General features: G+C 35.9%; 2 protein-coding genes, 1 long non-coding RNA gene and 1 pseudogene across 3 annotated transcripts; 3 read left to right on the top strand and 1 right to left on the bottom strand.

The window, feature by feature from the left end:
• The first annotated feature begins 43,085 nt into the window (after window positions 1–43,085).
• On the top strand, window positions 43,086–45,790 carry LOC131151293 (uncharacterized; annotated as a pseudogene).
• An 18,367-nt stretch (window positions 45,791–64,157) lies between these two features.
• LOC131151303 (probable pectate lyase 8) lies at window positions 64,158–70,343 on the top strand. The gene is made up of 7 exons (XM_058102557.1): window positions 64,158–64,402; window positions 65,005–65,058; window positions 66,016–66,087; window positions 67,883–68,525; window positions 68,665–68,768; window positions 68,995–69,133; window positions 69,221–70,343. The coding sequence occupies exons 1-7, from the start codon at window positions 64,296–64,298 to the stop codon at window positions 69,434–69,436; spliced, it is 1,335 nt and encodes a 444-aa protein (XP_057958540.1). The 5' UTR covers window positions 64,158–64,295; the 3' UTR covers window positions 69,437–70,343.
• Window positions 70,344–76,926: 6,583 nt separating this feature from the next.
• On the top strand, window positions 76,927–121,216 carry LOC131151302 (uncharacterized). Its single transcript, XR_009135706.1, has 3 exons — window positions 76,927–77,313; window positions 88,086–88,181; window positions 120,899–121,216. It is a non-coding gene; the product is annotated as an uncharacterized LOC131151302 (long non-coding RNA).
• LOC131151301 (inosine triphosphate pyrophosphatase) lies at window positions 77,449–128,856 on the bottom strand. The gene is made up of 7 exons (XM_058102556.1): window positions 128,545–128,856; window positions 128,368–128,432; window positions 128,058–128,260; window positions 94,293–94,324; window positions 94,064–94,176; window positions 77,937–78,013; window positions 77,449–77,836 (listed from the first exon to the last, which is right to left on the bottom strand). The coding sequence occupies exons 1-7, from the start codon at window positions 128,705–128,707 to the stop codon at window positions 77,713–77,715; spliced, it is 777 nt and encodes a 258-aa protein (XP_057958539.1). The 5' UTR covers window positions 128,708–128,856; the 3' UTR covers window positions 77,449–77,712.
• Window positions 128,857–144,179: the final 15,323 nt, after the last annotated feature.

Genomic DNA, 144,179 nt, shown 5'->3' with positions numbered 1-144,179 from the left:
TGAAAACATCGGCCACGTTAGAAACCCTAATACCATATCAACATAACCCGACCCGCAATGGGATACTAGGGAAATAGACATACAAATAATCCTAATAGCGGAAGTCTATATATACATATTTTCCAAAATACAAATGACTAGAGTACTAAACATCCATACACATATAGATATCTATCACATTCCCAAAACAAGCACAAAATACTCTAGGGGAATCCTCCATCCCTAGCTCAAAACACTCACCGTGTCTAATCAGGGTGTCGGCTCCCCTCAATCTCGGAGCTTGATCTCCAAGCCTGTCATGGTTCCCTAAAATATATAAATATTTGGACGAGACACATCTTAGTAAGACAGAATAAATTATTTACAGTATGTGGCAATATGAGTTTCATTAGATCATAACATACATATACATTTCAGTGATAATATCATCTAAGAAAATACACCAATCTTTCTCATAATCATATACATATAAAACACAAGATTTTATAATCTTTATACCCATTTTCATCTCATTCACATGTAACCCATATTTATCAGCAAAGTTTCCTAAAGATAGGGGAGATTATAGGCCCATACATGCAGCTCCGCTTTGCTCTGATACCGTTTGTAACCCCGCCTGATTAACTTGGGTCTACAACCGATATTTATCAAGGCACTCACCTTACTCAGTAAGTCCTCAGGCGGAGAGTTTTACTTCGCCTTATTTATCTATGTTACTACACTCACGCACTTTCTTTCCACTTTCAATTTCATTTCATCATCTTGCACACTGCCCTGAGAATATTCTTTCTACACCATGCTTCAACCCATGATCGAGGTTATGCTACTATGAAGATATTTATAATGCCATGCTTCACCCCATGGTCAAGGTTATACTACCCTGAAAATATTCTATACGCCATATTTCTCCCCATAGTTGAGGTTATACTGCCCTGAAAATATTTTCTACACCATGTTTCTCCCCATGGTTAGGGTTATAATCCCTTAAAATTAATCTCTACACCATGCTTCACCCATGGTCGACATTATGCTCCCCCTGAAAATATTCTCTACGTCATGCTTCACCCCATGGTCGAGGTTATTTCTCTCCACATGTCATCATTTCACATTTCTCATCATATTCCAATAGTCACAATTGCGGTATTGACATTGCACTTTCCACATTTTCATATTCACATTTCTCATTCACGCTCCAGTATGCACATTGCCATTTTCACATTTCCAAGATTCTCATTTCAATATTCACATTGCAGTATTCACAATGCAATAATCACAATCTCAAACACTTATTCCAGTATTCACATTTTAACATTTTCATTGCAGTATTAACATTGCAATATTCTCATTTTCATATTTATATCTCATCTCGTAATGGTATATATCACTTTTCAATATTTTCATCATTTTCTGTTTCTTTCCCATCCTTTCAATACACATTTCATTCTCATAATATATATATATATATATATATATATATATATATATCACATTTCATAAATTTCTACATTTCTCAATAATATAAATCATATTCTCTTATTTCCCAATTTATTATAGAAAATATTTCTATAATCATATTTCATATTCCAAAATATCACAATTCATTATTACTTAAATGCCACACAATTTATCTGATATTCATATCATAATAATTTTAAGTAAAATACCATATGCTCATTTTCACATATCAATTCAAACAATAGTTCTGAAAATAATGCTATAATTTATTCCTCTTACCTGAGTTACTGAGAGACCTACGAAAATACCCAAACCCACGCCCATGGCGTTCGAAACTCAAAACCCTAAAATTCATATTTTTCTCAAATCAATCAATTCAATTTTATGAGAATAATAATTATTTTAATATTTATAGGCTCTCACGCTCTTATTAACCCATTAAATTCTAAAAATGCGGGTTTGATCCACTTCCCATATTTAAATTTAATTTCTAACATACTTAAAAATACCAATATGATCAAATCCCTACTGTTCAATCTAATTCAAAAAAAAATCCCAGAAATCTAATTTAATCAAATCCATGGAATTTAATTTAATTCCAAAATACTCCCTAAAAATTTTATTTAATCAATTCTTGCAGTTTAACTTAATCCCAAGAATGTTTCCAAAAATCTAATATAATTCAATCTTACAGTTTAATTTAATCTCAAGAATATCTCCAAAAATATAATATAATTAAGTATTCGAATTTAATAATCAAATATTATAATTTAACCAGTTGAATTTTTAAAATAACTGATATAATTTATACTCCTCACCTTAGCCTTGGAGTAATGCCTGGAAAGTCCAGTTCAAAAATTGACTCCACTAAACTTGTAGAGAAACGCTCATAGAACATCGTGGTGGTTTCTCATCGTCAGTTTGACTAAAGATTTAAGGAGAAATTGAGGGGAGAGGGAGAGAGAGAGAGAGAGAGAGAGAGAGAGAGAGAGAGATAGAGAGAGAAAGAGAGAGAGAGAGGTTACCTTACCCTAAGAGTGGTGCCTACATTGCTTTTATAACAAATCCACTCCAGTTAAAATTTCAGTGGCAGAGAATGGAACCCAACGGTATTTTCTATTTTTCAATCAGCGGCCTTTTGGCCGAGAAAATCAATAAGAGAGAAAGTGGAGAGAGAGAGAGAGAGAGAGAGAGAGAGAGAGAGAAGTTAGCCACAATCAGGGGGTTTCAATTGGTGAAATTGAGATTTGAACTTAGCTTTAGGAATCTTAAGTTTGAATATGTATATAACTTATATTATAATAATATTATATTACATACCTATATATATATATATATATCACTTATCCTTATATATTTATATATATATATATATAGCCATCATATTAATTAATTTAATTAATTAATTATTAATTAATCTTAATAAATTTTTTTTTTTTTTTTTTTTGCACTTCCATGTATATTAATTTTCTGGGGCGTTACACCTATGGTCAGGAACACTTCCATCAGGGTAGTGTTGGGGTTGGTGGCACCTTATGATATGCAATTGGAGCAAATGGACATAAAAATAGCATTTTCCTATGGTGATTTGAAATAGCAAAATTTATATGGTACAGCTAGAAGGGTTCAATTAACCCAGACAGGAGAATTTGATTTGTAAACTGAAGAAGTCACTTTATGGGCTAAAATAGTCTCTAAGGCAATGGTACAAATGTTTTGACTCCTATATGATTCAGAAGGCTACAGGAGGTGTGAGTATGATTGTTGCGTGTATGTTAAGAGTTTTGATGATGGTACTCTTATTTTTTTGTTGCTTTATGTTGATAACATGCTAATTGTTGCGAAGGATATGTTTGAGGCAAATAAGTTAAAGACTCTGTTGAATAAAGAGTTTGACATGAAATATCGGGGTGTAGCCTAGAAAATTATTGGGATGGAGATTCATAGGGATAGAACTGTAAGGAGATTGTGGTTATCTCAAAACGATTATGTGGAGAAGGTGTTGGAGAGGTTTAGCATGGCTAATGTGAAACTAGTAAATACACCGTTAGAGAATCACATCAAATTGTCCACCGCTCAATGCCCAAGGATGGATGATGATATCGGTGACATGTCAAAGGTACCCTATGCTAGGGCAGTGGAGTATTTAATGTATGCTATGGTATGTACAAGACCGGATATGGAACAAGCTGTCAGTGTGCTAAGTAAGTTTCTTTCAAATCGAGCTAGACTGCATTGGAATGCTGTTAAATGGATTTTCATATACTTGCGGGGTACTTCTCACTATAGCATCATGTTCGACAAGTAACAGAGTGATCCATCAGTTGTGGGATATGTTCATGTAGATTATGCAGGGGATCTAGATGATAGGAGGTCTACAACAGGGTATGTGTTCACCCTTGTAGAAGGATCTATTTGTTGGAGGTCCATGGTACAATCTCTGGTTGCATTATCAACAACTGAGACGGAGTATATGGCAGTCACCGAAGCTGCCAAGGAAGGATTGTGGCTTACTGGTTTAGTCAAGGAGCTAGGTATATAGTAAGGTAGAGTTCAGCTACATTGTGACAATCAATGTGCATTTATTTGGTGAAGAACCAAATGTGTGTGTGTGTGTGTGTGTGTGTGTGTGTGTGTGTGTGCGTGCGTGTTTGTGTTTGTGTGTGCGTGCGTGTTTGTGTTTGTGTTTGTGTGTGAGGTTCCACAGGATCTGAGAAGTTCAAGCATTGCTTGGACTTACTGAATATCTCCACTTACTACATGGGAGGCATTCCCAACCTATTTTCCCAAGGAGGAGTAGCAGGTTTATGTTTTCAGTTTTCTCCTAAGGGGTGTATATTCACCAAGGTAGAGATTGTTATAATATGTGGTTTCAGAGGTAAAGTGGAAGACATGTACAAAGAGGAAACATAAAAGAAAATAGGAATGCTGACTTGTTGGAGGAAACATTTGACGGATTGGTTCAAGTGCATAGAAACAGTCAACAGTTTTGTTTTGTTACATTGACTGTTTGCTATTGGTATTAAACCATCAACGATTTGGCTCAGGAACTCAATGTTGGTTTTCAAATTTTGAGTTGGGAAGTTGGATAGGTTGGGTTTTGGAGGGAAAGCATCCGGGAAAGATATATATACATGTTGTATGATATAACTCAATGTCTTTGGACACAAGATAGTGAAAATTCCATTGTCGTTTACTCCCATGGATGTATGCATTACCGAACCACATAATTTTTCATGTCATTGTTTTATTGTTTTCATTATAATATGTGTGATTGAGTTTTCTGTATATTTCACAGTTAAGTGCTGCATTGTGAGATTTATTGTTTCCATTGTGCATTAATTTGCATAACAAAAATAATAAAATAATAATAATAAAAAGATAAATTCAAACTAAAAAAATTGATTGATCGAATTTTCAATTTGAAGAAGATTGAATTTTTTAACAAGTTCAATTTTCAAAATTTTTGAACAACTCAAGTAAAACGTGTGTTCTTTTGGCACATTATACAACACTAATATGCCTATTAGCGTAGTCTCGCCAAACTAAAATTTTCTCCAAGTTTAATTAATTAATTAATTAATTAATTAATTAATTAATTAATAATAATAATAATAATAATTGTCGCGACGTTCCCGAATGCGAACTAGACAAGGGGTGATTTAAAGAATATTTTCGTGGAAAATAAGGTGTGATGGAGTCACCATTAACCTTTTAGTGTGGTTAAAATACTTGAGTATTATCCAATTAAAGGTAGAATCGGTCTGCGTTATCAAATCAAAGGTCGAGAGTGTGGTTACACGAGAAGAAGGTATTAGCACGCCTTACACACCCGTTCTACAAACGGTACCTAATTAATCAAAAATTATCCCAAATTTAATTCAAAAACCCTTTTATTTTACTCCCCCTTGTGAATTTACAAAATGCAAATAAATGAACAATATGTGAATCACACAAATATGCACATAATATACATATTCCCTCAGAACAAGGGTACACAAAATTTAAAAAGCCCATACCTTTTTGTTGCAATCATAGGGATGGGAAAATCGGGAAAACACTTTACAAAAATACACTCCCAACATTTTAAAATTTTATATGATTTTTCTAAGTACGAAAATATTATGCTGGGAGGTTTTGGAACTCATTTTGGATAGACAAGAGTGTCAAAAATGATTTTTAAATCCCAAAATATTTTTCTTGATTTCACTCTATTTGTTTTTGAATTTTTGTACCTTTTCCATGTTTTTCCCAAATTTTGAAATAAGAAAAAGATAATTAAAGAAAAGTAATAAAAATCAAGTCCAATATATATATATATATATATATATATATATATATAGAATTTCCTCCTTATTTTTCTGAATTTTTTTGTGTTTTTCCTAAGTTCAAAAACAAATTTTAATCTAAAAAATAATTTTTTGAAATTTTGTTTTTTTTATTTTTTATATTTTTAACATAAGAATTATTTTAAGAAGGAAAAAAGCAATGAGAATTAGCTTAGAAATATTTGTAGAATTTTTCCCAATTTTTCCTGACTTTTTGTAATTTTTTTGAATTTTTATGAGCTTTTCTGAATTTTCTATGAATTATTTAAAGTTTGAATAATAATGGGCTAAACCAATTTCCCACTGGCCAAAGACCAAACCTGTTTAGATAAGAACCGGTCAAAAGTGAGGGCTAGTCAACCGTTTTAGGCCCGGTCAAGGCCACTTTTCAGCATATGAGTGGATGGGTCAATGAAGACCTAGATGGGCTACGTGGCACCATTGTGGCCTCTGATACAAGGGCAATATGATGGCAACGGGGAAGCACGCATGCTTCTGTGTATGCGGGGAATAGGTGACACATGTGTCACCTGGCATATAGAGGGGCAGGTATATGAAGAGGCATTCATCCTGGGGCAATTTTGCTCGTTGTTGGGAACAAGGGTCTGACGGTGAGGACTTGTGCACGCATGGATCATGGAGGCTACAGAATTTGGACCGTTGATGTGGAGCGGGGATTGCACGGTGAGAGATGAGCCTCCCTTTTGCATTAATGGCGAGGGAGACCAAGGCACCACATGTTGGCTGACACGTGAGGCGAACGAGCATGCGTGAATAGAGGAGCAGGCCGTAATTATTGCTTCTGACAAAGGGGTGATTACCACCATTGATGCAGAACAAGGATCTGACGGTGAGGGGTGAGGTGAACATGGATCGTTGATGTGGCCAAATCCTAACCGTTCCAAAAAGAAAGCACTAATTCAGCAGTGATTAGAAGCCACGTGCATCTTCTAATCAAACGTACAAGGACGTGCCAAGTGTCCAAATCTTACCATATCTAGACCTATGATACTTAAACCAAAACTTTTGCCCCTCTCTCATTTTTCATTCTTCGATCCCTCAACATCTCTCTCTCTCTCTCTCTCTCTCTCTCTCTCTCTCTCTCTCTCTCTCTCTTCTCTCTCTCTCTCTCTCTCGTTGTCTTCTCTATTCTTCCTCATGAACAAACCCTAACCCCCTTTCTCTACAACTTACAAACACACACACACACACACTTCCTCTCTCTCTCTCTCTCTCTCTCTCTCTCTCTCTCTCTCTCTCTCTCTCTCTCTCTCTCTCTGGTTTGTAACTTTCTTTCTCTCAGCTATCGAAGCCCCTGAAAACCCATCTTTCCTTCTATTTTCCAGACTCAACATCCGTAACCTCCATCCTGCCAACTTAGGTCCCAAGATCCCTCCTATCCCTCATTTTCACATTCTATTTGCAATTCCTCCAAACTCTCTCAAAGACCCGAAAACTCAAATCTCAGTTCTTCCTTTTTAATCAACATACATATTGGTTCACAAATCCCCCCTTTTTCATTTTTCTAAACCTTCTTCCACTCCTTCGGATCTTCTTTCCATCCCTTGGATATTTTCGAAACCCAAATGTCTTGTTCTGACACTTTCTCACATACTCTCTCAATACTCTCCTTCCCTTGCTTCTATTAAACAGACATTGTGAAGTGATCGAGCTTCCATGGGGGAACCCCCAAGGTTTCAATACAAGACCCCTTAGGGAAAACCAACCAAAAGAAACCTTCGAAAGCTAAGTATTTTCCCTTCTTTCCTTATTAGTTTTTTGTTGATATGTGACATATACTGTACTGATCGGATACTGGTTGTGCTTTGTGTGTTGGTATTGGGATCTATTAGAATTAGGGTTTCTAGTCCTAAGGTTAAGGATAAAGATGAGTCACATTGTCTTCAACCAGGTGAGTGGGGTTCAAGTTGACTTGTGCGAGTCAACTCAGAGTGTGAGTGCCACACCCCGAAATTTCTACCATATTTTTTTTCTTTTCATATTTCTCTGATACCATAACTCAAATAAAACATACAGCGGAAACATATACATAACCCCAAATACAATACCAAAGTTCTAGAACCATCATATCATACACGTCTTCCCAAAAACCAGGTAATATTACAACCCAAGGTACTACTAAGCAAATCCATATACATATACTTACTAGTGTCTCACCAGCACTATCTTCCAACCCGACTACTAATCCTGTCCAGAGCTCTCTACGCTCGTCTCTCTAGATTTCCTGAAATGTTGAAATGTTGAAATATTAAGGAGTGAGACACCTCCCAGTAAAATAGAATAAATTATTGTTAGTGTGTGGCAACATAAGTTTAAATGAATCAAAACACGTTCATTTAATAGATAATATAGCTGAGTAATCTTGAAATCTGTACCCATATCATTTATATATATATATATATATATATATATATACACATTTTCGACCATATATTTTTCTAAAAAATATGTACGTGCTCAATACGTTATCCATATATATATATACATACATTTGCAACCATATATTTTTTCTCAAAAATATGTACATGCTCAATACATTATCCACATATATATACACACACACACACACACACACACATTAGCAACCATATATTTTTCTCAAAAATATGTACGTGCTCAATACGTTTTCCTAGGTTCAAAACCCAATATGTCTATAAATGTAGTTCCATCATGTCTGTAATGAGGAACCATCCTAAATGGACATTTATGTATAATCGTCATGTAATCACCCCACGTGACTGGGTTGTGCGGCCTGAAGGTGGTACTTAGCCATGGTTGGCCTACTAGGCTAAGTCAAAACATATCTCGTCTGTAGTATGATTGGCCCACCACAGCCTAGTCCGAACCTAGGGGCAGTTAACATCTCTCTACAGGCCCAATCGACTTCCAATACCAACACTGTTACCAAGCAATGTGGTTGCACTGACTCATTTCCTAGCAATGGTACCATGCTCTCAAATACATCACTGGTTCATCAGGGTTCTCATTTCCCCAATTTTCATAATAATCTCAATATTTGTATATATCACATTTTTTAGTATCAAAAATATCATGTCTATATACATCACATTTTTCCTAAGTCGGTATAAATCATATTCTATCACTTCACAATATCTGCCTATATAAATTACATCTCATCATAAAATATTTCCACATGTTAAGTATACGGTAACAAAACCAATACTCATGCCACACAAATTTTAAATAATATTTCATAAATTAGTAATTGCTCAAATTAATATATAATATTCCAAAACAAGTATTTTCAAATACCGAATACGTTAGCAAATCCTTCAAACCATTATCATTTTCTCATGCTTTAAATTAATCAACTGATTCCCAAATGCCTGACATAATTTATTCCACTTGCCTGATTACTAAAAATATATGTGTGAGGAACCTAACATGATGCCTTCGGCATTCGCACAAAACTCTATATTCATAAACCCTAGTTTAATCAATTCAACCCCAGAACAATAACCATATTCACATTTCCTAGGCCCACACACTCCCAAAAACTTATTAAATTTTAAAAATAATTAACTAATATAATTTCACTTTCCTTACCCTAACCTTGGAGTGGTGCCTAGGAAGCCCAAACTTAAAATTCGCTCTGATTAAATTGACGAGGATCAGCCCTAGAACCCTGTGGTGATGCTCATTTTTCAATCCGGCTTACCGACAGAGATAAATCAAAGAGAGAGAGTGAGGTGGCTGAAGGAAAGAGAGAGAAAGAGAGAGAGAGAGAGAGAGAGAGAGAGAGAGAGAGAGAGAGAGAGAGAGAGAGAGGAGAGAGAGAGAGAGAGAGAGAGAGAGAGAGAGAGTAAGTTGACACTGCGTAGGAGGGGAACCTGTTTTGTTCTCATAACCGAAATTCTTCCTAAAGGATCTAAGATCCTTCAAGATTTTATATATATATATATATATATATAATATTATAAAATTATATTAATATATTAATATATTATATTATATTATTTAATTAATATTAATTATTAATTACTCTTTTTATTTTTTCTTTATTTATTTTTTTTTGAATCACTACAATGAGTGTAAACTTGGGGGATCCCAAGTGGGTTCCATGTGCCAGGGTCAGACACATGTAGGGCTGGGTTGTTGGCTTTAGGGTTAAATGGTCTTGGGGTGAAAATTAAAATGGTCTTAGGGAGAAAAATAGTTTTGGGCTTCAATTTTTTTTCAAAAAAATGGGAATTGGGCCTCAGGTTCAAAAATGGGCTTGAGGTAACTTTCTTTTAAAAAAAGTTGGGGCCAGTTAAGTTTTAACAGCAAGTGGGCTTGAGTTAGTTTTTTCAAAACGGGCTTGGGTTAAAAATTTTGTAAACAGGCTGAATTATTTTTTTGAAAATAGGTAAGGCCCGGCCGATTTTAAAATTGGGTTTGGCCCGAATTTATTTTTTAAATGAAATAGGCTTGAAAGTTAGTTCCAAAGTTTTGGATTGAAGGTTTAAAACAGGGTTTGGGCTTGAAGGTTAAAAAAAATTGGGCTTCCGATTTTGTTTACTTTACGAGTCTGATCTCGTTTTGATTAACAAAACCAATGTTTCTCACCTGTGCACTAAGTCTCTTGAACAGGTTCATTCTAAGCATGCACTGTTGGTAGGAATTCAAGGTAGTCATACGAACCATAAAGTTCAAGCTTTATATGGCTCTTGAAGAAACAAAGAGAATGAAGACTCTTTTTTTGTTGTAATAGCATTCAATTCATTTGAGTTTTTAATATAATATGGTCTGTAATAACTGCATAGTATGCATGATAGGTTTAATGCTCAAAGACCATAGACAAACCTTCAATCGACCGACGCCAGGTTTTTTGGGACTAACTCCAAAGGTCTTAGAAAAGACCCTAGGTCCCTGCATATATACTTAAATTAGTCCCCAAAATCACATATACTATCAGGTGAAACAATTGAATTAAAATAGGACTGAAAGAAAAAAAAAATTGTGAGAGGTCAAGCGACCGAACCCTTGGTGTTTTAAACACCTCGGGCACCCAAATTGCTGAGAAGTCAACGGTTTGACTTGGTTTCGGGCGACCGAACCTAAAATGAACTTATCTCCCTCAGGAGACCAAACCTGTGTTAGGGTGCTTTTCACCAACCCGGGCACCCAAACCTTCAAGTTGAAAAAAGCCTCAGGCAACCGAACTTAGTTTCTGGCACTCGAACCATAGATAGAAAGTTTCTGTCTTTTGTTCAGCAAACTGACCCTGACTTCGGATACCCGAACCTTTAAAAACCGAATTTTTGACTAAGTCTACTTGGGCACTCGAACCCCAAAATGAGCACTTGAATCTCTAGAGATAAATTATTTTTTACCGGGGTTAAATGGGGTTATTTTTCCTGATTGGTTTTAAAACATTACCAATATTGACCATAGTCCCCAACAGTTATAATTTGGCCTTTTTCTATATATAGGGCATCATTTGTGCAAATTAAGTAGAGATTAGCAAGATCATTAAGGAAAAACTCTCTCAAATTTTCAAATCCCATTGAGCTCATACTACTTCCATAAGTTCTCTATTTTGCCATTCCCTTGATAAATCAAGTTCCCAAGAGTGTTATTGAGTGTTTACATTGCTAAAATTTTCCTTCTTTGTTGATTAATTATTTTCATTGAGAGTTCTTAGCTAGGGTTTTTCCCCCGATTTAAACAATAAATCTTTGAGCGGGAATACCCTTATAGCTAGTGACTCTTTGCATCTTGATTGCAAGACTCATCAAGCTTGTGGATTTTGATTTGCATAAATATTATTTTACACGAGCTTGCATATTATCTTTGAAATTATTTTTGTCAGCTTCAATCAAAGGTTGAACTCTCACATATACATATACTCACACATCTTAGAGAGTTTACATATTGGATCTCACCTGAGCATTAAATCCATATCATTTGTGTGTGCATATTTATCTGGACTGTATTGTAGCACATATATGCTTGTGTAGAAGCACTTAAGATTGTACGCAAAATTTCATATTTGCTGATTTATTCCAGGCATGGCCTGAGGGGGCGATAATCCAGCCCAGAAGGATTGTTTATAAAGGTTAAGGTCAGTCCAGTGCTAATTGACCTGATTGTATTAGGTGTCGCTCCACCCGTTAAGTGAGTCTTAGTGTAATCCTTGCACTTGTGAGCCAAGGCGGGGACGTAGGTAGTATTAGCCGAACCCCGATAACATTTCTGGTGCTGTTTCTCTTTACTGCTTTCCCATGCATGCGTATTTAAATTACTTGCGCAGTTTAATTTTCACTGAATATATATTGATTTATTTTATACACACTATATTTACCATAGGATTGTGTAATACTGATGCTAGTGGATTGACCTAGAGGATAAATTTTTAATCTCCAATTCACCCCCCCTCCCCCACTTGGGATTGCACCAAAGGTAACGTGTTTTAATTGGGCCTAAGGGAATTTGAAAATAGAGTCTAGGTCTAAGGACTTGGGCAAGGGGATGATTTAAAGACAGTGTTAGGGCTAGGGTTGTGGGCTTAATTCGTGTACAGGCCAAATGAGCTCTAATTCAGATCAAAGGATCCGAACCTGATTTGGGTAGAGGTTCGAGTATGGGCAATTTCTCAAAATAGGTTCAACCATTGTAAAGTCCAAGCTCAGTGAAATTAGGAATAGCTTCCCAAGAGGGGGGGTGAATTGGAATCTTTTTATTCTTTATTTAATATCAACAACTACAACAAGTAAATATAAAGACAATTCAATCACAACCAATCAAAATAATCAAAAATTCGATCTTTGTCTCAATAGCCTTGTAATGAATTGTAAAGCACGCTGAATTTATGTAAGCCCTGTGTTTGTTCCAAACTCACAAGTCTTCTTTATGTTTAGCTTTTAAACAAACTTTCAGATTAATAAGTTTAGGTTGATCAACCAACGTAATCCCTTTCGGTTTCCGCAATCAATGCTGATCAAACCAAAAACAAATTATCCTCCAGTCTATTTAACAACTAAACACTCAGAATTAATCAATTAAAAGCATACACACAGATTATAAGTCTTTGCTGAAAAAGTAAAGAGTAAGGAAGAAAAGAGACACAACATTTTACGATATTCAGCTTACGTCCTCACCTTTGGCAAACCACCAAAGGATTCACTAAACCTGTTCCGTTGATGGGTGGAACAAAACCTTTACAAGCGATACCCCACGCTCAAACACTCCTTCACTAGGCTAGAGCCTGCTTCTCTAAACGATATACCTTCGTTTAGTCCAACGATTCTACAACCCTGAATCATCTATAAACAAGAACCAATATAGAGAAGAGTTTGTGTACAAGAAAACACTCTCACAGCAGAGCAGGTTAGTACAACATTCAGCACAATAATACTTCAAAATAATTCAAATATAAAAGAATTTTAAGCTCAATACTTAGTATGAATCACCAAATATCTTTCAAAATATGAAAGATTCTGACTTTCAAAGCTTCGCTTCGGAGTTTGCTAGCTTTGCTTCAGAATTTGAATCAGTAGCAATTCAATAGTTGAACACAAGAAAGTTTGAGAGCCTTTAAGAACTTTGATTGCTTGAAAATTGCTTGGATGTCTCAAACCTTTGAAGATTGAGGCTATTTATAGATGTTTAGAAGCAATTCCTTACCCCCAAAGTTTCCTTAAAATAGTTTCCAAGTTTTTTAAAATAATAGTGTCTAGAAATTTTGTTTAAAAAATCTTCTCGTTGAGAGTTTTTAAGCCAACGTTCAAGTGGCAGTCATCTGCCACGATTTGGTAGTCGCCTATCATAAAACAAACTCTCAACACAGAACACTGGCAGTCGCCTGCCAGAACCAAGGCAGTCGCCTGGCAGGCATGTTCAGGTAATCGCCTGTCTTGCTACTATCTCTTTAAAAAATCCCTTACTTAATTTGGCAATCGCCTGCCATATCATTACAGTCACTTGGCCCTTCTTTATTTCAAAAGATTTCCTTTTTCAAAACTCTTTCTTTTCATTGATTATAAAAATATTCTTTAGAGTATATAAAAAATATATTTCTAAATATTTTGAAAGCTTCAATTCAATTTATATTTGAAATTAACTTGAAGTACTTACATTTAGAACATCCTAAAAAAAATGATCCTTTGATCTTCAATCATGTTCTTTCATCATCTTTGAGTTTTCAATCTTCTCTTTGAGCTTTCCATGATGATCACTTGGGCTTTCATTCATGAGGCTTTTTCTTTAATATCAATGCTCTCATGATCTTCAAGTTTTTTTCCATGCCTCAAGCTTCATATAATCATCCTTATTTGAAGTACAAGCTTTCATGAATTCTTTAATCTTGCATTCATCATTGTATCCTGAAAATACATCACTTAAACAAAGCATGTTAAGTTCTAATTGTTTGTTAGCATCAAAAAAGATGTTAAACCTTGTAAGGCCAACAATCTCCCCCTTTTTTACGATGACAAACAAGAAGCAAAAATTGGAGTAAACCTTAAAAAGGCTCCTCCTTTCAATAAGCAACATCTTAATAATATTTGCAAGATCAATATCAATTTCAAAACCTCTTTTACAATATTTCTCATCACTATCAAATACTTCTCCTTTTGATATATATTATGTTCATGCTCAGTTTTTGCAATTTGCAATACTATGCTCAATTTTTGCTTTAAAACTTCTCCCCTTTTTGACATCCATCAAAAAGAAAAAAAAAATGATTAAGTTCAAGTAAAATCACATGTTGAGCATATCATCAAACATGCATATCAAACATATGAACACACTCAATTTATAGTTTTTCAATATAACTTGTGTAGTGTGTTTTAACAATCATATCTTTACTAACAACTTTTTCCTTCTTTGACATTACTCAAGATTTCAATTTGTTGATATGATGATACCGATTTAAAGTTGAATTCAAGATATTTATTTAAAATTCATGATACCAATTAAGAATTGATACCAATTGAAAATTTAATTCATGATACCAGTTGAAAATTCTCTGAATTGATTAATAGGGAAACAATCATAATATAAGCAATATGACATAACACTCCCCCTGAATTCAATACATTCAATTTTGTTATCAATTTTGCTTTCATCATCCTATATTTCAAAACATTGATTCACATTATGTATCATATATCGATATTATGCTCATATCATCAAAGTCATACCATGCTCATAGATATAATTATCTTTTTCATGCTCAAAAGACAAATTGAACTTCTAGATTGTGATACCAAGTGAGCTTTTAAATTTTGATACCAATTAAAAATTTTAAAATGTGACACCAAAAATATTTATGGATACCAAAGACTTTATAGATATCAAAGTCATTTTCACATTATACACAGCTCATGGATACCAATATAACCATTATATCTCTTATAGCTCTTGGAAATCAATATAAAAGCAGTAATTCTATCCATGTAATTCATCCATAGCACACATGATCAAGAATTAATCTCATATCAGAATTCATGCTTATGCTCAATAATCTCATGCTCAAATTTTCAACATAGTGAGCCATAAATCTTCAATATAATTCAAGCATATCATGCAGCATATCATATAAGCATGTAAGCATATAGCATCTCATATAGTCATTCATTCTCAAACTTATCTTAAACTCATCTTTAAGTTTTTTTATTTTAATTAGTTTGTTTGTTGATCATTAATTAAGTTACTTTCTCAATTTTTAAAGGGAATGACTTAATCCATGGAATTTTTCACTTAGGAACTAGTTTTTCATCTTGGTACCCATACTTTCTTGGGTCCGGTTGGTTTAACAAGGGATGCTTCCTTAACTCTCCATACTTGTTTAATTTTCACACCTTTTCTAAAAACTTCTAATGTACATAAGTATATTCTCTGTCTCTGCAAATCTGTATATACATAATAATAACTAAAAACTTCCCTATAGATAACTATGTGTCATGATTTAATCCCTCAGATAGGGTTGTGCGGCATGTAGGCGCGATCTGCCCTGGCTGGCCTACCAAGGTAAATCACTATACTCCCTCAGTCAGATCGGCCACCCCTCAACCCATATCTGATGAGGAGCCTGTCCACGTCTGGGCACGATCGACCTACTACCATGTATTATCTAAATAGATGGTTGCACTCTGAATTGAAATATTTGTAGCTACAGTACCGTGCTCTATAACTGTATGGTCCAACGAGGTCAAATACTATATATTACATCTTTATATACAACTATCTGATTTATCATGATTCTGAAATAACTATATTAACCATGAAACTGAAATAAACTGTAACTGTGTCAACTGTATTTCTGAACTGAACTGTAATTTGTAAGTCATGGTATTGGAAACTGTATAATCATGGTACTGAAAATTGTATAATCATGGTATTCTGTAATTACTATAAAACATATTCACTGGTTGTATAATCTATAAAACATACCCTGAAAATACTGTAAAACATGCTTTTGTACTATATTTATATTCTCAAGCCACACAGTAATTTATTACATAATATTCATAATTAATAATCTGTGAATAATAAACTAGTAAAAATAAACATTTCATACTGGAAATCATTTTAGAACTACTTAGCATAGCATATTTCCCTACTGAGACGGGTCCTACACCCACAGGGTTTCCTACTCAACACCCTGAAAATAATTTTCTCCAGAACAAAATGTTCTACATCGACAACATTTTCAACAACTGCTAGAAAGCCAAATTCCGAATGAAAGACCTTACCTTGGATTTGGGATGAATTCCAACTTTGACCCACTGACGATCCGCTCTGGCAGACTTGAAGAGGACTTCGCCAGGAGCGTCGTGGTGGTCTCAGATCATCAATCCGACGACTGATGGGGCCAAAATCGAAGAGAGATGGAGAAGAGGCCGTAGGAGAAAGAGAGAGAGAAGAGAGCGGCACTGATTTTATGTGATTAAAATAAGTTTAGGGCTATTTATACTGCGGGCTTCGTCGACGAGCCACATCATCTCGTCAACGAGTTCTTAAGTAATTTCTTCGACAAACCTTACCCTTCATCGACGAATTTCAAAGTAGCCCAAATTCTTCTCTCAGTGTTTTCTCGTCGACGAGGTCCTGAAGAACCCTCGTTGACGAAACCCCTATATTCGTCGACGAGGCCTGGAAATTTCTTGAAATTATTATTATCTCCAAAGTGTGATGTCAGCGACGAACGCTCCTTCTTGTTTCCATTTTCCTCCATTTTTATTATTAAAATACTATTATTCTTCAGGTCACTACATATCATTTTGAATTAGAGAGTTCCTTTTTATTGTTCTCCTAACTTGCAAATCAATTGCAAGGTGTAGGGAGATTTGATTGTGTTATTGTGCATTATTTCAAATCATTTTATTGGCATTACTCTCACATATTCACACATATTTGAAAAATATTTTTGAGAGTCTTGCTTGATTGTTTATTCCCATTATATTTCATATATAAATATTTGATTGGGAATAACTCGCTTTAACTCCCTAATCTTGGCATTCAAATTGCAAGACTTGAGAGCTTGCATACTTCATTTGAAAAATCTTTTGCAAGCATAAACCCTAAGTATCTATTGTGATTATATTTGATAAAATATTATTGTGATGCTTGATTAGGGTTTTAAGGTAAACTTGAATATTCCTTTGTTGAATATATTTTCTTGAATTAAATTTTCAAGATCTCACTTGAGCATTAATTCTCTATCATACTTGAGTGCATTGATTATACTGTATTGAATTGTTGTACACATCTACTTGTATGAGAAGCATATTTTGTTGTACAAAATATTTTATTTGATTATTTGTTGTATTCCCAACGTGTGGTCGAAAGAGGGAGACTAGCCCTGTGAATAGTCCTAGACTTGTTTAGACCCGGTTAGGAGAGCACCAGACTGATTCAGACCCGATTAGGAGAACTAGGTACATCATCCTAGTAAAGTGTTGTAAACAGTGCCACTCCACTTGCAAGTGAGGAACTAGTGGAATCCTTTTGCTTGTGAGTTTGAGGCGGGAACGTAGGCAGTATTGGTCCAACCCCGATAACGTATCATGTGTCTACTTTTAATTTCCTGCACATTATATTCCTGCGCATGTATGTTATATTCAATATATTGTGAATGCTGCGCATGATTTAATTTCTACATATTATATTTATCTATGCAATTAGTATTCGTTTAGACAAACCCTAGCTTGAGCTATATTGAATGTGGATTTACATTAAACCTAGGAGAAAATTTTTTAAATACCCAATTCACCCCCATCTTGGGAATACAGCAATTCACCCCCCTCTTGGGAATACACCAATTCCAACATCTTGTAATTACTTCATAAATAAAACTTTTTGATTAGTAGTAGTAGTAGCAGTAGTAGTAGTAGTAGTAGTAGTAGTAATGGTAGTAGTAGTAGTAGTAGTAGTATGGCAAGGGATATGGGATGGAAGATGGGTTACCTCTTGTTGTATAACTCAAACTTAGTATGGACATCCAATTGACAAAAAAAAAAGTGGCAACAACAGTAGCAACAATAATAGAAATAATTGTCGACATTGGGTTTTGAAGATCTATTTGGATTGCCAACATAATTTGGTGACCATTTTGAAATCAAACAATTATATGCCTCCAAACCATTGGTTAGTATACCTTTTTATTTTTGAAAATAAAGTAACAACTTTATTTTATTTTTGAAAAGACAAAATAAGAAAAACCTTTAAAAGAGATTAGGCTAGGGAGTACATATGTGCATAGGAAAGTTACGAAAAAAACCTTTTAATTAAAGAGATTAGGTAAGAAAGTATAAGAAGACCCTGTAATTAAGGAGTATTGGAAGTCAAATATTTGAAACTTACGATTCATTTGGTTCGCGGAATAGTTATTCTTTGGAATACGATGAAATATAGTGAAAATTTGGGAAATGTAGGGATTATTCCTTATATGTTCCTTAATATTTCATTCAACATGTAATAAGAATTCTTTGGAACAAGATGGAATGTAGCACAAATTTATTGAATGTAAGAAATAATTATTCATTACATGTTTCTTATTATTTCATTCAACGTATAATAAGAATGAAATAAATATTTCCATAATAAGATTTGAAAATAGTTATTCCTTATCTATTCGTTATTATAAATGCATGAAATGTTTCATGTTGTTATTTGTGTGTGTGTGTGTGTGTGTGTGTGTATGTGTGCGCGCGCGCGCGCGTGTGTGTGTATAGATACATATTACTATTGAAGAAATAAGTCAAAAGAAATATAAAAAACTTCGTAGAAGTTGCTCCCATTTTTTGACGATGTTATGTGCAAACTTTCTTAATAGTTATAAAATTTTAACATTTAGGTTATGCTTTTTCATCAAATATTAAAAATAAAATGAATATAGTATATTGATAGTTTATGAATCAAAAGGAGTTATTAATTTTTTTATACAATATTGTTGAAGGTTGTTTGTTCATTCAATTAATGCATTGTTATAAAGGGCTCAATCGACTCAATATCTCTTTGCTTTTAAATATAAGGATTTAATCTCCTATTTAGTTTGTGGAATCATACCTAAAATGGAATCAAATTTCAGGAATAGAGTCGAATTTTGTTAGATCACCACTTTATCTAAAAGTTTAAGCTGTTAGGTTGTAGGCCAACAATGTATATCAAGCTTTAACACTCCCCGCACATGCATCCCAACAGCACGTGAAGAGATAATTAAGTGATAAATAATATCACAGAATAAAGGCAGTCGATAAGACTAGAACCTAGGACCTCCAAGTAACTAGCTCTGATACTATGTTGAATAATTATCCCCATTGAAGGGCTTGTGTTGGAATTGGTGTATTCCCAAGAGGGGGGTGGATTAGGTATTTAAAAAATTATCTCCAAGGTTTTAACTAAACCAGCAACAGTAATACAAAACCTACGGATTTTCTAAGCATATACCAATTGCGCAGATAAAATTTATATGCGGAAATTAAATCATGTGCAGCATTCATAATATATCAAATGTAACATATATGTGCAGGAATATAAAGTGTTAGAAATTAAAAGTAGACACATGATATGTTACTGGGGTTCGGCCAATACTGCCTACGTCCCCACCTTAGCTCGCAAGCTTGAGGATTCCACTAATGCTCACTTAACAGGTGGAGCGGCACCGGTTACAATTAGGTCAAATTACCAGAACTAACCTCAACCTTTACACACTCTCCTTAGGAGGCGGAGAAGGCCCTGACAACCCTTAAGGGGCGGAGAATACCCACCTCAGGCCACGCCTGGATTACAATCAACAAATACAAATTTTGTGTACAGTAGAAATGCTTCTACACAAGCTGATGTGTACACCAATATAGCACAAGCACTCACATATAATATGAATATTAAGGTCAAGTGAGAATGTGTATCTTTCTCAACAATATAATGAAATATTTGAACAAGGATGTAAATGATGACGGACTTCAAAGATATAACCCTACTAAAACTTTTCTCCCAAAAATATTTATCAACAAAAATATACAGGAGAACCACTAGCTAATACTCTCAAAAAGATTTTCAAAAAATGAAAATGAGTGAGAGTATTATGCCTAACAAAGAATGAATGCCCAAAAGATATATGCTTTCCAAAAGAGATTTTTCAAGTAAAAATATGTAGGAGACTATAAAAAAATGAATAAGAATTCAAAAATAGTTTTTTGAGGATTTTCTCTCTAATCTTAATACTTAAAGTAGAGTAATGGAGGGGTATATATAGAGTCTCAGGAAAATTGACCGTTAGGGACAAATTAGGGATTTTTAGATTTTTTTAATTAAAAATTTACCCAAATTACTGCTATTAAGATACAGCAACCCAAGAGATTCGATCACCCGGTCCTTAAGGCCGGTTGCCCAAATAGACACATAGAGAAAAGTTACATTTTTTTACTTCGGGTGCCTGAGGGTAAGTTCGAGTGGCTCGGCCAAGGCGATTTTCCAAACGCTCGAGGTTTGGTCGCCTAGTGAATGGTTCGGTCTGCTGAACTTTATAATTCGATCGCCCAGGATATTTTTGAACTAAGTATTCGGGTGCTCAAGGACGGTAAAAAGTGTAAGCCTTTACATTCGGTCGACCGAGGACAATATGTTCAATTTAGGTTCAGTCGCCCGGGTCTCAGTCAACTTATTGACTCTTTACACATTTGGTCTTTCGAACCATTTTTAACACTCTAGTTCGGTCACCCGAGGCCCTTTCAAAACTCAAGTTAAGTCCTGATTTTGATTGAAAGTTTTCCCTGATCATATAGATATAAATTTTAAGATATAGGGGATTTTTCATGAGGTGCTTAGGGACCTAAGGCCAGTCTATAGCCTAGGCTTCTTAATTAAGCCCAAAAACTTGGCATCGGTCAACCTTTGTAAACTTCGTTTTAGCCCTAATCTTTAATCATAACCAATTAGTTATTTAAGAAAGAGTTTCTATGAAAAGTGTTGGTCCTTAGGGTCAGTCTACGGCTGTCTGAGCTTATCATCCACACCATGCATGACATGCATTATATTACAAACCAAATATAAAATAAAATGCATTACAAATTAAAATCATAAGTCTTCTTCTTCATCTTTACTCTACTGCCTTCTTGGAATATGTTAGATGATGTGAGCTTTTAAGTTCTATTCTGACTTCCATTTTCCCTTTCCTTATGTGTGATGAAATTTAAGCATGTTTACATACTAAATACATATATAAGTAATATATACTTTGTTAGCATCAAAATAAGGATCGAACTCAAAAAGTCAACAACTTGAAAGCAAACATCATTCCTAGATGATTGGAATGGTAAAAAAAATATGGATTGACAGCATCAAGCTTACCTTTATTCAAAGCTTGCTCATTCATCATGATAATGGGAAAAGCATAAACTAAAGACAAAAAGAAAGAGGGCAAAGAGCTTGGGTGTCGTTCCCTGCTCTGATACTATGTTAGTTTATCACTTTACCTAAAAGTTTAAACTGTTAGGTTGTGGACCAATAACGTATATCAAGTTTTAACAAATTTCTGCATTTGAATTGCAAAATTAAAGGTGTAATCATGTTTCATTCGAAACACGATTCTTGCGAGTGAAGGATCGTGATTTCAATCTATATAAGTTGGAATTAATCTTCATTCAATGAAATCAAAGTCATTTTATAATTTAAAAGAAATTCTAAAAACAACAATAAATGGCAATAATATTAATAATAATAATAATAATTATTATTATTATAAAAATAATAACAATTACAATGACAATAATATTTATTGCTATAAAATAATAACAAAAGAACAATGATAATAAAAAGGAAAAATAATGATAATAATAATTATTATTATTATTTTAAGGATAATAACTAGTATAAAAATAAATATTAATATTAATATTAAGCACTATTATAAAATAACAAATAATAATACAAAATTAAATAATTATGTATTAGGGATTTTTATTAAAAAGAATGACTTATTTTTCATTCCATTATAGAAGTCATTATAGAATACCAAATCTTAGAAAGAAATTGAGACCGTATTTTTATAATTATTCCATGTCACTAACCAAATGTACTAATTGTATCCCAAAAACAATTCTGTTTCTACCTTGATTTCATTCCTCTCTCGATTTCTTTACTGCTTCAATTTCATTCTGAAAACAAAACTGTTGAAATCTCAATCAGAAAGTTATAACCTCCTAAACTCAAACTTAGGCTAAGGTCTAATTAAAAAAGTTTTGAATTTACCAACTAAATAACCCCTTATTGTAAAATTAATGTCAATACAAAACTTTTTATTAATCGATAGCATAAAATATATATAAAAAGAATTATCACCAAATTTTTCTATGGCTATATCGTTATTTATTTCGCGTCTAATGCACGAATGCGAACTTTTATACACATGCATGATCTTTTTTTTCTTATAAATTGTTATGTCTATAATTTTTCATTTTCTCTTCACCTTATTTTGTTCAATAAAAGAAATATTCTCACATCCAAAAGTTATTCTACCTTTTTAAAATTATTTTTTTATTGTCCGTTACTCCATGTAAATTTGGCTAGATTTTTTTTTCCCTTTCTTTGGCATCGGAATAAAAAAATTTTTGAGGTCAACTTTCCAACAAGCTAAATTTGAGTCTAAGCTCAGGAGTTCGATTCCCGCTTGAGGAATTACGTCGGTGAATTATCAAGACTACGTCAGTGGACTGACGACTTTCACCCTCCCCAGGTCTGATGTCGCACCATAGTGTTCAAAGTGACGCGATGATGACTGGAGTTTTGGATTATTAAAAAAAAAAAGTTAAATTTTAGGGTGGTAATTTTGTTTTTGTTTTTTTTGTTTTTTTTTTTTTCTTAAAAGATTAAACTTAGGTCATAAGAAGCCCGTGCTTTTGGTCGGTCCACGCGATCAATGGTCCTGGTGAATGGATCATGATTGGTTGTGCGTCTCTTTTAAAAACAGAATAAGGGCAAAAATGTACATAAAATTAACTAACGGTTGGACAAGCGTGAATTCATGCCATGATGCGGGGCGGTTGCGTGGCACCAAAATTGTGGCCCCCCATAAGGAAATAAGTGAAGACCTCAAAAAACAATAAATAAATAAATAAAAATGCAACCAACATTATAATGTTTTTTTGCTGCTTTTGTGATATAAACTATATGATAAACACATTGTTTCACTACTTTAGTATTATTTAAAAATTTGAAATCAAAACTTATATTTGAATTTGTGAATTTTAATGAAAATAAATAAATTTATATTACATATTTTTCAAATACACACAAATTCAAATTCAATTCCAAAAATCTATACTTTCAAATATAGGGTTATTGTTTTAGATGTGAGATTGTGCATGATAGGTAGGTTTCACTCCCAATAATAGGTTTGAAAGCATAGTGCTAGTATGAGTGGGACCTATTTGCCATAGGTCGACGTCAAAATAACTTGTTCACGAGATACATAGAAGGATTGATTGCTCAAATAAAAAGTTTTTGAGGAGATGATGCTAACAAAGAGTAGGACCTACCTTTATACTTCTAACGTTTAATCAATAGGCACAATATGGATACGTGGAGGGATTCAATTCCCTATAAATTTAAGATCAAATTCTCCCTTAAAATATTCAAGAAATGACTAAATGACTATATTAATTAATTTAAAAGGAGATAAATGTGGTAAAAATTCTATATAAGGAAAAAAAAAAAAGATAAAGTGATGTAAGATGGAATGGATCGACCTAATCCTATTGTTCAACCCTTAGACAAGCACATACACTCAAAACACTTTAAATTAAGATCATAAATTATGTAATATTTCACATGTTCAAGGATTTTAAAAAAAGTGTGTGACTTGTCCAACAATTAAGTCTCAATTGGTTCTTTCACAAAGGAATCGAGTTATATACTGAAAAGTTGCTATTTCAAATATTCAAGAAACTAAGTTCTATGTTAGCAAGCTAATATTCATCTAATTGATTTAAGCTAAAAAATACCAATGTTGCAATCTATAGATTCAAAAGGGATATTCAAAGATGTGATTTTAATATACTAGTAAGGGTTCACAAAATATTGCAAGGATTCAAACACAAGTACTGAGATTACAAATAAATTTGTTTGGATGACTTGACGTTGTTCCACACATAGTTAGATCACACCGTAGGTCCTTTAAACAAGTGTTGAAGTACCAAGACAAACGCAGCAGTGGAGTGAAGGAGAGATGATCGTGGGGTGTATGGTATAGTGGCTGTGTGGATGTGTTGGATGGAAGGTGGTTGTGTGGTTGGTGGAGGAGATGGAGATGGAGTCGCTGGATAGAATAGTGGTCTCTCACCACCTGATCTCCGGAAAGAACGTGTAACCTCACACTAAACAATCAAATTGTTTGGACAAAACTTTCAAGATTTAGCAAAGAAAATTCCTTTCAATATTCAATATCAAATCTTCACTGAATTTTCAGTTCTTGCAATGGAGATATATAAGCTAACATGGGGAAGAGGGGGGACACATTAACCTAGGTAATAAATCCCACACAAGCATAGGAAATATAGCTAATTAATACAAACAACTTACTAACAAATTAAATACTAACACAACTTACTAAACTCACACATTAAACACTCTCACATGCAAGCTAAGCTTAAGTGTCTTGCAATATTACAAATTAAATACAAATATATGCTAAAGAAAGTCAAATTCGTGTGGGGCCCATTGGAGCTGTGTGGGGCCCACATGGTTCTTGAGTTGGATTTTGCTTCCATACTTCATTTGGGGGTCTTCAAGCCCCTAACATTCATTGAAATAACATATCCAAGCACTATATAAAATGAACATAATAATAAAGTCTTCCATCAAAAGTCTTCCATCCAAATTGTACATAGATGGTCTTCAAATCAAAAGTCTCCAAATCATCCCACGTGAACCTACATAATAGATTTAATGATAATAAACTTATGAAGGTCATCCACATGTCACCATGTCAGAAAAAGAGTGGATATCGGGAGGTCGTCCACGTGTTTGATACTGGTGAGGGCTAGCATTCAAAGTTTGGACAATTAGATGGGCCAGATAGCAACCGCAATTAGTTGGTTAGAGGCGCAAAGTTTGGGGAAATTACCCTCTCAAATGATAGTAAATCCAAGAGAAAATGCAAGTGCAATCGTTTTGAGAAGTGGTAAAGAGGTTAAGATTCTAGTAAAAGCAGTCCAAGCATCGAAGCAAGAACAACAAAAAAACATCATTGTAGACAAGAACGTTCCCAATGACAATGACGTACCTAAGTGTAAGTTTCCGCCTCTTTCTAAGTATAAACCAGTGCTTCCTGTTAGCTTTGGTGTATTCATAAGAGGGGGGAGTGAATTGGAATTTAAAACTTTTTCCTAGGTTAAAATGAAATACTCGTATACAACAACCTAGGGTCCTTCTATGCACTTCCAAATGCGCCAATAATGTAATATGCGGAAATTTAAATCAAGCGCATCATTCACTCCAAAACATACATATGCAGTGAAGATAAAGTGTAGAAATATAAACAAGGCACACGATATGTTATCGGGGTTCGGCCAACTGTGCCTACGTCCCTACCTCTAACTCGCAAGGCTGAGGATTCCACTAAAACTCACTTAAAGGGTGGAGTGGCACCGATTACAACCAGGTCAATTAGTACAGGGCTGACCTCAACCTTAACCAGGTCAATTAGCGGGGCTGACCTCAACCTACACGCCTTAATAGGACGACGCACCTAACTTTCCTAATTGGGTTTAAGCCAATCCGGGACTATTCCAGGGCTAGTCTCCCTCTTCGGGCCCATGCCTGGAAATACAACAAATGTGTATATAATCAAAAGGTACAGTGATTGTGCTTTCGCGTAAAGCAGATATGTACCCAAATACGCGCAATAACATACACCACAATATGATTCAATATGTAAACTCAGTGTGGTCTAGATAGTTCAACTCTCAAGGGTATTTTCTATCAGTGTAATACGTATGTGAGAGTGTCAAACAAGCTTTGTTTCACAATATATTCAACCAATAAGTTCACACAAGGATGTCAAGTCTCAAGTATTTCAATCAGCAGGATGTCTCAAGCATGTAAGTATCAAATGATGTATATGCTTGGTTTGCAAAAGATGTGCAATCTTTGTTTTCAGCAAATAATATATTACTGAGTGAATATTACAACAAAGATCACTATCACACAAACAAATACCTATTCAAATATTTTTCAAGATAAAAGCACAATAGATATTTGAAGATGATGATGAAAGGATTTTGCAACCAAAATACTATACGAACTTTTCAAGATATTGCAATGAATATACAACCTCAGAATATCAAATAAAAGTCTTCTTAGGAGAGACTTATTTACGAAGTCCCCTAAGAATACTTAGGTTTAGCTCTCAATAAAATCGTATCAACCAAGCAAGACAAGGAGAGCAAACTTTTCCAAAACAAACACTCAATCAACTTACAAATGATGTAGGCACTAATAGATAGTAAGCATGAGTGAATGAGGCTAAAAAAAGAGTAGTATAGGCTTTTTGGATTTTCAGAGAATTCTCCCCTAATCAAGGTAGCTGATCCCACTACTAATTTTCACAAAAGATCTCATATATATAGATATGGGAAGAAATATGACCGTTAGGGACCTATTAGGAATTATTGGAAAATTTTAATGACATTTAAAGCATTTTAACCCTGTTTAAAAGATATTTAACTGCAATAAAAATCAGGGCAACCTGAGAGGTCCGGTCGACCAGAACAATTTCGGTCGACCAGGTCTCATATGATTCGGTCAACCGGGGCTTTTTGAACTACCTAGTTCGGTCGACTAAGGCCTTGGTCAACTGTTGACCCAGGCCTGTTTCGGTCGACCAAGGCAGAATGAACTGCCTTGGCCGGTCGACCGAAAGTGCACAAAGTGTGCATTTCGGCCCCGTTTCAATACACATTCACCCTATTCAAGTGCCTAACATACATAGGTGCAATGGTGAGTGTCCTGGCATCATTTATGTCCACGTAAAGACACCAAAAAAATCCGGTGCGGTCGACCGAAGGGTGTTCCCTAAGGTCTTGTCTAAGGTCATTTTCATTTTGAGCTTACGTACTAAGCCATGCAGGTGATGCATGCAATTATTACAATCAAAGCCCTATTTACTATTACAGATCTTTCCTACTTAAATATTACAAACCCAAATATAAATTATAACAAATAAATTATATCTAGGGTCTTCAGAGTCTTCGTTTTCCTCCGAGTCTCTGAGTGCCGTCATAGGATACTACCAAGATAAACCTGCACATCAACTCAGCAGTCATTAAATACCTAAGTATTTGTCATAACCAAAACAGGGTATGACCCATAGGGTCAACACTTCCTTTTCCTCAGGCTTTAATAGAATCTAGAAAAGATGAGCAAAATAAAGATTTATATGAGATTTTTCGTAGATGTGAGGTAAATATTCAACTTTTAGATGCTATTAAACAAGTACCTTGTTATGCCAAATTCCTGAAAGAACAGTGCAAAATTAAGAGGAAACAGAAACTGACGGATGTGAGAAGGTGAGAGTGGGGGAGAATGTTTTTGCAGTTATTCAAAGAAAACTCCCTGCTAAGTGCAAAGATCTAGGTATGTTTACTATCTCTTGTACGATAGGTAACACTAGATTTGAGAAGACCATGATAGATTTAAGAGCTTTTACAAATGTCATGTCATATTCTATATATGCTTCTTTGAAACTTGGCCCTTTGAATAAAACTGGTGTTGTGATTCAATTGGCTGATAGATCTAATACCTATCCTAAAGGTGTAGTTGAGGATGTTCTTATGAAAGTTAATGATTTGGTTTTCCCTACAGATTTCTATGTGTTTGATATGGAGAATGGTGATTAAACTACTCCTATTTTGTTAGGAAGACCATTCTTAAAGACGTCCAAGACTAAGGTAGATGTTCATAGTGTCACACTTACCATGGAATTTGATGGTGAAATTGTTAAGTTTAATATTTATGATGCCATGAAATATACTGGTGATGATAATCCTATTTATTCTATTGACATGATTGATTCTTTAGCACGGGAAGTTTTTGAACTTGATGGAAAAGATGGATTGGAAGTTTCCATTAATGAGCATCTTGAGAAAGAGAATGAGGAGTTAGCCTTGAGTACTGATTTGTAGGAAATTATTGTGGCATTGAATGATTTTTCGAAGTTACAATAGTCAGGTAATGTTCCTTATATTGCGTTACCAGTTTCTAACCAGAGGCCTTTACCCTCTATTTTGGAGGCCCCCACTCCATATTTTAAGCCACTCCCCAGTCACCTCAAGTACATGTTCCTTGGAGACGAAGGAACGTTACTAGTGATCATCTCCAGTAAACTTAGTGCACCACAAGAAGAAAATCTTGTGCAGGTCCTTAAGGAGCATAAGATGGCTATTGGTTTGTCACCTTATCGGTTGATGTTTGGGAAACCATGCCACCTTCCAGTTGAGTTAGAACACAAGGCTTATTGGACTATCAAGAGTTTCAATATGAAGATGGATGAAAGTGGAGAACACGGGAAGTTGCAACTACAAGAGTTAGAGGAAATTCGCAATGATGCCTATGAGAGTGCAAGGATTTACAAGGAAATGATGAAGGTTTTTCATGACAAGATGATCTCTAGGAAGGAGTTTAAAGTCAGTCAAAAAGTCCTTCTATACCATTCACGGGTTCGTTTGTTCCTGGGTAAGTTGCGTTCTCGTTGGAATGGACCTTTTATTGTTACTAATGTTTTTCCTTATGGTGCAGTTGAAATTCAAAGTTTAGAAACCTCCAACATGTTCAGGGTGAATGGCCATAGACTTAAGCCTTTCTATGAAGGTTTCCAACTAGAGAATGTGGCAGAATTGGACCATGATGATCTGATTGAAGAAGGAAGCATTGAATCGAGCCAACGACAATAAACAAAGGCGGTGCTTGGGAGGCAACCCAAGGGGAGTTCTTATTTTCAAATTTATATTTTGGTTTTTTTTTTTTTTTTTTTTGCCTTTTATTTGCATTTCACCTTACATTGGGGACAATGTAAGTTTTAAGTGTGGGGGAGGGGATTTAGGTTGTGTTTTAATTTTGTATTTTAAAAAAAAAATGCGTGGTTTTTCAAAAGAAGTTTTCGAAAAAAAAAAAAAAGAGTTTGGGTTTTTGTTTTTGTGGTTTTCAATGATTTTTGGTTGTGTATGTCATGAGCAAGATTCAATTAAGCTTGAAAAAATCATAACATGATTGAATAAGTAATCTTCCAACTTAGAATTAATGAGTCTAGTTATTTTCATGAGTCGAGTGTTTATTTCCGTAAGGGTCTACGAATTTAGTTTACTCCATCTTCGAGTGAAAATGCTTACTGAGTAATTGCAAGTTGTTTAAGAATTTTTGTTCGTGGCATATTATGAGTTTTTGAAGAGTTTGGTTGTTCTTTGTTGATGGCGTTGCGACCTTAGTGTTTTTTGGGAAAGTGAATTTGAGTTTTGCTTGACGATGAGCAAAAGTTAAGTGTGGGGGAATTTAATGAGAATGCAAAATGTCATATTTTTCTCCATTAATTTTTAGTTTTTTATACTTATTTGGTACCTAAATGTACTGATTATTCTTATATTTTGACTTAGGATGCAAATGGAAGTGTTAAGTGGAAAACGAAGCTAATTGGGAGATTGTGGACAGTTTTAACATTGCTTTATAATCTAGGCATAACTTTCTCATCCGAGCTCCGATTGAGATGATTTAAGGTGCTTTGAAGCACCAAGACAAAGCTCAATAATTTTCATGTTTTTAGGTTTGAGAGATACTAGTTGTATCAAGGTAGAAATTTGGATTGAATTTTCTGCACCTGCACTGCGGACGTTCTAGAACGTTCCTTATCCTGCAATTCTATTACGCGAATGTAATGCGGTTTATTTTCAGAAGTGTCGGCCCAAATGTGAGTCTAGAGGGGGGTGAATAGACATCTTTCGCAAATATATGACTTTTTCTACAATCACAAAATTATCTTGGTAAGATGCAAGAATATTATATTACAATTTATATTCAAAGCAAATACTAACAAGCAAGCAATATAAAAGAGGTAGGGTGAGAAAAAGTTAACACGGTGATATTAGCGTGGTTCAGCACCAAGCCTTTGTCCACGCCTTGAGTCCAACTCAAAGATTCTCCAAATCCACTAAGCAATCCTCCTTCAAGACGGAGAAGCCTTTACAATCTTGGGTATACAACCTAGCTGCTCACCAAAAGCTACAACAAGATGCTCACCAAAAGTCACCTTACAAAGGCTCACAAAGAACCCCTCAATACAACAAATCAAAAAAAATAGATGCAACTTCAAAGTGCTTCTTCTTTAGCTAATAATACAAATCAAACCTCCTACTATTGTCTTTGTAAATGATGTGTAAGACAAAAGTAAAGAGCAAAAGAGTATGAGCAAATATGAAAACCTTGAAATGAATGCTCAATCAATGTGCTTAATAACCAAGTGCTCAACTACTATAAAATGAATGCACAAGACTCATATTTAAGGGCAAAGGGACGAGCAGCTCGTTGGAGAGCCATTGGGCATTAATGGAGAAAAGAAAATTTGAAAACAAGTCGTTATTGCGCATTAAATGCATTTTGTAGCCCGACACTCATCAACGATTCCATGACCTTGTCAATGAGTCTTACACATGCATATGTCAACGAATCTTCAGTGTTCATCGACGAGTCTATTCTGCTGACTTCAAATAGGTCTCGGTTTCTCGTCATCGACGATTCCCCTGTATACATTAATGAGCCACTCATATACATTCATCAACAAATCTTTGTATTCGTCAACGAGTCACCTATGAGATTTTTAGGTGGTCTCGGGATATCTTCGTCAACAATGTAAAGTTTCGTATATGCTTTGTTTGGTTGGATGAGCTCCAAATGTGCCATGTGTTGAACTTTGGTAATGGTCGTTTTCTTATTGCTTCTTCGATTCACGTCAGACCCTTATGCTTTGCTTTGGAATTGTCCGGTATATCTGAACTAAACTTGAGGAAAAATATTAGTAAACCTAAGAACTACTAATGGGTGGTTTTCATCAAAACAAGTTGGAAAGAGAACCCTTAGCCCCTTGGGCTAACATTCTCTCTCTTTTCAATGATGGCAAACCATTAGTGTTCTTTTGAAAATTAATTTCTTAAAAATGCTCCCCCCTCAAGATATGCATACATGTTTAAAAGATTTTAACAATTCCTCCCCCATAATGTATGCACTTTATGACCCTTTTATCATATTTTATTTTTGGAAAAATTAATAGAAATTTCGGCAGCATGTCGTCTGTAAAAAGAGCATTTTTCCATGAACGCATCTATTTAATCCTGAAACAATTCAACATTTCAATAATATTTCATTCAACGCAAGCAATTCAGTATACTCAGTATATCACAATATTCCATTTAACACAAATAATTCAGTATGATCAGTCCATTCAACACAAGCAGTTCAGTATGATCATTATTTCACAACATTTCATCCACTCAATCAGGTTAAGTATTTCCTTGAAAGCATTAGTGAAGCATGAGTATTCTTCATTATAGGGTTAAAATAAATAAAAATACAAGATGATTTGCATCGAGACACAAAAATTGATGCAAACAATCAGTGATATCCTCAACAAAAGAAAAAACTTTCTTTTTCTTCCAAAAGCATCATCAATCCATTTTTCAAGCCATGGTTCAAAAAGATACAAAAAAAATAAACAAACAAACACCGTCCTCTACCACCATTTCTCCCTCTTTGCCATTATCAAAAAATAGGGGGGTTCCTACCCAAAAACTCCTACTGCTGGCGATCTAATTTAGCTAAGATTGCGGCGAGAGTAACATCTAGGAAATCAAAACAAGCATCAGAGGAATCAAAGTTGGCAAGATTTTGATAATCTAGTTGTGTCATGACCGCATCAAGGGAGTCGAAGCGAGCATGATTTCAATGAATCGTTTGTGCCATGTCGAACTGTATCGCATCCAAGTGCTCAATAATTAGGTCAACTTGTGGTTCTACGGCTGCCTCATCCTTATTCATTGCGGCTTCCACCTCATGCACTGGTGCCTTGCCCAGCTCATTAGCACCCAAGTGTTGGTGTCCTTATCCTTCTCAAAACACATATGATGAAAAGTGGCTTCTGTGTAGAAATCGTCCTTAATGGGGGGCCACACTAGGTGTCTCGGCACCAGCAAGAGCAAAGTAATCGAAGAGTTTGGTGAGTAGTCGACCATATGGCAAACAACCTCGTTGTCATTTCAAGTTTTCTTCCATATGTTGAATAATGATTGACAGAAAATATATTCCCTTTCCATTCCACAAGCAGAACATGGCAAATATGTCTCCCACACGCCTATTGTTGACTTGTTGGTCAGATCCCTATTTTGATCTTGACAAACCACAATATCTTATATGTGTGCTTTGTTTAAGCAGGTTTATGTTTTAGTTAGCACAGATGATGATGCAATGTGGAAGCCGTAAAAGCACCTGAACGAGCATATCCCGGTGTATTCCATGGAATTACAAAGGAGCCGCGCATGAAGATCGATTTATATTTCAAGTTGTATTATATTTTTTTTGGGTTTGTAATCTTATATGACCTATAATAATTAATGCATTGCATGCATGATAGGACTGATAAGCTCAAATGACCATAGGGATCCGAATGACCTTAGTGCACCCTTCGGTCGACCAATGCCAGATTTTTGGGGTTATCTCTCAAAGACCATAGATTGACTTTATAACCCCAAAATATCACATGAAAAGTCCCCTATGACTTAGAAATGAGAATTATATGAGAAGGGGTGACTTTATATAGAAATCAGAACTTAAATGCACAGTTTTTGTATATTTGGTTGACCGAACCAAAACATGCAGAACACCTTCGGTCGACCGAACCTTGTCAGGGTTGACTGTTAACCACTTGGTCGACCGAACCAGAACACGCATAGATCTTTGGTCGACCGATCCTCCCTAGGGTCAACAAGTTAACTCTTCGGTCGACCGACTAGAAATGAGCTACAACGCTCTGATCGACCAAACCACTTCAAGGGATGTCCCAACGCTCTGGTCGACCTATCCTTCAAGTTCAAAAGACCTTGGTCGACCGAACCTCAGAGATCAGAAATCGCCTCAAGTCTGGTCGACTGAATTTGTAGTTCACATTATCCCTAGTCGACTGAATTAGACACTACAATCAACCAAACCTCAAGTATGATCGACCGAGCCTCTTGGGTTGTTGAATTTTTATCGAGAGTTAAACTGGGTTAACTTTAATTAAACTTACTTAATCTTTTTCAAAAATACCCAGTGTGTCCCGAATGGCTATATTTTTTCCAAATTCTATATATTGCCCTTCATTTGCAAAAATTAAGCATCAATTAGGATTTAAGATTAGGAAAAATTCTCTAAAAACATATTTGTCCAAAATCCTATACTTTCATATCTCTTCAATCCTATTGCCAAAAATCTACCTCTTGTACTCATCTAGCCACTTGCTTTGAAAGAAGGTAGTGTGTTCATATCATTTGTACAAGCTAAAGTCTCCCTTGTTTATATTTGATTATGTGTTGATTTTTTGGAGAGTTAGCTAAGGTTTTTCCTATAATATTTCATTCATAAATATTTGATTGGGAAAAACCCTTGTGTGGCTTTTGATCTTGCATCTTCATTGCAAGTTTTCATTAGCTTGATTTGTGCTTTAATGAAAACATTTTTAGCAAGCTTTAAAAACCCTATTATCTACTGTGCTTGATATTTGAGAAATATTATTTGAGATATCTACTAGGGTTTTAGAGAGCTTATGATTAATCACATTACAAGCATATTGGCTTAATGTCAAAAGCCTTACTCTCACGTACACACATTGATTTACATCCCACTGAGAGCTATCACATTGGTTAACAAAATCTCACTTGAGCTTAATATCCTATCATATGTGAGTGCATTATTTGGTTGAGCATATTGGTACAAATCTTCTTAATATAAGAAGTATTTTACTTGTACGCAAATTATAATATGAATCTATTGTATTCCAGGCGTGGGCCTGAAGAGGGAGTCTGACCCTATTGAATAGTCCTAGATTGGCTTAGACCTGGTTAGGAAAGCTAGGTGCACCATCCTCGTAAGGTGTAGGTTGAGGTCAGCCCTACTAATTGACCTAGTTGTAACCAGTGCCGCTCCATCTGTTAAGTAAGCCGTAGTGGAATCCTTGTGCTGGAAGGCAAGGCAGGGACGTAGGAACTTTGGGTGAACCCCGATAAAATTTCTTGTGCGTGCTTTTAATTTTCGCATTTTAAATTTCAACACGTGAATGTTTATATTTTACTATTGTGAATGATTGGGTTTATAATTGCATAGACAAACCCTAGATTGAGTAATACTATTGTTAGGTTAGTTAAACCTAGAACAAAGTTTTAAATACCCAATTCACCCCCCTCCCCCTCTTGGGTATACACCAAAGCTAACACCCACCCTTTCGTGGTGAGAGGTTATAAGTGATCATGTGGTGTAAGACCCTGAACTCAACCGTTAGGTCCTTGGATTTGGGTCTTGCCACTTCAGGAATCTTAGGGTTTCCAGTTATCAATTTCAAAGCCTCATGAGGATCAAACCAATCATAGCTCGTAGGCAACATTGCCTCAGGAAGGCTTTGGACAGGGTAAAAATTACATGACAAGACATCTAAAAAAAGTTGATCAGTTAAGCGGATGGTTTTTCCTCTCATAATAGAGTATGTTGTGCAACCACGAGCATAGGGAACAAAATTGGCATAAAATTCTTGAACTAAATCAATGTAGACAGGTTCTTTCAGCGAGAACAAAGTGTCCAACCCAACAACTTGAAATTTTGCTAACAAAGTGGGAAAATTTTCTTCAGGAAATTTGGATGGGACAATCTTACCATGAATAATATATTGCTTGGAGATATCGTTGTGGTAGTGATAAGCAGCTTCTGAAGACACGAAACGTCGATCAGTTTCTGCGGTGGCCTTGTGGGATTGCTCAGTGGGAGGGTTTCGAGACGACCCTTTGCTAGCTTCAGGTTGTCGGGGAGAGTCAACAGCCCTTTTCTTGGAGCGAGTTGCCATGGGGAGTGAGAGGAAGAGAGGATTTAAGGGTGTGTGTGTGTGTGTGTGTGTGTGAGAGAGAGAGAGAGAGAGAGAGAGAGAGAGAGAGAGAGAGATTTTAGGGCTTAATAAAATGACATATCTTTGTGCGCTCGAACTTAAGTTGATCTGCTGAAACTCATTGACGAGTATCAAATGTACGTTGACGAGTGGCTATTAAAAGTACATCGATGAGAGCCTCTGGCTCGTTGACGAATACAGTAAAGAAAACTGTTGTCTTAAGGTTCAGTACAGCCATCGAGGAACAAGATGATTGAGTGAGATTCTCACTCATCCTTTCAAAAACAAAGAACAACTTTATTCTATTCTACCCTTTTATTGGAAAAGTCCCCTTGTTTAAAGAAATTTATCCCATATGGGTTGAAGAAACCTTTGCAGCTTGTTAATTTAAGGGCATCTCCTATGGCAAAATTTAAGATAGGTCCTCTAGAGTGCACAAGCCTAATTCATGCCTGATTTTACTGAATCTTTCTTCATTTAGGGGTTTTGTTAAAATATCAGCCAGTTGATCTTTGGTATTCACGTATACTAATTCAATGTCCCCCTTTTGTATGTGATCTCGAATAAAGTGGTGTCGTATCTCAATATGTTTAGTTCTAGAGTGCAAGCATGGGTTTTTCAAGATATTGATGGTACTAGTGTTGTCACAATGAATTTGTGTACCCTTAATCAAAATTTTAAAATCCTTGAGTTGTTGCTTCATATATAAAGTTTGAGCGTAACAACTACCTACTACTATGTATTTAGTCTCGGTGGTTAAGAGAACAACTGAAGTTTGCTTCTTGCAAAACCATGAGACAAGTGAGTGTCCTAGAAAGTGACACGTACCACTGGTACTTTTCCTGTTGGTTTTGCATCCCCTATAGTCAGCATCTGAATAGCAGGTGAGGTCAAAAGGAGCATTCTTAGGGTAAAAGAGCCCTAAGTCATGTATTCCTGCAAGGTACCTAAAATTCTCTTGATGGCATTGAGATGTGACTCTTTGGGACATGATTGGAATCTAACACATAAGCAAACGCTGAACATAATGTCAGGTCTGCTAGAAGTGAGGTACAACAGACTACCAATCATCCCTTTATATAGTTTTTGGTCAACATTCTTCCCTTTTTCATCACTGTCAAGTTTCGTTGTTATGCTCATAGGGGTTGCTTTTGATTTTCCTATTTCAAGCCCAAATTTCTTAAGCATGTCCTTGACGTATTTAGCTTGATTAATGAAAATTTAATTCTTCATTTGTTTTATTTGCAACCCAAGGAAGAAAGTTAATTCACCCATCATACTAATCTCAAATGTTTCTTTACACATATTCTCATTAGTGGCACCGAAAATGAAATCATCTACGTAAATCTATACGACTAGCATATCATTTCCTATATGTTTCAAGAACAAGGTAGTGTCAAATTTTCCTCTTGTGAAGCCATCTTCCAAGAGAAACTTACTTAGTCATTCATACCATGCTCTTGGTGCTTACTTAAGTCCATAAAGAGCTTTTGAGAGTTTAAATACATATTTAGGGTGCATATGGCTCTCAAAACCTGGGGGTTGTTTAACATAGACTTCCTCATTTATGTATCCATTTAAAAAGACACTCTTTACATCCATTTGGAATAATTTGAAGTCTTTATAGCAAAAAAAGGCTAATAGCATCCAGATGGCTTCTAGTCTTACTACATGGGCATAAGTTTCATCATAGTCAATTCTTTCTTGTTGGACATACCATTGTACAACCAATCTAGTTTTGTTTCTTACAATGTTACCATCTTCATCTTTTTTTATTCCTAAACACCCATTTTGTGCCTATTATTGTAGTGTTTTTGGGTTTAGGAACCAATTTCTATACTTTGTTCCTTTTGAATTGGTCAAGTTCTTCTTGTATGGAAAAAATCGAATTCTCATCATTTTTAGCTTCCTCAAAGTTCTTAAGTTCTAGTTGGAACACGAAGGCTATACGGTTACATCCACTTCTCAAGTGAGATCAAGTGCTAACTCCTTGGGATGGATTACCTATAATGAGAATAGTTGGGTGGTTTTTAATGAATTTCCATGCTCTAGGGAGTTCCTGATTTTCTTCTTCGGGTCTTGCAGAACCTTCCTTAGGTGATGACTCTTGATGTTCATTTTTTATTTCTTGGGAATTTTCATTTTGTTCATCATTTACCTTAAGTTGCTCAAGTTCCATCTAAATTCTCATGGTAGTCACTTGATCATCCAAGTCAACTATTTCTTTGGGTGCATTTGGGTTAGTTTCATAAAAAACAACATGTATTGATTCTTGAAAAGTTTGAGTCCTTCTATTAAATACTCTATAGGCTTTACTGTTCATTGCATACCCTAGAAAGATCCCTTCATCAGATTTTGAATCAAATTTTGCTAAGTGATCTCTATCATTTAGAATAAAACATTTGCATCCAAAAACCTTAAAGTGTGAGATATTTGGTTTTCTACCCTTCCAAATCTCATATGGGGTTTTTCCTATTTTGGATCTGATAATGACACGGTTGCTAATGTAGCAAGCTATACTAACGGCTTTTGCCCAAAAATATTTTGGAAGTTTATGTTCATTGAGTGTTGTCCTAGCCATTTCTGGGAGCATTCGGTTCTTTCTTTCAACTACTCTATTTTGATGTGGAGTTTTAGGTGCGGAGAAATTGTGTGAATAGCCATCTTCATTACAAAAATCTTCTAACTCTTCGTTTTTAAATTCTCTTCCCCTATCACTCCTAATGTAAACAATGGGTATACCATTTTCATTTTATACTATTCCTCATAAGTGAATAAAAGCACTGCATGCGTCACTTTTGTTTGCTAAAATGATAACCCATGAAAATCTAGAAAAGTCATCAACAATAACAAATGCATACAATTTTCCAGTTATGCTTGCAACATCATTTGGCCCAAACAAATCAAGGTGAATTAAATCTAATGGTCTTGATGTGGAAATCACTTTCTTAGTTTAAAAAAAATGAATTATTCTATTTTTCATATTGGCAAGCATCACAAATTTTATCTTTAAATATAGCTATCTTTAGGTAAGCCATTTACTAGTTCTTTGGAAGATAGTTTATACAAGAGGTCCATGCTAGCATGACCTAACCTTCTATGCCATAGCCAACTAGACTCACTTGTTGCAGCCATACATTTAACATCACAAGAATTAATATCATTAAACTCAGTGGTGTATACGTTTGATTTGCGATTTCCTACTAATATAGTATTTCCATGTAAGTCAGTTATTGAGCATTGTGAGGATTGAAATAAAACATTTAGTCCTTGTCACATAGTTGACAAATACTCAACAAACTATGCTAAAGCGTATCTACAAGTGCGACATTTTCAATAGAGAGAGAGAGAGAGAGAGAGAGAGAGAGAGAGAGAGAGAGAGAGAGAGAGAGAGAGAGAGAGAGAGAGACCCTTGGTGTTGTCTCTGAATGTCACGAACCCTTCTTTCTTGTAGATAAGTGAAAGGAATTTGCAGGCATCCCCCATCATGTGTCTTGAGCACCCGCTATCAAGGATCTATTTGTTTTTCATCAAAGAGGTTTTCAAGCAAACCTGCAAAAAGAATTAGGTGATTTGTTTTGGTACCCAATTTTCCTTCAGTCCTATGGGGTTAGCATTCTTGATCACCCATACATATTTCTTTCCTTTTCCTCCATTTCCTCTAAATGGACATGTGAAGTGCACATGGCCCTTTCTTTCACAATATAAGCAAGTTTTATTAGCATACAAAGGGTTTGGTTTCGTTGCCGAACTTTTGTTAGGTAATGAGTTCCTTTTGGCACATAAATTTGTAACACCAATAGATTCCGATGATGAAAAACCATAACCTAAACCTTCTTTGAAAATTCCAAATCTATTTTTGTCAAAATTTTCCTTTCCACTTGTAAACTTATAAATAATCATGCTTTGGTCCTCGATTTTCTTTTTCAAAGACAAGTTTTCCTCAACACTTTCATTAATTTGGTTTTTCATATTTTCAATTTTCCTTTGGAAAAACTCGTGATCTAATTGAGAACTTTTATTTAGCTTTTCAATTTTTATATTCAAAGATTCATTTTCTCCCTTTAAAGTAAAACAAAGACATACTTCTTTTTTGCATTTTGAATGGGTTTCGTCAATATGTTTATTTCTCCTTTTGGTAGCAATTAATTCATTATTGAGTTTTCTACAAGTATCTTCTAACTCATCAAATGAGGGAGTGTATTTGTCATCGGAAATTACCTCATCTTGCTCATCCGCCATGAAGAAAAAGTTTGCAACTTCTTCTTTGTTTTCTCCATTGGTTGAAAGTCCATCAAGCTCGTCCCATTCAGTTGCATTCATGGCTTTGTATTTCTTCTTATTCGCTTGCTGATTACTGCCTTTGTTTTTGAATAGGGGACATTCAGCCATCCAATGACCAGGCTTCTTACAATTGTAGCACTTCATGCTTGATTCTCCCTTACTCTTTTGCTTACCTTTCTTGTTTAGCATGAAGTTTCTGATTCTCCTAGTGATAAGAGCAATCTCTTCCTTATTGTCACGCACTTCTTCTTCTTCAATAATTTCCTTCTTGCTTCCCGTCTTTAAAGCCATGTCTATTGTATTTTTGGGCTTATCTACATCAGCTGAGGTGTTCTTCTTCTTGATCTCATAGTTCATGAGAGACCCAATTAGCTCATTAAGAGTGACCTTGGATAGGTCTTTTTCTTCTTCAATTGTAGTAGACTTTGTGTGCCATGATTCTGGTAATGATCGAAGCACCTTCTACACGTTGTCTTCCATAAAGTATTCCCTACCAAGTGCTTTCAATCCATTTGTTATATGTGTAAAGCGTGTAAACATGGAAGTAATTGACTCACCTTCTTCCATATTGAACATCTCATATTATTTCACCAACATATAGATTTTTGACCTTTTAACTTGAGACGTACCTTCATACGTTACCCAGAGCTTCTCCCACATTTCCTTTGCGGTGTTGCATCTGTAAATTTGGTATTCTTCATTGCTCATATCAATAGAGAAAATTTTTAGTTTTGAAGTTTAGTTGAACTAACCTTGCGTTAGCTTCCGACAACTTCTTGTTAGGTATGATCTCACCACTTTCATCCTTGAAAACCTAATCTCCATTGGTGATTACATTCCACATTTTTAAGTTGTATAATTGAATGAAGATTGTCATTTGGTCCTTCCATGCAAGGTAGTTACTTCCGTTGAACATTGGTGGACGGTAAACCAATTGTCCTTGGGAAAAAATATCCTCCATTTGATCTTTGTGCTCTAGAAGTTACTCCGAAAGTTTAGCGACTAGCTCTGATATAACTTGTCGACCTGGGTGTGTGACTAGAGGGGGGTGAATAGACATCTTTCTCGGGTATAAGGATTTTTTTACAATCACAAATTATCTTGGCAAGATGCAAGAGTATTATCAAAATTTATATTCAAATCCAATACTAACAAGCAAGCAACATAAAAGACGTAGGGTGAGAAAAGGTTAACACGGTGATATTAATGTGGTTCGGCACCAAGCCTACGTCCACGCCTTAAGACCAATTCAAGGATTCCCCAAATCCACTAAGTCATCATCCTTCAAGATGGAGAAGCCTTTACAATCTTGGGTACACAACCCAGCTGCTCACCAAAAGCTACAACAAGATGCTCACCAAGAGTCACCTCACAAAGGCTTACAAAGAACCCCTCAATACAACAAATCAAAACAATTAGAGGCAACTTCAAAGTGCTCATTCTTGAGCTGATAATACAAATCAAACCTCCCACTACTGTCTTTGTAAATGATGTGTAAGCTAAGAGTAAAGAGCAAGAGAGTGCGAGCAAATATGAAAACCTTGAAATGAATGCTCAATCAATATGCTTAACAACCAAGTGCTCAACTAATGTAAAATGAATGCACAACACTCATATTAAAGGGCAAAGGGACAAGAAGCTCGCTGGAGAGCCGTTGGCCATTAATGGATAAAAGACAATTTGAAAACTAGCCATTATTGCGCATTAAATGCATTCTATCGCCCGACGCTCATTGACGATTCCATGACCTCATCGATGAGTCTTACACATGCATACGTCGACAAATCTTTTGTGTTCATCGACGAGTCTATTTTGCTAATATCATATACATATCGATTTCTCTTTGTTGACGATTCCCTTATATACGTCGATGAGCCGCTCATATACATTCATTGATGAATCTCTGTATTCATCGACAAGTCACCTCGGAGATTTTTAGGTGGTCCAGGGATACCTTCATCGACGAATCGACTGCTCTCGTCAATGAGTCACTCTCTTTTTACTTTTAAAAATGAGACCTAAAAAAATTTGGACAAGTCCAAAAATGATTTTTGTTCAAGTTAAAATCCAATCTTGACCAGAATTAATTTTTATGAATTACGAGATGTCTTGGTTTGATAAAATACGTTTGAAAGTCATTTTGACGTCTTATGCAGTTAAGTGACTCGATATGCATGTGTGAACTTGGTTTTCATGTTCTATCCTATGATGAACTAAGTGCATATGCAATTTGCTCGTCTCTTGCAAGTTACTTTTGAACACACCATATGCATAAGAGTTACAACATTAATCCTACCTCTCACACAACCCAACAATCATACAAACAATGTAAAGTTTCGTATATGCTTTTTTTGGTTGGATGAGCTCCGGATGTGCCATGTGTTGAACTTTGGTATGGTCATTTGCTTATTGCTTCTTCGATACACGTCAGACCCTTATGCTTTGCTTTCGAATTATATTGTATATCTGAACTAAAATTAAGGAAAAATATTAGTAAACCTAAGAATCACTAAAGGGTTGTTGTCATCAAAACAAGCTAGAAAGAGAACCTTTAGCCCCTAGGGCTAACAAGAAGTTTCCAGATCTAGTGCACGAAAAATTCCAGCTGGAAACACTACTTTCCTAGTTATATTAGGACTTTATTTTATTTTTAATATTTTCCTTAATTAGTTAGATTTGGATATTGTTATTTCAGGATAACATTTAGAATATTTTTAGGATATTTTTTAGGTTTCTAATAGGGGGAATGAACGTTTAAAAGGGGGAGAAATCATCAAATTTGACACACCTTCTTTTCTCACACATCTCTCTCTCTCTCTCCCCCCTCTTCTCTAACTTCTCCTTCGATTTTTCATCATGGCCCTGTGTGGCTAAACTTTTATAATTAGTCGAAGGAAACGGAAGCCTCGGAATTAATAAAATTGTGAGATCTAATTTTTTTTTTATTTGTTCAATTCATGCTTTGAGTATTGGATGTTGTTCTATGCTTATTTTCATGACTGTCTCGTTTAATTACTAGGAGGCCTACTAGTTAATTATTCATTGCAATCTACTACTAGATTAGATATCAAATCCGTAATTATTTGATCCCTCTAATTTGTGATGCAACTAAGATTTAATGATTTGCTGCGTGAAAAATTATTAGATCTTAGGAAGAACACTCGACTAAATTTAATGCAACCGCTTGTGCTTGTGTTGTTTATCTTTATTGATCTCTCTAATTCTTAAGGTTGTTACTAGATTAAACCTTTAGCGCTTGTCTTGGGTTGTTTAGTAGTTAAGTTTAATTAGATTGCTTGTTTTCTAATTAACTACGACTAAGGAGAGATAGGAAAATGGTTCCAACGGTGAATATTGGAAGTGTGAATTGATATATACTTGCATCAATGATCACTTGTAAAATTCTGATGGTGGATGTTGACTTGGACCAAGGTTTGTTCTTTTGATTGATTTCGATACTTTAATTTGAAAATTTTCTTACTTGTTTCTCTTAAAATTATTTTCATTATATTCAAATCCCACCCCCCCCCCCCCAAATCCTTGTTCACGTAGCATAAAACTAGGCCATGGGAATGATCCTTACTCACACCACTACATGTATTTTTAGGAGTATAGGTTTTATATTTGGTTGCCTACAGCACACCAAATTTTGGCGTTGTTGCCAGGGAGTGATTCTAGTTTATCTTTGTGCTTCATATGATCCTTATTTCGTTCTTTAAATTTTTGAGTGAAAAAAAAAATCGTTCCTTTTTGAATTTTAATTTTAATTTTAATTTTAATTTTAATTTTAATTTTAATTGAAAGGATCATTCCTTGATTGTTTATGACTGTAACTCAATCTTCTAATCAAGGTGATTTGTAGTGCAATCCAAAAATAAAGAGAACTTTGCGCAGGTTAAGGAGAGAAGGTCGAAGAAATTCTAAAGAGAACAATCTAGCTCTTGATTCCCTATTGGCTAGCGATTCTAATTTAGAAGAGGAGGAAGTCATGGCTAGAAATCAAACTTTGAAAGAGCTTGTCGCCCCTGATTTGAATCAATAGCCCTTATGCATAACGTTCACTACTTCAGATGCTACTACTACTTTTGAATTAAAATTTGGACTAATACATCTCTTGCCCACTTTTCATGGCCTTGTACATGAAGATCCTCATAAGAATCTAAAGGAGTTTCATGTGGTATGCACAAGTATGAAACCCACAGGGGTGACTGAAGAGCAAATTAAATTAAAGCCTTTCGGTTTTCTTTGAAGGATTGGCTCTATTATTTACCCTTCAGGAGTATTACCACATGGAACGAGATAAAGAGGTTGTTTTTAGAGAAATATTTCCCAGCTTCAAGGGTGGCCAACATTCGAAAAGAAATTTGTGGTGTAAGGCAGCACAACAAAGAGTCCCTACACGAATATTGGGAATGTTTCAAGAAATTATGTGCAAGCTGCCCCCATCATCAAATTAGTGAGCAGTTACTTATCCAGTATTTCTATAAGGGCCTTCTACCCACTGATAGGAGTGTGATTGATGTTGCTAGTGGAGGAGCTTTGGTGGATAAAACTCCCGAGGCCATGTGAAACTTGATTGCAAATATGGCGGCCAATTCTCAACAATTTGGCACTAGGCTTGATCCTCCATCTAAGCATGTTAATGAGGTAAATATTTCCTCACTTGAACAACAAATTGCGAGTCTAACTTCTCTTATTCGTCATATGGTTGTAGGTAATATACAAACAGTGAAGGTTTGTGGGATTTATTTGGTAGTAGGGCATCCAACCGATATGTTCCCAACTCTTCAAGAGGAGCCCATTGAGCAAGTGAATGCGATGGGTGGTTTTCCTAGACAACTGCAAAGGAAGTATAAATCCCTATTTGAGCACGTATAACCTAGGATGGAGGGATCACCACAATCTTAGCTATGGGAATCCACAAGTAAATCAGCCCGCGACTTAAAACCACCCAAGTTGCTAGCAATATAAGCAGCCATACCCCCCTAGGCAACAACCGGGAAAAACTTCTAATTATGGCATGTCTTTAGAAGATATTGTTAAGTCTCTTGCCACTAATACTTTGCAATTTCAATAGGAGACAAAACAATTTCAACAAGAGGCGAAGGCTAGTATTCAAAGTTGGACAATTAGATGGGTCAGATGGCAACCGAAATTAGTCGACTAGAGGCACAAAGTTTGGGGAAATTACCCCCTCAAATGATAGTTCCAAGATAAAATGCAAGTGCAATCGTTTTGAGAAGTCGTAAAGAGGTTGAGATTCTAGTAAAAGAAGCCCATGCATCAAAGCAAGAAAAGGAGAAAAATGTCGTTGCAGAAAGGAACGTTCCCAATGATGATGACGTACCTAAGTGTAAGTTTCTGTCTCTTACTGAGTATAAACTAGTACCTCCTTTTCCTATGGCTTTAGAAGATCCAGAAAAGATGAGCAAAATAAAGATTTATATGAGACTTTTCATAGATGTGAGGTAAATATTCAACTTTTAGATGCTATTAAACAAGTACCTCGTTATGCCAAATTCCTAAAAGAACTGTGCAAATTAAGAGGAAACGGAAACTTAAAGGATGTGAGAAGGTGAGAGTGGGGAAGAATGTTTCTGTAGTTATTCAAAGAAAACTCCCTACGAAGTGCAAAGATCAAGGTATGTTTACTATCTCTTGTACGATTGGTAGCACTAGATTTGAGAAGGCCATGATATATTTAAAAGCTTCTATAAATGTCCTGCCATATTCTATATATGCTTCTTTAAAACTTGGACCTTTGAATAAAACTGGTGTTGTGATTCAATTGGCTGATAGATCTAATGCCTATCCTAAAGGTGTAGTTGAGGATGGTCTTGTGCAAGTTAATGATTTCGTTTTTCTTGCTGATTTCTGTGTGCTTGATATGGAGAATGGTGATCAAACTGCTCCTATTTTGTTAGGAAGACCATTCTTAAAGACATCCAAGACTAAGATAGATGTTCATACTGTCACACTTACCATGGAATTTGATGGTGAAATTGTTAAGTTTAATATTTATGATGCCATGAAATATCTTGGTGATGATAATCTTGTTTATTCTATTAATGTGATTGATTCTTTAGCATAGGAAGTTTTTGAACTTGATGGAAAAGGTGGATTGGAAGTTGCCATTAGTAAGCATCTTGAGAAAGAGAATGAGGAGTTAGCCTTGAGTACTGATTTGCAGGAAGTTGTTGCAGCATTGAATGATTTTCCAAAGTTACAACAGTTAGGTAACGTTCCTTATATTGCGTTACTATTTTCCAATGAGAGGCCTTTACCCTCTGCTTTGTAGGCCCCCATTCCAGATTTGAAGCCTCTCCCTGGTCACCTCAAGTACGTGTTCCTTGGATACGAAGAAACGTTACCATTGATCATCTCTAGTAAACTTAGTGCACTGCAAGAAGAAAAGTTTGTGCAGGTCCTTAAGGAGCATAAGACGGCTATTGGTTTGTCACCTTATCGGTTGGTGTTTGGGAAACCATGCCACCTTCCAGTTGAGTTAGAACACAAGGCTTATTGGGCTATCAAGGGTTTCAACATGAAGATGGATGAAAGTGGAGAACACAAGAAGTTGCAACTACAAGAGTAAGAGGAAATTTGCAATGATGCCTATGAGAACTTGCTACCCAGCACCCAGTATGAAGTTGAAATTCTACTAGCTTAGGTTTTTGTTATTCCATTTTTTTTATCATTTTTTTCAATCCATCAATCAGTATATGGATAGAAATGGCATCTAGTTGATTTTTGTTATTTCCATTCAATAAAAGTCTTTTTTTAAAAAAACAAATGTGCCTATTACATTCCAATTAAGAGTTTAAAAAACAACATGCATAAAGGTCACACTTTTATTACTATTCACCTTAACATTCTCATCATTCTTAACTTACATTCACTCTGTCTTGATGTCATGTGGCACAAAAGAGGAGAAAAGTTATACTTCAATCAGCAATTGAACTTTGGGATGAGGATCAACCCTCATTCTGCTACCAATAATTGAAAAAATTCCATTGATGTCCCAATTTAAGCCAAAAATGTTCCTTTCAAACCCAGAATAAGGATAACCCCCACACTAGGGTAAAGATATTGATTGCTTAATGATTTTAAATCTTCATTGAATATCATTTTTAGAGGAATTCACCAGGAAATTTTTTGTCATATTTCAATATATTAAAGGAATAATCATCAATGACCTTGTGCAAAATTGACCGCAAGAGTACAAGTGACTCATGTAACTTCTTAGGACGAAATCTAGTATCTTAGTTTTCCAAGAAACAAAACTCTGGGGCATTATCTACCACCAAGGCTGAGGATGTTGTTGTAGGCAGTTGTTGTGCTCAAGCATTGTATATGAAGCAATAACTTAAAGACTATAATTTGAATTATGAGTCTATGCCTATTAAATGTGATAATACGAGCACCATTAACATATCCAAAAATCCAATATCTCACTCAAGGACAAAGCACATTGACATAAGACATCATTTCCTTAGAGATCATGTGCAAAAAGAAGGCATCACTCTTGAATTTGTGAGCACGGATTAAAAATGGGCTAATATATTCATGAAACCTCATCAAGAGGACCGTTTCATTTCAATAAGACATGAATTAGGCTTACTACATGCTAGGTAAATAGTTTGAGGAAAAGCTATTCATAAAGTGGAGTGTTCTAGGCGAAATTTCCAATTAATTAAAAATTTTAGGACTTCAAGCGACCAAATGGCATAGGTTAGTCAATTGAAAGCTTTCTATGTTAGAGATTTTTAATATCCAATGTAAGTTCGGGTGACTGAACTACGCAGATATAAAATCTAATTTTAGCAACAAAAAAAAACCTAACTTTTAAGTGCTTTAGCCACCCGAACCATGTTTCTCTCTCACCCGAAGTTGCGTCCTACCCCCTTCAACCCTTCTACCACTCATCTTTTCTTCAAATACTCAGATCTTAGCCTAGATCTTGCTTCCTAAGCTCAGATTTCTCCATTTTTCAGTGCTCTTCAGCTACAAAATCATGCCAAGGTCAAAGAATGTCGTTAAGAAAAACGCCTCTTTAGGCCAAGACGACACAAAGCAAATCCATCGTGGGCTCTTGGCCCTGGGAGCAAAAAAGGTCTACAACGAACATCTTCATTCCGTAGAACCCATTCTTGGTAAGATCCTATACATGCCTTTTATGCAAGAAAGCTTCCCAAATATTCTTCATATGTTTGCTACTTTAGGTTGGGATCGTTTTTTCTCTAATCAACCCAAAGGCACGTATCCAAATTTAGTTCGACTCTTTTATGAGAACTTAGGAAGGGAAGAAACCATATATACAATCCAAATCATGAATAAATATGTTGCACTCACCCCACAAACAATAGCTGAGAGATTTCAAAGTCAGCATGGGGATTTTGTATGTCCAAACCTAGAACAATCTTGGATTATGGACCAAGGGTTTACCCCTCAAGTATTTTTTCTTTTAATCTTAACTGAACCACCAACTCAATTTGGTCATCCGCCTTTGTATAGGAAGCTAACTCTTGAGGCCAATATCATCCTCATTCTTATAACTTATAATATTCTACCTAGGAGTGGGTCAAGAAACCATATTTCCTAAAGAGAATTTTTGTTATGTGGTTCATATATAGAGGCAAGCATCTTGATTTTCCTACCCTTGTACTAAAATGGATGATCATAAAAGAAGAAACTAGAGGAGTCATTATCCCTTACGGAGGAGCTCTAAATCTCATCTTTGATTATCTTGGCTTAGCTCATTCCTCAACACTGTTTCTAAAACGAAAGAACTCAAACAAATTTTCATCCACCTTCGTAAAACTAATGGGATATGAGCATGCTAGTGTACTTGATTGGATCCCCAAACACAGAACACCTTTTGAAAATAATATAAATGTACAAATGGAGGTGGGACATGAACAAGAACATCGGGATGAACCACACCAGCACAACCATCTGCCACAGCTGGTACAGCTGTTGTTCTTGATAGTGCAACCATCCCAGATACTCTTTGGGATTTTTGCCACCATATGGACTCCCGACTTGATGGTATGCAAAGAGAATTCCATTCAAATTTTCGTTCGATAAATCAACACCTTGCCACGATTGAGAGTCACACAGGTACTGCTACCACATCTAGAGGTAAAGCACCCATGGAGGAAAGCTCGAGCGAAGAAGAGGATGATGTAGATAAAAGTTCTTCAAGTGGAGATGACGTAGATGAGGATCAGATGAGAATTTTCTATCAGACATTGAGAAAAATTTTTATCCTCGTTTCTAGTTGTACCTTGTTGGTACTTATTTTGTATATTTAGTTGGAAAATAGCTCTTTGACATTACTTGCTTTGTCTTTTTATTTAGAAAACAGTTTTATGATGTTTGATTGTGTTTTTGTAATCTAAATTTGTTCAAAACAGCTTCGTATGCTTGATGATACTAATATATATATATGTGTGTGTGTGTGTGTGTGTGTGTGTGTGTGTGTGTGTGTGTGTGCGTGTGTGTGTGTGTGTCTGTGTGTGTGTGTGTGTGCGTGTGTCTGTGTGTCTGTGTGTGTGTGTGTGTGCGTGTTCTATGTTGGCAATACTGATTCTAAACTGCAAGTTGAATACTGACTAATTGATTGTGACTTTCTACTGATTGGCTCATCTTTGTGAACTGCATGCTGGATGATTGGAGAACTTATGCTTACTAAGTATGTTTTATTGAGTATCCTTTTTGTTGATGTCAAAAGGGAGAGAACATGCAAAATATGTATTATGTATGTATATGTTTTATGATGGTATTATGGGAGAAAAACTGAATATGATATGTTTGTACTTGTACTGGGAGAATAACTGAATATTGTTGACTCTACGAGTCCAATCCTATTTTGATAATGACAAATCACTTGGTATTTGATCTGTGCAATTGATATTATGAACAGGAATTATATTAAGCATGCACGGAAGGATACCAAGTAATGGAAGCCATAAAGATTAAAGCTTACATATCTTGGCACATTCCATGGAACTCAAAGAATACGAGAATCAAGATGCAAGCGGCAAAGTTCAAGAACATCATAGGAATGGGTACTTAGAACTCAAGTACTTACATTTTCATATGATTTAGTTTGAGACTCAAATCACATCTTAGAATGACTTTAGGACTCATGCATTTCATGAACATTTTTAGGGAAATTATATGGACTTAGAAACCTATTTAAAAACCCCGGAAAAAGTTTTATAAAAGGATAAATAAAGAGAGCAAATCATATTTTGAATTGAGTTTGAAAAATTAGAAGACCAGAACCTCAGAAGACTAAAGTTTCTATTCAGAAGCCTAAAGTGGTAACTTCAGATGATTGAACTTTAAGTTCGGTTGACTAAAGAATTACTTCAGACGTCTAAAGAATAAGCTCAGTCGTCTGAAGATTTATTGGTAAAAAATGGAAACTGGCAGAAGCACCTCAGATAACTGAACTTTGACTTTGGTCGTCTGAACTCGATGCTTCGGTCGTCTGACCCTTGACCTCGGTCGTCTGGCCCTATGTCGAGGTTATTTTTTTGAAGGATTAAAATGACTTCAGTTGTCTAGGCCCTTGAACTCAGTCATCTAAACTTGCAGGAAAGATTAAAAATTTAATTTTTGAGCAAACACGTGAGCTATCTTATAATCCAATGGTCAAGATTGGTTCTAGGGGTAAAACACCTATTTATGCTGTATATCTAAACCCTAGTATGCAAGAAAAAAGAGAAACGTGAAAAGCTAAGACACACAAGAAGAGAAGAACACATCTTGTTGAGAAACTTAAGCTGATTGTTATACGATTGCCTGCACTCCAGCCTATATTCATCTTCTTTGAGAAAATCTACTTAGAAAACTAAAAGGGATCTCTCTTATACATCTTTCGTTCAACTTGGTATTGAGGTTTGATTAATCTATTTAGTTTTATCAAGAGATTCTCATATCAACATTTGTTTTTGAACATCTTTAGAGAAGTTTGATATTAAGTTTTCACATTCATATAAAGAGTGTTTTTGACAAGTTCATCAGTTGAGAAAGGTGTTAGCTATTGGGAAAGGTGTTAGCTATTGGTTGAAAAGTTCTTGATTCAAGAGTATATATATTTTTCCTAGAGCTGATCAGTGCAAAATCTACTTTTGAATATTTGATAAGAGGTTGATCTTGTGTGTGCATATAGCAAGTCATTTTTTAGAAGATTACCACTTGAGAAGAGCTTTAGTTATTGATTAAATATTGTTGGTTCAAGTGAGTTTGCATTCAAAGAGTTGATTTTTTCAATATAACAAATCTACTTAATTGAAGATCCTTAGTGTTTATAACTATATATATATTGAAGGATATTTTTTGAAAATCATATAGTAAGTGTGTGGATCCTTTCTATTCTCATCATATAGATACATATATGTACATTAAGTCAAATATTACCAAGATCACATTGAGATTGAAATACTTAGAGAAATATTGTTTTAACAAAGTGTCTTTCACATCTTTGCAATCTTCAAAGTTATTTTAGTAATCAAAGATTTAACCTAAATTCTCCAAAGCATTGAGTTATACAAATATTTTTGGGAGATTTAATAAAAAGGGGTTTTGTGTGTTGAAGCATATCATTCATAAATGATTGTATCATTTCATACATTATGAGCTCCAAATTTCATCATATGGTAAATGTATTAGGATTTTGAATTGTACTCGCCAGCTTTGTTTGGAAGATTTGTTGAGTATTTTACAGATTTCATTGTATTCACGGTTCGGTGTGTGAACCGAGGTTTGAGGAGAGAGATGTATCTCTTGTAAGCAGCGGAGTAGAAGGGAGTTGTACCTCTTATAAGTAGCGGATTGTAAGGAAAGTTCCGTCCCAATTTAAGGAGCAGGGATTATAGTGAAATCCTTGAGTGGTTGCTCAAGGCAAGGACGTAGGCCGAGTTGACTAAACCTTGTAAAAACTACGTTTGTCTTCTCTCTTCCCTTTACTCTTAACTTTCCGCACTACATTTGATTTATTCGTATTGCATGTGTAGGTTGAATAACATTGCACACAATTAATCAGGTAAAAAGAACTGATTGGTAAAATAAATTTAATTTTTTAATAAATCCATGAAATTGATTAGTTAAATATACAAATAGGGATTAAGTGGTAAATAGGTTCAAAGAATTTTAAAATACCCAATTCACCAACCCCCCCCCCCCTCTCTCGGGATTACACCTAATTCAACAAATATGATATGCTTGTACTTGTATTGGGAGAACAGCTGAATATGATTGTACTAAAAATAGCTTGTATTTGTATTTTTTAAAGGGGGAGAATACTAAAAATATTTACATTGTGATTATGCTTATTGTGAGGGGGAGTCTTATCAAGGCTACCTTATTTTGTTATTTTGCTCCTTATTTTTCATCATCAAAAAGGAGGAGATCCTTGGCCTAACAAGGCTTAATAATGACAAACAAAGGAATCTAACTGTGCTTTTAAGTGAATTTACAAGCACAATGGTTTATATTTAAAGTTTAAAAGCCACAAAGAACATAAGCTAAATGAAGATTGGCTAGAGCCTGGATGAAAGCTTCAAGATATGAAAACTTAGAGTTTATTTCATGTATAATATATTAGAATTCTTATGTAAGTACTTCTCAAATTTAAGTTTGTTTATGAAGCTCATGGGATAAATTGGACTTAGAGACCTATTTTAAACAACTTGAAAATATTTTTCAAAGTCTAAATATCTTTTCAAATGAATACATATGATTTATGGGATCAAAAATAAAAGGAAAAATGAATTTTAGAATGTTCGGGCGACCAAGGCTCAAGCTCAATCAACCGAATGCAGTAAATTGAACAACCTGGTTTGCCATGAGTGAAGTTAGGTGACCGGACATATGGTTCAATTGACCGAATGGATGCTGCTACTATTAAAGCCTAGATAGTGTTAGTTTGGGCAACCAAACTAAAAGTTCAGTCGACCGAACAGGTTCAGGCGACCGAACCCAAAGTGCAGTCGATCGAAAGGCTACTTCCTATTTCGAAATTCATGTTTTTAATTGGTTCGGGCAACCAAACTACTAGTTCAATCGACCGAAAGTGCACGATTTATTTAGCGAACATTGTGATTTCTTTTTGTTTTCAAAAGATATTGTTACCAAAATTTGGGCAAACGGTCATAATTCAAACCCAGCTATTTAAGGCTAACCCTAATCATGTTAGGGCAACCTAATCACATGAAAAATCCATTGATCTATCTTCCTAAAGCTGCTACTCACCATTCATATTTTCTGAAAGTATTTTCTAGTTTTGTTTTTTGATTTTTTATCTTTCAATCCAGAAAACCTAGAAAATCCCTTAAGCTTCATTAGCAAGTTTATTGTTAAAGAGTATTGATTTTAAAGTGTACAAATTCGCTCTGTGTGAGAGTTTCTTATTGTATGAAAATCTGCCGCTATTTTGTTTATAAACGATCGATTCGAGTATTGAATCAGTGACAAACAGAAATGGTATTCTTACTTGAGAGGTGCTCCGCCTACTGAAAGAAGAGAGGTGCTCCACTTATTGAATGGAGAGAGTTAGTAAAATCCTCACAGTGGGTTACTTGAGGCAACGATGTAGGCACGTTGCTGAACCTTGTAAAAAATCCTAGTGTTATTCTTTCCCATATCTCTTTACTTTCTCGCACTTGTGTATTAATATTAATCTGCTATGAATGATTCATTGTGATTCAAGAATGGCATGAATGTTTAGTTTGATTTGTGGCTGTATTGAATGATTTAAATATCTATTGTGATCAAACACTATTGTAGCTACAAATTCAGACTTGGTTTAATCAGCTGGGATTTTTTGATATTGATTGATTAATTGTTCAAATATAAGAATAAAAATTTGTATCGTTAAACATCTTATTATCAATATTAATCTGTTGGAAAAATAATAAACCGTGTGGTTTGATTTCATATTTAGGATTGTTGATTGGTATAGTTGTTCGTTGAATAGTTTCCATGGTGATTAAAATATTTAAGGGTACGTGGTAAAAAAGTTTTAAAATTAATTAAGTTTCCACACAAAAATTTTAAATTGCCCAATTCGCCCCCCTCTTGGGGATTACACCTTCACTTTCATTGGCTACGAACTGAACTTTACACTCTAGTATATTGGGTACTCTATTTACTTCAGATTGTGAATATATACCCAAATCCGATTAGGCAAAATAATTCTAGAAACTCATTGTATTCTTTTACAAAGGGCACCAAATCAACCACCCCAAAGGTAAATCAACGATAAACAGGGTCCTAGTAATGGATAAGAGCTTATAGAGCTTCTCATTTCACCTCTATCTTCAAGACATCCATTATCACTGACTCTATGTTAAGATAGGTATTCAAGGTGCTAATGCAAGGCTTTGGTTCTAATTCATGACTGTAAGGGCTCCTATGTTATCGTTGTTAATGCTGTGAATGGCTAGCAAGGCCCCTCATCTTTGAGTCATTAAAGACTTTGGGCAGATGAGGTTTAGTCTAAGTGATAGATTTCGTAAGACCTATCTAGAGGGCGGTGCCTCAAAAAGGTCTACACTACTACCCCTACCTAATTCTAGTAGGTTCAAAATTGGGAATAGAGTTCATGCTGTGTTAATGGAAAGTGTATAATGGATAAATCATAACAAAATATAAACATATAGTTGAAATTCATTCATTCAAATGACCATACAATGTCATGGAAAACAATAGAATGTACACAATACAACACTCAGATAACAAAAGAAATTAACTCATAAAAATAAAAAGGAAATATTGCACACATAAAGCAACTCGACTCTCTAAGTGTCCCCAACAAAGTTGCCAAGTTGTCAAAACCAAATTTTGGTCTAGGATTGCACCATTGAATGAAGGCTTGTTTGCTTGGCAATCCTCCAAACAAGGAAGTCAAGCAAGGGTGGGTAAAACTTTGAGAAGATACAAAGATGGAAAATTCAAAGTCACCACCTTTAATATTAATATTATTTTGTTTAAGGAAAATAAAGGAAAAAATCCTAAGAGGTCTACGACATAGAGACCAAGGGTTTAAGAGTACATTTATGTTTAAAGAAGGTGGTGAACTAACTATTCTACGAGAGGTTAGTTAACTTGCACCCTACCAACACCCATTCTGAGAATATTTACAGTTGTGTGTGTGTGTGTGTGTGTGTGTGTGTGTGAAAGAAGAATCCCTTTTAGAGACACTTATTGAATCATCACTGTCTAATAGCCTAAACAAACAGTGGGAAACCCTCTGATGCTTTTGTTGCAAAAAAGGGGGTATAGCATAAAATAATCCTAAATTTTGAAAACATGAACTAAAAAAGGAAGAAATTATGGAAAAAGGTTTTGATTGATTACCCTGAGTAAAATCAAAGATTACCCTTTCCTTCAAAAATTAAGATTGGGGAGGAAAGTCAACCTAAAAAAATATATCTTGCTTCAATCAAAAGCTGAATTAATGAGATACATGTGATTATTGATTGAATTTTAAATTAATGGAAATTGTGATCTCCATCCTATAATTGAAGTAAGAGAGTTTAATGATGACATGTTGAAAATCTCTAGATTGACATTAGGTTTTAATGAAAGGTTGAAGTTAATCAACTAATAAATGTTTGAAAATCTCTTAATTGACAATCAGGGTTTCCATGACTGAGCTCAACCTTTAGGTAGGAGATTTAAAAATCTTATAATTGTCAATTGGGATTTTAATGGCTGATTGAGTCAACTTTTATATTAAAGATTTGAAAATTTCTAATTGACAATCAGGGATTTTAATATCTGATTGGAGTCAACTCTCTGATTGATGATTTGAAAATCCTTAATTGACAATCAGAGTTTTAATATCCGATTAGAGTAACTTTCTAATTGAAGATTTAAAATCCTTTATTGACAATCAGGGTTTTAATATCTGATTGGAGTAAACTTTCTGATTGAAGATTTGAAAATCCTTTATTGACAATCAGGGTTTTAATATCTGATAGGAGTCAACTCTCTAATTGAAGATTTGAAAATCCCTAATTGACAATCAAGGTTTTAATATCTTATTGGAGTCAACCCTCTGATTGAAGATTTGAAGATCCCTAATTGACAATCATGGTTTTAATGTCTGATTAGGGTCAACCCTCTAATTGAAGATTTGAAAATTCGTAATTGACAATTAGGGTTTAATGCCTAATTAGGGTCAACCCTTGAATTGAAGATTTGAAAATCCCTATTGATAATCAAGGTTTTAATGTCTGATTGGATTGAGTCTCTTTAATTTGGGCAACCAAAATTTTTATGAAAGAGACTTGACATTTTGAGAAAGGGAAAAAAAAAAAAAAGAAAGGAAAGTTTTCTTTTGAGTAGAGATACTTAACAAAAAGAGAATATTATTCGAAAACATTCTAGACACATCATTGGCCTTAAAGAAAAATAATTTGAATGGTCTTTTGTAAAATGAATGCTTTTAAGAACAAGAATTCCAAGTTTGACCCTAACTTCATGGTCTCATAGTGCAAGAACCAACTCTTCTTCTCTACACATGGCTCACTTTATGCTTCATCTCTCTTTTTACATGTTGACATTTTAAATAGAAACCTTATTTAAGTTCTTGTAATTAATGTTTGATTGATCTGAAATTATTAACTAACTTACAATCCTTAACTTTGTAGGAAATTCATTAAAGAGGTATGTCGACATGTCCCAGATAGGATCTCAACATGGAGGGATGGTGATCTCGAAAATGAAAAATGTAAAGTATCACACATAAAGCAAGAACCAACTCTAGACACATCATTGGCCTTAAAGAAAAATAATTTGAATGGTCTTTTGTAAAATGAATGCTTTTAAGAACAAGAATTCCAAGTTTGACCCTAACTTCATGGTCTCATAGTGCAAGAACCAACTCCAAGTTTGACCGAATGGATGCTGCTACTATTAAAGCCTAGATAGTGTTAGTTTGGGCAACCAAACTAAAAGTTCAGTCGACCGAACAGGTTCAGGCGACCGAACCCAAAGTGCAGTCGATCGAAAGGCTACTTCCTTAACTTTGTAGGAAATTCATTAAAGAGGTATGTCGACATGTCCCAGATAGGATCTCAACATGGAGGGATGGTGATCTCGAAAATGAAAAATGTAAAGAAATGTAAAAATCATAAAGAGGGAGAAATAGGCTTACGACTCTAAAAGAAATGTAGTTTATGACTTTTTGGTCCTCTAAGACAAAGCATTCAAAGTCAAGTCTAAATCATTGAAAATCTGAAGCATTTGGCTATGATCTTAAAAGATGAATAAGGCATAAGATGGTTAGTCCATAACTCAGGGGGAGCATTTCTATTTCATGACTATAACTCAATTAAATGCTCTATATTTATGCCCCATATCCTATACAACAACAACACTGTAACATACTGTCCATATTATATTTAAATGCTTAAATTTCTTTGATGGATAGTGATTAGTGATTATCTGGTATTGTGAACTATTATTGAATATACTGATTGAGAATGCTGGATTGCATGGAATGCCATTTGTAAGGCTATTGCAGAAATTTATGTACTTGCATGCTTGTATGGAACGCCAACTGCATGGCTGATGCAATACTTTGTGAATTGCATGCTGGTAGTGGATTTTAGGTTGTTGCATGCTTAAAATGAATTATTTGCTGATAACAACCATATTTCAGGTACAAGTTTTATGGGAAAATGTCCAAGTTAGAAGGAGCTTGAAGCAAAGGCAGTTTCTACGATCAGGTTATGTCTGGTCGATGACGTTTTGTATCATGTCATGGATGAGGACTCCGGCAGTAGTTTAGCTAAACTGGAATGCCGATACATGTCCAAGTCGATTTTGAACAAGCTGTATATTAAGCAAAATTTTTATTGGCTTAAGATGGCGGAGGGTTCAAACTTGACTCAATGCAACAACACATTTAATTAGATCATTAGTGACCTGGGATGAGTTGATGTAAAGTTCAAGGAGGAGGACAATGCGTTGATGCTCCTGAATTCCCTACCTACAAAGCCTAAATACGATAATTTGGTTACCATGATGACTTGGGGGAAAGAAACCCTAGAGTTGGAGGACATCACGAGTGCATTGCTGGGATTCCATCAAAGGAAGAAGTTTAGTGATTAACGTTCACATGGTTAAGGGCTTGTGGCGAAGGGTAATCAAGATCGTGGGAGAGGCAAATCCTGGAGTGGACCGAGTGGTAATAAAAATCAGTCTAAGAGGAAAAAAAAGGATGTTCGCTATTTTAAGTGTAGGAAACTAGGGCACATAAAATCAGAATGTTCGAAGTGGGAGAAGAGAAAGGCAAAAGCTCAAAAGGGTTCATCAAAATCCTTGAATGTAATGGAAGAAGGAGACTCGAAGAGCAATGATTGTGAGATGCTTTCTATTTCATCAGGTTTAGAATGCTCACAGGTTCTTGGATCCTAAACACAAAATGTTCTTTTCACATGACGCGTAATAAAGCCTAGTTTACCATTTACAGAATCGAGTCCTAGTTTTATTCTGATGGGAAACAGTGTGGTTGCAAAGTTATCGGAATAAGGGATATCAAGATCAAGATGTATGACGATGTGGTAAGGAGGTTGTGTAGGGTAACGCATGTACCCAATCTACGGAAGACCGTGATATCATTGGGTGCTTTGGATTGTAACGGGTATAGTTACAAGTCCAAAGGTGAGACAATAATGGTGTGTGATGGCATATTGATGGTGATTAATGGATAGCAGATAGTAGAGAATCTTTATGCACTGTAGGGTAACACAATTGTAGGTGGAGTTACAGTTAAGAGTTCTAAGTTAGGATATACTATTTTGTGTAATGTAACAACACACAAAATGGTGGGTATTCTTAACTACATTGGTATGGATGTTTGGGGACCAGTAAGGGCAGCATCACGGGTTGGACATGGGTATTTTGTGAGGTTTTTATGAAAGGTTTGGGGGTATCTCATGCGACACAAGTTGGAGTTGTTTGTCAAGTGTAACTTATGACTGAGGTGGATTACCAGATTGAGAGAGAGTTCCTTAGGTAAGATATTGTTGCTGAGTACCCTAGTATTCAATGAGTTATACAAGGCTTGCAAGGGACTTCTTGATGAAGTCAGCGAGTAAGGCATGTTTCTTGATTAATCAATCACTTAAACATATCACTAGATGGGAGAGTTGCAGGAGAGGTTTGGACTGGTTATGCGATAGACTTTGGAGGTCCAACTATGCATGTTTCTAGTGAGGTGGGATCTAGACTTGGTGTTATGTCTAGACAGTGCATCTTTTTGGTACATATGAAAGATGGGTTCAAGTTGGGTGATCCAACGGAAAATATGGTGGTGATTGGTGGAGACATGGTTTTAGGTGTTAAAACCATGGGATAGTGTACTCAGGTAGATGAAGAGAAACAGGTGCCAAAAAGTTGTTGTAGTAGCAATAAGCATGTTGTGTAGGTGGAGCTAGAGGCTTAGGACAGGAGTGCAGGGAGTTGTAACTCAGGAGACTTGTAATATCACGGATAAACTAGAGCATAAAAAGAGAGTTTCAGACTTAAGGTAGATATGACATGAGTTCCCAGAGGTTTTCCCTCCAAACCCCAACCATATTAATGTTCCCCATTTAAAATTCAAAATATGCACTCAGTTTCCAGAGCCAAACCATCAACAGTTTCAAATCGAATGTATTTTTTCTGAAATCCTACTCCAAACCGCCGACGATTAAAGCCTTACCATCGACGGTTTTCCCTGCTGCTACTTGATTCCCTTCATACTTTCCCTTTGTGTATGTTTTCCACTCAAAATATGAGCCACAATTCACAACAAAATCCCACTCAAATTATGGTACTACATGCGATCTCTTACTTATCTCGTGCCGCTACTAAGATATTACCTCCTAATTTGAATAAAATAGGAAAAAAGTTCATTTTAATAATATATAATAAACTATTATTAACAAAAAGCAAGGCCAGCTGGTGCATGCATGGGCCATGCAAAAAATGCTACTCTAAATAGCATTTTTAATTAAAAAATGCTATTTGGCGCAGCATCATTTATTAAAAGATATTGTATGGTCCAATGTCTTTTCTTTAAAAACACACTAGACCATACAACATTTTTTCATATGCATCAATTTTAGAAATAAAGTTCCACCTGAACTTTTTCTCAAATAATTTTAATTAAAATTAATTTAAACTTGAAAAAAAAAAAAAAAAAAACTCTTATATGTGCTCTACTTATAAAATCTTCCTTGTAAGGATAGTGTTGTGTTTCATCCTTCATTTAAAGTTTTAGCGTCTTTCTTTCTTTTCTTTTCTTTTCTTTTTTTTTTTTTGTAAAAGAGGGCGACACCTCCTAAACTTTATTAGAAAACCCCTCACTTATGGCGGAGGAAAACCGTGGTTACAAAAACAAAGGGAGCAACAATATTGAAATAGTAGAACCTCAACGTAGTTAAGGCCTTAAGAGAGTGGAGGTAGGCATAAGGAAGCCAAATCACAATAAAGAATTTGCATTTCTCTCCATATTCTATTTACTTGCTTTCATATTTTTGTGACAATGCTTGTGCTTTGACTTTGTAATCAAGCACTTAATTTTAACTAATTAGATTTAATTTCACCTTCTTTTGAGTTACCTTTCAAATAACATAAATGAGTTTTGAGAGGAGCATTGACCAATACTAGCCATGGAACTAGTTTTGCACATTTTTTAGTAATATTTCTTAAGCTATGAGTTGGTCATAAAACTCATGAAATAATAATACTACTCCTAGTTCAATTATCAAAGCAACCAGTGTTGTAAAACTTTTAGGTGTCACTATGAGAAAATATTGCATTAAATTCTACTTGTGAAAAAGGTTTTCCTATCACAATTAACTCATCAATGAAAATTTTACATGTTAATGATATTGTGCAATAAATACCTCATCATTTTTAAAACCCTTGAAGTTCAATGTGCAGTTGAAGTTGATGAAAGTGAACAATATTAGTAGTCAAATGCATTTCCTAGGGCCTTCCATACTTCAAGAATAAGGGCCGACAATATATGAAAATGATTTTTTTTTGTAAGGAAGAAATTAACGAGCTCATTAAAATTAGATCTTGAACTAGATTGCATATTATGGATTAAGCATTGAAAGGAATGTTTTGTGTTGGAAATTATTCTAGAAGGGATATTTCATATCCAAAGATGAAGAAATATTGTTCACAAAAATAAAGAAGGGCAAAAATCAAGTCTTCCATGATTAGTAATTTTTTAGCTTAAATTTGAGAGAATATGATTTATTGCCAAGAAAAATAAGAAAAATGATGAAGACATGGTAGAGGATGAGGTTGAATTGGAGAAATTATATAGGAGATCTCTACCTTCACGTGTTTGTGTGTCTGTTTCCTTAATGTTAGACATGTGACAAATTGGTCATACATTCATTAATATCAAAGAATGGTTCATTTTTAGTAAGTGTGCATTTAAGGAAATAAGAACACAGACACGTGAAAGGAGAGGTCTCCTGTATAGTTTCTAGTTGAATTGCAGGCAAGAAGAGTGATGAATGAGAAGCAAGACTTAGCCATAAAGGGCTTTCTTACCAAGTTAATACTAGAGGTATCAATATGGAGAATTCAGGATGAAGTTTAGCGTTGATTAGTTATACTATATATATAGTATACATGGTTCATATTTAAATGAACATATATGTCCTATCTTTGAAATCCTATGAAATTAATTTATAATTCATTTTTTCTAGTCCAGTGATATTCGTCAAATGAAAATTACAAAATAAAACAATCTATTTCTCATCTCAAATCTCTCTTTATCTATTTTCAAAAGTTTGAGAGTAGAAAGTAGAAATGTTGTAGTACTAAATTATTAAAGTATAATCTAAGGAATAATTTAGAAATCTAATGACATTAATTATAACTATTTTAAGTTTACGTAATTAAACATAATTAAAAATGAAAGTCCAAGAAGTTCAAATAATTAACGATAAAAAAACACTTCATTTTCAAGTTTGTGTGAAAGAAAATGCTAAATATTGTTCTCTTTTTGTTATTATTGTTTATTTATTAAGTGAAATGAGTACTTGTGATCCATGAGTAACTTATTTTGAAGAGAAAATGAAGAAGAAGAAGAAGAAGAAGAAGAAGAAGAATAATAATAATAATAATAATAATAATAATAATAATAATAGAAACTTGACATGCAAAAAAAGAAACATTGAAATTAAAGAAAAAGCTAATAAATGGTGGCGATATATATATATATATATATATATATATATTATTTTACTTAATTATTATATCTTAAATTGACTTTGAGGGAAATTTTACTACTTTTACATCACAAATTTTATTTTATTTTTCAATTTCCATAATGGTTTTATCTTAATTTTCGTAAAAAAAAAAATGTGCACAATAATATAACAGAAGTAAATTTTGAATGTTAAAGTACTACCACATCAATTATCTTTACCACAATTAAAAGGTGATAACAAAATTTTAAAAATTAAGAGTATAAATACACGTCTCTTTATGTTTATATAATTAATATATATATATATATATATATATATATAATACCAATAGAGTCCCTTAAAAATTATTATCGCATTGATATACTCTTTTAATTTTTACAATTACAAATATTCAATTTGTCCTTCAAAAAAAATAGAAGTATACACACACACACACACACACATTTTTAATTACATTATAAAATTGAAGAAATGAGTCATTTTATTTTATTCATCAAAATGTTGTTAAACAACATTATCTAAAAAGAAGCATGAGCACAATTGTAAAAACATTAGGACGCACTCATATAATCATGTCAAATTTTAAGGGTGTCGAAAAATTCGCCCAAAACTTTTATTCATAAAATTAAATTCATTCATAATGCTCCGACTTGATAACATTTTAAAATATATTGTATGACGAATTCATGAGTCACGGTACACACTGTCAATGAAAGGTATATTTGATTATCACCGAACCAAACTACGTAGTTGTCATTTCTTTATTAGAATTATTATTCCAGTTCATTTTAATTACTTTTCAACGTCTTTTATCGCAAAAATCATTACGATTCGCTTTGCTTAAAAAAAGTCAATAATAATGTTCATACCTCTCTCCCCCCTCTCTCACAACACTCTAGAAAAACATATTAAAATCATATATTGACTTGTTCAAATAAAATCCTACTTGAAGTCCAAATTAAAATTTGCAAAGACTTCAACTCAAATATGATATTAAATTATTATTATTATTTAAAAAAAAAAAGGGGGGGGTGAGGGCGTGAAATGGGTTGGGCGTTAAGAAACTCAAAAAGGCAGGCAGTGACATGCGGCAGTGATTGTGTCCCCAAGAGGATTTTGCGCTGAAAAGTAAAAACATTCTCGTTTTTTTTTGTATTTTATTTATTTTTCTAATATTAATATTGCATTATAATATTTATAATAAAGCGGGAAATTCGGCTAGACACGTCGGAGGGTGGATGACGTGGCAGGGAAGCAGCCCCACCTAACACTCCGACAGTTGCGCTTCTGTTTATAAATAATAATAAACAAATAAAAGCTTTCTTCCAACGCGGATGGTAAAATCCCAACGATAAAACATGCACAGTGGGGGTGTCACACGTGACATGTCAGTTCACACGTGGAAAGCCTCACCGTCGGTATGTGTGTGAGAGAGACAGAGGCGGTTAGTGGCGGTTGGGTTGGGGCGAGTTGGGGACAGGGTAAAACCGTAAAAGTGACCTAACCAGGGTCGATGGTTTTGTTATTAAACGCCCGTTAACTACCTAACCTTATACGTTATTCCCTGTTTTTTTTTATTCGATAAAATCCGAGAATACCCATTACTTTTTAGAAAATGACAACTCTACTCCTAATGTTTTATAATGTTACAATAAAGCCTCTTAAATTTAATTTTATTTACAAAATAAACTTTCCATTAATCGACCGTTAGTCAATTATTAAATTTAATGAAAAAAAATTAAATTAATAAAATGATAATTTTACCCATCCACACAATTTTGATAACATAATTTAAAAAAATGACATTAATTTAATAAATAAGTTAAAAACGTTAGTCAATTAATTATAATATATTTTAAAAATTAAAATTATAAGTGAATCAAATACCTAACAATAAAATATTTGTTGTATGCAATTCATGCAAATTAAATGACTAAATATATATATTTTTATTAAATAAAATATATTTTTAAAATTTTGATTTGACTAAAATTATATATATATATATATATATATTTCACATATAAATCACGGTTGACTAAAGGTCATATAATGAAATGTTCATTTATTAATAAAATTAAATTTGAAGGGAGTATTTGGTAATATTTGAAAATATAGGGGGTGGAGTGTCATTTTCAAAAAACTATATTTTTACCTTCTTTTTTTTTTTAAAAAAAAAATGTTTTTGGGGAGGGGAAGGTTGGGGTTCAATCTATAAAAGGCCGCTTAGTCGGAGCTTCTTTGACTCCAGTGCTTTGAGCTCTTTCTCGGTTTTTTCCCTGCATTCTCCCATTCAGATCTCGCAAGGGGGGAGAGAGAAAAGCACAGGTGAGCTTCGGGGAGACGGTGGCAATGGCGGTGTCTCAGAGATGGTTTTCGGCGGTTATGCTGTTTTTAGTGCTGGCGTTCGTCGGAGTAGTAATGGCGAGAGTCCGGACCGACGAGATCTCGGATTCCAGGTGCGTTTCTCGGCACCCAAACAGACTCAATAGTCTTTTCATATCTCGCTCTGCTTGTGTGTGTGTGTGTGTGTGACGACATTGCTGGTTTCTTCGGAGCAGAGTGTCCTACTGAACGTACCAAGACCTCCCGCTAGCCATATATATTTAAGCCCTCTGTTTTCAAGCTCTTTTCAGTACGTTGACGGAATTCGTGCCCAATGTGTTGAATATTTTTTAATTCTCGGTTCTGTGCTGCGAAATTTTGGCTACATTAGTATTACTTCACAACCTGAGCCTCCGTTAAGATCGGCTCGCATACACTTTCCCTTGCCTTCTAAATCTTCTGATTTTTAGTTTTTTCGAGCGTGCTGAAAATTTCTTCAGAAATGTATGTTCTGTCATTTGATCTTTTTTCTTTTTGGCCAAATTAAGACCACATTATTATGTCACAGCACTCTGCTCCTCATTTATTTTATCTTCGTCGCCATTAATGGCGGTTATACTGAGAATTGAAAATACATCTTCATTTACTGCGAGCAGAGCACGCACATAAAGAGGGAAAAGTGCGTGCATCTCTGTGGCTTTGCGGAAATTCTTATATTTTCTTGTTTGATTCACAGAAATGGAGGTCCAGGGTGGTTGCGGGGCTCAAGCAACTCAACAATGGCGGCTAGGTCAGTACTCGGTTCCACTCAGTATTCGGTTTGAGATTCATCATTGATCACGAGCACCAACTTCTATTTAATTATCGGGGGATCTGAGCCGTCCGTCTTTTCTTTCTCCAAATCACGACCATCGCATTTACTCTCTTTACCTACGATTCCTCTTACCTCGGGACCAACCAATTTCAGCCGTCGAGATCCCATTCTCCAGATCTCAACCGTTTATTCCGTTACGGTTGTTCCTTCGGATTCCATTGTCTTAACAACCTTCTCTCTTCCTCACACTTTCTAGAATTACCCTCCCAAAATGCGTCATATCCCCGAGCTTCCTACGCTACTAGACGGTCGGTGGTGGGTATTTCCGTCTTTTGACTACTCGCTATATTATAAAAAGGCGAGTTTTGGAATTCCCGCCGACGGGGCGTCTCGCCCGTTCTTCTACTGTTTTAACGGTGCATCAGTGGCGCCACTGGTGCGTCGGCCTTGAGCAGTGAACTGTCGGGATCGTCTAAATTACCAAAATACCCCTGTCCTGCCAACCGTTAGCCAAAGAATGCCTCTTGTGTGTCCGCTGCTGCGAGTACGCAAACCACTACTTTTTCACCCTCGATGTTCCTTTCTTTCTTCTTTTTTCTTTTTGGGCTAGCACCTGATATCCACGTGTCCATTTTACGATCCACGTGACTAATCTTACCCCCACAACTCCAAAGAAAGGGTAAATTCAAAAGTTTAGGGACGGAAACGGACCCGAGAGGATTTAAACACCTGACCTCATGAGATGTACTCATCCAACCCGCACTACCACCTGAACCACACCCTTGGGATTTCCTTTCTTCCTTTTCTCTGAACGGGTCCGTGGCCCAATCGGTTGGGATCACACATATTTATAATATTGATGAACAGATGACTAATCACGATTCAAATTCAATGGGTTTTGTTTTAAATTAATTGGTAGCATGGTTGGTGCAGGATCGCAGAGGCTGAAGCTAGGAATAAGGAAGCAGTGGCAGACCCGGAGGAGGTTGTGTCCATGGTTCAGAGGTGGGTCTCTCTGTAATTGTTTACTGCTCACTTTTTATTAGCTCAAGCGTCACTGCATTGAATGATATACAGAAGGCTTCGGTGTGAATTTGTGATGTAGTTCTTTGGGGGGAGTGGTGGTCCTGTTTTTTTTTTTTTTAATATTTAAATTGTATTAATAGACATCAGATCAAGCCTTCACCAAGTCACTAGAGATGATAATCTCTCTTGACTTTCGACAATGTTTGATCATATTGGAATATAAATGGTCCTCAACTCCTCTCCTCCCCCCCCCCAACACCCCCCCTCCCTCCGCCCAATTTTTCATCGATGTCCCAATTATGCCCCACTTTTATGGCTTTATAAAAGTTTGTTGGGGTTGGCTAAGCACATGCTCTTTATCTGCTGCATTATCCGTCCCCTGTTTTCTGAGCTCCTTCACATGACACTACCCCTTTAATCCCGTGCCTCGCACATTCACATTCTGTTGCGTCTCTTTCCATTTCCGATTTTGATAGCTGAGTTTGTACAGATAACACAAACTCATAGCGTTCTTATTACATTACTATGCTTACGTATTTAATTAGCATTCCATCATGTCCTCCACATATAGAATCTTGTTTTTACACATTGGACACCTCCACTTATTCAAAGACATCCAAAATTAAAATACAAACTTGTCTCCAACACAGAGGTAAACATCGTCAATTATCCTTAATGGTCTAAAAAGACTTTCCACGTTTTGAGGTGTGCCCAGTGAATTGCCCATGTTTTTCATTTTCTTCTGCGGAAACTACACAAGTAGCGGCTTACAGGATGCCAGGGTTGATTCGGTAATTAGAAGTTGTTGCATGGTGAGAAGAAAAGCAGTTTGGGCATATCTATTAGGGAGGGGCACATGGGTTGTCAGTTGGTCTTTCGGTTCTCCTTAATTAAATTGGGCACATAGCGCACATCTGAGTTTTCAATGAAATCGACTGCAATAATGTCATGCAATTACCCTTTTAAATTTTATTGTTTTTTTTTATAATTATTTCGTTTTTATGTGACAGCTAAGTACGGTTTTTTTGTAGCCAAAGACAGAAAAGTGCATTTACCTTGTGGTTTTGCATCCGTTCTAAAATTGATCCTAGAAAAAAGAAGAAAAAAAAAAAAGGATACCTAATCCATGGAAGGCCGAACTGCTTTGAGAAGATATGATGACAATATACATTTTTTCTATCCTCTCTATTGGATTTCATGTATCCAAACTTGGATTGGGGAGGTGTTAGGATTTTTCCCATAACGGATGTGGAAGGGGCTAGTAGTAAGTGTGAAGTGTCTCACCCCTTGAGCTAGTTTTTAGGGTTGAGAAGGTTCTGGACCACCAAACACTGATATTAGAGACTGATTCACCTACATTCTTCCTAATATGACGTGCTGGGGAGACCCCGATGGTTGCCTTGTCGGGAGAGACCTCGATGTGTGAGCGGGAGTTTGTTAGGGTTTTATCTCACATCGGGGGATTAGCACTGTCACAATACACTGCAATGTTATTCGAAGTGAATGTTGAGTTTTGGGTATTTATGTTAGAGATACTAGTTTAAAACTTAAGTAGGTAAAAAAGATTTAGGAGGGAAGACGCTGGGGCTAATGAATCTTAAAGTTTAAAGATTTTTTAAAATTGTTTTGGGGGGGTAAGATCAGCTATGCCATGAATACTTAAACTATGATTAAAGAGCTTAATTAATTAAATAATAATAAATAAATAAATAAATAACAACGGTTAATTGGTATAGTAACAATTAATTATATATGAGTTGATGGAATTGGACAGGAGCATTGGCAACAGCACAGAAAGAAGGAAACTGGGGTTTTTATCCTGCGGAACTGGAAATCCCATTGATGACTGTTGGAGGTGTGATCCGACCTGGCAAAAGAACCGCAAGCGCCTTGCAGACTGTGGCATTGGGTTCGGCCGAAATGCTATTGGCGGTCGCGACGGGCGTTTCTACGTGGTCACCGACCCCAAGGACGACGACCCCGTCACCCCAAAGCCCGGCACCCTGCGCCATGCCGTCATCCAGGACAAGCCCCTCTGGATTGTGTTCAAAAGGGATATGGTCATCACACTCAAGGAGGAACTCATCATGAATAGCTTCAAGACAATTGATGGGCGAGGAGCGAATGTACATATTGCTAATGGAGCCTGCCTCACGGTTCAGTATGTTAGCAACATCATAATCCACGGCATCCACATCCATGACTGCAAATCCACGGGGAATGCCATGGTTAGGAGCTCCCCCAACCATTATGGGTGGAGGACAATGGCCGACGGGGATGGCATCTCCATTTTCGGGGCAAGCCACATATGGATTGATCACGTTTCTCTGTCTAACTGTGCGGACGGCCTCGTGGATGCTATAATGGGTTCCACCGCCATTACCGTTTCCAATTGCTACTTCACCCATCACAATGAAGTACGTGTGTAGTTGCTTACCCTCATGCTCTATATATACATATCCTCCCATCTGTTTGCTATTTAATTTATATCATGGGAAGATGGACTTATTAATGTGTGTATATATATGTTGTTGTGTTTCAAATTAAAACACACAGGTGATGCTGTTGGGCCATAGTGATTCTTACGTGCAGGACAAGAGCATGCAAGTCACGATTGCCTTCAACCACTTTGGAGAGGGTCTCATCCAGAGGATGCCTAGGTAATCCTCACAACTAATTGAACCTTGGCTTTCAAACATCTTTTTTCTTCAGTTCTTCCTAATTTTACAAGTAAAAAGGAAAAGAAAAAAGAAACTGCATCCTCTACTTAATTGCCTAACTAGCTAAGTTAGCTTATATATATATATATATATATATATATATATATATATGGGATTTGAAATTAAGGATGTCATGTCACGACTAAAACGAAAAATAAATACGCAGGTGCAGACATGGGTATTTCCATGTGGTGAACAATGATTACACCCACTGGGAAATGTATGCCATCGGTGGAAGTGCACAACCCACCATCAACAGCCAGGGCAACCGATACCTTGCCCCCAACAACCTTTTCGCAAAAGAGGTATGTGAAACATATATAGTGTCTCCCTGAATTGGGGATGGATGGATGGATGGATGGATAGTGATGAATGAAATTAATTGAATGTAGGTGACAAAGAGGGTGGACACGCCGAACGGAATGTGGGGGGGTTGGAATTGGAGATCAGAGGGAGACCTGATGCTGAACGGAGCCTACTTCACCTCCTCAGGTGCCACCGCTGGTTACGCTAAAGCTTCAAGTCTGGCCGCCAAGCCTTCCAACATGGTTGCTACCATGACTATCTCTGCCGGTGTTCTTGACTGCCGCAGGGGCCACGGGTGCTAGCTACCAACACCCCCCGGGAGGCAATAGGGATCCGTCATTTACTCCCTACACATATCCATTCATCACCCTTTTCAAATGGGCAAAAAAAAAAAAAAAAATTACCCGTTTATTTTCTTCTTCCTTTTTTATTTCCAGCATTTTGCCCCTGGTAAATTTCCAAATTTATTGTCGTATTACTGCGCCCTCAACCATATACCACCCATGCATTATTCCTCACTACAATTTGCATATGTTGACAAGTGTACATTTTTTACACGTGTCATTTGCATCAAATGTTATGTCACACTTATTATTCCCATTCTTCCACTTTGGCCATGCTGCTCAACCTCGGCCTGCATCCCATGAAAAGAAAAGAAAAAAAAAAAAAAAAATACCACCTCCATTGATACGAGCAGGTGCGGAAGTGTTGTTTCTTTTCTTTTCTTTTCTGTTTTTTTCTTGTTTCTTCTTCTGATTACTTTCAGTGTTTCAATTCCCATCTGCCACAATCATATCCCCGCTAGCTAGCACATGGTGTCATCAGTTTGTCTTAAAATTAGAGGAGCCTTTTTCGCTATATACATACCTATGTATTTGCATGTCTTCAATTCGGAATCTTTAATTTGAGGGTTTTATAGAAATGGTATGATTTCTTTTTGCGGTTGTTTTCTTTTCTTTTTCTTCATGGTCTTTTAAGTCACACAGGGATTATAACTACTAGTCTGGATTAATGTCGAAGTCTTGAGTTTAGCTTTCTTTTTTTTAAAAAAAAAAAACATTTGTATTACAGATGAACGCAAGCAAAGCTGCAAGGTTCTTTGTACTCTTTTCCTATTCTATTTCCTTTTTCTTTTTTTCCTTCGCTTTTTTTTTTTTTTTTTTTTTTGTTGGCTTTTCTCAGCTAATGGAATTAATGGATATTTTTTTCTGTGGTTGTGCGTTGTGCAATTGTGCTTCCGTTTCCCTTCCCTCTTTGTGCTTTTAACAGTTTTTCCTTTTGCCCTGCCATTGTGATTCTCAGTCACTTGCATTGCGCTGAACACCCACGCTATAAACCACAAGCTCTCTGGCGCACCAAAATTTATGTGGAGAGACAAAGGAGCCCAAATTGGAAAAATATTAACTAAACGTGTCTCCCATATCATTCATATACTAATTCAATAAAATACTATCAACTCATATATTGGACCAATGGCTAAATCATAATTAGTTTTCTTTTGAAAACAAATCGAAAAAAAAAAAAAAAGAGTTGCCTCTACTTTATGTGTGATTAGTTTATGAATGATACGGTAGAATTGGTCTATTTAATAATTTTTTATCAAATTAACTAATAAAATCATAGTTAGGCTGAGTCGCTAACTAATTCTTAGTTGCATATTTCATCCTCCCCATGATGAAAGGCACATTTAATTAGTAGTTTAAAGAATAAAAGAAAAAAACAAAATACGACAACCAACAAAACACGGTAACATCACCTTTTTGTGGATAATTAAGTAGCAAAAATCTTAAGACTTGTATGTGAGGTGATCAGAATGAAACTTAATATAAAAAATGAGCATATACACAATTTAGGCAACAACATCGATCGAAAATAAGATAAGTGAGGGACAACTTAAATGATTTGGGCATTTGAAATAAAAACATAATAGAGCAAAGAGTGAGTTATTGTTTCTAACATAATAAGGGGTTGGCCTAAAATAATGTGAGATGAAGTAGTGAGACAAAATTTAATAATCCTTAGTCTAATAGACGAAAACGCTCTCAACAAGGTTAATTGACGGAAAAGAATTTATATAATCGGCCCTATCTACTGGGACTAAAGGCTTGTTGTTGTTGTTGTTGTAGGGATAAAATTTAATGTTATGTATATATTCTGTGCACAAATATAAATATCTAAATTCAAAAATGGCATTAGTTAATTTAGATTTTAATTATAGCGTTTGAGGGCACTTGAATGAGGAAAATAATGAAAGAAATATAATAGGAAAGGCCCATTATTGTTTAAGTCAGAAGCACAATTAGGAGGTACATATAGAAGAAATGTGAGAGTAGATAACCCCTTATTCTGAAATACGCATAAGGGCATAAACTAATTAGGCTAAGCGTGTGCGAATGCGAGGGTAAACATCAATTCCTTAAATAAACTCTGTGCGCAGAAGCAAAACTAAAACGGTATTTATTGTTAGGGTGTGGCTCGTATGGGTTAGGTAGCCGCACCACCCAGCAGTTTATGTTGACATTGCAGAGAAAACCAGCAGCTCTCCACCAAACAACTGGCTACCATGTTGACTTTGCAACTACCTTGTTTGACTGTCTCCCTCCCATATGTGTATATATATGTGTGTAATTGTGTGTGGCATTGAGTGGTGAGTTGTGTGGGCTTTGGGCTATGTTGTGTGCGTGCAAGAGAGTTGTATTGTGAGAGAGCTAAAAGTTGTGTGTTCCAGAGAGTGGTGTACTGTGTGTGAGGCAGAGTGAATCCTTGTAGTGAGAGTGAGAGAGGAGTTGAGGGCAGTAGCCTCCTCCTTCTCCTTGTATAATTCTCCCAACGGTTATAGTGAATTTTGTATGCTCCTGTGGATGTAGGTCACAATGGACCGAACCACGTAAATTTGGTCACGTATTTTGGTTTTGTAATTTTGCTTGTGCGATTGTTGCTCATGGATCACTTCCCAACAAATGGTATTAGAGCCAGGTTGGCGCAAAATCACTGGATCAGGGCAAAATTCCCAAATTTGAGCCTCTAACCAATAACTCAAAACTCGTTTTTGAGACCACCAAAACATTCCTCTCATTGAAACGAAGCCAACGGCAGTAACCGAAGCTCGAACAAAACTCAGACGAAGTCGCACGCGCTCACACGCGCCACCGGCAGAAAGACCGCATTGCCACGCGCCTTCACGTGCTCTCATGCGCCAGCATCTAATCGGGAAAGATTGTCGCACGCTCCCACGAACCGACGAAAGTCTCGTGCACGTTCAGAGGTTGAAGACGCTAATGTCAGCCGCCACATAAGCACTGAGTCAGCACCGCATCAGCAAGTGTCAGCCACGTCATAAGGCCACGTCAGCGCTGAGTCAGCTGCACAGTCAGCAGTCACGTCAGAGGGGGACAATGACACGTCAGCAGATCGTACAGTGCCACGTCAGCAGTCGAGCCCACAGACACGTCAGTAGTGGGCCCCAAAACACGTCAGCAAGTGGGGACCACAGTGCCACGTCAACAGACGGCATCAATAATGGCGTAAGTGGCCGTTAACGTCGTTAGGAATATTCCGTTAAGGGAGGGAATATTCCGTTAATGTTAACGGAGAGTTGACTGTTTTTGACCAATTTGACCTGAAGTTTGGCTGGGCTTTTTGGAGTCATTTCAGGTCGATTTTCGAATGGCTTGAACCATTTCTAAGGTTTTCGGCCGTTCTGGAGCCATTAGCGGTGTCTGTTTTGTGAGATTCAAAGCAAAATGACAGGAATTGGCACTTCAAAATTTGAGGTGGAGAATTTTGATAGGTGGAACAACTTCAATTTGTGGCATAGCACGGTGAAGGATATTTTGGTTCATCAAGGCTTGATCAAGTCGTTGATCGAGAAGAAGCCAGATGATTTCAAAGATGATGATTGGACCGAATTGGAGATGAAGACAGTCAGCACAATCCGATTGTGTCTGGAAAATGAAGTTAAATATTCGGTGTTAAACGAAACCTCACCGATAGAGCTCTGGAAGAAATTGAAGCAAAGGTATATGTCGAAGTCCCTTACCAATAAATTGTTCCTGAAGAAGAAACTTCATCAACTTCGAATGAACGAGGGAAGTAGTCTTTTTGATCACATAAATGATTACAATAAGATTTTGACCCAATTGTTGAGCCTCAGCGTAAAAATTGATGAAGAGGATAAGGCGCTTCTACTTTTGTCGTCTCTACCAGTTTCATTTGATAGTCTGGTAACTGCATTGCTCGTGGGGACGGACACCTTGAAGCTAGATAATGTGATGGCATCACTTCAAGATTACGAGACGTTAAGAAAGCCGATTGTGATGTCTCGTGAGCAAGCTTTGGTAGCTAATAATGAGAGACAAGGAAGAAGCAAAGATCGAAAGCTCAGAAGTAAACAATGGCGTTCAAAATTAAGAGGACGAGATACGAACGAGGTCGTATGTTACTGGTGTTATAAAAAGGGGTACTTCAAGAGGGACTGTGAAGATTGAAAAAGATACGAAAAAGAAAAGAAGACACGGGACAGTGTCAACATATCGGAGCATGCTACATGGCATGGTAATGACGAGGTCCTTATAATGGCGAGCAGCTTACATCGACAAAATTGAAGAAATGTGCAGTTTCGATACTGTAAGAAGCACGGCCATATGAAGAGAGAGTGCCGAAAATTGATGAGAAAGAACATGAATGCTTATGGCAATCCAAACGATGATGGATGGGTTTTGGACTCTAAGAGTTCAGTTCATGTTTGTTTTAAGAAAGAATTTTTTCATTCTTTCAAAGAAGTTCGCGATACGGTATCACTCGGTAATGGGTCTTCATGCGATGTCAGAGGGATTGGATTTGTGAAACTAAAGACGCCTGTTGGAGCAATCCGTATTTTGGATGACGTAAATTTCGTTCCAAGAATGCGAAGAAATTTGATCTCCTTTAGTCGGTTGGATTCTAAGGGTTGTCAAATCTCTGTCGCAGGTGAAGCTATGAAGGTGACCCGACGTGACTTAATGATATTTACTAGGAAGGAGTCTCGTGGGCTGGATCAGCTGATGGGAACCACAGTGGTTGGTGGTTTGACCTCAGATGATGATAGCGGCACATCGTCAGAAACGAACAGATGAGTTCGGTTTGTCGATGAAGAAGGCGGTACTTTTTGCATGGTTCAGACGTTTGAACCAAGTTATGAAGACTTGCTTTGATCGAGTTCATATCAAGGTGGAACTGTAGACTTGGGAGTTGATACTCGCCAAGGTGGAGATTGTTAGGTTGTGGCTCGTATGGGTTAGGCAGTCGCACCACCCAGCAGCTTATGTTGATATTGCTGAGAAGACCAGCAGCCATCCACCAAACAGCTGACTACCATGTTGACTTTGCAGCTACCTTGTTTGACTGTCCCCCTCCCACATGTGTATATATATGTGTGTAATTATTTGTGGCATTGAGTGGTGAGTTGTGTGGGCTTTGGGCTGTGTTGTGTGCATGCAAGAGAGTTGTATTATGAGAGAGCTAAGAGCTGTGTGTTGCAGAGAGTGGTGTACTGTGTGTGAGGCAGAGTGAATCCTTGTAGTGAAAGTGAGAGAGGAGTTGAGGGCAGTAGCCTCCTCCTTCTCCTTGTATAATTCTCCCGACGGTTATAGTAGATTTTGTGTGCTCCCGTTGATGTAAGTCACAGTGGACCGAACCACGTAAATTTGGTCTTGTATTTTGATTGTATAATTTTACTTGTGCGATTGTTGCTCGTAGATCACTTTCCAACATTTATGGATGACGAAATAGATAAAAGGTAGGGCATGCCATTGCCAAACTTAACAAAGAAGGGAAGGAAGCAAGAAGAAAATATGTGGAGGAAATTCCAAAAGCAGTCACGTGGATGATGACCAACACCAACAATGGAAGCACCGACAACCAACCCACACTGCCCTGCAGTCTGCACTGATGAACCGAAGAGATCCTCCCGGCTGCTGTGCTAGTGCTAGCTACAGCTATCAATTGAGTCAATGACATTAATATTGCATTTGCAAAAAGCAAAACCACTGGATCTCATCATGGCTCTTAGGCTTCCTCACAATAATTAAAATCTAATGTTTCCCTAACACACAACATCATTATGCTTGTCCTTCTCCTTAATTATATGAGTATATGACAATAAGAAAATTAAAGAAAGAAAAACAAAGGCACCCTAATCAAATTAAACAAATAAGAGGATTGTCCGGGCTTAATTGCTTGCTTGGTGTATTCCATAAGATTAATTGATGTTCCTCCTAGTTCCTATTACTCTCCGTCTCACTTTGCTGTCTAAAGTGAAGGAAAAAGAGAGGGTTATTATGTTATATGTATCGACAAAAAAACAAAGTGCTCTCAGGTGGTCACTCCTTAAGATTGGTCAACATCCTCCCAAGTGTAAAATTCTCTCCTTTTTCATTTGTATTTTTTTACTACTAAAAATAAACAATTGTTTTTCATTATCAAATATAGAATCGTAGGACATGAGAAAGGATCCCAATCCGGCAAATATAGTATTTTTTTTTCTAAAGAAATATTATTATATTCATCACACATAGTTGACTTTAGATGTAGTAATTTTTTTATACACAAAAACCAAATAAATGATTTGTTTTTTATTAAAAAAAAAGTAGTGATCTTAATCACCGTCATAAAGATAAAAATCAAAAGTATAACCCATTGTAAGACCCAACTCAGGTGAGATATTACCTGCTTTAGCCTATCAGTCTCACGAGTTTATCCTATAAAAGACGTCTCCCCTAGTTAGAGTTCAAACCCTCCTTATAAGTCCAAGATCTTCCTAATATACATTCGATGTAGGACCATAACAAGCTCTCCCGTCCAAACTCTGACATCCTCGTCAACGTGATTTCCCTAGTATGCATGTGAGGTGAGTTCGTGACAAGCTCTCTCGTCTAATTTCTAACATTCTTGTCAGCATGATATCCCTAGCACACATCCGATGTGAGACTACCCTCTTGTCTAATCTCTGACGTCCTTGTCAAAGTGGTTTACACCTCTATGTAAGATCCACTCTCATGATACTCCTACTTAAATTACTAAATTGTCTCCATTTTCTAAGTAAAAAACATAAAAGATCAGATTTTTTTATTTTTTATTTTTTATTTTTTTTTGTAAATGGTGTTGTTTGAAACACTTTCAAACAAGAGTTCACATATGTTAAAATGGGAGTACGGTCAAAGAGTACTTAAAGTCCATTCAATTGCTCAGTCAAAAAAGAGGCAGAAGGTCGGTCAAAAGATCTACAGAGAGAATTAATGTGGGAAAAGTTGAAAGATCAAGGTCTGCCTTCTGAGCTCGGATCAGCATCCGTATCACGTTATCAGCCGGCTGCAGCTAAAATTGAGGGCATACTTTGAATTTTTGAATAAATTTTAACATAATTTTATAGAAATTCATTAAACACAATTCAAAATTCAATCTTTGAAGCATCAACTATTGACACGATTGAGAAGTCATTTGGCGATTTTTGAAAACAGGAAAAAAATATCCAACCAAACAAGCATTGGAAATTTCTTGGGAACTAATTAAAATTGCAAAATAATTTAATTTTACTTTTTGGCGTTGTGGACTTCAAGTTCAAATCCAAATGCAGCGGGCGGAAAAAATATGTGAGACAGGAGATGAGCTTTCCATTGACCCAAAAAATAAAAATGGAACTCGTCGAAACCAAAGGTGATAAAACGAGTACAGCAGAAATAGACAAATTGAAAATACAAAATACGACTAATATCCCGCTATTGTAGGCCATGAACAGAAGAACCTCCCCTCTTTTGTGCCAAAATGCACTTGCTATTTGACCACCTCTCTCTCTCTCTCTCTCTCTCTCTCTCTCTCTCTCTCTCACCGCATGACCTCAGAAATTGAATCCCATTTCCACTCCCTCTCCGTGTTTCCACATGCAGCAAGCCAAACGCGTGCCAGTAGCAACCAGATCAACCTCGTGGTCTTGCTGGTTCGCATTAACTACTGTCATCATTCCACAGCCTAAGGACAAGGAAAAGACTAAAGGAGGCTGGTTAAACATGGTCATCTTCATGTGCAGCTCTTTTGCCTCAATGCCCGCGGGTAACTACCAAAAGTGCACGACCATTGTACAGCTGGTATCACAGGGCATCATTCTTTACTGGGAAATCTCCCCTCTCATTTTACATGCCTCAAGGTATCACCCACCCTCCCCTCTCATTCTACATGCCTCACAGCTGTTCACTGCTGCCATCACAAACACCACAACAGATTGAACCGAGCAGGAAAAAAAAAAATACAGTAGATTGTAACTAACAGCTGTGGCATCATGTAGGTCAAAGTTTGTTTATTAATCAGTTTATACTCTTCCTAATCCCTGCATGACCCGACCGGTTCATATGACATATTTTAGTGCATGGAAAAAGTGATTTTGTCCCCATTTTCAGGGAGCATCAACAAGAAAGATAGCTATTTTCCCTTCCTCTACAATTCTTCCCACACAGCCAAGCAGAAAACAAATTCTCAGTATAGCAAAAAGCAAAAATTTAATCATTAATAATATATATGGCATGGCAGCAACATCAGCATATATATCTCACTCTTGCATAAGGCCTGTTTGGAAAATGTAACCGGCCTCACCAAAGTGGGATGTCACCTGTGCAAGAGCCTTCGAGCGATGAGAAATTTTGTTTTTTACTTCCTTGGCCATTTCTGCATAACTGCAACAATGACAACATCATCAGTTTGCTACATTGTGATTGTATGACTACATACCTCAGAAAATAATGTTAGAAAGTGTGGTTGATACTTGATACTTACGTCTGCTCATAGCCATCAGGTTGAAAGATAGGATCCCATCCAAAATCATTGGGCCCCCTTGGATGAACTATCCTCCCCTAAAACGGCAGCCACAAATTAGTTAGTGCAATTGATGAGTAATATCATGTTAACACATAGAAATTAAAATAATTTTCCACAACCGAAAATTAGCAAAAATAACAAATGTATGCAGAGCATCAAGTGTTTTCCTATGAAGCTTTACATTGACCCCACAAAAAAAAAAGAATAAGTAAGGATGAACAAGCTAGTAAAGATGGTTCATACAGATTATAATAGTTCTCCATTATCCCAACTCATCCTACTTTGAAAGAGTAAGCTACTCTGATATATGATGGAGATAAACAACACCATCTATAACCACCAGTTTCCAAGTCCCGCAGGGTAGGGCCTGCCATATGAATCCTATTTCTACCATTCTGCAACAGTCTAGAGCAATATACTCATAAATCCTTTCTTACAACTCTAGGTTTACGCCTCCCCCTCCCCCTCATACAGCTTCTAACACCAACTTCACTCATTTCATAGCGGCATTACTAGGTCTACATTGCAGGTACAGAGTCTCAGCCAACCTTCCATTTACCTTATCTTCAACAAGTGCCATGGCTAACTCATTGCAAATTTTCACCAAAATTTTAAAAATTTTAAAAATAAATATAAATAAATAAATAACCATGCAAATGTCTTCATTCTTTAATTTATCTTTTAGAGTTATGATGCTCATCCTTCTAAACACACTTCAGCTACATTTAATTTTTTGGTTATGTTGTTTCTTTGATGCCCAACATTCTAATCTATGCTGCAGAGGTCGTCTTTATAGACACCCTACAAAATTTTCCTATCCATGTTGGAGATACTCTACAATAACATGCCAAATGCACTTCATTTCAACCTACTAAAATTCTATGTGTAGCAGCTTCATCAGTTTCTCCTGCTTTCAAAATAGAGATCCATGTTGGTTCTTAGCCACCACATTTAATGTATTCATTGCTCCTAGAACAATTAAAATTGCATTTCGTGCTTTGCATCATATTTCTAGTTAGTTTTGAAACAACTGATACAAAAGCTTCTGTTCATAATTTTAACTTGGATTCTACTCCACCTTTAGCTTCACCAATTAATACAATATCATCTTAAAACAACATACACCACAGAACCTTCTTTTCCCTTATTTCTACAGTCGTCAAATCTACACTTATTCAAATTCAAATGGACTATCATTTGTTCTTTGCTAACAAGTTGCACTCAAAAGAAAATTGAATGACAACTTCTTCTCCTTAAAAGAGTCCAGTTTTATCTCACTTAGTCTTTAAAGCATTTAATTATTACAGGAGACATTTTCGAAGTTGTTCTCCAACTCAATTCAGGTATGTGTTTCAGAGAGAGCAAAATAATACAAGAAAATGATGACATCCTCCTAATCACCAAAACAGAAAAATGAAAAGAAGAAAAATCCATTCAAGAAAGATGTACAATCCCACTGAATATCAGGTAAGCACATTCCTTCAAAATTGAAAGCAGAAGCCCACAAGGATGCAAGAAAACCATCTTAACCAAAAGCAGAAACAGGCAAAAGATGATCCTTGAATGTCCAGCCATTCCTTGTCATCAAACATACCAAATCACAACACAGTGCATCTCCACAAAATTTATTCTTCCTCCCAAATACCCTCAAAGAAGGCAGAAAACCAGCTCATGAATCTTAACAAATCCAGCGCTCTCCAACAATCCAAAAAATTTATTTTACATCCTCCAAACAGCCAAATAATGCATGAAAAGATGACCCTGAGAATCACCATGGCAAGTCAACTAAAAATATCCAGAGATAATGCCTTCTAGGGCCTTTTACCCTGTTAAAGCTTCATATACATTATTGGGCCACAAGCTAACATTTTGCCTTTAGGTAAAGAGGCAATCTAATATGGTATCAGATTATGGTTGCCAGGAGGTCCTTAGTTCCACTCTTGTTGCCTGTATTCATCTCTCCCATGCAATCAGGCTGTATGTGCAGCGGAGTGTTAAAGCTCGTATACATTGTTGGCCCAAAAGCTAATAGCTTAAGCTTTTAGGTGAAGAGGTAATCTAGCATAACCTATGACAAATCGTTGGTGTAAACCATAGTTGTCAAAAAGAGATTCCATCGTGAATCAAATCCCAATTTCAGGAATCAAGAACCAAATAAATCGTGACATTCGGTAAAAAAATTTCCAAAATCAATTCCAAATAACATGCATATATGTAACATGTAGAACAAAAAGAATACATTGAAAAATGAAATATTCAACAAAATAAAGGACTGATTTTAAAGGCTTAATAGTAAAAAATACCAATATACAACAACAACAAAAGAAAGAGAAAGAATCAAGAGAAAATTACTAAAAAATCAAATTTTATGGTGTTTGAAAATCATATTTGATGCATTTATATATATGCTTCCTCTAGGAACTAAAAAACAAGAAAAATTAATCAAAAACTAAACAAAACCAATAAAAATTTTAGAAACTAATAACAACTAACATTTGAATGTTGAGAACTCTCCTAAACTTCAAAATTCTCAGCCAATCAGTACTAAAGCAGAACAAACCCTTCTAAATCAGAGACCAAAGCTCGGGTCCAAGGGTGAAGAGACAAAGCCTAAAATTCAGTTTTTTTTAGAGCCCTTGAAGAGAAGACCAAAGTTATGGTAACTCGGGTCCAAGTGTGAAGAGACAAAGCCTAAAATTCAGTTTTTTTTAGAACCCTTGAAGAGAAGACCAAAGTTATGGTTTCTTTTATCTTACAATAAAAAAATCATAGACAGAAAACAAGGTCTTTTTGAAAAAATAAAAACACTTGAGCACTAAAAAAGATTCTTTTGGGACATGACTCAACTGCTACAAATAGACTGAATCAATTGATTTATAAGATTCGATTGATTTGTGTTTGAATCAAGTGATTCAGGTATGACGCAGGTAGCTCTTAATTCTCCTGCAAGTCAAGCTAAAGTTAAAATTATTTAATTTTACGTTCTTCCAAGCATAGAACTTCAATTAATCTCATTTTTTTGTATTAGAATACATCATGCACCCATAATCAACTCTAAAATTATTATTAACTTTAAAAATTATTCTTCAAAGATTAAAATAAATAAATAAAAAGCAAACATAATATGAAGGCTCAAGCAAGCAATAAAGAGGGGCATAAAACACCAGAGCAGAGTCAATCACCATTGAAGACAATGACAGCTCAAATGCGGTTATTGGATGCAGTAGTTTGGCCTTCAAGAATATTGAATGGAGGGTGTAATGAAGGGAGTGGGTATGACTGAAATCACGTTGTTTTATGGGTCGTGTTCTGTGTTGGGGGGCGGGGGTGAAACAAGAGTGGAACATTTTTCCCCTCAGTGAGATAGATGTCTTATGGGTTGTATTGTGTGAAAATAAAAAAATAAAAAATAAAAACAAGAGTGGAACAGTTTTCCCCTCAGTGAGAGACAGAAATGCCATTCTGATAAATAAGGGAATCAGCAATTCCATCAGAAATTGAATTCTTCTTACATTTAAAGAAATCCAATGATAGAATGTCATTACAGCCTCAATTCCATAAGCCAAATTCCACATGAGGTTGAGGTTATAGTGTCAAACATAAAATGAGTATTAAAATATTATTTCAATCAGATTAGCACCTAAGCTTGTCATAAGTACAATTGCGTACACTCATTTGTCTCTGCGCTCGAAATATATATAACATCAACAACAATCAAGCCTTACGTACGACTAGGTGAGGTTGATTACATGAATTCTTTTCCGCCAATCTACAAAATTTAAAGCAATATCTACGACAAATGGAGGACTTTTAAATCCTCACTATCTCATTCCAAGCTATTCTAGGCGCTCCTTCCACTGCCATGAACATTAAATAGCTCACTCACTAGCACATTATTTGCCTACACTGCATGTCTCTAAAATCTAAAATTCCAAATTGTTGGGCTTTTGTGGAGCCTAGTTGTGTTTAATTTGGATGCCGACCCGACCCCTATTTAATTAGAGATTTCTATCCCAGGAAAATTTTGGAGCCCATTCAGAACGGAACCCTAGGCGCAACATATTAAAGGATTGCTTTCGGGTGATTAGGGTTGGTGTGGTTGTACCTGCGAGAGAGCAAAAGGGAGAGCATTGTATCGCCGCACTCTCTGTGTTTTCTTCTTGATAATATTGAAATCCCTGCAACTCCGTGGACGTAGGCAAAATTGCCGAACCACGTAAATATTGTCTTGTGCGTGTGATTGATTTTTCTTTGGCATTATTTTCTCTATTTTGTTTCTCACAAATTTCGGGAATTTGTTGTTTATTCCCAACAACTGGTATCAGAGCCTAGGGTAGGTTCGAGTGGGAACAATGGCAGAGGAAGCAGGAAAGGCGTCTAGAATAGAAAAGTTTGATGGCATAGACTTTGGATTCTGGAGGATGCTGATCGAGGATTATCTCTATGGGAAGAAGTTACATCTACCGCTTCTAGGAGAAAAACCTGCTACTATGAAGGACGAGGAATGGACTCTCCTTGACAGACAGGTACTGGGAGTTATAAGATTAACTCTGTCCAGGTCTGTTGCACACAACGTCGTGAAGGAGAAAACTATAGCAGATCTGATGAAAGCTTTGTTTGGTACGTATGAAAAACCATCAGCAAATAACAAGGTACATCTGATGAAGAAATTATTTAATTTAAAGATGGCAGAAAACGCATCTGTAGCACAACATCTGAATGAGTTCAATACGATCACAAATCAATTATCGTCGGTAAAAATTGATTTTGATGATGAGATTCGTGCACTGATCGTTTTGGCTTCGTTGCCAAACAGTTGGGAGGCAATGAGGATGGCAGTAAGCAACTCTACTGGAAAGGAAAAACTGAAGTATAATGATATACGGGATTTAATTCTGGCTGAGGAGATTCGCAGAAGAGATGCAGGCGAAACCTCAGGATCCGGCTCTGCCCTAAACCTTGAGACCAGAGGCAGAGGTAATGACCGAAATTCAGATCGGGGTAGATCAAAATCCAGAAATTATAATCGAAACAGAAGTAAATCCAGACCTAGCCAAAAGGGACAATGCTAGAACTGCAGGAAAACGAGTCACTTTAGGAGACAATGCAAAAGTCTTAAGAAGAAGAGTGAGAATGATTCTGCTAATGCTGTAACAGAAGAGGTACAGGATGCACTACTTGCAGTAGACAGTCCACTTGATGATTGGGTTTTTAACTCAGGAGCTTCCTTTCATACTACTTCACACCATGAAATTATACAGAACTATGTAGCAGGAGATTTTGGTAAGGTGTATTTGGCTGATGGTACAGCCTTGGATGTTGTGGGTATGGGAAACGTCCGGATGTCATTGCCAAATGGGTCTATTTGGTTACTAGAGAAGGTACGACATATTCCTGACTTGAGAAGGAATTTGATTTCTGTCGGACAGCTTGATGATGAAGGGCATGCGATGCTGTTTGCTGGTGGCACTTGGAAGGTTACAAAGGGAGCCAGAGTATTGGCTCGTGGAAAGAAATCTGGTACTCTATACATGACCTCAAGTCCGAGAGATACAATTGCAGTTGCTGAAGCAAGTACTGATACAAGCTTATGGCACCGCAGACTTAGTCACATAAGTGAGAAGGAGATGAAGATGCTGCTGTCAAAAAGGAAACTACCGGAATTGAAGTCCGTTGATTTTGACTTGTGTGAAAGCTGCATCTTAGGAAAGCAGAAAAGGGTGAGTTTCTTGAAAAGTGGCAGAACACCGAAGGCTGAAAAATTGGAGTTAGTGCACACAGATTTATGGGGTCCTTCTCCTGTTGCATCCCTTAGGGGTTCAAGGTACTACGTTACTTTCATTGATGACTCAACCAGAAAGGTATGGGTTTATTTTCTGAGAAATAAATATGATGTATTTGAAACTTTTAAGAAGTGGAAGGCTATGGTTGAGACAGAGACAGGTTTGAAAGTAAAGTGTTTGAGGTCGGACAACGAAGGAGAGTACATAGATGGAGGGTTCAGAGAGTATTGTGCTACACATGGAATCAAAATGGAAAAGACCATTCCTGGGACACCACAGCAGAATGGTGTGGCTGAGCGCATGAACAGAACTCTCAACGAGCGTGCTAGGAGTATGAGGCTACATGCTGAACTACCAAAAACTTTCTGGGCTGATGCTGTCAGTACTGCAGCTTATCTGATAAACCGAGGACCTTCAGTTCCCATGGAGTTTAGACTTCCTGAAGAGGTTTGGAGCGATAAAGAGGTAAATTTTTCTTACTTAAAAGTTTTGGTTGTGTTTCTTATGTTTATGTTGATTCTGATGCTCGTAGTAAACTTGATGCAAAGTCCAAAATATGCTATTTCATTGGCTATGGTGAAGAGAAATTTGGCTATAGGTTTTGGGATGAACAAAACAAGAAAATCTTCAGAAGTAGAAATGTGATATTTAACGAACAGGTTATGTACAAGGACAGGTCAACCGTAGTGTCAGATGTCACAGCGATAGACCAGAAAAATTCTGAGTTTATTAACTTAGATGAGTTGACTGAAAATACTGTCCAGGAAAGGGGTGAAAATGATAAGGAAAGTGTAGAATCGCAGGAAATTCAAATTACACCTGTAGCTGCGGTTCGTAGATCTTCCAGGGCCACTAGACCTCCACAGCGTTATTCACCTGCTTTAAATTATCTTCTGCTAACTGATGGTGGTGAGCCAGAGTGTTATGATGAAGCCTTGCAGGACAAAAGTTCAAGCAAGTGGGAGTTAGCCATGAAGGATGAGATGGACTCCTTGTTGGGGAATCAGACATGGGAACTAACTGATTTGCCAGTAGGGAAGAAGGCTCTGCACAACAAGTGGTATCAGAGCCAACGATTCGTAACTCTAGGTGAGCGACATTGTAAAAGTCGAGATGAGAAACTAATTCTCCTGGCATACTAACAGTTGGAGGACCAAGTGTGTAGCTGAGGCCAATAAGGATCATCTAGGCTGCAGATGGATCCGAATAGGGTCAATACGTGGGAGGTAAGATTGGTTTGGAGGCACGTAGAATGCAATCTGAGGCATGTAAGACGCCAATGGTAAGGCCCACTTGAGCAACTGTTGGAGAATTGTCCCAGAAGGGAGACGATTTCTGTTCAAGGGGGAGCAGGAACTCACAAGTGAGGGGGAGATTGTTAAAAATTCCACTTGTGAGCTTGTCCAATGTTGAAAAATTAAAGTGGATAATGGGTGCTTATATACATGGATGGACCCAAGACCCAATTAGCTTGAACTTTTGGGTTAAATTGGTGTTCACCCATGTGTATCAAACCCACCCACGGGCTCCTCCATTCCTAACAAGTGGTATCAGAGCCGACGGTTCGTAGCTGCGGTCCGTAGATCTTCCAAAGCCACTAGACCTCCACAGCGTTATTCACCTGCTTTAAATTATCTTCTGCTAACTGATGGTGGTGAGTCAGAGTGTTATGATGAAACCTTGCAGGACAAAAGTTCAAGCAAGTGGGAGTTAGCCATGAAGGATGAGATGGACTCCTTGTTGGGGAATCAGACATGGGAACTAACTGAATTGCCAGTAGGGAAGAAGGCTCTGCACAACAAGTGGGTATACAGAATAAAGAACGAACATGATGGTAGCAAGCGCTACAAAGCCAGATTAGTTGTCAAAGGGTTTCAGCAAAAGGAAGGCATTGACTTTACAGAAATATTTTCTCCAGTTGTGAAGATGTCAACAATTAGACTGGTACTAGGAATGGTGGCTGCAGAAAATCTACATCTTGAGTAGTTAGATGTGAAAACGGCATTCCTTCACGGTGACTTGGAGGAAGACATCTACATGATTCAGCCAGAAGGGTTCATTGTCCAGGGACAAGAGAATTTAGTTTGCAAACTGAGAAAGAGCTTGTATGGTCTAAAACAAGCTCCAAGACAGTGGTATAAGAAGTTTGATAGTTTTATGCATAAAATTGAGTTCAAAAGATGTGAAACTGATCACTGTTGTTATGTTAAGTTCTTTGACAATTCTTATATCATTTTACTGCTATATGTAGATGATATGCTTATTGCAGGGTCTAACATTGAGGAGATTAATAATCTGAAGAAGCAATTGTCAGAACAGTTTGCAATGAAGGATTTGGGAGCTGCAAAACAAATCCTTGGAATGAGAATTATTAGAGACAAGGCTAATGGTACATTGAAACTTTCACAGTCAAAGGATGTGAAGAAAATTCTCAGCAGATTCAACATGAATGAATCTAAACCAGTGAGCACACCCTTGGGTAGTCATTTCAAACTCAGCAAGGAACAGTCACCGAAGACAGAAGAAGAAAGGGACCATATGAGCAAGGTGCCCTATGCTTCAGCTATTGGCAGCTTGATGTATGCTATGGTGTGTACAAGGCCAGACATTGCACATGCAGTGGGAGTTGTGAGCAGATTCATGAGTAGGCCAGGAAAGCAGCATTGGGAGGTAGTAAAGTGGATTCTGAGATACCTGAGGGGTTCATCAGATACATGTCTTTGCTTCATTGGTGCAAGTTTGAAACTGCAGGGTTATGTAGACGCTGATTTTGCCGGTGATAATGATAGTAGAAAGAGTACTACTGGATTTGTATTTACTCTGGGTGGTACAGCTATATCTTGGGCTTCAAATTTGCAAAAGATTGTTACTTTGTCTACTACAGAAGCTGAGTATGTTGCAGCAACTGAAGCTGGAAAGGAGATGATTTGGCTACATGGTTTCTTAGAAGAATTGGGTAAGAAGCAGAAGATGGGTATTCTACACAGTGACAGTCAGAGTGTAATCTTTCTTGCCAAAAATTCGGCTTTTCATTCAAAATCGAAACACATACAAACAAAATACCACTTTATCCGTTACCTTGTTGAAGATAAGCTGGTAATACTTGAAAAGATACGTGGATCTAAGAACCCAGCAAACATGTTGACTAAGGGTGTTACTATTGAGAAACTGAAGCTGTGTGCAGCTTCAATTGGTCTTCTAGCTTGAGGAGAGAAGGTTGAGTTGCAAGGATGAGGGATCGTTTGTTTAGGAGGATTGCGGTTGATACTGGTGATTGAACTAGTCTCCAAGTGGGAGATTTGTTGGGCTTTTGTGGAGCCTAGTTGTGTTTTAATTTGGATGCCGACCCGACCCCTATTTAATTAGAGATTTCTATCCCGGGAAAATTTTGGAGCCCATTCGGAACGGAACCCTAGGCGCAACATATTAAAGGATTGCTTTCGGATGATTAGGGTTGGTGTGGTTGTACCTGCGAGAGAGCGAGAGGGAGAGCATTGTATCGCCGCACTCTCTGTGTTTTCTTCCTGATAATATTAAAATCCCTACAACTCCGTGGATATAGGAAAAATTGCCGAACCACGTAAATATTGTCTTGTGCGTGTGATTGATTTTTCTTTGGCGTTATTTTCTCTATTTTGTTTCTCACAGGTTTCGGGAATTTGTTGTTTATTCCCAACACAAATGATCCCAGCAGCCCCTCCCTTACACACACACATATATAATAATTGTAATAATAATTAATATCTTCTAAAAATAATAATCACGATCAAGAAAATAACAATGCTAATAATTATTTTTCTATAAGAAAAAAAATACTTTCATTAGGAAAAATAATAATAAAATTAATTATTACTATAGTAATAAAAGTAATTATTATTAGTAAAATAATAATGATGATAATATTTTTATGATAATAATCCTCATAATTAAAAATAATAATATTTTTTAATCATATTTTTTTTGTAAAAGATTAATAATAGCTATTATTAGTGTTATTCTTATTACTACTAGTAATGGTAGTAGACTAGTAGTAGTAAATCAAAATGTTAAAAATTAAAATAATCATAGTAATGGTGTTATTACTAGTGTGTGTGTGTGTGTGTACATATATATTGGAAAAAATATGAAAATTTTAATGATCAGGATGAAAAAAGACAGAGATGAGTACTATAGAAGAGCACAGGTGAAGTAAAAGAAGAAAAGCAATGAAAAATCATGAGTAACAAAGGCAGATAACTACTCAGATCACTTTAAATAGAAATTACAATGAAAATCTATTATATTGTGATGATTCTCAAAGTTGGATTTGTTTTGGGCATTCCAGATGTGGACTGTGGCAGCAAGAAGAAGCTTCTGAGCGAAACCAGTGGGCCCTGTGACATTGATGAGCCTTCCCACTTCACCATTCCAGGTTAGCAAGGTGAAGTTACATTGAAAGAAAAGGTGGCTCCTGCATTCAACTTCCTTGCCACAGGAGACACGGTTGAGGGAGTGCAGTTGCTTTCATTTGGCCATTTTGTACCTTGTTCCAAGCAGCCAATCAGTAATTATAAAAAATATGGGGACATGTTTAAACCAGATGATTTAACTCCAAGGGACAGCAGATGTTCTTTCCCTTGTTATCTCCCAAAATAAGGTTATGAATGGAAGGAGATGGTCTCACTTATGTCTCTAGCATTGGGTTAAGGATGGAAGGAGATGGTCACACTTGTGTCTCTAACATAATTCTTCTCCTTGGCCAACTCAAGTTATTTCCTTTTATAATTAAGGAGACAATAGCATTTAATAGCTGGTAGAGCTCTCTTTGAACACCACGACCATATTTCACTATAAGAGGGCCATAGGGGTGCCAGTTATCATAGAAAAGAGAGGTATGCCAGCCATCCCTAATAACATATTTGAAGGCATGGTGGACCTTTTCTCTTATCTCAATAACCCTTGCCCATGGCACACCACTTGGCAGGGGCTTGATGGCCCAGATGCTTTAATTATTTGGCTTATAGGCTGATAACCGATTGACCCAAAGAAGATTTGCAGAGGTGCAGATAAGCCAAAGGGATTCGACAGCAAAGGCATCTTTTTGCTCAGTCAGATTCATAATGCCAAGCCCTCCTTCTGTGATCGGTTCACAGATTCTAGCCCAGTTGATATTTCCTGGTGCATTAGCATACCCCTGACCCTTCCAAAGGAATGCTTTGAACTTCTTTTCTAAGTTATAAATGACTGCATTTCGGAGGATGAGACAGGAACCCCAATAGAAGTGAATGCTCATGAGGACTAACTTAATGAGCTGGATTCTGCCAGCATATGAGAGACATTTATAAGCCCCGTTCTTAAGACAGCCAGAGATTTTTTTTTTTTTTTTAATAATAAAATAAGGTATATTTGATGGAGACAGTAAAATTACAACGAACGAGGACAAGAAGCCCAACCCAAAAAAAAAAACAAAAAAACAAAAAAGACAGCCAGAAATCTTATCCTGCAGTTCATGGCAGTCAGCTGTAGTGATTTTTTTTGTGGCAAGGGGGGGGTCCTAATTGTCATGATTAATATTCTTAGTAAATAATAATAATTTATTTCTGTGATAATAATCATAATAATAAAAACATATAATAATTATGATGATAACGATAATATTTTTTATTATTATTAATGATTACAACAGTTCTAAATAATAATAATGATCAGCATCAGCACCATCAAGATTGAGAAGGGGCAATTTTGTCTAGGACCAATCAATCCTAGCTATATTTTTGTCCCATGAAGTTGGATACCTCCGTAAATCCAAGATAATCTAAGGGACGGGTGAGTACTAAAGACCCATGTTTTGGGGGAATCATACAATCCCAAGGAAATGAGATGCCTGCCACCTAGGATTCCCATAAGTTCCCAAATTTGGGCATCTATCGCATTCCTAGGATTCTTGCATGAAACAAAAGGATTAAGGGGGGAGAAGCAACAAAGATAAACTTTGCTTAGTTAAACTATTAATAAAGAAACAATACTTTCTTTATGTAGAAATCCCTACAGTGAGAACAACGGCCACGGTTGGTGAATAACGGCCACCTACCATGAGATCTTGCCACAAGCCAGAGGCTAGAGACCCCCCCCCCCCCCAACCGAAGCTAAATTACACATCTCAACTGCAAGTTGTGTCCTCTTTTGTTTTTCCATATTTTATTCTCTGTGTATATGTTAAATAGGGACCCGAGTATGTAAAGAATACACAATTGAATATACAATTGATTCATTCTCATTCTCTACATGGTATCAGAGCTCGGGTTACTCTATAACCCTAAGCAATCCATAGCTGCCCAAAAAGGAGACAGCCATGAGTCCAGCCAATCGGCAACCAAGGAAGGAGAGTCGGAGATAACCTCCTCCATGGGCTTGGCCGGCGTATTCGAGAATTCCCCACTCCATCTTACTGTTGAAAAATTCAATGGTAAGAATTACAGAGAATGGGCATAGTCAATCAAGCTCGTTATCGATGGTAAGGAAAAGCTCAGCTTTCTTACTGGCGAGACTCGACAACCACCTCCTACCGATGCAGTGGCATCCCAAAAATGACAGTCTGAGAACTCCTTGATAACGTCATGGTTGATAAACTATATGAAGCCAGCCATTGGAAAAACGTACCTATTTCTCCTGACAGCAAAGGACATGTGGGATGCGGTGCATGAGACATAGTCCGATTCTGAAAATGCTTCCCAGATTTTCGACTGGAAACCATGGCAAGGCAACAAAAATCGGGGCTACCAAGCCAGGATTGATAATCAAGCCAAGAGACCTCAAGGGGAGAAAAGCAATAATAGTTCCAATTTAAGCGGTGCATTTAACTCTGAGCAGTTGGAACAACTCTACAAGATGTTCTCTACCTTTCAAACTTCGGGTTAGTCTTCCACAAACATTTCTTCGGGTTCTTTAGCCCAAAGAGGTAATTTTTTGCAAGCCTTGAATATAACCTCTAGATCTAAAACTCCTTGGATTATTGATTTTGGTGCCTCTGACCAAGAGCCCAACCAAGAACCTCCCAACAACTCAGAACAGGTAATAGAACCTACTCCTAATAAATCTGATGATATTGATCTGCCCATTGCTCTCAAAAAACATCCTCGTTCATGTACCCTTCGTCCAATTGAAAAATTGTGTCCTCTAATACCTTGTCCACAGGATACCATGCCTTTACTTCTAACCATGACAAGGTCAAAATTTCAAAGAACATTGAGGAGGCACTTGAAATTCTAGAATGGAGAGAGGCTCTAATGGAGGAGATAAAGGCATTGGAAAAGAATGGAACATGGGAGGTTATGAATTTTCCATGAGGAAAGAGACCAGTAGGCTGCAAATGGGTATTCACTAACAGATGGAACAGATGAAAGATACAAGGCCCGGTTGGTTGCCAAAAGGATTTAATCAGACCTATGGCATCTTGAACACTATTCGAGTGCTCCTATCCCTGGCAGCCAATTTAGATTGGCTACTTCAACAACTCGACATCAAAAATGCATTCCTAAATTATGAGCTAGAAGAAGTGTACATGACATTACCCCTTGGATTCAGTAAAAGGGGCGAGGAAAACAAAGTCTGTAAACTGAGAAAGTTCTTATATGGACTCAAACAATCTCCCAGGGCATGGTTTGATAGATTTGCAAAAGTGATAAAAGGAGAGGGATACTGCCAAGGACAGTCCGACCATACTATTTTTTTTCAAACAAAAAAATGGGAAGACTATTCTGATTGTGTATGCAAACGACATCCTCACCGGAGATGACATTGAGGAAATGGGAAGATTGAAGAAAGTTCTAGCCACAAAATTTGAAGTGAAGGATTTGGGGCAAATGCGATACTTTCTAGGGATAGAGATAGCTAGATCAAAGAATGGAATTAGTGTTTCACAACGAAAATACACCCTTGATCTCCTGACTAAAACAGGCATGCTAGGTTGCAAACCAAGAGACACACCTATTGAAGCTGGAAAAAGAACAGAAGATGTTGGGAAGCCAATAGATAGGGAGAAATATCAAAGATTAATCGGCAAACTAATCTACCAGTCACATACCAGACCAAACATAGCTTTCGCAGTAAGTGTAGCAAGTCAGCATATGCAATCTCCAAAAGAAGCACACCAGGAGGCAGCCTTCAGGATCCTAAGATATCTAAAGGGATCTCCAGGGAAAGGCTTATTGTTCAAGCGAAGTGAACAAAAGGAAGTGGCAATATTCACTGATGCTGATTGGGCAAGCTCTACAGAGGATAGAAGATCCACGATTGGATACTACACCTTTGTATGGAGAGATCTGGTCAGTTGGAGAAATAAGAAACAAAATTTTGTAGCAAGGAGCAGTGCAAAGGCAGATTGTTGCTCATGGACTATGTGAAGGATTATGGCTGCAGAGGCTATTGGAAGAACTACATGCTAAGTTAAAGTTACCTATCAAGTTGTACTGTGATAATAAGGTAGCTATCAGTACCTCTCTCAACCCTGTCCAGCATGACAAAACCAAACATGTGGAAGTTGACAGACACTTCATTAAAGAAAAGGTGGAAGAAGGAACTATTTGCATGACATATGTCCCTACTAAGGAGCAGATTGCAGACACATTCACCAAGGGACTACCTCGACAACTCTTTGAGGATTTCATTGGCAAGTTGGATATGATCAACATCTATGATCCAGCTTGAGGGGGAGTGTAGAAATCCCTACAGTGTGAACAACAGCCACGGTTGGTGAATGACGACCAGCAGTGTGAACGACGACCACGGTTGGTGAATGACGGCCACCAACCATGGTAGGTGGCGGTGGCCACCTACTATGGTGGGTGAGCCACCACCACCTACCATGAGATCTTGCCACAAGCCAAAGGCTATAAATTGAGACCCCCCCCCCCTTCCCACCAAAGCTAAATTACACGTCTCAACTGCAAGTTGTGTCCTCTTCTGTTTTTCCATATTTTATTCTTTGTGTACATGTTAAATAGGAACCCAAGTATGTAAAGAATACACAATTGAATATACAATTGATTCATTCTCATTCTCTACACTTTAATTTACTCTATGGAAGTTCAGGCTTTTAGGCTCAGGCTTTCATGTTTTCATTACAGATTTAAGAGCCAAAGCCATTCTTGTGACAAAAGTATAGAAAAGAAATTTAGACAACTGATTGAAGAAAGGATGTCAAGAACTAAGGGGAGTTCTTCTATTATGATTCTATCCATCACGTGCACGAGTCAAAAACTCATTGAAATCTTTCATAGCTAAAGATCTAAGACTCTATTACGGAGGGAGAGCTCACTATGAAACAAAGTAATGTGCGATAAAGCAAAGTGAATCTTACCTCGATATGGTATGTAGTTCCTATCATTTCTTGAGCCCCAGTCCCTTTGTATCAAAGATCTCCCACCAGGCACCTTCTTTATTCTTCTTATTTCCTGCAGCATATATTTTCACCCTCTTCCTCCGTGTTTATATTTTCTTTTTGTGATCTTCACTCCCCACACCGCCGGCATAGAAGCCCTTCAAATCTTCTCCAACTTTTTTTACTTGCCATCTTGCTCTTCACTTCACCTGCAGCACTTGCACTCTCCTCCTTTTATAAACGCCACAGTTACCAAGTAACTCTGCACTGCCCTCTTTTCTCTTTTATTGCTATTTTCTAAGTTTTCCCTAGGCAATGCCGCTTCTCCTCTTTATAAGATTATATGGTGCACCACTTCTATGCCACAACAGTCTTATACACCCTATTTTTATGCCAAGTGTGATAATCCTGTTGTGCCATGGTGTTTCAATGTACCAATAGTTTATAGCCAAGTAAGCTAATCCTCTTGTAGGATCTTATTTGTCAAAAATTTCTTGTTCAATCATTCTATAATTTGCCTGGACTCATTGATAAATGCACCATTATTGACTTAAATCACCATATTTCTAGCCATTTGAAATGAAGTTGTATTGCTTCTAAAATCTCAAAAAAAGCATCTAAACTTATAAGTTTAGAGAATCTACTCTTAGAAACCCCTCAAATAGATTTCTATGTCTTTCATTTATCAATTTAGATTTATTAAAGCATGCACACCCATACACATACACATGTACAAATGATCCTTGAAACTAAAGAAACTACTCCAATTGCTTTACAAATTACTCTCCTAGGTGCCATAGTCTTGCCTCAAAACAAAGTGCTTAGTTGCTCATTTATGGCCACATCCAACACACATGCAAGTACAATAAACATACACGTCCTTTCATATATCTAGCCTCAAAATGGAGTCAGGATACAGCACATTGGAGCCACAAAAAGCATACCGCAGTTTTCCCCAAAAATGTCAGCGGCTCAGAATTTGGCCCAAGAGCAAAAGAAAATACACAGAGAGCATAAGCTGATTTATCATCATATGCCATCAATAAATTGTTCAAACCTAGAAAAAATAGTGAAAGTGTCAGGAAAATATAGAAGAAGCAAAGAATTTTGACAAAATTAAAAGAATATGAAGCGGAGAAATAAGGGAAATATAAAGCACAGTAAAATTACAACCTTCATGACCAATCTTCTGCAGAAACCACTTGCTGCACAATTCAATATTTCCAGTTCATGTAAACCACCAGAGGCCAAAAGCAAGAAAATATTAGTCCCACATCATTACATGTATAGTCTGTAAGAAATAATAGACTTTCATGGATTTTATGGATAGTCTGAAAAATATCACATTTACAACTCTAGTGATGATGATGCTTATAAACTTATGAAAACATAAAAGAAGTTAGGACATAGAAAGGTATCAAAATGTTTCGTAAATTTAATCTAGAAAGGACTAATTTTCATGTAAGTGTTGTCAACGTGAAAAGTTTGGCAGCTTTGGCTTTTTAATCAAAAGAACATTTCTTTTACATTTATACAGCATGTCACATTATGCCAAACTTGCAAATAACATATTTAGAATCATTCACTCATTAGAACCTATTACAAAGTTAAAAAATCACGTCATACTTATCAGCAGTGCATCTAGTTCATGTTCCTGAACTCAAATTGATTAAGCACCAAGCAGTTGAATCCTATGACTTAGCAAACAACAACAGCAACAACAACAATCCTTTAAGTCCCAGTAAGTGGGGTTGGCTACAAAAATCCTTTTCTGCCAAATCACGCGATCAAGGGCATTTTCCTCGACTTAGGAGATGTTAGAGCCTTCTTCACAACCTCATTCCAAGTTATTTTAGGTCTACCCCTACCTCTTCTAGTACCATTAATAATAGCTAGCTTACTCCTCACTAGCGCACTATCTGGAATTCGTTTCAAATGTCAAAACCATCTAAGCTGCCCCTCCTTTATCTTATCTTCTACCAGTGCTATTTCTAACTTGCTGCAAATTTGTTCAATCCTTAATTTATCCTTTAATGTTTCACCACTCATCCACCTTAGCATTCACATTTCAACAACTTTTACTTTTTGAATATGTTTTTTCTTAGTTGACTAGCATTCTTATCCATATAGCATTGGCTGGTTTTATCACTGTACTATAGAACTTCCTTTTTAATTTTAACGGTATCCTACAGTTGCACCGCATGCCTGAAACACTCCATTTTTTCCAACATGCTTTAACTCTATATACTACATCCTCTTCAATTTCTCCTTTCGCTTGCATAATAGATCCACAACATCAAAATCTACTAGTGTTGTTGAATTTTTGATTATCAAGTCTAAACTTATATTCAGTCTTGTTTCTACTTATCCTAAAACCTCTTGACTCTAAAGTTGTTCTCCTAAGTTCTAACTTAAATTTTACCCGACTCCTGTTTTCATCAATCATAACAATATCATCTACAAACAACATACACCATGGGAGTTATTCCTAGTGAATTCATCAATCATTAAAGCAAATAGATAAGGGCTCAAAGAACCTTGATGTAAACCTATTGTGATTGGAAATTTTGTAGACTCTCCATCCACAATCCTAATACTAGTCATTATTTTATCATACAAATCCTTAATGCCATTAGTTTATCTATCACGTACTCCCTTTACAAAACCCAAAGCACTTTCCTAGATACTCTATAATATGCTTTCTTATCTAGTCCTATAGATTTCCCACTTTTCATCTTTTTTAAAGTCATCTTAAATTCATTGACACTAATTTTGCAAATAAATCTCCAATTTTTAGTTTTTTCCTCATTTATCACTTCTAGGTTAGAGCTTTCAAGTTAGTTTTCATTAAACAACTTATTTAAGTATCTTCCTCACCTATTTTTTAAGTCTTCTTCTTTAACTAGGACATTATCATTTCTATCTTTTATACATTTTACATTACCTAAATCCTTGCACTTTCTTTCCCTAGCTCTAGACAGTTTATACATGTCTCTTTCCCCTTCTTTTGTATCTAGTCTAGCATATAAAATATCACAATCTCTATGTTTAGCTTCAATAATGACCATTTTTGCCTCCTTTCTTGTCTTTTTATACTTCTTAAAGTTTTCTATATTACTACAATTTTGCAACGTTTCATAATAGATTCCTTTTGTCTTTACGGATTTTTAGACATCTTCATTCCACCACAAGCATTCTTTGTTGCCCGAGAATATTCCTTTTGATTCACTTAAAATCTCTTTTGCTATTTTTTTAAAACTGCTGGCCATTCTATCCCACATAGTGTTCGCATCTACCTCATTTCCTATAGTCCACTCACCCTCTTTGATCATTTTATCTTCAAATTTTACTATATTTTCTCCCTCTAGACTCCACCACCTAATCCTCTTACATTGATTTATGATGTTCTTTCTCTCCCATGTTTTTGTGCATATATCTAATACTAGCACTTTATGTTGTGTAATCAAGATTTCACCTAGGATAATTTTACAATTCTTACAAGATAAACAATCTCCTTTCTTGGTTAAGAAAAAATCTATTTAACTTTCATTTTGTCCATTCTTGAAGGTTATTAAGTGTTCTTCTCTTTTCTTAAAGCAATTATTCATTATAACAAGATAAAGTGACATGGCAAAATCTAAAATCATGTCACTGACTCATTTTTATCTCCATATCCATGGCCTCCATGTATCCTATCATAACCTTTATTGTCCTTTCCTATGCATTCAAATCAGCTCCTACAACTGTTTTTCGGGCTCTGGTATCCCTTGTATAATACTAGCATATCTTCCCAAACTATTATCCCCAATTGGGGAGCCTACGCACTAATAACATTGATTATCTCTTGGCCTATAATTATCTTGATTTTTATGACCCTAACCCCCATTCTTTTAACATCTACCACATTATCTTTTAGGCCTTTGTCTATAATGATTCATTTTTTTTTTGTTTTTCTTTTCTAGTGTACCAAAGTTTAAATCTTGGTTTTCCAATTTCTCTCCCTTTATCCCCTACCCACTTTGTCTCTTGGAGGCAAATCAAGTTAATTTTTCTTCTTATCATTGTATCAACTAACTCCATGCCTTTTTCCTATAAGTTTCCCTATGTTCCAAGATGCTAATTTAACCCTAGTTTCTAATGTTGAACTGGGAAAGTGCTAAAAGTTATAAGTGGTGTTTGGTTGTGTTTAAAATAAGTGGTACTTGGTTACTAACTTTTATTATAAGGTGCTATATGATTATTTTTAAATATATATTAAATTTAAATTATTTATATTTTTTATTAACAATTTCATTTATAATTATTTTTAATTAAAATTTAAATATTTTCCATTAAATAAAATAATATAAGATTACTATTCTTAGTTAATAATAATCTTAGTGTTAATGTATATTTAAACATATTACTATCATATTAATTTATGATAAAAATAATATTATTAATTAAATTAAATTTTTAAAATTTATTTTATGTTAATTTAAATTAATAGATAGTTCTTGTTCAATCTAATTGAATTATAATTAAAAACTATGTCATAATACGTAGTAAAATAATATATAATTATTTTTATATATATTTTAAATAAAAATGTTAATCTTTTATAATTATAATTTTAAATGATAATTATATTAATTTTCTAATTAAAATTTAAACGTTTTCTATAAATTAAAATAATATAATATTAGTATTTATTAATTAAAAATAATCTTGTTATTAATGTTAATGTATATCAATAACATATGATTATCACATTAATTTATGTAAAAATTTAGACTAAAATTTTTAATTATTTAATGTTAATTTAAATTTATAGATCGTTCTTTTATTCATTCCAAAATTTAATTATATTTACTAATAATTAATATTTTATAATACATAATAAAATAATATATGATTGTTTTCTTATATTTTTAATTAAAAATAAATATTTTTAATTAAAAATTGAATTAGTAATTATGTTAATTGTTATTTTTAATTCAGATTTAAATATTTACATTAAGTACAATAATATAATATTATTTTTTGATAAACAATAATCTTGTTCCTAATGTACATTTATAATATATTATTATCATATTAATTTATTTTAAACAATATTATCAATTAAATTAATATTTCTAATGTTTTAAAAATTAATTTAAATCAATAGATGGTTCTTCTTCTTCATTCCAAAATTGAATAATGTTTCATCAATAATTAGTATGTTACGATACATAATAAAATAATGTATAAATATCTTCTAATACATTTTTTAAAATTACAAAATTGCTAATAAATTTTTTACATTAACAAAATTGACCCCGCCTATGAATAATGCCACTTAAAAATTGCTAAAACTCTATCTTAGATTGCTTCTCAAAATTCACTTAAATAGATCTCAAAAAAGTGATTCTAGCAAAGCTTTTTTTTTTGCAAAGTTTTTGTTGCAATACAAGCCAAACACTATTTTTTTTAGTAAAGTGCTTATTTTAAGTTCTATAAGCACTTCTTTTTTTAAGTGCTCCCAAACATAAGCTTAACCATCTCCCTTCTAGAAATACCTGGCCTAGCTTATCCTTGTCTATTTTTCACTACATTCGGATGGACTAAGTGCACACATCGTTCGTAGGGATGCCCCAGTGAATATTTAATAAGGATACATATATCAAGGATCTGACAAGTTTTATGCTAGCTGTCAGCTACCTAATGCAGCAGTCCTTACCCAGGCTTGGGACCAGTTGTGTGCATGGATAATTAGAGCATTTAGTGCCCTACAGGCAGAGAGTATAATCTGCTATTGATTGAAAGAGGATAAGAAATTCTAAATAAGTGTTGTAGCCCTACACTGAAAATTAGACACAGTTTATGCATATACTTAAATACAGACTGAACTACAAATGTTGTGCAAGCTCTATTTTGAAAACAGAATTGCAAACAAATTGTTTTGCCCAAAAAGAAAATAAAAAATGCCCAAGTGTAGCAAAAAATATAATATTCTAGGAATTATAATGATTGATTCACAACTTGTTTTGGTTTTCAGCAAAGGCAGGGTATGATATCTTACAAAAAATCAGATGAGGATGAGGCAAACTATTTTTCAAAATACGAAGGGCGAGAATCAGGGAACTCAAAACCTAATCTAAGTACTCTGATCCTTCTCTAACCTGCATCCACTTCAACAATGTCAACACATGACCTACAGCTATATCTAGAAACCACACACACAAATCCAACAGATTGAGCAAGGGAGAAGATCTCACTGGCGGAGTTTTGTGCGTCGTAGCGAATAGGGAGAGATTTGAGTGACAGATCTGGCTTGGGAGTAAGTGGCAGTCACAGCAAAGTCACAGCAACACACTGGCAGCAGCATGGTGGTGCTGCTGGTGGACACAGCAATTGCACAAATTCCTTTTTGCTTTTCTAACTGCCTTCTATGGCCCTCTCAGGCCTCATTCAGCTATGCCTTCCTCTCATTCTTGTAGACTTTAGTTTAAAAAGTACCATGCTTCATTAATTGATCCCTGCCAGTGATAACCAAATGCTCACTACCTATCCTCATCTTGTCCTCACACTCACATGACTCATATCCATAATTTCAAATGAATGCACTAGCACAATGCCTTCTCCAGAATTAAAACTCACCCACCTCAATATTCCCTTTCTTAACTACATACTCTTACTGCAAAGTAGTTTCTAGACAATGTGTAACACAAAATCTGGCCAGTACATACAAGAGACGAAATATCCTCAGATGAAATAGAACAGAAGGAAAAACAAAAAAAAGCTAAGCCAAGCCTTCCAATACTCAACAAAGCAGGAGACACTCCACTAAAAGCTACAGAAGCTTAAAACCTAAGAGAAGCAAGAAAAATAATCCTACTCCACAACAATCAATACATGATACTTATAAATCTGAGTTTGCTACTACGAAATACTCCAAACAGAGAAAAGAGCACAGTGCCACAACTTTGCCCAGACAGATAAAATAAATAATTCCAGATGCACCAAGCAACAAAATATTGCCAAATAAACGACACCCATAACTTTTCCAACAGAGAATACACATCTTGGGATAGCCCCTTATGAGGTCTCCTCATCAGATAATACAAGTTTTTCCTTCCATTTGTTTATAGTTTTGATCTGCTCAGAATTCTCCCAAGATATGGATGAGTGGGTTGAGGATTCACCCAATGGTACGAACACACTTCCAACTCCTCCACCACTGCATTCTTGCCCAAGAGGACCACGTCTTGCCACCTGTCTCCTCCTTATTCACTGAATCTATTTGAAGATCACCCCAATCTGTCAGTTTCCTAACCTATAACTCTTCTTGCCAGATTTATTCATTAAACACACTGCATCAATCACCAATCTAAGCCAAACCCTAACCGAAGCCCTAATGAATCAAAACCCGTGAATCTTCATAATTCCCAAAATTATGTCCTCAATTTCAATAAATTTATACCCAAATCCAGCCCTCACCAAAGCCCTAATGAATCCAAACCCATGAATCTTCATAATTCCCAAAATTATGACCTCAATTTCAAAAAATTTATACCCAAATCCAGCCCCCACCAAAGCCTTCAAATCCTAATCACAAAATCACAGCATAGTGAAACATGAGGGCATGGAAGGAGTTTCATTTTATTGTCACTAAAAGGAATAAAACGCAAGACAGCCACTTACCCCAGCATTGTGGAAGCAGAATTTAGGCCTGTGATCCCTCTTAGGTGGATTACTGGGCTTGTAGTTGGGTTATTCTGTCTCTTATTCATTCTGACCTCAAATGTGAGTCCAAAAAACTTCATAATTTTTTAGGCGGTTCAAACGTTTTAAAACCGAAAATTAACCAAACCAATCAATTAAACCAACTGTGTGATTTTTGATGAACCGATGGTTTACAATTCAGCTAAAACAACAACAACAAAACTTAAGTCCCACTGGGTGGGGTCGGCTACATGAATCCTTTCCCGCCAATTCACCCGATCTAGAGCGTTTTCCTCTATTAGGTTAAGGGCTATTAAATCCTTCCTCACTACCTCATTGCAAGTTATTTTAGGCCTACCCCTACCCCTTTTCATGCCAGAAACAATAGTTAACTCACTCCTCCTCACAGGTGCTCGACTAAGCCTACGTTTCAAATGCCCAAACCATCTAAGTCGCCCCTCTCGTATCTTGTTTTCAACCGCTGCTATACCAACATTATTGCATATATGCTAATTTCTTACTTTATCTTTTAATGTTACACCACTCATCGACCTTAACATAAACATCTTAGCAACTTTCATTTTTTTGTACATGTTGTTTCTTAGTTGCCAAACATTCTGAACCATAAAGCATAGCGGGCCTTATAGCCGTCTTATAAAACTTTCTTTTAATTTTAAGGGTATTCTACAATCACACAACACACCTGACGCACTCCTCCATTTTAACCAACCTGTTTTAATTCTATGTACCACATCTTCTTCAATTTTCGCTTCAGTTTGCATAATAGATCCAAGATATCTAAATCTATCAATGCTATTAATCTTTTGATTATCCAGCATAATCTTCTCCCTATTGCTACTCCTTACATTACTAAAATTACATTTCATATATTCTATCTTTTTCCTACTTATCCTAAACCCTTTAAATTCTAATGTGGCTCTCCAAAGTTTTAACTTAGATTCTACTCCGCTTCTACTATCATCAATCAACACAACAATTTCAGTTCAGTCTTCAGTTCTGTCCAAAACCAAACCATGACAAACCGATTACACCCCTACTTACAAGGGGTGTTGAGATAGAAGGGGTTGAGCATCCCAGATTTGAAAGATGACCATTAACCAACCAAAAAGTTGGAAGATGCATTGATTGGTATAATTAATTTTGGGAAAGGATGATAGTTTGTTGGTTTCTTCTTCATGTTGAGGAAAAATGGCTTCTCCTGAGGATCAGCTTCTCAGATGTCTGTTGCCTCGAACGGCAGAAAGGAGAGGGCACCAGCATGGGAAATTCTTGGTTTCACATGGCAGAAGGCAGTAGAATGGTTTAGTAAGAGATGGTACGGGTGTACAAGTGGTTCTAGATTTAGGTCATATATAAAATTCTAACATAAAAGACCCAAACATGGTACCTGGTGTGTACTTAATGGATTTGGGTTGGTCTTGAAAGGAGAATCATCTGTCAGCCCATTTTTGAAAGGCCTCTCCTCTGAGCTGCAGCAACAAAGTTGTTCTCAGTTCTTCAAGCAGCACGAAGGTTTTGGTTCAGCATGTGGCAAGGCAACGTTTGAGTTTGCAAGATGGAGAAGATGGGTCTTCTTTGAAACTGAGGGAGGAATGGAAGCAAGTTGTTGGTAAGGTTTTGGCAGAGTGTAGGAAGGGCAGTGACCACGTGTAATCTTCGAATAGATCTCCGAATAAAAATAGATCTTTTAGGGCTTGGCAAAGAGCTACAATTGAAGTCAACCGCAGCTGGATCCCAATTGCGAGTCCATTGATAATAAAGTTGTGCGTGAAAAAGAGATTAAAGAATCGAAGGCAGATGCAGGGAATGTTTTGGGTGTCAATAAGGAATCTGTTCAGGCTGGATTCTTTTAAGTTTATAATTGGATAACGGCTATACAAGCAGGTGTTAAGATGCAAAAAGTGTTAGGAGAGATGAGTTAATTCTGGTGTGAGCACAACTAAATCTTTGGAGAGGAATAAGGATGGTAGTTTTACTATTGTGAGCATTTATAAATTAATCACTAAAGTACTAGCTGAAAGGTCAAGTTCAGTGCTTGATACGACTATTACTAAGGCCCGATGGGCGTTCATGGGAGGTAGACAAATCGTGGATGCCATTCTAATTGCAAACAAAGTCATTGGTTGGAGAAGAAAGAAGGGGCTCATTTTTAGGCTGGATTACGAAAAAGCCTATGATAGAGTGAGTCAGAAGTTTTCGGATAAGATTTTTATCAGGAATGGTTTTGGAGAGACCATCTATCCGAGAGAGATGGCATAGTTGGATGAAAGGCTGATTGTCAAGCATGAATTATTCGGTGTTAGTGAATGGCAAGTCTAAATCTTGGTATAGGGCTACAAGGGGACTAGAGAAGGGGACCTCTTTCCCTGTTTTTGTCTGTTTTAGTGGCTGATGTCCTGAATAGGATGGTTGATAGGGCTGTGGATAGGTTTAATGAAAGGACTGGGAGTGTGGAGGGAGGAGGTAATGGTTTCACGTCTTCAGTTTGCGGACAACATAGTTGTTAGAATCTAACGATTCACAAATCGAAATTTGATTTTTTTCATATGATTTATATTAGTTCTACACAAAATTGATTTGAATCTTACTAGTGAATCTAAAAGCAACTTAATCGTCATTGAATCTATCAATTCACCTTGTGAATCAAAAGAGTCGATATGAAAGACCGAATCCATCAATTCTAATGATTCTAGACCTATTATAGACACAACTGGTTTAAAACTCCAAAAACAAAATTTCTTTTTTTATTGCTTTTATTTTTTACAAGATTACCTTCCATTCCTTTTCTACGTCAATTTAGTACTAAACAAGAGGATAAAATAGAACTTTACGTCGTTTGTTGCTTTCACAAAACCATGGTTCACTATTGGAGTACAGTGTTCTACTAGTGAAAAGAAGGGGCAAACACTCATCAGCTAAGGTGGTACTCACGTTTTGTTGTGTTGTTAAGATTTTTAAAAGTTGATTTTTTTCAATAACTTGTTCAATTATTATCATTCTTTTAAGCTAATTATTTTTTCTTTTTAATTCCAAAATAATATGCATTAAATATTTTTTAAATTGTTGATAAACACTCAAACTTCAGTTTTTTATTATTTTTCACTGGTTCCTTAAACAACATTAAAGTTCAACCCTTACTTTTCATTTGTTTAGGGAAAGCATGTTCATGAAATATGATATTTTTACTGTCAAAAATTAAATGTATTTACTATTTTGCTTTTTGTTTTTTGATAGCAAGAAATTCATTAGATAGAATAGGAATGTACAATCAGGAGAAGAGACATCTCCTCAACAAAGTCTGGGAAACCCCGAGGAAAACGAAAGAAGAAGAACAAAAAGTGTAAAAAACAGTCCATGAATCAGCACTGCCTAAGAAGTTCACAGATAATGCCAATCCCACTGGATATCTAAGAAGCATATCCCCTGGAAATTACCATCACCCACGCACCACAGAGCAGCCAGAAAATGAATCTTCTCCTACACCAACAAAAAAGTTAATTTCTTCCCTGAAAAGATACGTGAGCTTCATTCCTTCTACAAACCCCAAAATACTGCAAATAAAGCACTAATCCATATAACTTCTCCTTCTTCTTCCTACCAAACCCAACAAAAGATATTGCCAAAAACTCCTTCACTGTCACTGGACAAACCCAACTTTCTCCAAAATAGCTGAATAACTTGCTCGAAACTTTCCATGCAAAATGACGATGCAAGAAAAGATGTGAAGCCAATTTTGAGCAGTTAAAAAAAGCATGCATATGTCTAGAGAGAGGCTTTAAAGGCCTCCTGATCTGCAACAAGTTATTAGAATCTATCCTATTAAGCACAACCAACCAAATAAAAGCTTTGATTTAGGGGGATTTTGGCCTCCCAAATAGTTTTGTAGTGTTGAAAGGAAAAGTTGGTGCCAACCAAGAATTCACAAAAAAAAATTTAAAAAAAATGCAAGATTAGACCCCTAAGGGGTCCAATGGCCAGGAATGGCAATCAACTTCCGAGGATACCTGACAATTATTCAACAAACCAACAATGAAGATAACTCATTTGTTTCCCTAACGTTCAAGGATATCCTAAAATGAAAATTCCAAGAAGGTAAAGGACCATTCGGATCAACAAGGAAAGAAGAAATGGGATCATTTTGTCTGAGCTCAAACGAAATCAGTGAGGAAGAGTGGCAAAAAAGACAATATTCCCCAAACAAAGGTCTTTCCCAAAACAAATAATAAACGCCTTAACCCAACACAAATTTAGCATGGGGAATAAAGAGAGGGTAAATCTGAGAAATAGCTTACCACGGACTTTTTGAAAAACATCTAAAACCCAAATTGATATCCCACCCATTCCCGTCAAGTCCAAACTTGTTTTAATAACTTTACGCCACACAAAAAGAATCCTCTAAAGGGAATCACCAAAGCCCTTCAGCCAATTTTAGACATCAAAATTCCAAGACCAACCATCCTCCTGTTTAGACCTACAAACTACCTCCCAAAAAAAGACTCATCAAATGACAACCCCTAAACCCCCCCCCCCCCCCCAACCCTAACAAAAGAAAATCTCTCATAATTTTCTCGATCTTACTAGCAACACCCATTGGAATTTTAAAAATAGAAAGAGAATACAACTATGGCAAATCAATTTGGAATCATACCAGCAACATCCATTGAATTTTGGAAATTTGCACCAAATCTTGTAATTCGATTCGATTCTTAATTCTCGATTCTTGATTCCCAAATTTGGAATTTTGATTCATCAATTGAATCTCAATTTGACAACTATGGCTAACAATACTATCTTTTTCCTAGAGTATCATAGGCCTTACTTTTGAATGTTTTGGGGCTTCTTCATATTTTGTTGGAAGGGTATCGGGGCTTTTAAGATTAATATGGGGAAGAACGGTATCGCCACAATTAATGTGTCTATTGAGCGTGTCAAGAGGTTATCATCGGAGATAGGGTGTGTTGCCTTTGATTGGTTGTTATCCCATTTAGGTGTTCCTTTGGGGGTAAACCTAGATCTTCTAGTTTTTGGGATCCGGTTGTCGAGAGAGTGTCTACAAATTTGGATGGGGGGAAGAGTGCTTTTTTCTCTAGGAGGTAGGATTACTCCCATTCAAGCTTGTCTCTCTAGTATCCCGTTGTATTTTCTTTCTACTTCAAATTTTCTACAAGGGTTGCTAGCAAGATTTAGAGAATTATCAGTGATTTCTTGCAGTCAAGGTAGGGTACCATTTGGTGAAGTGGGAGGAGATTTCAAGTCTAAACAGGAGGCATGTTTGGATCTTGGAAATTGGTCTCTAAAAACACTCTCCTCTTGCCAAAAGGCTTTGGTAGTTCCCGCAAGAGGATCCTTAAGTAATTAAAAGCAAGTTTGGACTTGATAATAATAGGTGGGGTACTAATTTGGCTTCTAGATGTTCTTCAAAAAGTCCATGGAAAGCTATTTCTCAAAGTTATCCCCTCTTTATTACCCAAACTAAATCCTGGGCAGGGGTTGCAATATCCTTTTTCATAAAGACCTTTGGTCGAAGAATGTTTTTTTGTCCACCTCTTTTCCTCACCTCTTTCGTTTGAGCTCGAGACAAAATGGTTCCATTTCTTCTTTTATTATAGATTCAGGTGGTCCTTTACCTTCCGGAGATTTTCACTTTTAGAGATCTTTGAATGACAAGGAGATGGAAAAGTTATCCTCTTTGTTAGTCTTGTAGAATAATTGTCCAAACTTTTTGGAAGATGATCGTTGATCCTAGTCTTTGGATCCCTAGGGGTTTTATTCCTACAAATCTTTTTGTGAGTTCTTGACTAGTACTGAATTTTCCTTTCCTCTCTATAAAAATATTTGGAAGGCCAAAGTCCCCCTAAACCCAAAGCTTTTTTCTGGTTGGTTGTCCTTAATAGGATCAACACCAATAACTTGCTGCATATGAGGAGGCTTTGAAGGGTCTCTCTCTAGATGTTTGTGTGCTTTGCTTTAAATGCTCTAAATTTGCTCCACATCTTTTTCATGCATTGTCATTTGCATCGAGGGGATGGAACAAGTTGTTCAATTGCTTTGAAGATTGTAGGGTTTGTCCAAGGACAATGAAGGAGTTTTTGGCAAATTCTTTTGTCGGTTTTGGTAAAGGAATGAAAAGCGTAATGGAAATGTGCATTCTTTGCACTATTTTGGGGCTTGTGGATGGAAAAAATGCACATATTATCTTAGGAAAGTTGTCATTCCTATTGGTTCTAGAGAAGATTGATTACTTGGCTTCTTTGCTATGCATCTAATGAGAACTTCAAAGAGGTGGATTTTTTGGATATTCAGCATTATTGGATTCTTTGTTGACTTGTTAGGGCATGCTAATTTCTCTGGGTTGTTTTTCATGCCCTTTGGTTTTCTTTTTTTGCTTTTTTGGGATAACCTAGAGTTTGTTAAGGAGATGTCTTATTCTATTGTTTGTAATTCTTAATCTACCAATGAATTTCTTTTGCAATTGAAAAAAAAAACACTATTATGGAGAGTCCAAGAGATGGGAAAAATATATCAGGTGAGAAGGCTAGGGAGGGGGTAAGTTAGAGTTCAAAAGATATGGGGCAATGTTTCTAATGATGAAAGTAAATATAATAGTAATTTTGCATTCAATGGTGATTTGCTCCTGGATGAAATTCGTGGAGAATTTTTGTATGATTATAGTTCATCAAATTTACTAGGAGATTTTCGTGTCTCCAACTATGTAAAAAAGTCCAGAAGGTATTCCTATCTTTGTAGAGGAGGAGTGGGGTAAAGAAATTCCAGTGAAAGATAATAGACATGATGGCATTTTTTTCTACCCTTGCTTCTCCTATGACAAAAGTTTGTAGAAATATGGAACCTTAACTGATGGAGAGGATGGAAATTTGGTTGTCCCATCTCGGAGGCAATGAAGTTTTGTTCGATGATGTTAAGAGTAAGGCAACAAAATGTCACCATGAATTAGCTTCCTCAAAACGTTCTATTAATTATGATGGGGAAGAAGTTGAAAAGGGGTTTTTTATTTATCTATATTAGGTTTAAATTTCTATTTTTTATTTATTTTCTGCTTTATTTTGGTGATCCCAATTCATCAAATTTACTAGGTGATATGTCTTGTGTGTCTCCAACAATGTAAGAAGGTATTCCTATCTTCGGAGATGCAAGACTGAGTAAAGAAATTATGATGAAAGATAATAGAAATGATGGCATTTTGTCGACTAGCATTTTATCTACCCCTGCTTCTCTTGTGACAAAAGTTAGTAGAAATACGAAACTTCAACTAATGGACAAGATGGGAGTTTGGTTGTCTGATGGGGATCGGCATTCGTTGCCCATGTCATTTTCAGACATTATGACATGTGGATGGCCTCCAGATGTCCACATTTCTTTTGTAGATGTTACGACAAGTGGACGAACTCCGGAAGTCCACATTTACTTCACCGACATGTTAACACATGGAAGACCTCCGGATGCCCCTCTCATTCGTTGCTTCACAAGAACTTATGGAGTATCTAGAAGATGTTCCAGTGTGAGAAAGACCCTAGCAAAGATGCCAAAGCAAGTCCGAGATTAAGACCCCATGCGGGCCCCACATGGTCTTTTGGGCCCCACACAGTTCCATATTGGGCCCCACAGCTGGGCCTCCCCTTTGACATAATTGCAGATTTTAAGTTGTAATAATTATTGAGTCAACTTAGCTTGCAAGTGTGCTAAGTATTTAATAGGTCTAGTAAGTTGAGCTAATTAATGTGTTTAGTAAGTTGTGAGCTATTTAATATGTCTTGTAAATTGGAGTGTTGTAAGTTGTGTAAGTATTTATTATGTCTAGTGAGTTGTGTGTTAGTAAGTTGTGCTTAGTATTTATTGTGTCTTGTAGGTTGCTTTATTTATTTTCTTTGTCTCCCATGCTTGTGTGGGAATTGTTAGTTGTTTAATGTCTTTGTCCCCCCATGCTAGCTAAGCTTATTAATGCTTTGTCCCCCCATGCTAGCTTAGCTTATTAATGCTTTGTCCCCCCATGCTAGCTATATATATAACCCTTCATTGTAAGGACTATGCAGAGAGAGAAAAAAGTATTGTTATTGAATTAAAAAGGTTTTTTCCTTTGTGAAGCTTGTTAAGCTTTGTCCAATCCTTGTGATTGTATAGTGAGAGGCTAGGTCGTTCTCCTCAGAGATCAGGTGGTGAGAGACCACTATTCTATCCAGCAACTCCATCCCTATCCCACTCTCACGACTTCCACCCAAATACACCCACACAGCCAGCACCTTCATATCCCCACACGGCCACCATCACTCCATTGCATTGCTGCATTCGTTGGTATTTCAAAGCTTGTGCGAAGAATTTAAGGCGTGAACTAACTTGTGTAGAATATCGTCAAGTCGTCCATTGTAATATTGGTAAATTCAGCACTTATTTGAACCCTCATTTTATATTAAAGCCTTTGCTGGAAATCTGAAATTTCATATTTGTTAAGCCTTTGCATCCATCAACTTCAATATTTCAGCTTGCTAGCTTGAAATCAATTGTGGAATATTGCTGCGCTAAGCTTAGAATTTAATTCTTGAAACATTGAAATTGCATCTTTCCGCATTTAACTTAATATCTTTTTGAAAGAATCAATTGGGACTTATTTCTGGATAGCATCATACACCTTTTAAAAATCCTGGAACATGTGAAATGTCCTCTGATTTAATGTGTTTATGTTTATTAACGGAATTCTTAATTTGAAGTGTCTTGAGTGTGTATGCTTGCTTGTGAGGGTTGAACCATAGGACATAGATCGACCATTCCCGTCCTACATTAGCTTGGTATCAGAGCCTAGGTTAGAATAGGCTAAGCCCTCAAAGTCTCATTTCCTTAGCTCGCAGGATTTTAGTTTCAGACTGAAACAGCCGCAGGAGTTTGACCAGAACAGCCTACCTATTTGAATTTTGGATATTTGGAACTTAGTTAGATTAGGTTTACACTTGACCCTACTTTGTGTGACCAAACACCATTCCAAGGGCTTCCCTAGTGTGTCAAATCCTTCCCCAACCCTTAGGATTTCTACTCAATTTAGGAATCCTTAGCGAGGTCTTAGGATTAATGTTGAAAGAGAACCACCTGTGCCTCCTAGAGAAAGACCTCCCCTCCTTCCACAAAGGCGAGTGAATCGTCGAGATGATTTTGCCAGGAGACCTTCATGTCATGAGCCCTATGCCCAACATTGGAATGATGAGGACTATGACGTTGATGACTTTCACATTAGGAGACCTTACCATAGGGACCATCGTGATCCTTACAAGGATGTAATGAGGATAGAAGACCCCACCTATGATGGACAAAAGGATCCTAAAGTCTTCCAAGATTGGTTGACTAGGATGGATTTCTATTTTGATTGGTGGGAGATGAATGACCCTCATCAGGTTATGTTTGCAAAAATGAAATTAACGGGGCAAGCCAAACTCCATTGGATGAATGTTGAGAGGCAAGAAACAAGACTAGGTCATAGACCAATTGAGCACTGGGATCTAATGAAGGATAAGTTAAGGGAGAAGTATGTACCCCTTAGTTATAGAGAGCACCTTATAGACCAGCTTTACAGCTTGCGTCAAGGTAGCATGACTGTTACAGAATACACGAGTCAATTCGATGAGTTCTCTATAAGATGTGATGTCTATGTGATTGTTAGTCAGCACATCTCCCGATTTTGCCTAGGATTAAAGCCTGAACTGAGGAGTAAACTGTTTCCATATCACATTGAGTCCCTTGAACAAGCCTATAATTTAGCATGACTTTGAGCAAATGACTAAAAGGCTCATGGGAAAACAGTTTGATAGCTCTTCCAACGAGTCATACTCCCGAAAGATACAGAGTTATGACAAGTCCCGATCCGCGCAATCAGGTCTAGTCACCTCCTGAGGAAGCAATTCCCTAGTCCAACAATCTATGGACAAAGGAAAAGCACCTATGAACTTGGCGCTTGAAAGGAAAGATAGTAAGGAAAGGAAGAAGGGAAAAAAAGAAACTAGTGGTGAATCCTTGAACACCATAAGTAAAAAGCTATGTGAGTAGGAGAGTCAAGATACCAAGGTAGTGTCAGTGGATGTTCCTAAGGAGATCGAAATACCCCTTCCTAAGAAAGAAACACCCTTAGAAGTATCATCCATACCATCCGGGTTTAAGGATGTCCTATCTGAACCACCTAGTGAGTTACCTCAAAAGGGAAAAATTCCACATGTCACAGATCTTGTTCCTAGTTCATCTTTGCCTCATTTATCACATCATAGAGTGAACCCAATAGAACATGAGGAGATGAACAAACAAGTGAATGAACTGAAGGAACATGACTTTGTTCACAAGAGCTTGAGAGTTGAAGTAGTGAATAGGTAGTATGTAGATCTTATTCCACTACCACTTAAGTCTAGAGTGAATGAGCCGACTGATGCTTTGCATATACACAATCTACACTCTGAAATAAGAATGAAGGTTAATTTGAATTTGAACATTATAAATCTTGTGTTGATATGTATTGCATGTTGAAAGAATTTTCAAAGGGTGATATGGTGATGGTCTGTATTCGTCCTAAGCAGATTCCGGTAGGAAAGGTAATGAAATTACATGCTAACAAGATCGATCATTTCAAAATTCTAAAGAATACTGATTCTGATGTTTACATGCTCAATATTCTTGTTGATTTTAGCATAAGCAATGTTTCCAATGTTGAAAATCTAATTTCATCTCTTGTAGCATCTTCTTTTATGGAGCCTTCAAATTCTAACCCTGCAGGTGACCCCACTCCATTTCCCACTCCTCTTGTCCCTGAAAATCTGAAATTGTCTGTGCCTTTACCCTTACCCATGCCCAAGAACCTTGATGTAATCTTGGATGACAAGGCAAATTCACACAAGCAAGATCATACCAGGAATTCATGATCAAGTGGAGACGTGAGCCACTTACCGAAAGGAGCCGGAATCATAAGGAAGACCTCCTTCATCTTAGCCCGGAATGTTACTCCCAGCACTTCGACTTTAATTCTTCGGAGAAGAATTCTTTTGGGCCCGAGAGAGATGATGGGGATTGGCATTCGTTGCCCATGTCATTTTCAAACATTATGACATGTGGATGGCCTCCAGATGTCCACATTTCTTTTGCAGATGTTACGACACGTGGATGACCTCCGGAAGTCCACATTTCCTTCGCCAACATGTTAACACATGGAAGACCTCCAGATGCCCCTTTCGTTCGTTGCTTCGCAGGAGTTTATGGAGCATCTAGAAGATGTTTCAGTTTGAGAAAGACCCCAGCAGAGATGCCAAAGCAAGTCTAAGATCAAGACCCCATGTGGGTCCCACATGGTCTTGTGGGCCCCACACGGTTCGATATTAAGCCCCACAGCTGGGCCTCCCCTTTGATATAATTGCAGATTTAAGTTGTAATAATTATTGAGTCAACTTATCTTGCAAGTGTGCTAAGTATTTAATAGGTCTAGTAAGTTGAGCTAATCAATGTGTTTAGTAAGTTGTGAGCTATTTAATATGTCTTGTAAGTTGTGTGAGTATTTATTATGTCTAGTGAGTTGTGTCTTAGTAAGTTGTGCTTAGTATTTATTGTGTCTTGTAAGTTGTTTTATTTATTTTCTTTGTCTCCCATGCTTGTGTGGGAATTGTTAGTTGTTTAATGTCTTTGTCCCCCTATGCTAGCTATATATATACCCCTTCATTGTAAGAACTATGTAGAGAGAGAAAAAAGTATTGTTATTGAATTAAAAAGGTTTTCTCCTTTGTGAAGCTTGTTAAGCTTTGTCCAATCCTTTTGATTGTGTAGTAAGAGGCTATGTCGTTCTCCTCAAAGATCAGGTAGTGAGAGACCACTATTCTATCCAGCAACTCTATCCCTATCCCACTCCAACGACTTCCACCCAAATACACCCACACGGCCAGCACCTTCATATCCCCACACAGCCACCATCACTCCATTGCATTGCTGCATTCGTTGGTATTTCAAAGCTTGTACGAAGAACTTAAGGCGTGAACTAACATGTGTAGAATATCGTCAAGTCATCCATTGTATTATTGGTAAATTCAGCACTTATTTGAACCCTCAATTTATATTGAAGCATTTGCTGGAAATCTGAAATTTCATATTTGTTAAGCCTTTGCATCCATAGACTTCAATACTTCAGCTTGCTAGCTTGAAATCAATTGTGGAATATTGCTGTGCTAAGCTTAGAATTTAATTCTTGAAACATTGAAATTGCATCTTTCTGCATTTAACTTAATATCTTTTTGAAAGAATCAATTGAGACTTATTTCTGGATAGCATCATACACCTTTTAAAAATCTTGGAACATGTGAAATGTCCTCTGATTTAATGTGTTTATGTTGATTAAAGGAATTCTTAATTTGAAGTGTCTTGAGTGTGTATGCTTGCTTGTGAGGGTTGAACCGTAGGACATAGGTCGACCATTCCCATCCTACACCATTGTCCCATCTCAGAGAAAATGAAGTTTTGCTCAATGATGTTAACAGTAAGGCAACAAAATGTCAAGATGAATTAGCTTACTCAAAATGTTCGATTAATTGTAATGGGAAAGGGATTGAAGAGAGGTTTTTCTATTTATCTGTATTATGTTTTATTTTTTATTTTATTTTCTATTTTATTTTGGTTTTTCATGTAAGGACTTCTTGTCCTCCTTTTGATTTTTTCTTTTCCTCCAATCCTCCCTATTGATAAACTTCTTTTAAAAAGAAAAAATATAGTTAGCAAAATCAAATTGATTCCAAGATGAGTGCCATTGAATCCATGCTTCACATTAGTATGGCTATTATTGTTCATATTTATGCTAGCTTTGGACAATTTGAGGGCAAATTTGAGAACATGATATTGAGGAGCTCCCAATACTTGCAAAAGATGAAGATCAAGCCACTGATAAGCACATGATCAAAAATGTTCAAAGGTTCCAAAGCATTCCCATCATTGAGTTTGTCTTTTCCCAATAATATCATTGATGAGTGGATTGAACAAGACCATCAGCGTAGTTTCTTGTCACTTGGAAAGGGAAATTTCTTTTATTGACATGGAACATCTCAAATTCTGGAAAAACTAGTTCATAGTTCATGGTTTCTCTTCCATATTTTAAAACTCAAGGCTGAGCTTTTTTTCAAATTTGTGGCAGATGATGCAGAATCAAAGCAAGCATATTTATATTTTTGTAAATTTTTTTAACTTCTTTCAAATTATACTTAGTACGATAATATCTTCTAGGTTATAGCATACTATTAGATAATAAATTAGTCTTTGACCTCATTTATGATTCTAAATTGTTCTCCAAGCATACCCCAGTGTATTAGTTACACTGCAGTTGAATTGAAACTGATATGTGTTGGACATTTACCCCACTTCACCTGACTAGAAAGAATAACAAAATGAAATTCTAGAACTATCTGAAGTCCAACCTCATAACATTGCTTAGACAAAAATCAAAGATTCAAGTATATCCAAAAGCACAACAAAACAATTTGTTTCCTTATTTCGATTCCTCCTAAAATAGAAGTTCCAATACACATCATTCCCCTCATTAACAAGAAAAATAGAAATGGAAGCACTATGAAGAAAATAGAGAATGGAAAGACAATAAAAACGACAGAAGGCCCAAAAAAAAAAAAAAAGCCCCTCTCCTTCCCAAACACCAATGAACCTTTCCACCATAAACCATTTTACACTTGACCCACTTTTTCTAAAACCAGATTGGACTGGCAGGACAGATCAGTTGAACTGCCTAAACCCCAACACAGAACATGATAAAGAAACTAATCAAAATCAGTCAAACCCCAGTAGAAAACTGACAAAAAAGCAGACTCGTTCAACTGGATTTTAATAAAATTTTGCTAAAAAAAAATCACATTAAAATTTATTATTTAAATTTGAAGTATTCAAATATATATATGTTGCAGGGATATTTTGTTATTAAAAATAATATCAAAAACTTATTCATTCAACTTACATAGCAATAAAACACAATAATATATGAAATATACATAAGATACCATAATAACACAAATGGTTGTTGAACCTGACTGGTTGGACTGGTAATGGTTGGGCCAGTCAGCCAACTGATTCACTGACCAGTCCAGTTGTAGAAAGACTGGACTCGAGGAAAGAAATAGAGGACTCAAGAAAAGGAAGATGGAGAATGATGAGAAATAGACTTCTAGAATTAGATGAGAAATAGACTTCTAGAATAAGAGCTACACAATCCTGCATTAGTTCAAATCCTCTTTAATCTCTCACTATAGATTGTTGACCCAAGATATTGACAATGATCACTTTTGTGTATCTGTTAACCATAACCTTTTTACCATATCCTCTCTCTTTTTTAACTCCTATTTTACTAAATCTTCATTCATACATTTTTTCTTAGGACTACTCATCATGAAACCTTTACACTGTAAAAAATCTCTTTACACTTCCAAATTCCAATCTAATGTTGTCTTATAAAATAATTTCATCAATTAACCCGTATGGCCTTTTTTATACATATAGTAAAAGGTATTTCAAGAAGATGACACAGGGGCTGACACCCAAAAACACAAGAAAATCAAGAAGAAGAAGCTACTCCTAGAAAGCTAATGAAAAACCACTATGCAGCATTGAACTTACTAACCATATTATCAACAAAACAAAATACAAAAATTTGCCTGATAAGTTCATCAACAAATACACAAGCTAAATGTCATTTGCAAACATAAACCTAAATTCAATTGCTTCTTGTTCAATTATTCTTACATGAGTAATCATGGCACTGACCATGTCCTTATCACATTAATGACTGCTATATCTAACAGTAAAATACACAAACTTCCCTTGAGTTCTGTCAAGACAAGAACCTTGCTTTACATTTCAAAGATTCAAATAATCTCCCCTGTTAGTAACGCCAAATAAAAGATGCTAGCTTTTCTGACCATTTCCCCCCGTTAAAAAATAAATGATCTTAAAACTTCAAAGGATGTCCGATCATTTTTTTCCCCAAGTGATAAGAAAAGGGAGGGAGAGAGCAGAATGCAAATTCAGGGGGAGATTCTTCCATGTAATCTCCTTGATTACCTCTAGACCCCCCCACTCAAATATTACCCAAATTCATACACAAGCCAATCAATCATTAAATTTAAAACTTGTTAATTTAATCCAAATAAAGAAAAAAAATTAGAGGGAAAACTATTTCCTTAGAGGTACGAAAATTCTTATCACTTGATGAATGGACTGAGCATGCTCTTAGTCGAACAAAATTGGGTAGAGAAATTGAAAGCACAATTCTTAACCATCAATTTTGGGATAGAGTGGCAAAAGTTTATAACATTTATGAGCCTATATATCGAGTATTGCGTAAAGTCGATAGTGAAGTGTGACCAACATTAGGAGTTGTGTTTGAAGTAAGAAGGGTGATGAAAGAGACCATTGAAGTAGGTGCAAGAAGGGCAAGATGGACTCTCAAAGTAATCAATGATCGGTGGGAAAGAACCCTTGAACATCCTCTTCATGCAATGGGTATAAAATATTTATAAATTTCAAGAAATTCATATATCAAATTACTTATTACATATTTATATTTTAATTTAATTGATTGAAAGCTTATTTTTTAAATCCAAAAATATCAATACAAAGAAGGTGTTGGGGAAGATCCTTATTTTCTTAATACAATTCAAAAAGTTTTTAACACCCTTGACCCACATTTCTCTAGCCTGGATCAAATTGGATATGAGGTATATTTTCAAAATAAAAATTAAATACAATAAGACTTAATTCATGTTTAATTATTCAATAACAATTTTTTTTTTTAAATTATTCTATTTAGAGATGCTAAAAGAAGATTCAGAGAAGCAGCTACTAACGCAGCTAGGGCAACCATGGCACTTGGTAAGAATTTATATATAAATGTACGATACAAAATTACAAACTTCAAGTACAATCTACAAAGTACTAACTTATGTTCTTAAAATATCTTACACAGCTAATTGGTGGATGATGTATGGATCAAGTGCTCCAATCTTAAGGAAGCTAGCATTGCGCATTTTTTCACAAACTGCATCTTCATCATCTTGAAAACGAAATTGGAGCACATTTGCACTCATTCACACAAAGCAAAGAAATAGACTAGCCTACACTAGACTTCAATAGCTTGTTTTTTGTTATTACAACATGAAGCTTCGAATAAGAGATATGGAAACCGAAATGGACAAAGTGACTGAACAAGATCCCCTGGACCTTCTTGACATATCAATTGAATTGGGTGATGAGGATGAGTATCCACTTTTTCAGTGGATTAGACCATCCCATCTTGATGAATGAGACGGAAGTCCCCACCCACAAATGGCCAAGCATGCACGAGATGACTTTGGCATTGATGTTAATCAGGTGATGGTAGAGGAAGTAATATCTAGTAGTGATGATTCACTAATGAATCTTGGGTCTAGATATGGAACTTTATCCACTATGCCCTCTAGTGGTGATGATGATAATGACGATAACGATGCTGGTGGTGTCAGATCTAACCCCAGCGGTAATAGTGGGCAAGGTGGTGATGGTGGGGACTATGGAGGAAATGAGGGATGGCAAGATTATAGACCATAAGTGGAATATACACATCCTCCCCAACTAGAAGATGAGGGCCCACAAAGAGAAATGCGGACAGGTAGTATAATCGTAGAAAGGGAAAAGAGAAGATGCATCAAGTAGAAGAGGAGACCTTTTCCCTTAGTTTAGAATCTATGAGTATCGGAATAGAGCATGACTCTAATAGTTATAGTGGTTATGAATCTACACAGAACAGTTCCTCACAATCTACATATGGCCAATCATTCCCGTATGCATATGAGCAGGCACGACAATATGAAAATTGGAAACCACGTGCCTATGGGTATGGACAAACAGGGCAAGAATATGGGTATGACCAGTATGCAAATGCAAGACAATCCTATAGACATAAACAACATGCAGAACTTGGAAGAAGACATCCAAGTACAGGAAGATCTTTTAGCCGAGTAGAAATTGCCATGAACCAGATGAGTATGGAGGAGTATGAACAACACATTTACACCCATGGTCTTAAATTTCCACGAAATTATCGAAATTTCCATCGAAATTTCTAATTTCCGTCACCCTCGAAATTGAAATGGCAGTCGATTTCCGTCTTGTATAATTTCAGTCGAAATCTCAACGAATCATCTGAAATTTATCAAAATCTTGAAATTTTAGCGAAACTTGTCGAAATGTTGACTATAATATTAAATTTCGTCAAAATTCAAATGAGAAATTTAGGAGTGAAGTGAAATTTCTATCTTAATTTATTTTATCAAAACAAAAGTTTATTACAAGTGCTTTTGAAATTATATGAAAAAATAAACTTACAGTAACATTATATTTAACCATTTATGTCTAAATGATCATTATATGTATAATAAATAATATTTAAATGATTTATGAATTTCATTAGTATTAATTGAATATATTTAATGTACATTATCTTACAAATATGTTTGATACACATACTATTTTACAACTTTTCCACATACAAAACCTAGATGTATTTAATTTATAATATATTAGTCCTAAAACTTATATTATTATGTTTTTTAACCATTTCTAAAGTTTCACAAAGAATTCCATGCTTTACTACTAATTTCCGTTACTTTTTCAAATCGAAATTGACATCCAAATCGAAATTTCCGTCGAAATTTCCATACTTATGGAGCTTCGAAATTTGAGCCGAAATCGAAATTTAAAACCTTGTTTACACCTATACTCAATATTCTGGAAATTATATGACATGGAGTGATTATTGTAAACAATATATGTCATCTCGAAATCCCAATGAAAGAGATAGGAGAGATGACTTTGAGCCACCAAGAAACTCCATGTGGTATTAGATCATTAAATGTATGATATTTATTGAAAATATAGTTGTTTAAATGATAATTAAAGGAATAGATTCAAAACCTTATGATCATTTGAATGTTCTTCACTTCATAGCTTGTTTCGCAATATGCATTTTAATATCCTACACACTAAAAACTTGTCATATATGCATTTTTTTAATGTATTTTGATACCATATTAAGCATAATCATTCATTTTAATATTTCCTAAAGTTTTATTGTAAATTTCCATCATTTACTATAAATTTTCATAATTTCTTTAAATCGAAATCGAAATCGAAATTTCCATCAACCGTAAATTGAGACTATCAAAATTTCCATCGAAATCGAAATTTAAGTCCTTGGTTATGACCATTACATGGAAGAGAGGTTAAAGTTTTTCAAGTTTTTGAAAACCTCCTCTCAAAGGGTTAGTTTCACACTGACACGTGGATTTCCTTGCAAAAGGTGAATTATATGTGTTTGACAGCACACTTCATAGACGATGACTAGAAATTAAACAAAAGGATCCTTAACTTTTGTCCAATTTCTAGTCATAGCGGTGAGAAGATAGGTATGGTTATTGAGAGGTGTTTGCTTGAGTGGAGAGTTGACAATGTGTTTACTTTGACAGTAGATAATGCAAGTTCAAATGACGATGCAGTTGCCTACATAAAAAGAAAAACTCCTAATTGGAGAAAGGATATTCTAGGGGGTAAATACATTCACATAAGATGCATTGCACATATAATTAACCTTGTTGTGCAAGATGGTTTTAAAGAAATGGGGGATTCAGTTGCTCATGTTAGGGGCGTAGTTAGATATGTTAGGCATTCACCAACTAGGTTGAAATATTTCAAGCTTTGTGCCGAGATACAAAAAGTATGATGCAAAAAGATGTTGTGCCTAGATGTTAGCACTCAATGGAATTTTGCTTATATGATGCTAAACATACCTCAAAGATATGAAATAGCTTTTGATAGGTTGGGATGAAGATCCTTTTTTTAGAACTAAGCTTGAGGCTAGGGATGGCACACCAAGTAGATTTGATTGGGAAAAAGTTAGAAAGTTTGTGATGTTTTTGGAACATTTCTATGGCCTCACTTTACGAGTTTCAGGTTCTTTGCATGTTACAAGTAATACCCTTTTTGGTGAAATTAGTGGGGTCTTCTAAAAGAGTGGGAAAGTAGTGGATGACTTGGAGGAAAAATACAACAAGTATTGGGGAAACATTGAGAAAATGAATATGTTGATTTTTGTTGCATCCATTCTTGACCCTCGACGTAAGTTGGAATTTGTGCAATATGCTCTTTCTACAATGTCTAAAGGAAACAAAGGTTTATTGATGGGGGAAAAGGTTAAGGATACCACATTTGAATTGGTTGTTGAGTATAAGAAGTTGTCACAACCGAAAAATGAAGAAATCAAGCATAAGTGAAACTTCAAGCTCCACTGGTCAAGGGGAAGCACAGCAAAAGTTCAAAGTTTTGTATCAAAAATTCAAGCCTCAAGTTGGAGGTGGAGATAACAAAACAGAATTGGATAGGTATTTGGGTGAGGATAGTGAAAAGGATGTGGAGGGTTTTGATATTTGGAGGAGTGGAAGTTAAATAGTTCAAGGTCTCCCATCCTTTCACATATGGCTCGTGACATCTTAGCAGTACCCATCTCCACAGTTGTTTCAGAGTCTACTTTTAGCACCAGAGGATGTGTTCTTGATATCTTTAGGAGTTCTTTGACTCCTAAATTGTGCCAGCTCTTATATATATGCAAAATTGGATCCGGGGTTCATCTACTCCAATTAAGGTTGAAGAAGACTTAGATGACCTTGAAAATCTAGAAAAAGGTAACATTATATTTATATACATACATATACATACATATATATATATATACATATATTGTCAAAATTTTTCATTTGTTCATTGAATGATTAGTTATTACAACTTACAAGTGCTTCTATACAATTTTTTAGAGTTGTCAAAGGTTGCATTAGAGTCCATGATTGGTGAATAAGCATTGATAAAGAAAGATAAAGGGTTAATTTCACATTAAGATTATGCTTAAGAGTTTTGTCATAGAGATTACATGCTATCAATTATCATTATTGACAATATATAATTTATTATTTTGGCTTATTGTTGAAAACTTGGAATTTTAATGGCTTGTCATTTTCAAATATTTACAGCATAGGAGTTGAGGGGTGGGAGTTCGTGAGATAAGAAGCCATGAAGTGGTAGCTGATGTATGAAACCATTTCAATTTTTCTTCCAGTTTTTGTTTTAATTTTGCACAAACAATTTAAATGTCATGTTTGGTCTATAGTATAATAGTAGGGACTTTGGACTCTCGAGAGTTAAGCACAGTATGAACTCTAGACCCTCGAGAGTTGAGCACAGTATGGACTCTGGACTCTCGAGAGTCAAGAGAATTTTATGGATTTATGCTGACAAATCTTGAACTAGGAATATGGATTTATTATATAATTTATATTTATATGCTCAAAGTCAAGCAGGTGGCAAACTAGCAACATAACAAATTTTTTTCCAAGTTAATTTGAATGTTTGACGATTTTTTTGCTACGGAGAATTTGAAATTGAGTGAATTTTGGTTGATTTTGTTATGTTAAAGACTTACATGAGTTACATCTTAGTATCTTATAGTGTTTACCATGTATTAATAATTGATTGAAATAATAAAAGTAAAAATAAATTTTATAAAATGATAAGATGGATGCAATGGAAATGATTTTGAAAATCAATATGTTGAATTTCGAAATCATATAAAGCATGTTTTATTTTTCCCATAATTAATTGCAATTTGGTTCGGCTAAATTTGGTTAACCAAATTAACCAAAAATTCGGTTTGGTCAGGATCGGGTGATAAGGTTAATTCGGTCAGTTTGGTTATGGCATATTGTTAACAGATTTTTTTCGGTTAATTGACCAAACCGGCCGAATGCACAACCCCTACTGGCATGTCCTCCACACTTCAGCAATATAACTGGGATTTAACATTGTCCAGGAATGCACATTGAATTCCAAACCATGGCCATACAATGCTTCAAAGCCCCTGCACCACCTTACAATGAAGGAGAAGGTGATATCTTATGAAGAGTCTCCATTTTCCTTGCACAAGAAACACCAGCTAACCAAGATTACCCCCTCTTCCTACGATTGTCCCCCATTAGAATTCCCTCTAAAGCTAACAAAGAATGCTTTGGAACCATTGATCAAAATTGAGAACCTGGCGAGGGGATACAGAACTTAAACCAATGCCCATTCAGCCTAGCATGTAGAGCATGAAACTCCAATTCACAGGGTCATGAGCCTTTTCCACATTTACTTTGCAAATTAAACCTGGTTGTGCCATTAACCTGGTGTCAGCGCATTCGTCTGCAACAAGAAATGCATCCAAGATCTGACTTCAGGAGAAAAAAAAAAAATCTGAGCTTAAGATGCCACTTCCCCAGCAGCTCCTAAAGCCTAATAGCAAGCACATTTGTAATCAGCTTAAAATAATTTCCAATTAATTTTATTGGGCAGAAGTCCTTAATGTCATGTGCCCCAGTGCCCCTCCATTTTTAGTAATAAGGACAATGGATGTAGCATTAAGACTCCTTCCAAATATTCATTGAAGGTTGCTAGGACATCATTTCTTATTGTTCTCCAGAGGAGCTTAAGGAATTCCATGGCCATCCCATAGACCCAGCATTGCACCCACTTCAGGTTTTAAAGGCTCAACCCCCCTCCTCAGAAAATGGTCCTGCCAACCACACTTTGCACCCCAATGAAGGGACTAATTCCCCTTGATTGCCAACCATAGTCATCTAATACGCACAGTGATCAGAACCTGAAACTTGGAAGATAGATTCAGACTTGGCCAGTGAATACCTCCCTCCATTCAGGGAAAACCCGGAATCTGTTAATCCTCAAAAAAGCTGCAACCTCCCAATTTGTTGACTAGGTGTTGAGTACTCCCAAAGAACACAAGTTAATCAACTGCATCTCATCAATGAAAGAAGTGTAAAAATGGCTGAGGTGATTCTGCCGCTCCCTCATGAAGGAACCTGCTGGTATGGAAGCCTCCTTCAGATACACCAGGACAGCTCCCATCTGAACCCAACCATATCCAGCCCCAACCAAACCTTTCCCTAGTTCTGCTTCCACAGGCCCATACACAGTAGATAAGACCCACTTGAGTTTGTTCTCTGAATTTTCAAACGTGCAGGAGATCGCCAATCACAGCATAAATCTTATAGTTTCTCTGTCCCACATTAACAGAATAACCCAGGCAGCGTCCATGGCTTGAAGACCTAATACATCCTTCTTCCAAACCATACAGAACTAATGGTTCCACCAATGATGTCCTCCATCTTCATTTCTTCATAAGCCCTTTGAGAATCTTCTTTTTGTCATTGCACTTCATGATTCACTAATTATGTGATTAAGCCCTCACTTCCATCCCTCCTTTCCACTCTCCCTCCCAGTCCATCATAGTTAACTGAGCACGATAACCTTTTAATTCCCACTCCCACCTTTTTATAGCATTTTTTCTTCCATACATTGTTCTGTAGACTGTTCTCCCTCCACTATTTATACAAATTGAGTAGAACATCCCTTATCTCCTCTCAGCCTTCCACTGAAACTCCTAAAGAATTTCCTAAAACCCTTTAATCTTCTTCTTACCCACATGGAAACCTCCCTGCCATACTACACTTCCTCACTTCACCTGCAACCGATTATCAAACTCCTGCTGGGGTCAACTATAGCTAGCGGCTTGCATAGGATCCCTGTGTTCCACTTGAATGATTGCCATACTCCACCTTGCCAGCCAAACTGCCCCGCTTCCTTTGGACTGAAGAGCTTTCAAACTCTTCCTTTCTCCACACCTTCTCCCTGTCATCATCCCCAGAATCCCAGCCACTGGCTGCTTCAACACTCCAAGCCACATCATCACGACTCTGACCTCCCTTCACTCTTGATTGAAAATCAAGGGCTTCTTCCCTCACCCTTTTCCCTCTATCTTCACAATTCCATCAATTTTTCTGGATGGACCTTTTTATGTTTGGGCTGAGTTCACCAGCTGAGCCACACAACAGACTCAAAATTAGGCCCTACCACTTTAACATAATTAAGAGGAGAGGATTTTAAGCCAACTGGCATCCTTTACCTAGGCTTAGTTCCAATGTTATCTAGAATGTGGAACATTTCTGGTTCATGGAGCAGGAACAGGATCGCAAAAAGGCACATGCTCTAAAACATGGAATGCTAGAGGTATACTTATATAGATATATTGGTAATAAATATGCTATGGCACTTGTATATTTTGGGGACGATGCATAAGTGTCTCAATATCTAGAAGAGATTTTTCTTTTTGTTAAACAGAGTAATAATGACTGAAAATGGAACTATAATGCAATCATTCTCGAGTTTAAATAATAGAAAAATGCTATGTGAAAAATATTGAATTAAAATTTGGATCATTAGATTTAGTGTTTCAAAACAAAAATGCACAATGTTTTGGAACATTCATACCAATACGTGATTAGCTAGGATGTTAGTGTTTTCTAGCATCTATGCTTCATTATGTATGCCACTTGAGGCTTCAAGCCCTTCAAGGTGCATTTGTACCTTAGGCAGAGAGGCCATGTTTGGATAAGCACTTTTAGACAGAAGGAAAGATAATTATTGTAACGAATTCAAATCAATAAATCGAATCTAGTGCTACAAAATCTTAGCCTATGAAACAAACGCACCTTTAGGGCATTTATGCCTTTGCTGAGGCCTAGCCAAAGGGCCACAAGTTTTTTAAACTTCAAATTTGACTTTGGAAGTGAATGACTAATCCAAATCAATACTATTCAATTGAATCTAATGCTACAAAACCTTAGCCTATGCAACAAATGCACCTTTAGTGCATTTATGCCTTTATTGAGGCCTAGCCAAAGGGCTACAAGTTTTTTAAACTTCAAATTTGAATTTGGAAGTGGATGGGGAATCATTCACCCCCCCCCCCCTCTTCCAAAGAGACCCCACTCTCCATCTCCCTTCAAAAACGCATGATCCACATTATCAACTCACCATTACTGCCTTGCCACCCATGCTCCTCCTTCCTAGACCTTTGTGTTATTTTGCCCAAAAACCCTTGCATTTGTCTTAAATCTTCATTGTCAGAGCAAATTGGTGACAATGGTGGGTCCACACTGCCCAAATACCTACTTTCACCATCATTGTTGCTTAAATTTTAGCATTATAAGTTAAAACCAAATTCCTTTCCCACTTCAAGCTGGTCCTTCACTAGTTTCCTCACTCCACAAACCCACAAGCAGCATCCCCAATCTCCTAAAAGAATTCCTTACCCACACATGAACCAATACACCCATTGCTCTAACCCAACAAGACCTTCAAGAGATTTTAATTTTATAATAGTCTGCCACACCAATCCAATAACCATTAGCCCAGCATCCATTTGCACTTGCCTATTTCAAGCACCCTTCACACATCCTCATTCAACAAGAACCCGAGAAAGAAGAGAAATCCAAGAAGCTCAAAGATGAGCACCATTGTTGGTTTTTTCCGAGCACAATTTGCTAGTTTTCCACCTCTATAGATGACATCACCATGAGTCTCCAAAACAAACATTCCCAAAAAATTGAACCCTAGAATTAAATGATATAGGGCTTACCAATAGGCAATAGCTTGGTGCCTCTCTTTTGCCTACCAACCTTAATTTCGCCAACTTGGTCCTCACACAACCTCGCAAAATTTCCTTTTTTTGAGATAACAAAAACATCATTAATGCAAGAAATAAGAAAAAATACAGGAAAAATAGTACAACACATTGTCCTTCACAAGAAAAAAGCAAAAGGAAAAAAGAAACAAAGAATTTACATCAATGTTGCCTTCTAATCCCTCTAGATATTGGACAGCAAAATACCCTTACAAACCTCAAAAGAATAAGCCCAAAATGCAGCCAAAAATGAAGCTTTCTCCCCAATCAAATGTGTTGGAGTCTCCTAATCTCTGAATATCCTGGTGTTCCTTTGAAACCAAAGAGTCTGCAATATAGCAAAAACAACATAAAACCAAAATCTTTCTTGTTTTCTCTTCTTTTCGAAGCCCCAAAACTATACCGATATATGAAATCAAAAATAATCTTTGGAGCCATCCATCCCACCCTCACCATTTTAGGAAAATAAATTATTCTGCAACACCCTTGCCACTTCACAAATATATGAATAAATGACAATAGTTTCACTTTCCTTGTCACACATCAAACAAACATCAAGACTAAGAGCTTTATAAGGCGTCCTATCTGAAGCAAGTCATTTGTATTAACCTAGTTGAGAGCCAAAGCCCATATGAAGGCTTGAACCTTAAAAGGAACAACAGCCTTCTACACTACTTTATCCAAATGAAAAGGACTGAATAATAGATTTGGTCAAATGAACAAAAAAAAGACTTTGAAGAGAATGACCCCAAAGAATCCCAACACAAAGCCTACCATCCCCTCTGGTTTTGGGAATGAACCTGAAGGTTTTCCCTTACTAAAAGAAAGCAAAGGACTTCTCTAGCAAACTCTTAAACTTTTAAGCCAAATCCTTCCATAAATTCTTCAAAATCTAACCAAACGCTCCATCTTATCTTCTTGAGTTAGAGCCCTCGATCGCTTTCAAACTTCTACCCCTCCTACTCCCACAATGAAGGCCTCAAGCACCTTATCACCATGGCATATGACTTCCTACAAGCCCTTCACGCCACTATGACCAACAACACATTCAACTAGTCAAACACCTATAGAAGTCCTCCCAATTGAGAAAATAAGGCAAAGAAAACCAAATCCCCATTCGATTAGTCTGAAATTCTCTCTCCCGCATCCCTCTTCAGTCTTCATCAAATAGGTAAAACAAAATAAATTTAATTTGCATAAATACTCTAATTCAGTTAGCCTTCTGCATCATATAGTGAAAAATTGAAGGACATTTTTAGCTGTGGAAAACTATTTTCTTTTCCCATTTCTACTTTTTCCAAAAAATTTACAAAAAAATCAGTTAAATTTCCAATTTTGCAACATTTCTCTAAAAAAATTGGAAAATAATAAAAGTTTTGACACTATTCACTACTGGAAAATAGTTTGATTTTTCATTTTTAACTTTTTCAAATAATTACAAAAATGCCACCTCATTCTCTGATTTTCTAAACTTGTATAAAATTGTTGGAAAACAAGGTGAGATTGTGTAATTATAAGGAAATCTAGAAATAAAAAATGGTAATTGTTTTCTATAGCTGAACAAGATTTTTTATTTTCTAACTTTCAAATATAAATTTTTGAAAAACAAAAAAATAAGTTGCCATTTTTATAATTTTTTGAAAAACTAAAAATGGAAGATAAAAGCAATTTTCCACAACTAAACAAGTCCTAGGGGATTTCATTTTCTATTGTTAAGTGATTCTTGTATTGTTATTTTATCTCTTGCACACAAAGCTCAGAGCTTGATCACAAATGAATCTCATACCATTTTTCGTTAACCTGAATAATCCAAAAAGCTATTACTATCCCTTTAATAACAAGTAACAACTTTCTAATTTCCTCATCAAAGCTATTTATATAAACACAAAACCAAGTAGACATGAATAGCATGGTAAAAAAAATTGTGAAAAAAATTAGAGGTGCTGCTTGGAATGGAAGGATTTGCAAAATCACATCATTTTTAGTTCTCTCTCTCCCTCTCTGATGCTGGTTCTCAAACTTTGAATGCAAAGAATATCATCAACTAGAATTGCAATTCTTTAAAAAATATATTTTTTGTAAGACTATCAAATCTGTGCAAGATGAGAACATGTGATAATTGGGAATAAAATATCCCTGTACCCAATTTTTTTTTTCTAACAACAAAAGAATTTCATTGATAAAATAGGAATGTACGAACACAAGAATAAGGCATCTACCTTCAAATCTCTGGGTTACCCAGAAAAAGTAAAAAAGGGAAAACCTAAAAATTTAAAAAAAAAAAAAAAAAGCTACTAGAGACAACCCAAAATCATCAACATGCCCTATCAATTCAACAAGGAAAGCCAATAACGCTGAATATCTGAAAAGCTAATCCCTGTATCCAATTTATAATGCTCTTTTATATAACTGATAAAATAGGAAAAACAGGTAAGAGTTTTTTTTATTTTTAATTGCGAATACTGACCAAAAGAACTCAATAGAATTCACTTATAATTCTATCCATTCCATATATAATTATTGAATTTCTAATTGAACTAAATTGAAGCGAATTCTATTTAAATATGGTTCAGGAATAGTGAAAAGGAATTACAAAAAGAAAAAAGAAATTTCACCTCACGAGTAGCACTAAGAATGAAAGAAACTTACATGTACGGCCCTGCAACATATTCAAACAACCGAACATCATGAAAGAGAAAGAGAGCACAAAAAAAAAAAAAAAAAACACATAATATAGTACCCTAATGTATTTACCTGGTAGGCCTTTGAGGGCATTGAAGCAAAGACAAGTATCTTCAACTAGCACAGGCCCATTCACCTTCCCCATTACAAGAACAAAAAAACTTAACAATCCAGACACATGAAGACGAACACAAACACGAGAGAGAGAGAGAGAGAGAGAGAGAGAGAGAGAGAGAGGATAACCTCCTTTGCAGCCAGTCGAGCCTTCTCTTTAGATATATCTTCGGGCTCGCCTTGCAATTCCGGCACTGAGGAAAACAATCGTAAAAAAAATCATGCGCAATAAAGATGCCAATAAAAAGATAACGGGGTTTTAGTCGGAAACTGCTAAGGTTTTATAGAGAGAGCGAAAGAGAGTACAGTCGAGCTTGAGTGACTGGAACGGTATAGAGTGACCCAAAATGGCACGAACTTCCTCGAGCTTCTTGGCGTTGCCGGTAACAAAAGTGACCGGCCGCGACAGCACCATGCCAGCGCCGGCCCCGCCAGAAGCGGCTGCAGCGGCCACCCTCGTGGCGGCCATTTTTCCCTGGTTTGCTCCTCGCTATGGAATTCAGAGACTAGTATAATACACCGCACGTGGAATTAGCGGCGGCTCCACTCCTCCCAGAGTCCCACTAGAAACCTGGGTGAAAAAATTCGTATTGGAAAGGAAATGTTTGTTCGATTATTCCCTAATTTTTAATTTACCTGATTAACAGTTTTAGGAGGACATGAGAGGGAATTAAGCACTTGTCCTACTTTAGATATTTAGTAGAGAGATGTTAAGCTTCTAAGGAAGGACTCCAGCTATACGAGTGTCTTTTATAGGATAAATTACTAAGGCCGATAAATCAAAACAGATAATATCTCACTAAAATTGAATCCAGAACCGTTACATACAGTAATTAAACTAAACTATTCCCAAAAGTTAAAGTCTAAAATATTATAATTTTTTACACAATTTATTTTCACAAACAACTCTTAGAATAATCTTTATTCTTCTAGCCTCAATTCACGCCCAATCTCAATTATGTATGTAAGTGAGTTTAAGAAAATAAATATAAGGTGATTTTTAGCAAAATATGTTGCTATTTTGTTGAAAGGTTTTGGAGTAAAAATATTATTTTTAAAAATATATATATAACAATAAAAATCGATTCTCCTAATACCATCTAGAAGAAAATAAATCCTAGAAATTAACAAATAGTGAAAGATTAAGGAAAATTATAACAAAAACCTCTTTCGTTGTGTTGTCCTTTATTTAAAGATTCAATGTTCAAACATATAACACAAATTGCACACTCTAATAAAAAAGAGAGCCCCAACAAAATGATAGTTAAGTTTATGATTTTATTTGTCAATATCAATCCTCAAAATTTATATTTGAAAGTAGTCAATGAAAAAAATCATCAAAGTATAAAATAAGATTATGGAGGGTAGGAAAACAAAGGGATCGATGATGGAGTAGTGGGATGGAGAGGTAAAATAAGGTAAAAGAAAGTTAGGGCATTAACCTGAAAAATCACCTCAAAAAATAGTCCTAACAAATATGAAATTTATTATGTGCAATCTAAGATGTGCTATTGTTGTACATTAGTCAGGAAGAGAATGCATTATGATTAGTTTTGAAGTTGATAGGCAAAAAGGAAGACATGGCGGTAAAGCAACCAATTGTTGTGGCTCTATGACTATTACTATTTCACTTTTCTATAGAAGCATTCATTAAAGTTTTCATGGCGTGCATTTGCATCAGGTCCCACATCGAATATGTATTAGGAAAATTTTGGGCTTGTAAGGTTAGTTTGGATTCCAACTATATGAGGCATCTTTTATAAAACAAATTTGTGAGGCTAGTAGGTCAAAGCAGACAATACATCATCAAAGGTAGGCCCAAGACTGTTACATTTGACATTATGATAAGAATCAATATGCACCATTAAAGGATCCATTGCATGTTCCAGTTGAACCTATTACTAAAACAATATCCAAGAAGATAAGCACTTAATGGGTTGATTTAAGAGATTTTGGTTGATTCTAAAACAGGGCATTCCAAGTTTGGTTCAAAGAAAGATGAAGGTATAATAAACTTAATCCAAGCTATTGATGGGGTTGATCTTGCTTAATAGGGCATACTTTATTTAGCAATGGCATGGATGATTGTAATTTCCTTTAAAATGGTTTGGATTAATGGCTGATTATGGCTTAAGTGGGCGTAGAATATATCAACCTAGAAGAAGTTATGACCACAAGAAAGAGTTAGATTGATTAAAAAAGGAAGGGTCCAAAAGATATTGATGAAGCAGCCAAAGTGGGGAAAAAGCAGAAAGTAGTGCCACTACCCTCTCGATGGGCCCGGAGTGCCACTAAACATGCGTACATACATACATCTCTTTAATACCATACATATACAACCCACCCAAACAAAGAAAAAATGGGTGTTCCATACTCAAGTGCATAAACATACACAGCGGAAAACATACATCTTCTAACAAAACTTACCAGAGTTTCTAACTATTTCTCATATACATCCATGCATACATAAACATAATCTGCTATATATACAATCCCCAAAATAGATAGACACTGTCTAATATCTCACCAGTTCTGACAAGAACTGTCTACTAACCAAATCTGCTTGGCAACACTCTAGGCTCGAACCCTCAGAGGACCTGAAACAACATTTGTATGCTAGGGTGAGACACCTCTCAATAAGATGAATTATATTATCATTGGTGTGTGAATAGCATGAGATTTCGTGCGTACATATTGTTAGCTTTGGTGTAATCCCAAGAGGGGGTGAATTGGTATTTAAAAATTTTATCCTCTAGGTCAATCCACTAACAACAGTATTACACAAGCCTAAGGTCAATCTATACAATTAATAAATAAACATACACGTGCAGTAAGGTAAAGTGCGGAAAAAGTAAATGATACATGCGATATGTTATCGAGATTCACCAAAGTGCCTATGTCCCCACCTTGGCTAACAAGCACAAGGATTACCATTATAGACTCTGTTAGAATTGGTGTATTCCCAAAAAGGAGGGTGAATTGGAATTTAAAACTTTTTCTCCTAAGTAAATCTACCCAACAATAGTACATACACAACCTAGGGTCAGTTTATGCAATTTCCAAATACGTAGATAAATATAATGTGGAAATTAAGTCATACGCATCATTCACCCTTAACATACATGTGCGGTAAATATACAATGCAGAAATATAAACAAACACACGATATGTTTTCGGGGTTCGGCCAATTGTGCCTACGTCCCCGCCTCTAGCTCACAAGTCCGAGAATTCCACTAATAGCTCACTTAAGGGTGGAGCAACATTGATTACAACCAGGCCAATTAGCACAGGGCTGACCTCAACCTTAACCAAGTCAATTAGCGGGGCTGACCTCGACCTACACGCCTTAACAGGATGGCGCACCTAACTTTCCTAACCGGGTCTAAGCCAATCCGGGACTATTCCAGGGCTAGTCTCCCTCTTCAGGCTCGTGCCTGGAAATACAACAGATGTGTATTACAATCAAATGGTACAGTGATTATACTTTCGTGTAAAGCATATATGTACCCAAATACACGCAATTACATACACCACAAATGATATAATATGTAAGCTCAGTGTGGTCCAATATTTCAACTCTCAAAGTATTTGCTATCAGTGTAATGAGTGTGTGAGAGTATCAACCAGTATGTTCTTTGTATCACGATATGTGCTCAATCTAACAGCTCACACAAAGATATAAGCCAAACAATATATATGTATATTTCAATCAGCAAATTTTCTCAGCTATATGATGCTCAAGTAATATATATGTTTTGTTTGCAAAAAGATTTCAACCTTTGTATCCAGCAAATAATATATGAGTAAATGAATATTGCAACAAAGATCACTGTCTCATAAACAAATATCTCTTCAAATATATTTTTCAATATAAAGCATAATAGATATTTGAAAATAATTATGAAAAGATTTTGCAACCAAAATACTATGCGATCTTCTTAAGATATTGCAATGAATATACAACCTTAGAAGATCAGAAAAAGTCTTCTTAGGAGAGACTTATTAACAAAGTCCCCTAAGAATACTTAGGTATAGCTCTCAATAAAATTGTATCAACCAAGCAGAACAAGGAAAGTAAACCTTTCCAAACAAACACTCAATCAACTTACAAAAAGTTTAGGTAATAGTAGAAGGTAAGTATGAGTGAATGGGGTGTGAAAATGAGTAGTATAGATTTTGGGGTTTTCAAAGAATTTTTCTTAATCAAATCTGCTAATCTCTTCGTAATCTTAGCAAATGAAGGGCTATATATAGATATTGGAAGAATTATAGTCGTTAGGACATGTAGGGTATTATTAATATTACTTTAAAAACATTCTAACCCTAATTAATCTTGTTTAAAAATGTTTAACCGCGGTAAAAATCAGGGCAACCCGAGAGGTCCGGTCGACCAGAACAGTTTCGGTCGACCAGATCTCATATGGTTTGGTCGACCAAGATGTTTTTGAACTGAAGGCTCGATCGATCGAAAGTGGGTGATTTCTCATTTCTTCAAGGTTTGGTCGACCAGGCCATTTTGAACTGGCTAGTTCGGTCGACCAGATTGTTGGGATTTTTCCCGAGGACCCTCAGTTGACCAGGTAGTTAGAGTACAAAAATGGCTCGGTCGACGAGATGGTCAAATTGTTTACCTAGGGGGTTTCAATCGACTGAGGCTTTTTGAACTACCTGGTTCGGTCGACCAGGGCCATGGTCAACTGTTGACCCAGGCCTATTTTGGTTGACCAGGGCAAAATGAACTGCCTTGGCCGGTCGATCGAAAGTACACAAAGTCTGCATTTCAGTCCTATCTTGAAACACACAAACCCTATTCAAGTGCCTATCAATCAAAAGTGTAATGGTGTGTGTCCTAGGATCATTTTTGTCCAAAATGAAGACACCGAAAGAATCCGATGTCGGTCGACTGAACCCTAAGGTCATTTTAAGGTCACTTTTAGTTTATGGTTTGTTTTGAGCTTACATGTTAACATGCATGTGATGTGTGTGAGTTTATTACAAACCAAAGACCTATTTACTATTATAGGCCCTTTACATCAAACAAATACAACAATTAAATTATAACAAGGGTCTTCAAGGTCTTCATTTTCCTTCAAGGGTCTCCGAGTGTCATCCTATGATACCACCAAGATAAACCTGCATATCAACTCAGTAGACATTAAATACCTAAATATTTTTCATAATCAAAACAGGGATATGACCTATAAGGTCAACAGGCTCACTTAACAGGTGGAGCGACACCAAAACAACCAGGTCAATTAGCACAGAGCTGACTTTAACCTTTACAATCAGGTCAATTAACACAGGGCTGACCTCAACCTACACAATCCTTCTTGGGCTAGATTATCGCCCCCTCAAGCCACGCTTGGAAATACAACAATAATTTCTCAATCAAATGGTACAGTGATTATGCTTTCATGTAAAGCAGATATGTACCCAATACGCATAGTATAATCAATACACTACCACAAGATAGGATTTGATAAACTCAGTGTAGTCTAAATGTCAAGTCTCAAATAATTATGCAAATATTGCAATCAGTGCGTGAGAGTGTAAATGATATGATCTTTGTGTTAAAATGATGATTTCAATCGCAGTGCACAAACAAAGATCTCAAGCACATTTCAAATATCTCAACAAATAATTTTTCTCAATATAAACTACAAGAGATATTCAAACAATGGTTTGTAAAATATTTATTTGATCTTTGTAGTAAAATGATAATCTCAATCAAAAGGAACACTAACAAAGATCTTCACAAGCAAATATCCCAAAAGTATTTTTCTCAAAAATAAGTAAACTGGATATTTGAAAACAGTTCATAAAAAATTATTTCACAAACAAAAAGCAATACGAACTCTTGAGTAGTGCAATGATGTTGCAAAACTCACAAGCTCTACGAAATTTTCCTACGGAAGACTTATTACTGAAGTCTCCTAGAAAAACTCAAGCTTACTCTCAAATAAAATATATATCAATCAACTAGAACTAACGAGAGTGTAAGCTTAACTAGAAACTCACAATAGCACTCTTACTTAGCAAGGTTTGCAATGAGGATGAGTAAGAATGAAGAAAAATGAAGCTTGAATGTGAGAAATAGAGCTTTTGAGAATCAAAGGATATTTGCTAATTGTTTTTCTAATTTCATACTAATTTTTGCAAATGAAGGGGTATATATAGACTTCGCCAAAAATATAACCGTTCAGAACATGTAGGTAATTATTAAGATTGTTTAAAAACATTTTAGCATAATTAACCTCGTTTAAAAAATTTAACTGCGGTAAAAATAATGGGGCAACCCAAGAGCACTGGTCGACCGAAGGAAGTTCGGTTGATCGAGTTGCTTTAAGTTCGATCAACCAGGTATTAATTGAATTATAAGTTCGGTCAACCGAACATGGAGGTCCTAGGGCGATTTTCCATTTTAGCGCGGTTCGATCGACCGGGAACCTTTTAAACTATCTAGTTCGGTTGACCAGACTGTTGAGTTCCACATGTGGGAACTCGGTCGATCAGGGCGTTGACATGCAATCTGGGCACAGTCGACTAGATGGTCAAATAGTTGACTTCTAGGGATTTTGGTAGATTGGGTGAGAATGAACTGAGTAAGTTCGGTTGACCGGGTAGTGGTCAAACTTTTGACCCGGACCCGGTTCGGTCAACCGAAAGGATTTTGTACTAACAAGTACGGTTGATCAAACATGTATTTTTCATACATTTCGGTTGTTTTCAATTGTGCAATTACCTTATTCATTTTACCAAACATATATGTGCATGTGTGAGTGTCCTAGGGTCATTTTAGACCTTTTTCGTTTTGAGGACATCGAAAAAATCTAGCGTCGGTCAACCGAATTCCTATGGTCCATCTATGGTCTTGAGCTTATCCTTCCTACCATGTAGGTAAGACATTAATTATTACAGATCATTTTCCTATTTTACTATTATAGACCCAAAATGATAAATAATGAATTACAACACAAAATGATCTTTAGGGTCTTTATCTTCTTTAAGCCCATGTGCGTGCATCAAATGATACTTCTGATTGGTCCTGCACACAAACTCATCAACCATTAAATATCAAAGTATTTGTCATAATCAAAAAGGGATATGACCAATAAGGTCAACAATCTCCCACTTTTTGATGATGACAAATACTTATCTACTTCTTCCCCTTTTGGTAATAGCAAAAAGGGCTTAAATAAACAATTTGAGTACATAGGCAAATAATCATCTGTATACGAGATATGTTTGGGAAAAGTTTTTTAGAAAATTCAGCAGCATGCCGTTTGAAAACAAAACATTTTCCCAAAAATACCTGTATAGAAATGACCTGATTGAGTAATATATTTACAAAATATCCACAACTACTTACTCAAACAGTCTAGTATTCTCAAAACATGAAATAGAAGTATAACTTTTAGTCATTCAAGAAATATAATAGTCATACAATGTAAAAAGAATGACAAAGATAACCTCAGCAATTAAGCACACAAACAATATAACCGGTCATTTAAATGATTTTAAATGACATAAAAACAAGGTTAGACTATAAACATATACAAACCATTTGCAATTGAAACATATCATAAGGCCCGTGGAAGATTTGAGTTAAAGGCACGCGACATATGATACCAAAAAGGAGGTTTGAGCATAAAAACAACCTAACTAGTTCACATGCATTTTATGTGAAGTTACTGAACCAGTTATGCGACTTTAAAACCATATATGTATATAATAATAATAATAATAATAATAATAATAATAATAATAATAATAATAATAATAATAATAATAATAATAATAATAATAAGGCAAAAGAGAGCAAATTTAGTTTTGAAATTAGTTCTTGCAAAAAAGTATTACAATAAATATATATGTATATATATAATTATATATCCCCCTTGATATTTGCAAAAGTTACTAGGGGGTTGTTTGCTGAAAAAGAAGTTTTAATTTAAAAACAAGCAAACACAAATTTTCTGGTTTGTCAATGAAGCTCATACTAAAATATAACCAGACAACCACAACCATGATGATCCTAAAGATTTAACAGTCACATGTAAGATCATATGGCAAACACAAACAATTTATGGCAAAGCAATGAATATCAGCTTAAGATTTTCACAAAGATCATTTCATTTAAACACATACCACACTATATTTAAAACATATCTAAGTCTCGAAAGTTTGTGAGCATAATATGATAGGCATTTTAATTTTGGATTCTCCCCGTATCAATTTGAATTATTGCTTAGATACGATAAATTACTTATACTTTGCAAGGGATTGATTTTATTGAATATGCCAAAGTATAAGTGAGCACACAAACCATTCTTCAACAACTATGCTGGATATTTATTAACAATATTTATCTCTGATCAGTATAGTCATCCCTATAGACAATAAGTGCATCGGAAATAGATATGAAGACATTCTATGTAATTCATGGCCCAAGAACATTTCATATCAAATCATAGAACTTTACGTGCAGGATATAATGTTTAGGGATTTCAGAAGAGTCTCAATATTTCAGTGGATGAATGTGACTCCTATAAGTTATTTCTATAAGAAAGGTGCTCAGTTCTCCTAACTGCTTGATGATTATGCAAGGATGAAACTTGATTTTCAAATAGTTTTCACTCATCCTTTCAAAAATGTGTTAACATTAATTTTATCATAATTATTTTTAACACAAGGTTTTATATGGGAAAATCTTGGCGAAATTTCAGCAGCATGTCGTTTGTATTAGGACATTTTCCCATAAAACATGTACCTGATAGTGGATTGTTTTCAACAGATAAATTATAAAAAGCAAGCAACAACCTAATATCCACAACTAGCATGCAAATTATATCACTGCATCCCCCACGTAGGAGGCTTTCAACATAAGCATGCTTTCCAGTAGTTCAATTAACAACTCATAAAAGAAATGAACTATCCAACATATGACATGACCAGTGACTAACAATGGATAGTTATGAGATTAGTGCAGAGTTGTTCTCACAAAGACATACAAACATATAAGCATAAAAAAAAATTGAGAGCATTTTAATGAATATAGATATGAAATATGAATGCTCCCCCTCGACTATGCACTCAACTCCTTTTAATGTCTTTTTCTCATTTTTCAAATCATTTAGCCAAGAGATCTAGATTTTTAATGATATATGCTTGGTTTTGGATGAATAGGCTTAGAGGACCAAAAAGTCACAATGTATATATCTTTAAGTGATCTAAGCTTATATTTGCCTCTTTTCTTATGATTTACAATATGTGAGAGGCTTAAGTTTAAATGACTTGTCTTTCTTATTGTTCATGCATAGATTTCTTTGAATTTTGTTCTATCATCTAGATTGAAACCTATATCAATCATTTTAGCCATTCAATCTTAATTCATAAAGCTGAAGCTCTAAAGGATTTGATTTAATGTTTAAGAGCTCATGAAAGAAATTATGGATTAATACTCTTGAAAAATTAAAATTTGAGTTATCTTCAAAGAGTATTCATTATGAATGGACATGATTCGGGATATTTGCATGGAAGAGGATATCTCCAGACAATTTAGATAAAGAGCAACTAGAAGAGTATGAATTTTGGAACACTGCTATTTGGTGATTGGAATGTATCCTTTAGATATGATCACAATTTTTGAGCAAGGATACGAACTAGTAAGAGGGTGGATCTTTATCTGATGTGATTGTCGTATGGTAAAGATTTCTTATGGAGGATATAAACCAAAATTAGAGGATTTATAATTTAAGATCAAAGGGAATATATTTGATTAATCAGTGAATCTAGAATCCCTTAGTGGTTGCCTCTAATTTTGATTATGAAAGGATGTCTTTAAGTAAGCACTAGTTAGAATAGGGACTAATGATCATTAGTGCTTAAGCCTAGAGTGATGACCAAACTAAGGTTAAGGCTTTTATATTCAAAAATGAGTTTAGGTTTAACTGATATATATCGAGATAGATTCCCTAAAACTCAAATATGTGCAATGGACATAATATGCTTAACTTAAGATTTGTATATTCAAGCATGAATTAAGCATTAAGAATTCTATACCCAGCAAGGATGCTTTTGTCCATTTGGAAGCGGATTTTAATTAAGCTATAGCCAATGATTTTATATTTTAACCAATGAATATATATTTGGATTTGCAGATTGACTTGATTTTTCAAAAATACTTAGTATGTAAGATTTTAAATAGTGGACATATACTAAGATTTTACATTTTCAGCCCCGAACCACTTCCTAAGCTCGTATTCAACACTACCCCCTATAGCCAATCCTAAATGCTAAGGAAGAATTATGTGATCATGTAATTCATGTTTGAGTAAATTCTTCCTTGAATTTCAAGGGGTTTGTTTTTTTAACAACCTATGCCATTTTTCTATCTTTTATTCTTGATGGGTTAGGAATTGGTGATTCTTTGACTTTAAATACTCGTTTTGGTTTCACGCCTTTTCTTTTAAACGGGCAATCAAATTTTACGTGCCCCTTCATTTTACATAAGATACATGTGGTGAGAGTATATGGACTGGAAGAGGTACTAGCATAGTGTTTTGATTCTTTTACAAAGTACCTTATTTATAGGTTCTTCCTTTTCTTATTTTCAATTCCATTAAAACCTATACCTTCCTTATCTAAGGTCATCTTTTGTGAGCCTAAGAGTTTGTCAAAATTTTCTTTACCTCTAGTGAACGTGTAGATGATCTTAGGTTGGTCTTTTATTTTCTTCCCTAGATCTTGCATTTTTTAATCTTTCAAGTCTTTGCAAACACTTTGTAATTTCACAAGCTTTGTAGTCATGTTATTTTCTTTGCATTCAAGTTTTGCAATAAGAAGATCTTTATTATTATCATTTGAATTTTGAGATCTTAGTGCATTCAATTCTTTTTCTAATTTTTCATTCTTGTTTACTAACTCTTTGATTTTAAAATCATTTTCCCTTTCAACAAGAACTTTTGATTCACATTCTTTCTCACATGCGTCATACTTGTTCTTTAGAGTAGTATATCTTTTGTAAGCTTTAACAAGTGACTTATGAATTCTAACATATTCAATTTGTAGTTCTTTATAAGTAGGCATGCTCTCACTATCACTACTATCACATGATTCAGAATCAGATGCATCATTCAAATAATCACATGAATCATTGTTAGGATTATCTAATAACATGGAAGGAGATAGGTTTACCTCATCGTCAGTTAGAGTTATGAAGCACGGTTTACCTCCTTCAAGATCCGTAGAGCTTGAATCACAAGGAGTGATCGCATTTTCCTGCGTAGTTGCTCCATATCTCCTTTCAAATTCCTCCCATATCTCCTTAGCACTATTACATGTCATAACCTCACAAAGAACATTAGAATCTAAAGCATGCAGCAAGGTGTTCAAGGCATCAAAATTTATTTGCACTAAGTTCCTATCATGATCATTCAATTCATACTCAGATTTAGGAACACTAGTACAACCTATGGATTTAACAGGTACACTATCACCCTGATAAATGACATTCCAGAATTTCCAATTCAAAGCTTTCACATACACAGTCATTCTAAATTTCCATATAGCATAGTTATCACCACAAAATACTGGTGGGTGTGTGACCAATCTTCCCTCACATGAAGGGGATGCACTAATAGGAGCCATCATGATATTTTAACTAAATGACATCTAAGTCTAAGTTATGAGGCTCTGATACCAATTATTAACTTTGGTGCAATCCCAAGAGGGGGGTGAATTGGTATTTAAAAATTTTATCCCCTAGGTCAATCCACTAACAACAATATTACACAAGCCTAAGGTCAATCTATGTAATCAATAAATAAACATACACGTGCAGTAAGGTAAAGTGCAAAAAAAAATAAATGATACACGTGATATATTATTGAGGTTCAGCCAAAGTGCCTACGTCCCCGCGTTGGCTAACAAGCACAAGGATTACCACTATAGGCTCACTTAATGGGTGGAGCGGCACCTAAACAACTAGGTCAATTGGCACAAGACTCACCTCAACCTTTACAATCAGGTCAATTAACACAGGGTTGACCTCAACCTACACAATCCTTCCTAGGTTGGATTATCGCCCCCTCAGGCCACACTTGGAAATACAACAGTAATTTCTCAATCAAATGGTACAGTGATTATGCTTTCATGTAAAGCAGATATGTACCCAATACGCATAGTATAATCAACACACTACCACAAGATAGGATTTGATAAACTCAGTGTAGTCTAAGTGTCAAGTCTCAAATAATTATGCAAATATTACAATCAGTGCGTGAGAGTGTAAATGATATGATCTTTGTGTTAAAATGATGATTTCAATTGCAGTGCACAAACAAAGATCTCAAGCACACTTCAAATATCTCAACAAATAATTTTTCTCAATATAAACTACAAGAGATATTCAAACAATGGTTTGTAAAATATTTATTTGATCTTTGTAATAAAATGATAATCTCAATCAAAAGGAACACTAACAAAGATCTTCACAAGCAAATATCCCAAAAGTATTTTTCTCAAAAATAAGGAAATTAGATATTTGAAAACAGTTCATAAAAAATTACTTCACAAACAAAAAGCAATACGAACTCTTGAGTAGTGCAATGATGTTGCAAAACTCACAAGCTCTACGAAATTTTCCTATGGAAGATGAAAGTAGGAATAGCTTCCCAAGAGGGGGGGGGGGGAGGGTGTGAATTGGCTTTTTAAACTTTCTCTTTAGTTCTTTTAAAGTCCTTAACTTCTTTTGTGATTTAACCAATTCTTTGACTTGTTTATTTATTTTGTCAATCAAACAAGAACTTGGTTTTTTTTGAACAATCAATCAACAACACAATTAAACATTCAATCTTCAACCACACTTTGAAAGTAAAAACAATCAAATAATTAATCACAATTTCTAAACCAACACAACCACAATTTATTTACCAAATATAAGTTCACTGCAACACTATTAGATTGATGAAATCATTTAAGATTTAAGACTCTTGGAATATAAAACAAATATTTATACCATCCAATCACAATCAATATAATATATGTAACTTTCAGCTTTTAATGTTTTCAGCCCTGTGGTGAATGTGAGTTTTGAACAAAGCCCTATATATATGAAATTTCTTCTTCAATATGATGTTCAATATAAAATCCAATTACTCTTTCCAAACTTTAGAATTCAAATAAACTCTTAAGTTAATTTATCTTTGGGATATTTAGCCAAGTAACATACTCTCGTATGGTTTCCGCAAAGAATGGTTTAACCAATGTACTCCCTTTCGGTTTCCGCAACCCAAATCAAAATCAAACTTTAAGGTTTACTTGATTTCCAAATTTATGTAGTTTATATGATTTTAAATTTAAACCATCCACACAATTTAAATATGTATTGAAAATAAAGAATAGGGAAAGAGAGAGTGAGACGGAGATTTTTACGAGATTTGGCTTATACCTAGCCTATGTCCTTGCCTTTGGAAAACTACCAAAGGATTCACTAAACCTGTTCCTTTAATGGGAGGAACAAACCTTTACACACTCCTTTGTTAAGGCTAGAGCCTGCATTCTCCAAGCAATATCCCCTCACTCGGTCACTCCTTCAATTAGGTTAGAGCCCGCCTCTCCAAACAATGTACCCTCGTTCGGTCACTCCTTCAAATAGGCTAGAGCCCGTTTCTCTAAGCAATATCCCCTTGTTTAGCCAACAATCCAAACAATCCTTAGAATCGTCAATCTACAAGAAATACAACCGAAAGATGTGTACAAAGAATTTGCTCTCACAAAGAGCTGATTAGTACAACAGTTATAGCACTAGGTACTTCAATAATTTAAATACCCCAAAGAAATAGAATTGAAGCTCAAGAGTGTAATTCACCAAGGGTTCCTTTGTGCTTTGATAAATATTCAATATGAGAACCTTGGGTTGGTATTTTAGCAACAATTCAGATGATTTCTCTTCAGCAAGAGTTTGAGCAATTCAAAGCTTTGAAAGAAATTGAGAGATTTGATACAAGTGTGTTGTGTGATTTCTTGTTTTTTTAAATCTTGAGATTAAGGAAGTATTTATAGGCATTCTTGGCTTAGTTTCCTTGTTCCTCAAGTGACTTTGAGTGTTTCCAAGTTTTTACAATGTTCATAGTTTGAAAAACCAATTTTTGAAATCTTCCCATTGGAGTTTTTAAAAAATAAAACTCATGGAGTCAGTCGGTTGGACAAGCGACTGGGTAGTTCAAAAATCACAGGGTCAGTCGGCTAGACAGGCGACTGACACCATTCTGTCTCCCAAAAATTAATTCAAGAAATTGTCAGTCGGGTGGTAAAACACAGTATATTTTAGGTCAATCGGCTGAGTAATTTTGCCTTCGTTAAGTCAGTTGGTCAGACAGACACAAAACTGGTTTTTCTTTTTGGTTTTTCAATTTCAATTCTACAGTCATGATGTGATTTTTCATAAAATATTTCCAGTGATCTAAAAATAAGTTTCTTAAGTCAATATTGGTCCCTTAAAGAGCTCCAACACTATTTCAAAAGATATTTAAATATCGAAGTACTTACATAAAGACTTCTAAACTTTTTGTCATTCTTGAAAACTTTGAGTCTTCATGCTTTGGTTTTTTCATCTTCAAGCTTTAAAATACTTCAAGCTTTTCATTGAGTTCTCTTTAATCCTTATGCTCTCATGATCTTCAAGCTTTAAGATATCATCCATTCCTTTAAGTATTCGTTAAGCTTCATATGATCATGTTCCTTTGAAATATAAGCTTCAATTTAATCCTTGTGAGTACTTGACTTTGCTTTCACATATGCGAGATCTGAAATATCATCACTCATCAAATATGTTAAGTTCCACTTGTTTGTTAGCATCAAAATAGGATGTTAAGCCTTGTAAGGCCAACAGAAGACTTATTACTGAAGTCTCCTAAAAAAACTCAAGCTTACTCTCGGATAAAATATTTATCAATCAACTAGAACTAACGAGAGTGTAAGCTTAACTAGAAACTCACAATAGCACTCTTACTTAGCAAGGTTTGCAATGAGGATGAGTAAGAATGAAGAAAAATAAAGCTAGAATGTGAGAAATAGAGCTTTTGAGAATTAGAGGATATTTGCTAATTGTTTTTCTAATCTCATACTAATTTTTGCAAATGAAGGGGTATATATAGACTTCCCTAAAAATATAATCATTCAGGACATGTAGGGAATTATTAAGATTGTTTAAAAACATTTTAGTATAATTAACCCCGTTTAAAAACTTTAACCACGGTAAAAATAATGGGGCAACTCGAGAGCACTGGTCGACCGAAGGAAGTTCGGTTGACCGAGTTGCTTTAAGTTCGGTTGACGGGGTATTAATTAAACTATAAGTTCGGTTGACTGGACATGGAGGTTCCAGGGCGATTTTCCATTTTAGCGCGGTTCGGTTGACCGGGAACCTTTTAAACTATCTAGTTCGGTGGACTAGACCGTTGAGTTCCACACGTGGGAACTCGGTCGACTAGGGCGTTGGCATGCAATCTGGGCGCGGTCGACCAGATGGTCAAATAGTTGACTCCTAGGGAGTTTGGTCGATCGGGTGAGAATGAACTGGGTAAGTTCAGTCGATCGGGTAGTGGTCAAACTGTTGACTCGGTCCCAGTTCAGTCAATCGGAAGGATTTTGTACTGACAAGTACGGTCGATCGAACATGTATTTTTCATACATTTCGGTTCTTTTCAATTGTGCAATTACTCTATTCATTTTACCAAACATATATGTGCATGTGTAAGTGTTCTAGGGTCATTTTAGGCTTTTTTCATTTTGAGGACATCGAAAAAATCCGGCGTCGGTCTACTGAATCCCTAAGGTCCATCTATGGTCTTTAGCTTATCCTTCCTACCAGGCAGGTAAGGCATTAATTATTACAGACCATTTTCCTATCTTACTATTATAGACCCAAAATGATAAAT

Source organism: Malania oleifera, chromosome 3, assembly GCF_029873635.1.
Source record: "Malania oleifera isolate guangnan ecotype guangnan chromosome 3, ASM2987363v1, whole genome shotgun sequence".
Taxonomy (NCBI): Eukaryota; Viridiplantae; Streptophyta; class Magnoliopsida; order Santalales; family Ximeniaceae; genus Malania; species Malania oleifera.
Note: the sequence above shows the minus strand (reverse complement) of the source record. Positions and strands in the feature narration are given on the sequence as shown.

What these genes read in the sequence shown, in the direction of transcription:
- LOC131151301 (XM_058102556.1), bottom strand. Translation starts at nt 128,707, where the DNA reads ATGGCCGCCACGAGGGTGGCCGCTGCAGCCGCTTCTGGCGGGGCCGGC. An exon ending in TTCTTAGTGCTACTCGTGAG is followed by an intron (nt 94,325 to 128,057) that starts GTGAAATTTCTT and finishes TGAATTGTGCAG; the next exon opens with CAAGTGGTTTCTGCAGAAGA. An exon ending in CATTTTTGGGGAAAACTGCG is followed by an intron (nt 78,014 to 94,063) that starts GTATGCTTTTTG and finishes CTGCCGTTTTAG; the next exon opens with GGGAGGATAGTTCATCCAAG.
- LOC131151303 (XM_058102557.1), top strand. Translation starts at nt 64,296, where the DNA reads ATGGCGGTGTCTCAGAGATGGTTTTCGGCGGTTATGCTGTTTTTAGTG. An exon ending in GTTGTGTCCATGGTTCAGAG is followed by an intron (nt 66,088 to 67,882) that starts GTGGGTCTCTCT and finishes GGAATTGGACAG; the next exon opens with GAGCATTGGCAACAGCACAG. An exon ending in ACAACCTTTTCGCAAAAGAG is followed by an intron (nt 69,134 to 69,220) that starts GTATGTGAAACA and finishes AATTGAATGTAG; the next exon opens with GTGACAAAGAGGGTGGACAC.